The following is a 111,909-nucleotide window of genomic DNA, read 5'->3' as shown; positions in this document are numbered from 1 at the left end:
AGAGCAGGTTCTTTGCATGGGGAGTGGCTGGTGAGTATAATGCATTGCCTGACATTCTGGTGGATGCAGATACATTGAATGAGTGCAGTTTGATAGTTTTTTTTTTGTGTAACAGTGTACCTCGGACAATAAGTCTTTTGACTCTCCGTGGAGGTCTGTTGTTAATAAGTATATGAGTAAATATAAAATAGTAAGTGTATAGTGTGGCTTTTAGTTGCTAATTGTGCTGCATTCTTTTCAGTTCGGATACAAGTGTGGTGGTGTTGAAATATTTTTCTTGTTTATATTGTGTTTTCCTACTTATTTGTTGTACTACTTCAGCTTCTAAAGATGGCATTCATAAAGAAACGTATGTCAGTGGCATGGAAGGCTTCTGTATGAAAGTCTAGCTTTGCCTTGGATTTTTCACAGTGGATGCGTTGTGAAAACTGCTATATGTATGCACTGAAAAATGTGAAAGATCTGTGGACTGTTTGGGTAAACGAGAAGAAGGAAAGCATTAACGTATGTGAAAAGAGTCTAGATATATTAGAGCGATTAGAAATGGGAGCAAACGTCGGGCCCATAGTAGGAGCTTCGGCAGGAGTTAATGAAAATGAAAAGCGAAATGAAACATCTAGAAGAGGATATTAAAGAGCTAAAGGAGAGAGAGATTGGCTGATGATAAGAAGGAGAAAGTTAATGTTATAAAGAAAGACTCAAAGGATAGTCATATATCAGTATATGGGAACTCGGTCATTAGATGTGTGATTACTAATAAAGTGCACAAAACATGCTTTCCTGGTGGAACAACAATGCAACTAACTGATGCCTTGCAGAAAAGGAAATATCAGGTGTCAAAATTAGTGGTAGTCGTGGTCACAAATGACTTACTTGGGGAGAAGAAGAATGTTGATAGAAACTTGAGGAAGTTGTTGCAGCAGGTAAAGAAAAATAGTGTTTATGAAAGTTGTAGGTGTGTTGCACAGATATAACAGTGAATTAGAAGGAGAGCAGAGATGATGAATATTAAGATGGCAGGGTTGTGTCAGGCAAAGGGAGTACAATTTGTAAATCTGTGGAGTGAATTTGAAGGGAAGTTCAAATGGTATAAATCTGATGGATTACATTTGAATGGGTTTGGTTTTGGGCATTTAGAAAGGCTATTGTTTTCTGAGAAGGCACAGAATCAAGAAGTTAATCTAGCAAATGATCAGAGTCTACCTGTGGAACAGAATAGCACAAATCAATAGACTATACAGCAGGAGGAAGATGGATATGAGGTTGAAGATGCAGTTGTAGCAGCACAAGGTGATGGAATGCATAAAGGTGAAGATGAGACAGGTAAGAATGGAAATCAGGATCAGGGAAATGGGAGTGGTCAAACTGAAAAGAGAGGTGTAGTGTAGCAGCTAGAATAGACAATGTTGGTGCTGGTAGGATGGCCTCAAACACACAGCGATTGTTATGTTTATACGCAAGTGCAAGGAGTATTCAAAACAAGAGAGCTGAGTTTGTGGTATTGATTGAGATGGTATGCCCAAAAGTAATTGGAATAAGTGAAACTTGGTTGTCTCAGGAGGAAAGCCTGCATATGACTAGCCACGACACGGGTGATTACTTCATGATCACTTTCATCGACTGGAGGAAAATGTGAAACCCCTCTAACAATTTCATTCTCTGATGAAATGATCAGATCTAGAACTCTTGATCCTCGCTTGCCTTCCTTTATGTGCTGCTTGAGATAGTTATCTCTCAAGAACTCGAGAAATTCACTTTCCTTATTCCCAAATGCTATCTCTTCATTCCAATCTATACTGCCATAATTAAAATCACCCATAATAATTATCCTTCCTTTGTTCAATCCAAGTTGTTTATACATTTCTTCATCATCACATTCCCAGGCCTATAGCAACATCCAACTAAATATGTCTTCCTCTCAACCTGCACGTTACACCACACTACCTCATAACCATTGCCACTATTTCCCCCTTTCATGTCTACCTTATGTCAGGGGCACGCCAGTAGTGTTCGGCACCTGTGTATGCAAAACTTTAGTTGGCGCTCCTATACCCAGTAGCATGCCAGTAGTGTTCGGCACCTGTGTATGCAAAACTTTAGTTGGCGCCCCTATAAATAAAAAAATCACTTTAAAAAAACGTTTTTTTTTAAAGTATTTCCTCCTCTTTGGTGCCTGTGTGCATTGCACATATGGCCGGTGCACCCCTGCCTTATATGGACTTAATTCCCCTGCTGTCATCAGCAGCACTACCCCTCCCTTCCTGCCCTTTCTATCCTCACGAAAAATACAGTACACTTCCATTTCTATTCTCGTTATGATATCATCTTCATTCAACCATGGTTCACTTATTCCAATGATTTGGAAGCGAATAAACTCAATCACTGAAATGATTGTGAAAGAATGATATTATTAGATGGAAATAGGGATAAAGTTGACCAATGCAAATGACATAGCAAAGTTGTTTAATCATCATTTTTTAACATATTTCATCATGGAAATATTGGTTTTATTACCAGAGAAATGTGGAGCATTCATGATCTAGAAATACATCAGGAGAATATGTTTTGAATACTAAGTATCTCAGATGTTAATAAAGCAGTGGGACTATATGGGATTCACCACATTTTAAAAACATGTGCTAATGAGCTGTAGCACCTTTGACTTGACTACAGAAAGATACCCAAAGATTCAAATACCCATGGCATAAGAATGGTGGTGGTAGAATGAAGGTGTTGGAACTATAGACCAGTTTGCATTTCTCTATCATTGTTAAGATTTGGGAGAAATTAGATTGTATACAAAATTAGGCATACAAGGGTATTTTTATCTGTGAATGTCAGTATGGATTTGTCAAGAGATTTCTTGTTTCAATAATCTGATCACCTTTGACAGTAAAGCAATAAGAGTGGTTGATGAGAGAAAGGTATATACTGCCTTTTTGATTTTACAGTGGCATTTGGTAGGGTACCACATGATAAGCTGATATTTAAGTTGCAGTATATGGGTTCAGATATCAGGTTAGAAATTGTATTGGACACTGGTTCTCTGATAGACATTAGAAAGTTGTGTACAGAGGAACAAGCATCAAAGAAGACGGTCACAAGTGGACTTCCACAGAGTTTGGTGCTGGGACATCTATTGTTTAACCTTTAAAGGGGAATGAACAAGATGGTTATCCTTAGAAGTGATGAGTAAGAGGGCAAGAAGTAACTTTTTTTTTTTTGCATGGAGGGCAGTTGGACCATGAAATGCATTGCCCGATGGGAGGAGAAAGTGCATATGGTGAATAAGTTTAAGAAATGATATGACATATTTTGTGTTGTCTACAATGAGCTTCCTACAATGAGACGTGACTCCATGGAAGTCCTGAATGATAATAATAAATTGAAGTAAATGGGATGAATTAAGATTGTGATGTAGATAAAAGGGTCAGTGGCAGAGTATATCTGTCAGTATTACTGAGGATGGTTTGAAGAGTATTATCCAATCTATTTTTTTTTATGATGATGATTGATGATGCTAAGCTAGGAAATGAAGCAACACAAACCCACAGGAAGATTTGAATATATATGCTAAGGGTATATAGCAACAGATGGCTGTTCATTGTTGCAAAGTGTAAGTCAATGCATTTTGAATTAAAGAAATTACATGTTGCATATTATTTTATATTTTTCATAAAGGATTAATGGTATGTTGAGAAAAAATCAAATACAAGTATCAGAACATTATAATGAGGGATAAGGAAGTTATTGGACCTCTTGAGAAGGTCTTAATATGCCAAATCTGCACTTATTTTTGGTGCAGATTTTTATAGCTTGGTTTCATAGGGATGAGAAAGTGATGAAAAGGAGAACTCAGTAGCAGTTAATGAAAATATCTAGATCGGTGGAATGTTAACTATGAAGGTAGACAAAGGGTTTTGAGTTTACAAAGCTTAGTAGTAAATAGTTGAAATGGGGGGAGAGGATAATAAAAAGAAACGATTTTTTTAAATATGTGGCAGGAGGTGTGTGGGGGGGAGGATAAATATGTGTTATGTGTGTGTGTGGGGGGGATAAATAATGGATGAAAACTAATTATTAAGTATGGTCAGAGATTGTAAAGACTAAATATTTTTGCTTGGTAAGTGGTGAATCAGTAGAAGGGGGTTGCCTTTAGAGAGTGGTGGGTACATTGTTAGTGAATGAGAATGAGTTTAATAAACATTGTGATGTGTTTTGAATGGGGGCAGTATCCTAGCACTTCATAGAAGTGCCCAATAAGAATAAATTTCATGGATTTCAACTCAAAATCAAGATGCATGAATCCATCTAGTGGATGGCTTCTGATAGAAACAGAAGATAAATCTTCTGTTTGCATTAATAGCACACTTGAGTATATACAAAAGCATCTATTACACTTTCAACTGCTATAGTTGTGATTAATATACTGTACATTTAAGTAGCAATTGGAATTTTTATTTCATCATTCTCTTCCTATATAATCTATTTAAAAAAGGAATAAAGATATTTTAATTTCTTTTCAAGTTCTCTTAGGGGAAAATATATAGTACTTTTTATCTGTGGTATCACTTGCAGCTAGTGTTTTGGGAAAATTAATGTTATATGCATGAAAAATTGAAGTAAATTGTATCAAACAAGCATTTTAAAAATATAAGTATATCCCAGTCATACCATGCTAATATTTAAATTGCCCTTCCTACAAAGGATTTCTGGATTTGTCACTACATCTCAATTGCATCTTTCATTGAAATGAAACCACCTCATCATGCCAGTATCTTTCAGATCAGGTAAGTCTTGAGGCATGCATGTGAAGCCATTTAGATCATTATTATTACATGACACCTCCAGGGAGTCTGAAGACTCATCAGGGGAGGGCACCTACTCTACAACTCTGTCTCCACCAACTACAACGAACCACAACTACCATCATCATCTACACCAACGCCATCTACCGCCCACCACCACTTTCGCAGACATTCACAAACATCCATGCCCATGGTGGGATTCAAACCAGCAGCCTTTTGGCCGGAGAACGGATATGCTAACCACTCGGCCAACCAGGCTGACAATTATGATCATTTAAGTTTTTGACAATGATATTCCTTGTACAGTGAATGCCACTATTCAGCCTGAAGAGAACTTTCTGGAATCAATTTCATAAGTGTCAAGCCTGAGGTTGAGACCTAGTATTTCTGATTTTCAACCCTGTTTTTTCAAGGTGGTTGAATCAAGTATCTAAGAAGATCCACATTTCTTGCTACAGCTGGCAACATGCTTATGTAAAAAGCTTCCTTCTTTCTCTCATGTTGATAGTGGTTTTATGTAAACATACAACAGCATTAAGGAAATAATACTCCTGTATGTTTAGTAATGTTGAATCTTACATGTCAAATCTTGGCATGACTGTTTTTGTCAGGTTTAAAATCGACTGTGTTCTCTTGTCTATTAAGAAAGTTCGCCGATTCTGAACAATTTTTTCTTTTAAATAAAAGAAAATGAAAAAGAAATTAGTTATCTCTGCCAAGTCATTCTTCAAGAAGGAAAAGAGAAGTGTTTGTAGATGACAAGATGAGTGGATAGTAAGTGATTTCTTTAGAATGAAATCTTTGCATGTAGGGTGGTTGAACCGTGGAATACATTGCCTGATGGAGTGGTGAGAGTGAGAATAGTCAATAAGTTTAAGGAGTGGTATGATAGACTTTATGTTTCTTAGGGGGGGGGGACCTCCCCTCGATGAGTCTTGACAGACTTTATGTTCTTAGGAAGGACCTCCCACGATGAGTCTTTTGACTCCATGGAGGCCTGAATAATAATAATAATAAAAATGTCCTGTTGAATTTGCAGCACATCCTCTCAACTTAAACACCTTGAACCACTTCTTGATATTGGAACTATGCAAGTATTGTTTGTCTGTAGGATTCTACAACTGCTAATCTAGAGTCCTTTGTGTGTATGCTCTTCAACAGGAAACCATTGTGTGCCAAGTTTAAGTATATCAATTATGATATACTTAAACAAATTAAATGCTACACATCAGTGAGATCAAAACTGAACTTCTTTAAAAATTCATTTACATAAATAAACAACTGAAATCGATATGAAATTGAAACAAAAATCAGTTAAATGACATCCCATTTCAGAGAATATACCATATTTATATCAAGACTGGGTAACCATCAGCTATATATATGTTTGGCTTAAACTGATATATCCACTGAAGGGACCTCACTGCCAGCATGACATTTTGATCCCTATAAATTAAGATTAAGTCTGGAAGAGTACCTATTTTGCAGTGGTCATGTTTATATATTTAATATATATACGTGGGCTGTTCAATAAGTAATAAGACTAATTTTACTGTGGCGAAACCACTCATCACAATATTAATTTCTGTGGAATAAAGAAATGTTGCTGTATGTATTAACAAATCGATAGATGGCATATACAGGCTGATGTGCCAGAGTGTCACGTGACTAAACGCAAGTGCTCATCGGCGCGCTTACGAGGTGCAACCAGTCTTCGAAATGGAAGCATCCTTGGAACAGTGTTATGCGATTAAATTTTGTGTGCGTTTGCAAAAATCGGCATCGGACACTTAACATGATACGCGAAGCTTTCCATGATGAAGCAATGTCGAGGGCAAGTGTTTTTCACTGGCATAAAACTTTTAAGGAAGGAAGGCAAATGTGGAAGATCTTGAACGTGAGGGAAGACCTTCGACGTCCATCACAGAGACAATGATCAACACAGCAGCGATTATCATCAAGCACGTCAAAAGGAAGCGTCCATTGCTGAACAATGGCTTCTTATTGTACCACGATAATGCAAGGCCACATATTGCTGGCTGTGCAGTGGACGTTTTGCAGAAGAACAACACATATCCTACCACACCCTCCATACAGTCCTGATCTCGCACCATGCGATTTCTGGCTGTTTCCTCAGTTCAAGAACCCACTAAGAGGCCGCCATTTCGAAAGCAACAAAGATGTGTAAAAGCTGCGGAGGTGGTTTTGAAAGAACTCTCAAAAAACGGACTCTCACATGTGTTTAAGAAGTGGACGCAACGTTGGGACAAATGCATCGCGTCTCACAGTAGTTACTTCGAAAAAGACCATGTAAATGATGACGATTAAAGGTAATCTGTTTTCTGTGTAAATATAGTCATTACTTATTGAACAGCCTACATATATATATATATATATATATATATATATATATATATATATATATATATATATATGAATGATTTACTAGAAGCTATTACACAATGTATTCAGGGTATACCCATCACACCAAGACATATTTTCATATCAAATATTCCCTGTCTGGAAGTTTATGGAACTGCTTACAACAGCAATGGCATGAAGATGCAAAATTTAGTTATACTATAAATTAAAAATACCAAAAAATTATATACTGGGTGGTTTAATCCTTTATCCAAGTGTAAGCAAACAAAGTTTGCACCTGAAGTATTTTCAGGAATGGGGCAAGCATTGCACAGATTGAAAAACAGTGTACTCAGAACAAACCCTCAGCTTCCAAGAGATACAAAAGCAAGAGGAACTTGAACCATTTATCTGTTTGCCTAGGTCATCGATTTTTCCATCCCTGAAAATCGGGATTTTAATCCTTGAACTCACGAAAATCGATAGAATGCACCAGTCGAAAAAAGCTTAGAAAAATTTCATCTAGTCACTGACTAGACTAGAGGAAATTTTTCTAAGACTTTTTTTGACTGGTTCCCGAGTGAGTTAGTCGATTTCTGCCAAAGACAAATGTTTTTTTTTTTTTTTTTTTTTTTCCTTCCTCGTGGAAACTCGAGTTTTTCGTCCTGGAAACTCAAGAAAATCGATCGTAGAACCCCAACTATTTCAGACAAAATAAATATATTGTGTTAGGGACACGAGATGGCAGCACTTGACCCGTCTCTTCACTGCATGTTGTTTAATTAGTGATAGCCTTGGGCAAGCTATCTGATTGGCTACCAATGGAGATTGAACTGTCCATCCAGTCTCCAAAAGTTAGGACTAAAAGGGTATACCCATCACACCAAGACATATTTTCATATCAAATATTCCCTGTCTGGAAGTTTATGGAACTGCTTGCAACAGTAATGGCACGAAGATGCAAAATTTAGTTATACTATAAATTAAAGATACCAAAAAATTATATACTGTAATTATATAAAATTATATAACTCCCTATACGGGATAAAAGGCGTTAGCTGGGTTTTTTTTTTTATGATGTAAATTTTCATTAAACTTGAGTTGATTTCTTAAGCGTTTGCTGTCACATCCATTTCCACTTTTTATAACTTTTCTTTTTATTTTAATAAAATTTAAACAGACTTCACGGAATTTGCAGTAAATATTGTGCTAGGTTCTTTTGACTGCAAATTTTGACAAATTGACTGCAATAAATGTTGCAGAATACCTTTTGCACGAAAACATGTAAACATTCTTATTTTGTTACCTATATAAAGGGGATCGGCAGCAGTGGCTAATTCTCCATGCTTGCTGCACAAGCTCATTAACTGAGAAAGAAGTAATATTTATTTGTTAATAAATGCATGCATTTATAAGCACCATTTAGGCTTTTATTTTTATAGACAGAAGACGTCATAAGCTTGCGTGGCAATAATTGAGCTTTGCGTTGTGTATATCGAAGGCTGATGCTTGCTCGTCTAGTCATAACCATTTTAGCCTTCATAAAGAAGAACCATAGGGTAGAATTTGTTTTCAAGTAGCTAAATTGAAAAAGATAGAATATCATTTGTAAAATAAATGTTGTTTTTGTATAATTAATGTACATAAATTTCTAAATATATAATTTTAAATCGTCAGTAATTCATTATTCTGCTAATCAAACTTCAATCACACCTCACACTCCCTGAATGATAACAATAGCAAGTGTGAATTTCAAGACCAGCATTTGCCCCTGATCAGTTTGCTGAGAATAGGGTTAGCAGCATTTCGTATGACAATGGTATAGTTGGATGCCATTTGGAGAGAGGGGGTAAACACATCTATCTGCTACTTCCCAGCAATTAAACATATTTTATCCCATATCCTTGCTCAATTCCTACATGTCATATCCTTGAAAATTGAGTAATAATGTTTTCAAGGATACAAGATATACATTTTTCAATTGGAGATTGTCAAATGCATTGACAGGGCTAATGCTTTAACCACGTCGCCATCAATATGGATAAAATACATAACTCCTCTACACTTCGTATCCATCATATATTTCAATGTAATATCAATGGTATTACAATTTTAATATGCACTTCGCATCCATGGTAACCTGGACATATACAGGGTGTTCGGGATAAATTTGACATATTTATAATTAATTATATTTTTCCGTAAGTTACATGTATTAACACACACTTCTCTTCATTTAAAAGTTTGGACCTTTCTTCATTCATATACAAGATGTCAGAAAGGATGGATAGCTGGAACCCACCTGAATCATGGAAGAGAATAACTTGTATCATGATGATTCGTGCCCGCCATCAAAATAAGGATATTACGACTGCTGCCCAATGCTCCCTGAATACAGTAAAAACAATCAGGCATGAACTAGAGACTTGCAATGGTGACTACGAGGATGTAGCAAGAAGAAAGATCCCTAGCAGACGATCTGATTGCGTTCGTACAGCAGAATTCCTCGCAAATCTGCAGGAACAGGTGTTGAAGAACCCTGGCATTGGAATTCGGGCTTTGTTCGTGGAGTTGCTAACTGTAGTCAAGCCCTGGATAACAAGGGTAGCCAATGGTAGGCCGTATGTATGGCAGCAGGATTCGACCCCTTGCCACACCTCTGGGAAAAGTCAAAAATGGTTGTCTGAAAATTTCTACGACTTCACCAGTCCAAATGTTTGGCCTCCAAACTCCCCAGACCTTAACCCCATGGATTATTTTGTATGAGGCGCAGTTGAAAAAGACACCAATCGCACTTCCAGTAATACAAAAGCTCAGTTAATGGATAAAATTAAAACAGTTTTTGCGGCCCTTCCCAGGGAGACTGTAGCATCAGCTTGTTCGAGGTTCCGAAGCAGAATTGAAGCTGTGATCGATGCTAATGGTGGTTATTTTGAGTAAATCTTGTTGATAGTATTGTAATTAACTCTGCCTGTAATGTTTTTTTGTCAATTCATTAAATTTAATAGATACAAAGAAGATTTTCTTTTTCCTTACGAAACTGTCAAATTTATCCCGAACACCCTGTATATGTCTTGGTCGGTTAGGTGGTTAACATGCCGAACTCAGTGAGTTCAAGAAAAGGATAAATAAACATTATGTACATAGTTTGGGTCTCCTGTGATAAGTCTTCAGACCTTATCAGAAGTAGACGAGGCCATTTTAGCCTTATCTAATTTTTGCAGTTATGGGCAGTCAATCTCCACTGGTAGCCATTCAGAGATAGATCACCTAAGACTATCACTAATTATAAGCTGCAACCAGTGAAGAGATTGGCAAGCAAGTGCTGTCATCTCGTCGTCCCTGATGCAATAGTTATCAAATTGTATGGGTTCTACGAAAAATATGCCAGAGATCGACTAACAATAATTCATTTAAGCCAATATCGGCCATAGAACTCGTACTACTTCAGACTATTGTGTTTGGACAGTGAGATGGTGTTAGTTGTCTTCCATGCTTGCCTCCCTTGTTGCCTAATACATCATTGATAGACCTAGCTAAGCTGTCTGTAATGACTAAGTATGGATAGTAGCTATACAGTCTTCAAAAGTTAGGCTAAATGGCCTTGCCAACTCCTTTTTAGGAAATGAAAGGTGATAACGATTATTTTAAAAGTAATCTTCACATCTCATTGTTATCGACCATCATGATAGCATTTCATATCCCATGGTATCTTGCTCAGTTACCATAATATTTTAAAAATATCCACCCTACTTGTGATCTATTGTATTGACTTTCAGGAAAGACCAGACAAGAATTTAGGAATAGATTTTTCTTCGATTATATTCTTGACTTTTCTGTCACACTCCATTTTGTATTAAAAGTTGATTAATGCCATAAAAAATAATTTTAAGTTTTACTGTTCTCCAAAAGTCCTCTGGCAATGTATATGAACGACTCTCAAGTTCATAATTTTATTTTAATGGCTATTTTCGAATTCATGTTTTTGATACTTCCAAATTTTAGGTCCAAAAAATATTGTACCATCATTTTATATTGTGATTTAAGCCAATAAGAATACAATTTGGTCAGCTAAATCCCATTCAAGTTTGTTCAGTATCCAGGTAGATATCTTACAGTGCACCATGAGATGAGGATTGGACATTAGGTCAGAAGCCCCCAGTCGGTTCTCTGCATTCCTTAAAAGGCTATACAGAAGTTTCCTCCCAGATCGTACAGCTTGAACACTTCATATAGTACTATCAAAATTATCCTGTACATTCTCTGAGGGTGCATATCAGGAATTGATGATGTGGTCCAACAAACATACCTCCATAAGTTTCACTTGTAAAATTTTTGGGAATTTTGCAGTTTTTATTGTTTTACTATGAAAAGCCCTTGAAATCCAGTTTTAATATGCAATAATGCATTTTCTGTGGAAGAGCCAAGAAAAATAAAGCAGCTTGTATGTTTTGTTGTCTTGTTATAAAATATTTTCTGGAAGCCATCTTTTCTTGGAATAATATTCCGTTGTTACCCTGCTTTTTCATGAAAACAAAAAGATAAGATTTTGTAAATCATCTCCTTTCACATACCAGTAGGAAGAAATGTTCCAATCGCCACTTTTTGTACTATTATTACTCTCATTAGCTTGAATATATATCTTAAAACATCTTCTATGAACAAGACGTACTTATTTTGTACATGGAAGAACGCGTTATTTTTCGCAAGAAAATTGCTTTTGCGTTTGTTCTGGAAGAGTTAAAACAAATGTCAATCTTTCAGCTTGTAAACATTCTTCATTTCTGTAGAAACGCCAACCACCTAATTTCATCCTTGACAAATTTCATTATTTGTTTCAAGATAGGAAGGGAGGATTTTGTTTTATTTCAAAAAAAAAAAAAGTTGGACAGGGCACCCTTCAATTGGAAAAGACGCGAGTTCGAGTGTTGTTGGGACGAGAGAACTCTTTATATGGACTTTTTTAATTAAAGATGGGTTAGCCGATCTCATATGGAATTAATAAGATTTTTGCACACAGAAACTCAAGTTTTTCATTCTGTGTACAGACAAATTGGCTATGAGGACACAAGCTATTTAAAGACAAAAAAAATGCTGATTGTAGTAGCTTTGTTGGAGAATCAAGTAGTAGGGAAGATAATAAGATGTGTGTAGTGGAGTAGATTGCCCTCCCGTGATGAGTCTTTGGAGGTGTTATGTAATAATATCCAAGCAGTCTAGATGGTTGTTCAGTATAAATTTAAAATTGTAACATAGTTGCTGAGAGCCTATGTAGCTCAGTGGGAGTGGTGTTTGCACTCCACTGCGCTAAACCGCCCGAAGAGAACGTCGTTAGTTCGATTATAGTCGCTGACTAGATGAACTTTTTCGACAGGTTCCAGAGTTAGTCAATCTCTGGAATCAGCAAGCAATTTTTTCTGCCAGATGCTCGGTTTTTTCGTTCCCGTAAACTCAAGAAAATCGACCGTAGAACCTCCCTATTTCAAGCATTAAGAATATTGTGTTAAGCTTATGAACCACAAGATTGTGACACTTGTTGAGCCGTTTCTTCACTGTGGGTCGCTTAAATTAGTGATAGCCATGGGCCAGCTATTTCTGATTGGCTACCAGTATAGATTGAACTGCGCTCAGTCTCTAAAAGTTTACTTTTTATTTTGTTCAATTAAATGAAGATTGTTGACAACTCCATAATTGCTTTCATCTGATTTTGGCTTCTTATCCACACCTAAAGTAGAAGCATTAGTAATATCTATTATTTTAATGGTAGAGCAAGTGCTTGAAGATTTAAAGGGTTAAACACTGCTTTTATGCTTGATTCTAAGTTTGACACGTGTAAGATATCAGATGTTTGTTTTGCGTAAAAAATAACTTACTTAAAAACAAGTTTCAAATTATTATAATATCACTTTATGCTCTTCAAATCATTGGCAACTATAAAAGTTATAACTTGATTCCACAAACTCCGGTTTTTCATCCTGTAAACTCAAGAAAATCGATCGTAGAACCCACATTACTTCAGACAGTAACATATCCTGTCAGGGTTAGGTATCAAGAGATGACCGCACTTGTTTTCCCATTTCTTCACCAGTGCCATATTTAATTAGTGACTGGTCCAGTTTATCTCTGATTGGCTACCAGTGGAGACTGAACTGCCCACTCAGTCTCCAAAAGCTAGATGGGGTTTAAAGGGCTCGCCTATTCCCGATAAGGGAATTAAAGGCGATAGCTTATTTATTTATTTATTTATCTTTAATCCGGAAGTTCATTGATTCAAATTAACTGTACAAGATGTGCAGCGATAATGAGTTGTCCAATATTCATCATGTTTCTCCTAAATAATATTAATTCCAAGAACTCTTCATTGATGATGAACACTCACAGACTACCCAGATTACAATATCTTCTTGAATACATACAATTTTGGAGCACTCCACCATACAGGCAATGCATTCCACTCAAACACCCTGTAAAGAATCTTTTTACCTCCATACTCACTGGTTTTTGTCATTCAGGCGATAACCTTTCTTTCTCCTATCCATTACCATATGCAACAATCCCACCGTATCTATATGATAGGTCTCTCTCACTTAATGTCTCAATCATATCGCCTCCCCTCCTATCTACCAAGATCTGCAGATTACATTCCATCAAATTGTCCTCACTCGAAATTCCAGAGTCCTGAGACCAGGGGCGACTCGTGCATAGGCACTGCGGAACTGCAGCACCCTCAATTTTTTTCGATATATAAATATATTTATTAATTTATTTATATTTCCTTGTAATATTTACTTTTATCATCAACAATTCTATACAATTCTGTTATTTTGTATAAAAAATAACAAAAATCCATCTTGTAGCACTTAGGAGGGCGAAGGACGCTAGCAGCACTGTGTTTACCACAGTGCCATATTGCTACACGCGCAAGCATATGCTCGTCATAGTAAGATGCGAGCTAGTAGCATAATGCGGCACTGCCCGTCACGTAGTTCCACTGTTGTTTATATGCAGTTTGCACCAGTAGTAGTAGAGTGTTCGTAGTGCTTATCGTGTTTACTTCGTATCTTTAAATATTTGGACATTACAATTAAAGACATAACATTTGTTATGTTAATTAATTGATTTTTAAGTAATTTTGAATTATATCAGACTGTATAATTTTATCGATAATAAACAATGTTTTTTCATGTTTAATTTTTTTTTTAATTTTTACCATAATTTGATATTTTATTTAAACACGTATACACTGTACTTACAGTATGTATGTATGTATATTTCGCAAGTTGCAGCACCCCCACGATTTCAAGCCACGAGCCGCCACTGCCCGAGACATACTTAGTTATTTGTCTCTGCACTCTTTCTTTCTGATGTTTCCCTACGCCAATATAACCAGGTGACCAAATCTGTAAAAAGAAATCCAAATGTAGCCTGATTGCGTGATTAGTGCATTATACAGTGGAACTATTGCCATTTTTCAAGGTGTTCCACATTATTTCAGCAATTTTGGGGTGATCGTTACAGATTATGTGATGTGAACCTTGAACTTCATTTCTTATCCACGAATAATCTCAGATTCTTCTCTTCCTCTACCTCCTGAATAAACAAAGTCCCTCCAATATAATAAACCTTATTCCATGTTCTGTGGCCAAAGTACATAACTTTATACTTAACAATATTGAAATCGCACCCGATCTTCAGCCCAAAGCTTCCTGTTCACATCATCTTGTAACATCACTTCAGAACTTGCTGGCATTCCTCTTCCTAATTTAGCATTTTCAGAAAACAACTGAATATCTCCTCTCAAATGTTGACTTTTTATCATTCATATACTAAACATCAGTGGCCCTAGTACTGAACTCTGTAGTACCCCAGGATTTGTCACCTTCCTTTTTCCAGATACTACACCCTGTACGCAACTTGCACTTGCCGGCTTTAATCAGTCAACATCCCTGCAATTTCATTCCTGTACGCAATCTCCCAACTATCCCTTCCCATTCCGATCAATTTCAGCAGTTTATCATGTACACTAGTGTCAAAACCTAAGGACGAACATTTCTGAAAATTACAACCGCAAATTCAGACGAATCAGCTTGTGGCAATTTGTATAACGACGATTTCGAGTAGAAAGCGGGTACGTATTCGGATTTTCGAATCTCGCGCAAAGTCGCGTAGTAGCAATCAGCGGGATAAAAGGCAAAAGGCTGCGCTTAGCGAATTGTGTTTAAAGGAAGTGAAGGAATAAATTTGCAAACTTGGATGTCTTGTAATGTCTCAAAGGACACCTAGATGATTTCACGCGGGGAATAATTGTTGGAAAGTTTGAAGAAGGCTGCAAAATTACTGATATTGCCAGAGAGTTTGGAATCTCAGATAGCGTTATATCCAGGCCCTGGGCAGCATTTCAAACTAATGGAATGTGTTCCAGATATTTGCTAAGAGAACCCTCTCGCTTTACCACGGAGCGTGAAGACAGATTTTTGGTTATAACAGCAAAACCTAATCGACGAACCACGGCAGGTCAGCGTTCAATTTGGCTCCATTGAATCACAGGTACGCGGATATATCGACAAACTGTGGCAAGAAGTCTGTGACAAGTAGACCTATAAGCCGAAAGGGGTGTAGTCTGTGTCCCTTTATCCACAGCTTTATCCAGAGCACGTTTACAGTGATGTTATATCTATAAAAATTGGATAACACACCAATGGGCTAATGTATTCTTTACATATGAGAGTCGTTTTAGTCTTTACTCTGATTCTAAATGTCACTTGATGTGGCGTGAAAGTGGTATTGCTTACCATCGTGAGAACGTTCTTGAAAGGGTGGTGCTGGGGTCATGGTGGGTAAAGGCATTCTGTAGGGGAAGAATTCATTTTTATGGATGAAAGTGACGTACCACATCGTACATGAGCAAGCAATGGAGATATTTCTGGAGACCGAGGATATTGATCGAATCGAGTGGCCAGCACAATCCTCGGATCTCAACCTCACAGAACATGTTTGGGAAGCAATAGGGAGAAGAATTGCTGCTCGAAATTCCCCTTCAAAAAACAAACAAAGCCTTCTCCTTGCTCTGAAGGAGGAGAGGGCAGTTTGTCTCAAGAACTCCTGAATTGCTTGGTGCTAAGCATAGTACGACGTTATGAGAGCTGCATCGCAGTTCCAGGTGGACATATTCCATACCAAAGTGTCTCTCCGCATACTTTTCTTTAAGCACTTTACGTTAATTCCTTCACTACATCCTTAGGAAATTTGGAACTTTTGCCAAAAATGTAGTATTGGAATTTAATTTATACGAAATTTATTTACACATTTGGCTATAGTCATGAAAGTGTTTTCATATACAATAAAAATATAAGTTCGTCCCTAGCTTTTGGACACCAGTGTAATACTTTATCAAATGCTTTGGTAAATTTTCATAACTTCCTTACCATTCACTCGCTACTCTCTCACAATATCACTCTTCGCTCTCAGGCGAGCGCTCATTCTTGTTATATTCTCGCTATTATCATTCTCTGTTACCAATACATCACCCTCCATCAACTGCTCAATCATCACACTTTGCACACACACTCTCCTTCCATCCACCTTAAAAGACATGACTTATCCATATAATCTAACGAACTCATGTAGCATACTTCACATTTCAGAAAAGAACTAAAATCAAAATATCAGTTAGGAAACTAAACGGTCCTTATTAAGGGTGACACAACAGTGATGTTGTGCCACCCTTAACTCTAACAAACGAACTACACAATAGGAGCAGTTTGTGCTGTCAGAAGCTTCTTTTAATTCCACTAACTTTTAGATACAATGTAAGAATAAAAGAAATAAGATTTCAATTTTATGATCCGAAAAGGCCTGTGTAGCTCAGTGGAAGTGACGCCAGCATCCTAACGCCTGGAGGAACCTTTTCTAAGCCTTTCTTCTATATGAAAATCGACCGTAAAACCCCACACTATTTTCAGACATCAAAAATATTGTGTTAGAGTTAGACCACGAGATGGCGGCAGTTGTTAACCGTCTCTTATGGTTCCGAATTAGTCGATCTGTAGCACAGACAAGCAGTTTTTTCTCCAGGAAACTGGGGTTTTTCGTCCCGTAAAAACTCAAGAAAATCGACCCCAAAACCCTCACTATTTCAGCCAATAACACATCGTCTGAGGGGAGTACGAGATGGCAGCACTTGTTTGTCAGTGTGAGCATTTTGGAGAGAGGCACTAGAATCAATTCAGAATGGTACTTGGAGACACTGAAGTTTTTAAAAAAATATCCTCAGTCTTCCAGCCTATCAGATTAGTATTTTGTGGTAGTATTGTATAATGCGACTTAGTACGGTCTCTGGGGCCAGCCACAGTTGGCCCTATTTTATGGGTGTAGAACAGGGCATGTATGAGCACGTACACTAACGAACGTATTCGTTTACCGGGCCCAACGCTTATCTTGCGACCAGTTTAGTCTGGCCCAGTCCACTGTGTTGCACGTACGTACATAGCACGCGATTCTTTGATTGTGAACCACGTGCACTAGCCATCGTGTTTGTTTACCGGGCTTATTTTGGGGCCCGTTTAGTCTGGCCCAATCACTGCATTTGTACGTAAATAGCGCGCGATTCTTTCATCGTCTTATTATTAATTCTCGTTGTTGTTCTGTTGTATTGTTTTTAGTGTGTTTAATTATTGTTGTCGTTTTTTGTTATAATTTATTTTAAAGTTTAAATTTTTATTACGTCCATAAACAATATATTTTAACTATGAACAAAATCGATAGTTTATTGGAAAAACGTTTCTCGTTTTTCCAATTTTAAAAAAATTAATAGCTACAATGCATCAGTAGAGTCTGACTAAACATTATTGTAATAGAAATAATAACTATAAATCAATAATAGAACCACTATATAAATATAAAAAATAAGCTGTTTTTGGTCCCTGGCTCCACCTGTTTCTATTGTCAGCAGCCGCCACTGAATATAACCTATACTACGCTTTCTTCTGGTGGTCTAGCATTATGGAACCAGGAATTGCCACAGTGCTACACACTCACACACACAAGTGCGTTACAATAAAATTCCAATTTTTGCTTGAATGTAGAGTATATTAATCAGATTTACACAGAGCTGAAATTGTATTTAGATGTTTCTGGTTTTATTCAGGCATGATATTTATGAAAACAGAAGTTGAATGTAGTTAAGGTATTTCAAAACCATGACATCGTTTTGATAGTAATACTTCTGTGAAGAAAACGTACCATACCTTATTTTGCATAGAATTTCGAGCTCTTTCATTTTTGTAATAAATGCTTTTACCCTATAAGTGAGCTTTTTTTTTTTTTTTTTTTTTTTGAGCGGGGGGAGGGGGTTCTGTGGCCATTTTTCCAGGATGAAGCAGGAGTTAAAATCTAATACCTCTGAGCGTTTAATCCAGTAATGTTCAGCAAGTGGCCAAATATCCCAGAATGTTCGCGATTATCCTGATGTCATCAGTCAATCTGACCTGAACGTAATATTTCCACAGCGCAAATATTAGAATAAATAAACTGAATCACATTAGAACTTCAATTTTATTTTATCATGTTTTTGTCGTTTCTGAAAGACTTTTCGCTGCATTTGTTCTCAACTTTACAACCCTCGCAGTTAGTCTGTGATATCATCACTGGCTTTTTATGCAAGATCTCGAAACAAACCCTGTAGTTTAGTTTGCAAACTGTGCTGCAAAATAAGGGAAGGAAAATAATTGTTTTCGTTATAAGCTACATAAAACAGAAATATTAATTGTTGAGCAAAAGTCTGAGGATTTGAACCTAAATGTGCTGATGATGCCACTGACAACTTCAATCAAGAACAGAAGTAAAAGGCTAACTTATTCGATTTATTAACTGTAACTTCCCTTCCATGTTTTTTTAATTTGATGATTCGATCCGTCCTCGCTAACATATTCTTTGAATATTAGTTTTGGTGAAATAGGAATTCTTCTTCTTCTTCTACGCGTTATTCCCGCTTCCTATGCAGGGTCCGCGTGTTACTTTAGATGCGACTTCTTGTTAGTACTACACCCAACCGACCCGTCGCCTGGTCTGCCGCTGGGGGGGGGATATATTTTGACTGTAGAGGCGTATGTTCAATTGGCCGGTTTGCCTGTTTGCGGGATGAAAAACGCCAGATAAACTGGCGGAAAAAACCCTACTGACCGCGCTCAAGACCGGCTAACTTGGCTATGCCTGAGGAAGATCCTCAAATTCCTCACGTCTACAACGGGAATCGAACCTGGGACACTCCTTCCCCAGGTATATGGTTGCGAAGCGCAAAGCCACTAGGCTAACCGCGCGGTCTTTTGGTGAAATAGGAATATTTTTGGGAATTGAGAATGGCGGTGGCCCGTTTACACAAATCATTGATAATACTCTAGTGCAGGGATTCTCAACCTATGGTACGCGTACCACTGGTGGTACGTGAGCCTTACTGGTACATCTAATATCTTGAATTAAATATAGTGGTACGCCACTGGAAAAGGTTGAGAACCCCTGCTCTAGTGAATTGATCTTCTGTTAAGTGATATTGAAGTTTTTCGATGCATAATGTAGCAAGTTTTTCAGCTTGGTTAGAAAATGAATGACTAATAATTGAAAAGAATATAATTTATTATTAGGTACGTAATGTTTTATTTAAAGTAGCATTATGAAATTATATTACTATTTGTTGATTTTTTTTTATTAAAAACGCATTCAATGATTTCATTCTTAGTTATTACAATCATTTATGAAATTAGAACTAAGAATGAAATATCTTAGAAAAACTATTTTTAAAAAAGAATAAATAAGTAAATATTTCAATATTAAAAAAAAATATATTTAAATAAATTTTGACCTTTTTGCCACAGATTATTTACTGCGGTACCTGAAACTTTTTTTAATCATTTCAAATGCGTATTTAGCCAACAACGACTTTTAAAATGAAATATAAAATAATAAATAAATAAAATAATATTTTACTTACCACATTATCGTCCATCTTCTGCTGCAAAGTGAGTGTAGCTGGAATTATTCCTTGAAATATTTTTGAATTTGATGTTCTAGTTTCTTCGGAAAGTTCATCACAAGACCTATGGTCATCATAGTCTGTAATCTTGTAGATAACCAGTAGCTTGTTTTCATCATTTCCTTTTACAAGCATTTCTTGCATCTTTTGAGCCAAACTAATTTATTAAGCAATTTAGATGGTTTCTTTTGTGTAGCTTTTGAACCTCTTTGGCAGTGCAATGCACGTATCTCATTTTTTTTTCTTTTATCCTATGCTCAGTTACTACCTTTCAGTTCGTAATTTTCATTCTCATTTGTTTTTCCTTTCTCCAGATTTCTAACTTGCCAACTGCTTACTTATCAGTAAGCTGAAGTATGCCGAAAGCGTCCATTATTCACGATTTATCAATATTTAATAGTTTTCTCCCCTGTAGCTCGATAGCTTTCTTCTTTGCTTTTCATTGCGCCGAAAAACGAGGGAACTCTAGATAGAGGTGTATGAGTATTATTTATCAATAAGAGGATTTGCAGTTTTGGAATCAACAGACTGACAATTTGTCCGAACTTCAGATAAAGGTAGTTCTCGACTCAGGTATGGATTCAGTTGTAATCAAGGCTCGCTTATTATCTTCATGTCCCACGAGAAGTTTCATCAATTCTTTATGAGTTGTACTTTTAGAAAATAAACCATATAGGAAACTTGTCAGTTAATAGAGCCGCCTATGGAACTACCATGAGATACATGATGGCAGCTCTTTATTTCGAATAAATGAACTAGGATTGCGTTGCACTAGTTTGACAAATTTTCGGTTTCCGAGTTATTCCAAATTTTTGAATCGATATTTCAGCATATCTGCTACTACTTCATTCTTCAGCTGGAGTATTATACTGGGAAAGCATTTCGGGCAGTTTTTAGTACACTCGATAAAGAAATAAGTAACTAAGACCATGAGGTCATAAATTTAATAGAAAGAAGAATAAATACCATTCGTATTTTATACCAAGTTGTTATGTTATTTCTTCAAAACATTTTACTGCGTATTCAAATTTTGAAATACAAAAATTAAAAATAACACATTTTGGATTGTCCGATTTTTATAGTGTAGATTCTCTCTCTCTCTCTCTTGGGCAAGATTGGATGAAATGGTTACAGCTAGATACAACATAATAAATACGGGAATGGATTACACAAAATAGTGCGGTGGGCGTCGAACAGAAGAGAAGAGAAGACCCCTATTAGAGAATACACCCGGTGTTTGCAGGCCAAAGATTGCCAATGATAGCCATAGCATCTCCATGTGCATACATTACATACACTTGATGAGTCCTCCCCACTGATATTTCATTTTTTCGATCGCAGCGCTATTTTTTCCTCATTATACAGTTATTAATATACATAATATTATTAACGCAATAAAGACATAAATTTATATTTTCAAATTTAATGCATACCGATATCATATTCACAGTTTTCATAAATACTAACTTTTTTGTGGCATTTTCTCCGTTTATGGAGACAAAACCTTTAAAATTAGAGCTCTCCAATAAAATTCTAGACATATACAGGGTGTTCGGGATAAATTTGACATATTTATAATTAATTATATTTTTCCGTAAGTTACATGTATTAACACACACTTCTCTTCATTTAAAAGTTTGGACCCTTCTTCATTCATATACAAGATGTCAGAAAGGATGGATAGCTGGAACCCACCTGAATCATGGAAGAGAATAACTTGTATCATGATGATTCGTGCCCGCCATCAAAATAAGGATATTACGACTGCTGCCCAATGCTCCCTGAATACAGTAAAAACAATCAGGCATGAACTAGAGACTTGCAATGGTGACTACGAGGATGTAGCAAGAAGAAAGATCCCTAGCAGACGATCTGATTGCGTTCGTACAGCAGAATTCCTCGCAAATCTGCAGGAACAGGTGTTGAAGAACCCTGGCATTGGAATTCGGGCTTTGTTCGTGGAGTTGCTAACTGTAGTCAAGCCCTGGATAACAAGGGTAGCCAATGGTAGGCCGTATGTATGGCAGCAGGATTCGGCCCCTTGCCACACCTCTGGGAAAAGTCAAAAATGGTTGTCTGAAAATTTCTACGACTTCACCAGTCCAAATGTTTGGCCTCCAAACTCCCCAGACCTTAACCTTACGGATTATTTTGTATGGAGCGCAGTTGAAAAAGACACCAATCGCACTTCCAGTAATACAAAAGCCCAGTTAATGGATAAAATTAAAACAGTTTTTGCGGCCCTTCCCAGGGAGACTGTAGCATCAGCTTGTTCGAGGTTCCGAAGCAGAATTGAAGCTGTGATCGATGCTAATGGTGGTTATTTTGAGTAAATCTTGTTGATAGTATTGTAATTAACTCTGCCTGTAATGTTTTTTTGACAATTCATTAAATTTAATAGATACAAAGAAGATTTTCTTTTTCCTTACGAAACTGTCAAATTTATCCCGAACACCCTGTAGTTAATAGACTGTATGTCCAGAATTTTATGACTGTATGTACCGCTAAAAGACTATAATATACGTTGCGCATTACTATAACTGAATCACGAATTTTTTGCAATATTATATTATAAAAATCATACATATCCATTATTATATACACAGCGCTAGCCATGAAATCATTTTATTTGCTAATAAAATATAATTTAAAAATATTATACAGAGTTTTGCATAAACTGTTTATTATTATTGTTGTTGTTGTTGGATTAATGTTGTTTTGTTTTAAATTATTGTTTTCATGTATTCTGCTCCTTCAATATAGGGAAAAACAGCAGCCCTTGCTTTAACTATATGATTGGAATACCGAGTACTGCCAGTAACACCAGGTGGTGAAGGAAAAAGTTTAGTTTTTGGAATAAGGTATTATTCCAAAAATATTATCATGTTTCTGATGTCTTCTCTCTATAATACACACAGAGAGAAGACAGCCAAACGACACTATATCAAAACATAGTTTCGTTTGGTTGACGAGGTGTAACGTAATTTTCCAACATTTTCTTGATAACAACAGGTTCTTACGTGAAAAATAATAATTAAGTCTCATGTTGAGCTGACTGAAAACCAGTTATAGATGTTATCACTCTCGGTCTGATTCTTCATTTTTAAAACTATATATATATGTTATGTATGTATGCGAACGAATTACTGCTAGTACATACAGTACTTGCTGCTGCTCTATAGTATATGCTATGTGTGAATTCCACGTGCAAAAGGTTGTAAGGTTATCCTACATTTAGTACCGTGAGTTAGGTAGGGGAATTAGATAATCCGGATAATTTACTTTGGAAACCTCACAAGAAACTTTCACTTCCATATCACTGCAGGTCACCAATACGTGTAGTGTTCTGATGTCAGCGATGAAAATTATTATTATTACTATGCAAACGCCTCCTGGAGTAGCGTCAGCAAGGGAAGCAATAGTGAGATGCATTCTAACAGAGGTCATGTTTATCATTCCTATCATACCTAAACTGCTTCAATGTTTATGCACTGATCACCTCATTCGGCAAATACATTCCACTTACCAACCACTCTCCTTGCAAAAAAAGTCATGCCGCACTCTCTTATGCCACACATTTATACAACTTGCAAGAATGACCTCTTGTCTCTATCCTCTTCCCTCCTTCAATCCTTTGAAAAATATCCAGGGTATCTATTTGATAAGTACCCCTTAATAATATATATGTCTCAATCGTATCGCCCCTCCATAATAAATTATACATTATTTATAAATTATTGTAGATTTAAATAATTTACTATTTATGGAGCTGTTTTTAATATTTAACAACTACTGTACTTCTAAAAAAGCTTAATAACATTTTTTTTTTAATAATGATAATAATAATAAATTCTCTTCGGTCTAATTTAGCTCGCTCAAAAAAACGTTACCAGCTAAGTGAGCACAAGGTTGCATATATGTTCGGATTCTTCCAAATTCGGGTGGTTATTATTATTGTTTATATCACATCTCCAAAGAGTCCAAACACATTGATTTTCAAAACACTGAGGAGAAAATAATCAAACAAACAACAACAAAAATCCAGCTGATGAACAGGAGATAATTTGTAACGACGCCATTACATGCAATGTTAGTGAACCACCTCGCGTAACTCAAATGAACTAAAAAAAAAAAAAACTTCCATAAAATCAAAAATAAAATACTGCACATCTTTCCTACAAAAATGAATAAATTGAAAGAATTTATGATATGAAGTGCATTACAAATATACACATCTAACAATAATAAAACCTTTTTTGTGTGTCATTTAAGTCCCTATCTGAATAGCAATTTATTATATTCGATATTTGATTTCGTTCCATTTGTAATAAGTTGCCTTTAACTCTGGTTTGTTTATTTATTTATTTATTTATTTGCTAATTTCATAACAAAAAATAATAAAAGTTAATATCGTAAATATTGTGATGATTATTTTTAGAATATAATAATATTAAAGAATAAAGAAAAGTGAACTCAAACTTACGTAATAATAAAGATATTTAATTTATCTGTTTGGGCGTAAGTGTTTGGGTATAAATTTAACACACACTCATAAATACTGATATTTATTAGTAACATTATAAGTAGTCATATCACGTATATTCAATTTACTCTTGAACATGTATAAATAATTACTTTTCTGCTTCACATTTCAGGACATAATGATAGCTGTTATTTCTGATTTTATCTACTCACATTTTAACGTGGTTATTGTTAAATCTTTGGCTATAGTAAATTTAGTTATGTAAGTGGCTATATTAATTTTGTTTAAAGAAAGATGGCGTTGAAATTCAATGCACTGATTCGTTTATTTATCTTTTATTTAATTGGAACTGGTATGACGTTTGCTACTAGCATGTCCTTCATCGAGTGGATTTATATAATTTAAATTATTAATACCACTTATATCATAGTTTTATTATTTATAATCAGAAACATCGTTCGAATTGTGACAGGTAATTTTATTTTATCTTACTTAATAAAATAAAGTAATAATAATATGCAAGTTTTTTTTTTTAATATAAAATATTTTACTAATGGACGGAAGCAGAAGATTTTAGAAATTATAACTAATTGTAATGGTATAGAGAGTACTTTATTGCTATTCTATTCAGCTTGGAAACTGGAGAAGAAAGGAGGGGAAGGGGCTTACAGAGATCGAAACCAAAAGCATGACACGGTATTATTTTAAATAAAAGTTCATTTCTGTTTATTTACGAAGTTTCAGAATTCTAATTACCCTAGGCACCTGAATTATTTGATTAGTTCTTGAACTCATTATTAATATAGCATCAAAAATATCAAATTAATAATGACTACGTGTGACACAAGTCTACGCTGTAAAGATTTTAAACTAAACACGAAAATATTATATCTAATAAGTTATTGATAGTGAAAATATTTCTTCCCCTTGTTTTTAATTCTAAGTTAATTTTAAGATTTGTTAATTATTTCTTTCTCTTACACATTTCTACTAGTCTTCTGTTATGCCTGCATAAGACCAGAATAAGATGATAATTTAAATATATATATATATATATATTTCTGAGTACATACAAAAGTATGTTGATGATCATATATTATCATATCCTGTGCATCAACAAAACGCTTCGTCATGCCAGACTTGCGCGCACTTATGTTTGTTTCATTCAATTTGTTATTACAGATATCACATTTTTCACGCAGTATTAAACAAATCCCATCGATGTGTCATTCTAAATAACAGTATATATCACAGTCACGAATATCATTATACTGCAGAAAGATCACTGAGTACCTGGCCCCTACAAAAACATCGTTCAAATGAATAATTCAGTCTTTGTCCTCCTAAACGTCGCACTAATAATAACAAATACAGTTCATCACACTGTGGCTTTGCTTGATGTGGTGGCTAAGTTGATTCGTGTTCCGTTCTCTTGATACTTCGCCAATCGTGTCAGAGCTTCAGCGGCGTCCATTTCAAGCGATCCTCTTCGACTTGTTTCTTGCCTTAAAGATAAAAGGTTGTCAATTATAGCCTTAAGAAAAATTCGTATAAATAAAAATAGGTACGTTGTAATTTCTAACTTCAATTACAATCTTTTAAATGTGGACAAAAGCAAATGCACCTCCCATTTCCCCAGCTTCTATCAGACATATGGAGTCCAAACGAGTCCCATAGCTTGATGATAATCATTTGACACTTTCTTAGAGAATCCCATCTTGTAAACGTATCCCTCCATTTTAGTTAATGTAATCAAATAAAGGTCACTTGCAACTTTTTATTGCATTTCTGTAGCATATTAGGAGGTCAACAATTTGACTAGCTTCAAATCCAGTATCGATTGGGTGATTTTAGAATTACGGACGAAGTAGCTAAGACTATGAAGCCAGTGCCGGTTCATTACGTACGTGTTCTCTGGTCGATTTGCCTATTTTTCTGGATGAAAAACTTCAGTTTCCGAGAGGGGAAACTCTTCCAACTCGGCATCAGACTCGCTTAACTCACCTTCATTTGAAAAGCCCTCATAACACTTCTTTATGTCCTAGACAGGATGCAAACCCAACTCTTTTTCAACCAGAGGTCATCATCGTTTCCGACTAAGCAACAATCAGCGTATGCCACCAGCATTGTCCCATCTGTAAAACATGATGATGGAAGGATAAAGATGGCCGTGGATTTTTTTGTGGTATGGAATTGATTCCCTGTTTTATCTCTGCTATCATGAACGTTAAGGAGATGTACCTGTAAATTCTGTATAAACCGGCACTTCCTGCACGCAATGAATTTCACGTTGATGGATCATGCTTGATCCAGTAAGATACTCCTACCACACAACAATGTCTATGACTTGGCTAGAGGAGAACAACAATGAAATGATCAACTCAGAGCTCGCTCTTAATCCATTCGAAGAATGTGTGATGAAGTCTAGTCGTCCTTGAGAACCAATGTCATTAGCAAAACCACAAAAACTTGGAATGGAGGGTGGAAAAGAGAATGAAGGCTGATTTGTCATGAAATTTGTGTGAAAAGTTTGCCTTGTAAAATAGATGCAGTGATACAGATCAAAGGTGAACCTACACATTATTATTATTATTATTATTATTATTTATTTATTTTTATTATTATTATTATTAAAAGAGACCTCCAGGGAATCAGAGACTCATCGAGGGAGGCCACATACTACACACACACACACACAGCTATCATACTTATTCTTAAATTCATTCACACTGCTTGCACTCACAACATCCAAAGGCAATCCATTCCAATCACGCACCACCCTCTGAGAGAAAAATCTAGACCTCACCGCCTTCTTGGTGGTCTTCATTCTCAGCTTCCAAAGATGCCCTCTCGTCCTTTCCCCACCCTCCATAAATTGAAAAATTCCATCAATTGAAATCCTGTATGACCCTTTCAGAAGTTTGTAAGTCTCAATCATATCACCCCTCTTTCTCCTATTTGCTAGTGTCTGCAGTTTACAAATTCTCAATCTGTCTTCATAATTAGTATACCACAATCCTGATATCATTTTTAACACTCTCCTTTGTACTCTCTCCAATATATCAGAATCACAACGGAAACCAGGAGACAAGACCTGCGCACAATAGTCCAAGTGAGGTCTTATCAAGGCCTTTTAAAGAGGCAAAATGACATTTATCTTTACATGTAAACGTTCGTTTCAGCATTGCAATTATCTTTTGAGTTGTATTTGCAATCTTTGCCACATGGCTCCTGAACTTCAACTTCCTATTATTAACATTCCACGATCCCTAGCCTCATCAGTTTCTTCAAGCCTAATCCCACCAATACAATACGACATTGGATATCTAATCACGCCGAAGTGAATAACTTTAATTTACTGACATTGAACTGACACCCATTTTCCCATGCCCACAATTCCACCCTATTCAAATCATTCTGCAAAGACTGCATATTAGCAGTATTCCTGACAAATAAATTACAAATAAATAAAATAATATTTTGATTTTTTTTGTCTGTATTTCTTGGGTATTCAAGTACATTTACAACACAACATAGGATATATATAATTTACCTACTTCATTTGAATTTATACCAGGACCTCTCTGTGGCTTATTTTTGAGGGGTAACTTAACAATATCAAAGTTAGAGTCAAGTAAGCGATTGTGGCTTGAGTCTGTTGTAAGTGAGCTGATCTAAAGTGCAAGCATTTTTTTCCCTCTGTAGCAGGATGAAATTATGTACTGAAAGAGCAGTATGTGTATATGTAAATTTCTACTGCAAACATTGATAAGACGCTCACCGAAAGGAATGAGATGTTACAACAGGCATCGGAAAAAACTCTGCCCACACAATTAAGTACATTCTTTGCCGAAGAAAGACAAGATCATTCAGATGTCAAAGTAATGCTGATCTTTTTTGTATGATGATGATGAGGAGGAGGAGTATCTGGTGTATCAGGATTTTTCCCCAAGGTTTGACCTTGAATTACACTGTTTCAGAACCAGTTTTCATCTTCGAAATAAATCCTAAATGTGCACTAATTTTTAGCGAAGTATTGATGTCACACTGGCCTTACTTGACACATTTTCTTGCAACTTTTTCCTCTGCTTCAAACTGAAATGAATCCTAAAAATGAAAGTTCCCAGACATCCAGGATTTACAAACTCATTAGTTGGAGGCCATTCTCAGAGCTCCTGTAGCTCAGTCGGTAACGAAGATGCCCTTTGGTTGGAAATAAAAAAGGAGCACAAGTATTCCTTGGAAAATGATCATTGTGTTCTTTCATTCAATTTTAGAAAAAATAAAAGAAAATTAGAGGAAAGTTTTTCAACTAAACATTCTCTCCTCTCTCCCCAGAAAAGTAATATTACATTATAATAACTAAAAGCCCTTTCAATAAATTTTAACCTTATTTTAAAATCTAGTCGATCATTTTTAGAAAATAATTGCAATATTTAATGCTACAAGAGTCTGTTTTATTAAAAGGTAATATATGAGATCGCAATATATATTCCTTTTATTATTCAAGTAATAAATATATTTACGATTGCATTCAATTATTGTTTTTATCCCCCTCATAAGGTTAAATGTTCGAAGTTTTTTCTCACTTGGTTGGACTATAATAAATTTAGTTTAATCCTTTATCCAAGTGTAAACAAACAAAGTTTGCGCTTGAAGTATCTTCAGGACTGAGGCAACTCGTGGTAAAGGTGGACCAAGCTCTCATCATTCCTTGTCTTAGTATCTCCCATAATGCAAAGCACATTTCCTTGCTGACATGTATAATATTATGTATTAAGGGAAGGGCCACTACCCAGACCGCTTTTGACCTTTACTGAGGTCTCGTCAGTGGGAGGCAGACCCACAGTGTTGATACTAAGGCAGAAGCAATGGAGAAGTCATATTTACCTACGCGAGTTAACAAAAGGAGTCTCACCTTATTATGAAATTACTCTGGATTTAGAGAAAGATGTTGGAAGTTTTTTTTTTTTTTCACTTGGTTAGACTATAATAAATTTGGTTTAATCCTTTATCCAAGTGTAAGCAAACAAAGTTTGTGCCTGAAGTATCTTATTAAACTAAATTTATTATAGTATAACCAAGTGGAAAAAACTTCCAATATCTTTCTCTAAATCCAGAGTAATTTAATAATAAGGTGGCACACCTTTTGGCAAATCGTATAGGTAAATATGAATGGAAAAAAGCTTTTTCATCGCTTTCACCTTAGTATTACCACCTCCAGGTCTGTCTCCCACTGACGAGACCTCAATAAAGGTCGAAACCGGTTGGACGCTTGGGTGATTAATGGCAATGTTGTAGCCCATGAAGTTTTAACTGAGGCTCGGCTGTTGCTGTTACCTCTCAGATGACTGATGGCATTTGAGCAAATGAGCGGCTCTGCTCGGTGGCGGGGTGAGCCTGCTATGGAGTAGAGCCAACGCTGAGAGTTCTTCTCAGTTGCAGGATGAGCCTGTTATCGAGGGGAACAACGCTGAGTTTTTGGAGTTTGACCTGTACTTGAAAATTCAATAAAGGTCGAAATCGATCTTGGTAGTGGCCCTTCCCTTAATGCATAGCATTATAGATGTCCGCAGGAGATGTGTTTTGCATTATGGGAGATACTGAGACAAGCAGTGATGAAAGTGAAAGTTTGGTCCACCTTTACCACGAGTTGCCTCAGTCCTGAAGATACTTCAGGCGCAAACTTTGCTTGCTTACACTTGGATGAAGGATTAAACTAAATTTATCATAAGGTTAAATGTTTTCGTAGATAGTGTTACAATTATGGAGTGTGTTAACGATAATAAGAAACGTCCGCGTGTCCAACACCATTACTGTCAAATAACGTGTGGAAACGCGCGCTGGGATGGTTGGCGTATTAATAGTCCAACGGTCTGTTGCGCGTCAATCTTATATCATTATTTTAAAATCACTGTGGAGCCAAGTGGCAAAGAAAATAATTATTTTATATTAAAATGGAAGATATTATGGATCCAGCCATACTTTAATTTCTTTCCTATGCCAAATTGAAGCCTTTCGGCTTATACTTTAGCAATTTATGTATTTTATATTTTCAGGTAATATGCAAAATATATTATTCATGTTCAATTTTTCCCCCAATAAATCTTCGTGCCGTCTTGACGAAATTCGTTATAACACTGCACTGTTACCGAAATCTATCAACGAATGCACCAATGAATCGCCATATTTCTGTATTATTCATAATGGCAAATCTATTTTGAAACTCTTACCTTAATAACTCACATGCAGTTGTTTTTTTCTTCTTTCGATTGGGATCATTTGCTAATTCTTCTTCTTCTTCACAATCTTTAGAAAAAATGAAAAATATAATATATATATATATATATATATATATATATATATATATATATATATATATATATATATATATATATATATATATATAATATGTTAAAGATACCAAGTTATTTTAAAACCTGGTTTTACTCCATTTCCCAAGTAAGCAAACAGAGAAGTAAGTCAAGTTTGCGCCTGCAAGTAGCGCAAGTCTGGGTGACCCCGCACGTTGTGCAAGTCTAGGCAACTCGTGGTGGAATAAGCTCTGATCACTATTCTTAATATCTACCCTTAATGCAAAGCACATCTCCTGGAGAAGATGTATGATGCTGTGTATTAAACGCAAGGGGCCACTACCCAGATCGGTTTCGACCTTTATTGAGGTCTCATCAGTGGGAGCCAGGCTTAGAAATACTAAGATTTAGGTAATGCAGAGCTTATAAATATTTTACCAAAACAAGTTACCATAAGGTGCTTTGACCTTATTGACTAAAAATCTCAGGATGAGATATTTTATATTAGATTAGTTTTTATTTTATATTTTATTTTTATTATATATAGATTAGTTTTATATATATATATATATATATATATATATATATATATATAAAACTAAAGGCGAGTAAAACATGTTTCCATCTCGCTAAATAAGGGTAAAATGGACAGAAAAATGCATGCAGACATAATGCATTATTAGTGTCGTATGCTTAGTTTGTTCAGTCATAATTTCAAACTTCATTTTTATAAGTAATGCTTTAAAAATGCAAGCATAGATTCTCATTGATAGAGATATCTGAGCGTTTTAATATATTATCTTACTGATGAGGAATATGGAGAAAAACTATACTCACGTATGTATTATAGACAATTCTCTTTGTCTTATGACAACGATTTCTGCACGCTTTTGATATTCTTTGTTATTGTTTTCACGTGTGTGTGTGTGTGTGTGTGTGTGTGTGTGTGTGTGTGTGTGTGTGTGTGTGTGTGTGTGTGTGTGTGTGTGTGTGTGTGTGTGTGTGTGTGTGTGTGTGTGTGTGTGTGTCATTACTTCATTTCTTTTATAATGAACTTGGATCTTGTAAACTAAGATCCTAAGATATAGTACTCCCACAGATTCGAGACCCTTCGACACTTCTGCGATTGTGAAAAGAAGGAGAATCCATTCCGATTATAGGGTAATCAATCCTTCTTGTGGGATGGGTTGTTTATTACTACATGTCAGAAAATTAACTTCTCTTTTATGATCACTGTAGTTTTTAAAGTGATAACTATTTTGCTTGTATAACAGTTGGAAAATTTTACGTATAAAGCACGTAAATTCGCGTGTTGGTGACCAATTCGTTCATCGCCTTATTTCTTTCTCCCCTTCAACATGAATGGATTCTTCTTGGCAGCTTGCCAGCTACAGCTCTCTATACTGTGGTCGAACACTACGCCAATGGTTCTCAACAGAGGCATTAGGAACGCTTTGGCATTATGGCAGTTGCCAAAAGGGGACCTGCTGATACGATTTTCTTTCTTTTTTTTTTTTTTTTTTCCTTTCACGGCACAAAGTGTTCTGTTCTTTACAGTGAGTAATCGTGGTACGCTGAAAACACCTGAAAAGTAGGAAGACTCGCGCATGCGTAGTAGTTTTCTATGTTTTTTAGGTCTTTATGAGTTTCAAGGTCTAAGGTTAGTGCTGCACATGTAATATTTTTACAACTTTTATTTATCCTGATATTTTCAGTAAAATTTTAAATTCGTTAAAAAGTCATTAAATTTAATATTGGTAAGCTTTTAATTAAACAGAAAAAGGTGAATGAAGAGTTAGTGGCAGGAAGTAACAATAATAAAAGTGAGATCAGTTAAAATACGACGCTTAATTTACTATACTGTACTTACCCCCATTACTATGTATGCTGTATAAGTAAATTTTATGATAAACAAAAATATTTAGAAATTTTCTTTTATCAGCAATAACATAGCATCCAAAATATTGCTGCACATCCTTTAAAATTCACTAACATGGGAATAGCACAACACAAGCTAATTCCCTATAACACAAGTATTGAAATAATAGTACCGAAATAATATTATTGATGTATTTAGTTAAATATAACCACTATAATAAAACCACTAGATGATCCTAAAGCTTACTGGTATTAAAAAGACTAACACCAACCGTTATAAAAATGAGGAGACCCTTGATTTATATATGGTATTCCATTCTCCCATAGCTCCACATCAATAAACTCATGCTTCTACGAATATTGGCGTTATAGTACTAGTCCTTGAAGTCCTCCATGGAGTCAAAAGACGACTCGCATAAAGAGGGGAAAAGAAAAAGAAACCTCCCTCGAGGCGGATTTGAACTACCGCCCTATAGATAGCAGTACTGTTATACCTCTACAATCCACTCCTCTGCTAACTGAGCTATATTTTATTCCTACCAAAGCATCTATGTACACTCAAAATAAATATATATACAGCTATTTACAATATATACATTTGCACATAGACTGCTTATTCTAATTGGCATTTGATTTACATTTCTTGATATCTTAATAATGTGTATCATCTACAATCTATTTCTGCTTTTTTTTAAACATGATAATCTGCTCAGTGTCTGCTTCTTCCTAAAGTCCTTTAAAGTTACATGATCTGAGCAGTATTTTTTCTTTTAGTGTAACATAACTTACGTACACATTCAATTTCATATTATGAATATAAGTTAACATTCACATTTCTATTTTCATAGATCATATTTCCTTCTATTATAATGCCATTCATATATTTTGGTGGTATATTACCACTTACATATTGGATTCGATCTATATTATTTTTTTTGTGTGTGTTAGGAGACACTTTTGCTTAGACCTGCGTAACATTTGTTTTAACTTATACAAGTTTGGATTATTAGCTCAGTTGGCAGAGCCAACTGAGCTATCGATGGGAACGATATTACTCTTCTATACAGCATGCAAGTAAACGACTCCCCCCCCCCCGCTTACTGGAATCTAAAGTTGTTTTTTTCTGGTACAAAATAACAAACAACAATCGCAGTGATTTTTATCTACGATATTATCATTGCCAGTTTTCGAAATATGTTAATATTTTTGAAATATATATTCATTCGAAGATTTTTTTTTTTTTCAATTTAAACGCCAGTTCAGAGTAAAAGTAAAAGTAAAAAAGTAAAAAGTAAGTATAAAGTAAAAACAATAGCATTATTTTTAGACTTTCGTAAAGTCGTTGTGGGAAGTCCACCTCTAACTGTCACAATGAGTGTGGCACAACTTTCATGACGCAAAACCCCATAGCGCGCTCGTGGGGGAAGGGGGAGAGGCAGTTTAGCGAGAACAACGAAAACTTTCATTGGTTATGTCAAGCTCTTAATGGGCTCACTGAGGGGAAGGGTTTTAGTCATCATCATCATCACAGCACATTCCACTCTCAAAATATATATGTTCTGTCCTTCTTCCGTTATTCTCAGCACACCCAGATACAACTTTTACGCAGTGAACGCTTGTTCTCTCATCATCTGTGAAAAACATTTTCTGTATTTACCTTTTAATTATGATCCCCCCAACCCCAGTGGCTTATCTAGGGAGGTGCGGAGGGGGAAGTCCGCCCCGGGCGGCACTTTGAACTTTTTCGAACTTTTGCAGTTAATTCTAAAATATAGTCTCGAGAACTCGGTTCCAAATATTGTAATACTCAGGGCCAGCGAAAGCGGGCATGCGGGGGTCGCTACGAAGGGTGCGCCGCCGCCGTGGCACAGTTCATAAGTTCATTTTTAAAAAACAAAATTTTTATCATAAAAACAAAAAATTCTTAGAATGATCAATATTAAAATAAATAAGGCCGGATACACCGAATTAAAAAATAAATAAAATTGTATATTGCCGGCTGTTTACAATTTTGCGTCGAGAGCAGGCTAAATGCTTATCTGCAGAATATAAAGTGAAACGGTGAACGGTTTTTATGCGCAGAAACGAATTTTCGTACAAAACATTTGTTGCTAGATAACCAGTCGCATGGTACTGTAAAAACTCGATTGTAGTTTAAACATTCCAAAGCACATTACATTCGATTGTTTACTTAGGTTAACTCCCATGTGAATATTGTAAAAATAAACTTTGTTTGTCTCTGTATAGTTTGTTTTAGATGTTATTGTAAATAACACTCTGGATGTTAACTGTATATACTGCTTTAATAAGAATATGTTAGAGTGTTAAAAACAAAGGCAATGTTTATATCGCCGAAGCTGCATGTAATAGATCTACATGGTGGTATGAGAAAGATTGTTATTAAAATTTGTTTGTATGAGAAAGGCTTGCAGGCTCTAAGTGTAAACATCTGGTAAGTCTGTCAGAAAGGTTTAAATAACTTTCCGATGGCCAGCAACTTACAATTAAAAGAAAGGGGAGGAGAACAAAAGGCATACCGAACTTGAAACTTAAAATGAAAGAATCATACCGATTCTTTGGGGGGGGGGGTTGCCAAACTTCATGCAAGGTCTCAGAGGAGGCATAATTAAAAGGAACTGAAGCAAACAGAAGGGGCTGCCCGGATCCAGAGATTTCTGCAGAAGTAGAGGGGGCCCAGTTCCAGAGAAGTCCACAGAGAGATAGGAGAGGCTGCTCAGTTCCAGACGCTGTCAAAGAGGAGGCTGCCTGGTTCCAGACATTGCTAAAGCTGCCTGGTCCCAGACGTTGCCAAAGAGAGAGAGCACTGCTCAGTTCCAGACATCGTCAGAGAGCATCCCAGATCCAGACGTTGGTTGAGAGAGGAGTTTTCCGCCTCCAGAAAGAAGCTTCTCGGTTCGAGACGTCACTAGAGAGAAACGACTTCTAGGCCACAGACAGGGTTTTCAAATTGCCAAAAGGAGAACTCCCAAACACTGTAGAAGAGAAAAGTTTCCAGTCCAGAGAGGGATGCTGATTGACAGTTGATGGCAGTTTCATTTTTTCTTGGAGGCGGCATTTTCAGTTTCTTAGAGGCGGCAATTCAAGCTACTTGAGAAGACAGTCGTCCAGGCATTATCGGCAAGCCCAAGTAGAGGAGAAAAGGCGAGGCAAATTTCCCGAAGTACCTTCGCTCGTAAGTTTTTCTTTTCGCCATGGGAGAATAACATTTTTCCGGATCTGTACGAATCCCGCTACGCTCCCGATGAGATATAGCCGAAGCCAAAATTCCAGTTGAAGATCTGAGATGAAAGAATTGCCATAGAACTTTTAGTGAAAGAGTTTTGACTGATTGTAAGATACAAAGCCTTTGTAAGTTCAAAACGTTTATATACTTCCTCTTATAGTTGTATTAGAAAGCCTTTTAAGATATATATGTTTAATAAGGTTAAGAAGTGTCTTTAAGAGAATCAATTGGCATGTTAGAAGTTGATATCAAATTAGTAAAGATAACTTAACAGAGAGATTTAGATAACCTCTTTGCAAGTATGCTTGGAGTTTAATAAGTAAAATTTGTAAACTGACAGTAGATAACTTTTTGTGTTAAAGACAGTATTTAAAGTTGAAGAAAAAGGGTCCTAAATTTTGCTAAAGAGTTTTAATAGAAGGATAGAGAAAAGCAATCTCCCTAATGTTTAAGTTCATGTACATTTCATAGTAATGTAAATAAATGTTATTTGATTTTCTTGTAAACATAGCAAGTAATAATATAACAAGAGAGAGAGATTCTGAGAGAGAGAGAGAGAGAGAGAGAAAGCGTGCACAGTTACATCAGAATAACGAAGAATAAAGTAAAAAGTAAAGAAAAAAGACATCACAAGTAATTAATAGAAATTACAAGTATACAAATTTAAATAATAATAAAAGTTTACAATGTTGCAGTAATGACAGGATAGCAACAGTAGATTTATAACAATATGCATCTCAGTAGGCTTATTGCGGATTACTGTTGCGTCTCTGTGTCGTGTTGTGTAATAATTTCTTGTGGCTATAAAATAGAAATGGAATCAAAACTTAAAAAGTTATCCAGTGCACAAAATCGTAAGTGTCATGATGCGACAGGAGCAGATATTAAGAAACAAACTGGGGCTGTTAATAAATTTGTTAAAATATTAAAATATTCGGATGCAGATTGTAACCAACTCGATACATCAGAAATCAGAGTTGAAGAACCGTGCATATCATCCAGTTTGCATGAAAGTACTATTACAACTATTGAACAAGATAACAAGATGCATAATTTAAGTGAAAAATAGTTAGGAGAAGATTTAGTTGTAGTTGACCACGAAACTAACACATTGTTAGTCTGTAAATTTATAAGATCCAGGTGAATGGAGAAATATTGATGAAAAATTACGAGTTGTTTTAATTGAAATGGGGCCTGTTCAAAAGACATATGGTCGTAAATTTGGCGACACGTATTATAATAGAAAAATGGAAAACGGGGAACTCGTGCCAAGAAAATGGCTCATTTATTCCAAAACTTTAAATTCTGTTTTTTGCTTTTGTTGCAAACGTTTCGCACCTACCGAATCAAGTAGTCTTGTAGAAGGTTATAACGATTGGAGAAATGTAAGTACAACTTTGCATAGACATGAGACTAGTTTAACTCACATGAAAAATTTCTTAAAATGGAAGGAACTTGATAAAAATTTAAAAAAACAAAACTACTATCGATTGCCAGACTCAAAGCATGTATGAAATGGAAAAGAAACATTGGACGAGTGTGTTAGAATGCTTGATTGAAATTATAAAATTCCTTGGTAGCCAAAATTTAGCTTTTCGCGGATCATCTGATAAATTATATGAAAGGAATAACGGCAATTTTTTTTAAATTAATCGAACTGTTTGCGAAGTTTGATCCCGTTATGGAAAATCATGTTGAAACAAGGAATCAATAGAGTACACTATTTGAGTAAAGACAGTCAAAATGAAATATTGGAAACTTTAAGTAACGCAATCAATTCGAAAATCTAAATATTATTCCATAATTTTAGACTGCACACAAGTAAAACAGAACAAATGACCATTATTATTCTCTTTGTTTCCTGTGACAATGGAATTCAACATCAGGGAAAACGTTTTTTAGGTTTTGCAGATGCATCAGATTCCACAGGACGTGGTTTATGTGCAACAATAATGGAACAACTGGAAAAATGGAACATTCCCATTGAAGACATGCGAGGTCAAGGGTATGACAATGGGGCAAATATGAAAGGTAAAAAAATATGGGCTCCGAAATTTGCTTTTGAACAAAAATCCTCGAGCTTTTTACGTGCCATGTGCTTCACATACTCTAAATTTAACCATTAACGATGCAGCCAAAGTGAATGCAGATACAATTAGTTTCTTTGCAATTATTTAAGAAATATACAATTTCTTTTCATTCTCTTACAAACGTTGGGCAATCCTTTTAAAGTTCGTAAAAAATTTAACATTGAAAAGCCATCAGAAACGCGATGGGAAAATAAAATTAATGCAATCCACCCTCTACGATATCAGTTAGGAGAAATTTACGATGCACTTTTTGAAATTTTAAATAATGAAAATCAGCATGAAGCACAGACATTATGTGCTAAAATAAAGGACTACAAATTTATTTTTTCTCATAATTTGGCATGATTTACTTAACAGAATAAAGCTGAGTAAAATGCTTCAAGACAAAAATATGAACATTACACTTGCTTTAGAATCTATCGAAAACTTAAAAATATTCTTACAAGAGTATCGATCAGATACAAATTTTAAAGAAGTTCTAAAAACGGCAAAAGAACTGAGTGAAGAGGTGAATGGAGTCGTAAGAATGCTCCTTCGATAGCCTTATTAAATTGAGTTATTTAGTTAATAATAAAACCATGCAATAAAGAGTAAGTGTCGTTTAAATCGCACTGCATGGAGAACAAGAATTTAAAACTGGTACGGAAGTTCGACGACGAAAGAAGACACGACAATTGGACTACGAGCATCATGACGAAACGCCACAATCGCCAGAAGAGAAATTTAGAGTGAATGTGTTTTATACACTTGTAGATGTTGTAATGTGTTCGTTAATAGAACGTTTTGAACAACTAAAATCATATTTTGATAATTTTAATTTCTTGTATAGATTACTACAAATTAATAACGACGATTTACGAAAAAATTGTGACGATTTAGGGATTCTCTTGAAGGACGGCGACAATAAAGACGTAAATGCAATAGAACTATATGACGAATTATGTGCTTTCCAGGATATTTTTCGGAAGGTTAATTTAAATATTCAAAACCCTTTCGATACTCTTAATTTTATTGTGTCCAATAATATATCTTTCCCTAACTTTTCAATTGCTTTAAGAATACTATTAACCTTAACTGTTGGTGTAGCGAGCGGTGAACGTTCCTTTTCGAAGTTGAAATTAATTAAAACCTATTTAAGAAACTCACAAAAAAGGCTTGTTAGTTTGGCGTTAATAGCTATTGAAAATGATATATGTGCGGAATTAGACGTTAAGACAATTATTTTTAATTTTGTGAATATGAAATCAAGAACCCTAAAATTTTAATTAAAAAATTTCAAGTATATTTATGTAAATTAATTTATTTTCTGTTATTCTGTAAAGATTTTAGTTTTTGAATACTTATATTGAGTATTCTAATTATTTCTGAATTATTTTCTTATTTTCTCATCTATCTTGAGTTTCTTTTATATATTTTCCTAAAAGATAGTTCCACTTATAAAAATTATTAAAACATTTTTACAGGTTACTAAGAATTTAGTAAAATGCAAGAATTTTTTAAACTTTAGTTCAAATAAATTTTAACTTTAATTAAAATTCATTTTAATTTTGTTAGCGATTCGGGTCGGTGAGAAGGCTAAAATCCCTGTATCATTATATTCAACGATTAAAGTGAAGTGGCTTTATCAAAATTTGCTTTAACTTTTGAGAATAACTTTTGAATATTCGGGTTTTTAACGATTATCCCTAGTCAACGTCCCCGGTTCGTTACATTTAGCCAACCAACGTGTCACTGTTCTTCTGTCAAAATTTATTTAAGAAATTTCAAATAATTTAAATTTTTATTATCGTAGAAGAACCTCACACTCCCGGATCATTACAGGAGCGCTTAGATAGAAATTGCATGCGGGCGGCAAAGATCCTAGCGCCGGCACTGGTAATACTACTGCGAATTTTTCTCAGAATTGCTGTAAGTGTTGCCAGTTGTGAGAAGAGGTTTGCTAAGTAAAATTTGATTAAGAATTACCTACATTACTATGAAATAGACTTCGCCAATGTCATCGACGATTTCGCTAACAGAAAAGCAAAAAAATAACATTTTAGAATGTTGAAATTAAAGTTTTACTTCAAAAAAATAGGAAAACGCCAGGAGAAGACAATATAAATATAGAACTATACAAAAATGCAGGTGAAAATTTTAATGAAAGACTTATAAAATTTTTTAACATGGTTTGGATGTCCGGAAAAACCCCTAACTCTTGGATAAAAGCACTGGTTATCCCAATCTATAAAAAAGGAAATAAAGACAATTACAATAATTATAGGGGAATTAGCCTGCTGAATACAGGATATTAAATATATGCAGGAATATTAAAAGAGAAACTAAGCAGCATTGTAGAAAACAAATTACTAGAAGAACAAAATGGTTTCCGAAAAGGCCGATCCTGCATAGATCCAATTTTTACTTTAAAATTATTAATAGAAAAGAGAAGAGAATTTCAAAAAGAAATACACGTGGCCTTTATTGATTATGAAAAAGCCTTTGACAAAATTCGTAGACAAAAATTGTTTAAAATATTAACCAATTTAAACATACCAAACCAACTTTTACAATCTATTCAAGAAATATATACAGGAAATAAAATAGCAGTTAAATTAGAACACACCTCAGAATGGAAAGATATATCAAGTGGAGTACGACAAGGATGTATCCTCTCACCTCTGCTTTTCAATATATACTGTATATATAAATGAAATATTAACAATCTGGAAACAGCATAAGACATTTGGTATACAAATGACCCCGCAAATGAAGATAGATACACTACTATTTGCAGATGATCAAATAGTATTAGCTACATCAGAAGATGGCTTACAAAGATCATTAAAATCATTAAATGATATCTCAAAGCAATATAATATGACAATATCCAAAGAAAAAACAAAAATAATGGCATTTAAAGGAGAAAACCCAATAAGAAGTAAAATAGTGATAGATAATAAAATACTGGAACAAGTAAACACTTTCAGATACTTGGGATGTGATCTATCATACGAACAAGAAAAAGACAGACACTAAAATATCAAACTTTGTCAAAGTAAATGGCATAATAAATAATATATTTAAGCCATCCCTGGTACAAAAACACACTAGAATCAGACTATATAATGTCTTGTCAAAACCAACTCTACTATACGGAAGCGATACATGGACCATGAAAAGGAAAGATGGAAAGCGAATTCAAACAGCAGAAATGAAGTTCCTCAGAAAAACAGCTGGATATACCAAGTGGGACCACAAAACAAATGAAGAAATCTTACAATCCCTGAAAATAAAACCAATTAATTACTACATAAGACAGTATAAACAAAAATGGCTAGAACATTTAAATCGAATGGACAACAGCAGACTACCAAAAATATTATACAGATACAAAATAAATGGGAAAAGAAGAATCGGAAGACCAACAAAGAGATGGCATGAGACAGGAACAGGCCACATGGCCTAAATTCCATGTTAGGAAAAAGAAGAAGAAGAAGTGTTGTAATTTATTTCCCTATACATCGTTTTGACTTTTTGTAGTATTTTTGGTGTGTATTGAGAGGGACGGCAACAGCTCCAGTACGCCACTTCCCCGCCTCCTCCTTCCCCCAAAGCTCGGTAAATCACTTTCCCCTTATCCTGTTGCTTCTGGTGTTTCGCAAACCGGGCAGCTGCATATCTGCTTGGATTAATCCCTTTAACCGTGAAACGTACGTCAGTTTTCAATTATACCAGTGCACGAGGACAGGGATAGTCGCTCGTATATTGTATACGAGCGTACTTACAGTTCCGTCTATAGCTCATTTGGCAGAGCAGTGGACTGTAGATATCAACAATTCTCTTATTCATCAGTCGATGGTTCAAATCCACCTTGACGGCGTTATTATTTCTTCCTCCATCCTTTTATCTCCTCTTTCTCTGAGACGTCTTTCGACTCCGTAGAGGCTTTGAAATAATGCTAGTACTATAATAGTAGATGGAAGAACAAGAAAACAGCGTCCACCCGGAAGACCGAGGAAAAGTTGGCTCAGATCCTTAAAAGAAAGAGGCGAATCCCCCAACTTCATTACTGTGTTCAAGAAAACTAGAAGTAGAACCATTTGGAGACAGATTGTACAAAGGGGACTCAACCCGTCACCAGACGGATGAGATGAAGAAGATCAAGTAGATGATTTGCCTAACATTTGATTCAAAACTTCGATGATGTCTTGAATCTGCGCATTTATTAATTAACCACTGCTATAACTTAACTGGTATATCGCCAGTCCCTTTTTTCCCCACCCCAAATCCCCCAGTGGTAGAAAGGTTACTAGAAACTCGAGTTTTTTTTGTTTTTTTTTTAAAAACCAAAAATACAGGCAAACCGGCCAGAAGAGTACGCGCTATTTACATACATAAATACACTGGCTTCACGTCTTAATTGCCTTTCCCTCATCTCCAAATAGTCCCCCCCAAACACAATACTGTAGTTTACATTTACATATCTGTCTTATACTGTATAGCAGTTAACTTCGCATTACTCTCTTGCCTCTGCATTGTTTCAATTGCATTTGTTGTGTCTCCAACGTCAGTCTTATGCCATTACCACTAGGGAAATATCTTTAGTGGCGCATTCTCTGCCAATTGCATTTCTTCTCCTCTCCTCTATACAATGCGGTCCATATTTGTTTCCTTGTTTATTAATAGTGATATTTTTATTATAGTGTTCAAAATAAGACATTTCGGTTGTTGTCGGTTGACAACCGAAATAATATCTTTCTGACCATGAACTAATTTAAATGTATTTGAGACAAACATCTGAATATAGGGCTAAAACTGCCTCGCCTTCTCCCTATACGGGAATAAAAAGGAGTTAACTGATTTATATACAGTGATTATAAAATAAATAAATTCAAGTGTTCAGAGCCCTCTAGCGAGTAATGTATTGGACGAAACACACCAATATTCGGTAGACGTACACAGTGGAACATGGGGATTCGATTTAACGGAAAACATAGTACCAAAAGTCGCCAACAGGGGAAATTTTGGCGCTGTTTACCGAGTAAAATGCATTAATTTGCATTATCGCGTTTCTTGTGAGCGATCATGCAATAAAAGGAAAGCCTGTGAGATTTCCTATCATTTGTAGACGAGCTGCTTTTCGATGCCTCTTACCTTACGTGAGCGTGCTTTGTTAGTCAAACTCAATTATCAGCAGAACAATAATGCCAGTGCTTGTCTTCGTGATTTTCGACGTATGAAAAATTTACGAAAAGGACCGATTAGCGTAACGAACTTACGAAAACTGATTCGGTGATTTGAAACTACTGGAACTCTAGCGGTGCAGGTAGGCAGGGGACGCAAACCAATCAATCACCAACAAGTTGAACAAGTTGCAACTGCTATTGTGAAACAGGAAATGACGAATGTGCAGGGTACCAGTAGTGCATGAGCAATATCCCAGCAAACAGATATCTCATACACAACAGTGTGGAAAATCCTACATCAGATGTTGAAGTTTTACCTAAAATCAGTCATGTTCAAGAATTGCGCCCTGGTGATGCGACCACACGAATCGACTTATCTTTGAGATTCTTAGCGCGCATGGACGTGGATGATGCATGGCCGTGGCAGATTTTATGGAGTGACGAAGCGCACTTTTATTTGAACGGCGATATTAACACACGCAACTGTCGCATTTGGGCTGCAACTAATCCCGCACGTGTGTCTGCAGATGCCTATCCACTCGCCCAAAGTCACAGTGTGGTGCGGATTTACGGCATCTTTTATCATCGGTCCATACTTTTACGAGGAAAATCGCCAAAATGGAACAGTGACCTGTTCCATCAATGCTAACAGGTATGCCAATATGCTACAGAACTTCGTGGTTCCACAACTGCAGCAAAGAGGATGTCTCGATTCGACCATCTTCATGCAGGAGGGTGCACCACCCACATCGGACTTCAGGTACTGCGTGTTTTGCGACAACATTTCTCTGACAGAAGAATCATTAGTCGTGCACGGTCGCCACGGCCACCGAGATCGTTTGATCTCGGTGGCCATGGCGCGGGAAATGCACGACTAATTACACGACTAAATTACACGTGAGACAAATCAATTCCGATATGTTGCAAGCCACTGTGGAAAATGTCGTGCACTTTCCACAGTGCACGACAAAATGGTGGTCCAGGAACTGTATGCAGTTCCTGGACCACCGGAATCGTGGTCATATTGAACCTCATTTGTAATTAACAATAAACGTCATGAAATTGATGTGTGCTGTCTCTCATTTACCATTTAGTCATTCATTAGTCACACCTCCTAAAATTAATTTGGCAGCGCCAAAATTCCCCCTGTTGGCGATTTTTGGTACTATTTTTTCTTTTTCGTTAAATCGAATCCCCATTCCACTGTGTACGTCTACCGAATATTGGTGTGTTTCGTCCAATACATTACTCGCTAGAGGGCTCTGAACACTGGACGTTATTTTATAATCACCCTGTACATAGTAAATAGCAGCGGCTGATTACAAAACTGTGTTCCCAGTTATTACTTTGTAATACTATTCCCCAGTAGATAACTTTGATATCCGTCCCTCAACCATCCTGGGTTGCTTTAATTTCAAATAAAAAAATGTTTCATGTAACGCTGAAAAAAAAAAAAAAAACTTCGCAGAATCACGAAATGTCCTCATACGGAGGTAGCAGAGTTTTCCCTCCGGGAGACTCGCGTTTTCAACTCGCATTCGGGCAAATCGGCTGTGGCACATGCGCATTTTACAGACAGGAATACCATTAGTAGTAGCGACAGGTGGCGTTGTAATTGACGGACTATGATGTAGTGTGCAGATGGAGGTGTCCGAAGCAGTGTCGAAGGTGGGTTGTGTACGAGTGTCCTCCAGCGATGAATACTTGGATTTTTTGGAGACGTCACGAAATAATAAAAATGTTTTTAACGCCTTCTGTTTAGCCTGTGCATAGCGGTTTATTTTTCCATAGAAATAATTCCTTTTTTTATAACCCAAGCTCTGCATTTTATGCTTATTCACTATACAGTAATACTTGAAGTTACGCAAGTAATGCTTAAAGTCGCGCAATTTGAAATTCGATAAATTATATTTTCGAGATGAACGAAGAAGAAAACAAAGGGAAACTTCAATTGGTTTATAAAGGGAAAATGCAAGTCATAAACATAGTAAACTTAAAAAAAAAAAAAAAGTAAATGTATATCGTAATTTAGCATGATATTAGTAAACACAAAGAAAGAAATTAAACCAGACACTCGCTAATTCATCATCGCTACATGTTTGACATGAAGATCTTAGATTATGAAGTTCCGCTAACGTTTGTCTGCATGTCCAGCGTCATTTTCTCCCTGTAAAGTTCTTCATAACGTGTTTTTCTTTTTATCAGCCTTGAAACTTTCTCGCTTCTCTCTTCAACGAAAACAAATGTTTGGCTGGACGTGTATTTTCAAAACAGAAGAGTTTCGTCGAAGTTAAACACTTGCCTTGGTTCAGAGTTTCAATATGCTAAGATCAATTCAACCAAGCTTGATATGCTCGTGAAATTTCAGCAAATTTTCCCTTCAGTTTAACATTGTAGAAGCCATGACGGTCTTTAAATTTCTAGAATCACCCGACACCAGCGTTAAATAGTCTAACTTCAGGACCATCACTCGTTAAAGATATAAATATTTCGGCTTTTTCTTGAATCCCTCGAGTAGAAATGGGAATGCTTTCTTTAGATTGTTATTTAATCTATGAAGTTAGAATCCTTTCCATTTTTTTTTACATAATCGCTGATCAAATAAATGAAAACTCAAGCTTCATACAAGAGGTACTATATCTTTTTTAACCATTCACACCCATAAAAGGTTAACTTTTATGGGTGTGAGTACACTTAGTAATAGAGTAGGCAACAAGCATGATACTTTTTTTAAAAATACTTTTTGGACTCCAGTAAGCAAGATAATGGTCTCACACCTGGAAAAGAAAACTGTCTTCCAGCTACAAGCATTCACAAATATTCATGCCACAATCGGATTCGAACTGTAGTCTTGATTGGATCAAAGAGGCGTTATCCACTAGCTTCATCTTCATCCATGTCCATTTTATGCAATGAAGCCATTTATCCCTCCTTCCCCCTCCTTCTACGCTACGAAGTCTACGCCTCCGTTGCGCAGTAGAACGATTGAATGAATGACAAGCACTCTTTGATTGGAAAAGACCTCAGTTCGATTCTTTCTCAGACATGAGGAACACTCTTTGTGGGAAGTATGCCTGAATAAGCTCTTGGTAATTGCATGACCAGAAGAAATACACTGCTTGGAAAGAAGTTAATGGACACTTCCATGGTTAAGGTGCATCGTGCTATGTAACAAGTCACGTGTTTGTAGCCAGAATAAATTGGAGGAATAGGATGCTCTCAGGTCAGTGCAACTATGTCCAGTGAAATTGCTGCGAGAAGGGAACTGACAGAGTTTGAAAGAGGCGTTGTGATAGGATGTCATGTTGCAGGCCTCTCTGTTCGGCAAAATGTTGACAAACTGGACCATCCCAGGTCAACAGTCAATGATGCCATGCTGAAATGGAAGCAGAGGGAGTAACTGCAAGTGCAACCCGGAATTCTCACAATAAATGAAAACTCACCACACTCATCGACCGTAACCGTAGCGTGCTACGAAGGATAATATGTAAAAAAAAAACAAAAACGCGATTCTTCAGCCGACACGTTAAATGAGTTTCCGGCATCGACTGGAACACGAATTTGCACAAAAACATCCAGAACCGAGGCTGACAACATGGATTTCTTTCTGGTATGACAGCAATATGCAAGCCCCACATTACCAACATTCAGCGTCGTCTTCAGTGATGCGAAGAGCGTGTACAGAGGGAGGATGTGAAAGCTCGAAAAGCTGCATTATGGAGCAACAAATAACGTTATACCGTCTACGGAGCAGATGGAATTCGGAGCCACAAACATTGAACTCAGAGAGGTATCTGAACATTCTGGACAATACAATGCTTCCTACTTTTGGGCGTTTCTACGAAACTGACAATTGTCTCTTTCAGCAAGACAATGCACCATGTCATTGGGCTGTTCATGTCCTCATAACCGCGAGGTATGAGGACATGAACGTCACCACACTTAGCTGGCCTCCACATAACTCTGATCTGAACCCAACTAAAGATCTGTGGAATGAACTAGCGCGTTGGGTGAGGTCAAGGGACGTCCACTCCACAACAGTCCAGGACCTAATTTTATGCCTACAGGAGGAATGGTCCAAAATTCCCATTGGTCGCTATCGTATGCTTGTGGAAAATATAGCCCGAAGAATTGCTGCAGTCATTGCAGCAAAAGGAGGTCCTACATCTTATTAATATGAACACCATGGTTGTGTGTTCCTCACACGATGGTGATCGTTAACTGTTAACTTCTTTGCCAGCAGTATACTTAAAGGTTCCATTCTAGTCAACTCAGGAAATATTTTCTAGGCTTTTTTTTTAATCAGCCTATTCCTTGGTTTATGTGAACTTTTTCTCTTCCCGAAGAAACTAGAGTTTTAAAGTCCCAAAAATGGATCCCATAATTCACACAATATTTATATAGTTATGCTAGTATAACTATGATAAATATGAAATGTTATACTAGTGTAGCTAGTAGAATATGAAATCATAGTGTCTGTTTTATTCTTGTGGTAGAAATGCCCCTCACCCCACACCCAGTGGCGAAGTGTGTAGTCCTACATAACAATTTCCAAAAGTTAGGTTTACAAGAGTACCATTTGCTCTCTCTCTCTCTCTCTCTCTCCTTCCACACACACACACACACACACACACACACACATGCGCATGCGTTCTTCTCTCTCTCTCTCTCTCTCTCTCTCTGTGGGAAATAAAATACATTAGAGGACTTATTTTTCATTTAAATGGATTTATTCCTACGAAGGTAAGTTAGCTGGTATCATATTGGGGATATTTCCTCCAGAAGACTCGGATTTTTCAATTCGCGAACTAGTTAAATTATCCCGATAAAACTGGTGTAAACAGCGATGGCATTATTATGTTATATCTTATCTTGTTTAACATTCGCCAAACAATAACATTTAGTTTATATGATTTTTTTCCTTATATAAAATCCTATAATGGGCTCGACTACAGTTGGTTGAATATACAATGTTGACTAGGAATGAGTTTGAATATTTTGAGATAAGGGACCTAGATCCGTATTGGGGGCTTATCTAGAAAGAAATGAACTAGAATCTAGAAGGGCAGTTTCTCTGATACCATGAGCTCCTTGCCAGAAACATGAACTTCTAAGTGAAACATAAAGTCCAAAAAATAATTCCAATACTTCAGCTTTGTTTTTCCATATTGCAATTTCCATTCAGTTTTTTTCTAATAAAAAAAACATTTTTTTCTGTATTATTTTTTATAAATGCTTCACAAATTTTATTTAAAAATATTTTTGTGAAAAAAAGATCGCTTAAAGATTCTGCATCGGTTTATCGATACGTTAGATAATATGACAATAACAATGATTAATACAAATAAATCATTTTGCATCTCTTTGCGGTTAGTTTACAAAAAAGATGGACAAATTTTCTGTTCTGGTTGGACGAGTATCGTGATGGGCCTATTAGTGAGAGAGCGTATCCGCTCTCCAACCAACAAACTGTGAGTTCAAATCCCACCGCTGGCATAGATGTTTGCGAATGTCTTTAGGTGGCAGGTGAATTTCATCGTTTAGTGTGAGACAGCCACCCTGCTTAATAGAGACCTGAAGTGGCTTGAAAAAGTTCCATGTTTGGTCTCTCTTGGAGTAAGATTTCTAGATTATCTAACCTTCATCCCTTCCTCTCTCGAAAGGCTGTAAAATTACCATAGGAACTTTTTAGTCAATTGGGTGGATGGGATTCACATTTAAAAAGTGTGCAAACAATTGCAAATTAAAAAGAAATCTCGGTTTATAATCAGCTAAATTTGGTGATACTGGAGACTGCTAACTCTATAGCTTCCACCGACGACATATTTCTAGGAAAATTCCCACGTTGGTAGCTTGACTGATTTATTTCTATTCTGTATGTTGAACATATTAAGGAATCAAGAAGTCTAGCAGGCCGGCAAGATATTGGCGATATTATATATATATAAAAAAATACATTTAAGTAGATTCTTTCTTTTTAAAATATAATTCAAGAATACTGAAATTCCTAATGTGTTGTCGCCATTTATTTCACTAAGAAGAGACTGACTTCCATTTTTTGAAGAATAAAACCGACTATAAAAAAAATATTTTTTTTATAGTCGATAATTGAAAATATTGAAATTATTCCAATAGATGGCGCCAATTTATTTCGAAAACAATGCCCTGCATCTCCGTTGGTGACTCAATCTTTCTGATTGTTCGTTTGAGAGTGACATAATGGGTACTCCTGGCTTAATCTCAAGCAATCCAACCCACCCATTACTATATCCTGCAGCTGCCACCCCGTTCGCTTCCCGGAAAAACAGCTGTATGGTGTAGATGTAATTTGAATACCGAGCACAGCATTCATATTATAACTTCGAAATAAAGATAAGTTAATTTTTTATTCGAATTTTGCATTTATCAGAAGAGTACGTTTCAGTTCTTAAACCTGTATACTGTTTTAAGGGATGTCATTAATGGCTTCGTTAATTATTATTCTTATTACATAACACCTCCAGAGAGTCCAAAGACTCATCGAGGGAGGGTACCTGTTCTACAACTATCCGTCTCCACCATTCCACCAGCCGCAACTACCTTCATCATCTACACCAACGCCATCTACCGCCGACCACCACTAGTATTCTCACAAACAAACATCTATGCGCACGGCAGGATTCGAACCCGCAGCCTGGAGAGAGGATACGCTAACCACTCGGCCAACCAGGCTGGCAAAAACAAAAAAAAAAGCGATTCTTTAATATAAGAATCACTTTTCAGTTTACAATAGACAAAGTTTTTTTTTTTTGTGCACTAAACACCGTTGAGCAGTTATCGATTACCAGCCTTCTTCGATAATTAACATCTGAATTACAAGACAGCATTAATTTTTGCTAAAACCTGCTATGTATAAATAACTCCACAAAAACAGGTGCTCATTTAATAAATTGCGTATATTAACAAGAACTTTTCAAAAGTGGTCCTATTTGGAAGAAAATATTTAAAGATGAAATTGCACTTTCTGACTGACAGCATTTACGTATTTATAGCGTATGATGATATTATATCATCATAACGGCCGTGAGGCCCCTTTTATGGAGAAGTACGGCACCATCTTATTCCTCTCCAAATTTTATCCGGGTTCGGGACCGGCATAGCTTACGAATCAGGCCTATGGATTTGATCTATTGACTTAGCCTTAGCCTGAATTATTAGCTGACAAACAAAAGTATAAAATCACAGAATATTCAGGCTGAAAAGTTCTGTTTCAATGCGAAGTACTAAATGCAAAAAAAAAAAAAAAAACAGAGCATCACTAGAAAATAAAAATGTAAGTTCATCAGAAATACTTAAAATATCGAGAAACGAAGATCCCCTATGTCCAAACCTAAAGAAGACCCGGAGAAAGTTCGTTGTAGGAGCGATTCTCGCGACAAGAGGAACTTTTTCTAGACTTTTCCTCAGCAATTTCCCTGGTTAATGTATATTTCTCGTGAAGAATTAGCATTTTTTTTTTCTTCAGGTAACGAGGGCCTTTTAACCTCGCGTCTCAAAAACTCGGCCATAGAACTCGCACTATTAATAGACAAGTGACGCCATTTCATTCTCCTAAACCTCGCATTATTGTCTGTAAATAATGTGAGTTTAATTATCGATATCTTTTCCGATAATTATGCTCTCTCTCTCTCTCTCTCTCTCTCTCTCTCTAGCTATATTCATAACGAACAACTGTACAATATTTTATGGCAAACATCTTTGTGTGTATGACAATTTATCTACTTAGAACAATATATTATTAATTTCAATTTATTCATCTCTATGGGAAAAGGCCGCGCGTTTGTTATGAAAGGATTCATTCTCATAAGAGCCTTTTTAACTGCAACAACAACAACAACAACAACAACAATCTCAGTTTTTTGATTTACTAAACAACTTGCCGACGTTTAATTTTCGCTTCTCTTAAATCTTTTCGTATGTAGCTTTGTCACCATGGCATTTGTTGATTGTGCGAATGCAAAACTTTCCATTAATTTTGAGAAATTTTCAACAAAATGCTTTCAAAATAATGAAAAAGGTATATTGGAAAGGCACTCCAACTAACTGAACTAACATAGCAGAAAGGTTTCTGCACGCATCACTTTTCTAGAAAGAGATTATGGATTTAAAAAAAAGTTAAAGAGAAAAGCAGCAATCTGTTGATGTTTTTCTTGAACAGTAGTATGTCTTAATCTTTGAGGAAGACAGCGAGATGGAAGCTATTCGAAAGAACAGTAGTAATTCAGAAGAATGAAAGAGGACGATGGGAAGTCGTTTCAGCTATAATTCCAACCAGTACCAGTCAAATAATTAAGGTGATCCAAAGTGAGTGTGATCATGTTAGAAGTTTTTTTCACTTGGTTATGCTATAAATTAAAGATACCAAGAAGTTATATACTTGGTCTAATCCTTTATCAAAGTGTAAGCAAACAAAGTTTGCGCCTGAAGTATTTTCAGGACTGGGACAACTCGAAACTTCAACCTTAGTATCATCTCTGGATCTGGCTCCCACTGAAGAGACCTCAATAAAGGTCGAAACCGGTCTGGGTAGTAACCCTTCCCATATGTATAGCATTATACATACCTGTAAGGATATGTGCTTTGCATTATGGGATACTAAGGAAAGCGATGTGAAGTCTTAACTTCTTTATACGAGTTGCCCCAGTCTTGAAAATCCTTCAGGCGCAAACTTTGTTTGCTTACACTTGGATAAAGGATTAAACCAAGTATATAATTTCTTGGTATCTTTAATTTATGTGAGTAATCATGTTGAATTTTACGAGCTGTTTGTCACGGTTTTATATGTGTAGGCAAGAGGTTAAGGACAAAGTAGGAATATCATATGAACTTTTTGCAACTGAGAGTTAGTTAGTCGATCTCATACAGAGGTATCGGGGTTTTTTCCCTGCTGGAAACTGGGGCCTTTCATTTTACATACAGACAAATCTGCTAAGAGAACACGCGCAAACAAAAATATTGTATTAGGTGGCAGATGCCGTAGTGTGGTAGAATGCAAATTGTAGTAGTGTCGGGGCGTGTAGATAGAGGATTAAGAAGTGTGGATAGTAGTTAAGTAGAATAGAATGTCCTACTACGATGAGTTCTTGGACTCCTTAAAGGTATAACTTTTTTTTATTGATTGCTAAAATAATTAATAATAATAATAATAATAATAACAACAAAAAAAAAAAAAACAACTAGATGTGTACATCGCTATAACCTAAGCAAGCATCAGCTTCGAAACAAACAGGTGCGTGACTGTCTCATCTACTCATTGGCGCACCCAGAGGGGGGATCAAGGGGCCCTGGTCCCCAAAGAAAAAGGAAAAAAAAACACTAGAAAATTTTCTAAAAATCTTTTCCTAATTAAAATTCATTTTTTAAAATTTATGTTGTGTCATATCTTCTATTTCTGTACTACTTATGATTTAGTGATCATTGCAAGTCATAGGTCGTATGCAATGCGTAGTGTCTATTCTCAAATAATCTACTCAACTCGAGCACCCCCCCCCACCCCAAGATTCAAACCTGAGTGCACTACTGATCTACTCTGTATTCTTTTGCCATCTTCTCATTTATCTGACCACGCCATTTTGGTTTTGTTGGAGAAATAGGTTTACGAAATGTTGAGAATGATCTGTAGCAAAATGATACCCAAGTTATCAGGAAGAACGATTTGCTGATTTAACATCCATTAGGAGGGAAAAGCTTAACAAGCATCGTGTTTTAATAAAAGAAGGAATAATGCATTTAATGGATCAGAATTTAAGCTACACTAAGCTTTAAAAAATAGTGCAGTCAGCTTGTTACAGACGGAAATGGCAGAGTTTTTCTTACACTGAAGGACCAACTGACCCACGAATACAGAACGGAGATTACCTTTGGTTGAATTAATAAAATCTTATTGCCTCGAATCTGTTTTCTTAACCTCTGAAATGGCACTATCGCTGACATTACATGCGATAGACAAGGATCTTATCTACGAATGTGTTTGAAACCATTGTGAGTCATTAGCATAAACTGTCTGTCTAACAAATCCTTCTGATATTCTGAAGCTGCAAAAGTTCCTTCGACAAAGCAGCTGTGAGGGAAAGGAAAGAGAGAAGGAGAATATTACATGTATATTTTTCATTCTCTCCAAATTGGAAAAGGTGTGAAATCATATTGAAGGCTAAAACTAGACTCGTCTTTGATGGGAGTTGGAAATTCTAATGTTTGAATTATCAGCAATTCCCCCCGCACATGTTAACAGGGCATTGTCTGACTGAAATGCAAACAGACAAACTTTGCACTTTCCGAGTTAGCATTTCTGGCCTCAAAGTGCTAGAGAGCTTCTTGATACTTATTATTCAAGAGACTGCATCAGACTTTCTAGCATTCGAAACAAACAAAATGATAATAATAATTCGGTCCTTTTTAATTTTAATTCTAACGGTATTGCATTGAGAATATCAGTCCTTCGCAACATTTTTTTTTTCAAACTCTTCTTCCGTTGAAAAATGGAATGAAACTGCTTAGTGGATTACGTACTCGCTTTCCCACCAAGTGTAGTCGATGACGTCTTTTACTTGAAAAGACCTGGGCTCGACTTCCCCTGGAAGACGCGAGAAAATCACTATAACGTTTTTTTTTTTTTTTTTTTTTTTTTTTTTAATGAAAGTGAGTTACGCTGGTCTCATACTGAGTTAAAAGAATTTTCCTCCTGGAAACTAGGTTTTTTTTTTTTTTTTCATCCTGCAAAATAAGCAAACCAGCAAGAAGAACAGCAACTAACAGACAGAATACACTAGCCTTATACCATTAGCCGTAATTCCAAAACAGCAACGTGAATACCTTTATCAAATATCTAATACAAATAAAAATAACAGACATATATCAAATATCTTTGATAATGCGCGGCTTGGAATCAAAGCCAGATCTTACTTCTCTGATTGACATTTACTTCTAGCCTTTCCTGTCATAGTTATATCACTCCTGTAGCATCCACGACTTCAAAAAAATTTTGGTATCGTTTTGATCAAAGACGTTCAGCTACAAACTGGACACAAATCGGTCCAGCTTTGAAATGCTGCTCTCATATTTTTGATGATGCAACTAAGATACCCCTCCAGAAATTCTTGATGCTGTCCAGAAGGTGGTTAAGATGGGGTTCAGGTTCAATGGGGATGAGAGGAACAGTGATGTCCATAAGTACACCCCCACCCTTACCAGGATACAGCCGCCACTGGTTTGTGTCCGTGCTGCAGTCTGGTTGGTCGGAAACAGGTTAGATTATCATAATGTTTTGGCTCGTGTGTGTGTGTGTGTGTGTGTGTGTGTGTGTGTGTGTGTGTGTGTGTGTGTGTGTGTGTGTGTGTGTGTGTGTGTGTGTGTGTGTGTGTGTGTGTGTAAGAATCGCTCAGTATGAAACCAAAATGATGCGAAAAGTTCCTTGTTGGAGTCCTGAAGTGGCTTAGAAGAGTAGCTAATCCTTATTAGCTGCTCTCGGTGGCTAAAGCCCTTTGTGGATGAGATTCAAAATCTATGGTGGAAAAATATAGCAGAATATGAAGTTCAAAAGAAAAGCTATATGAACCTCTTAAAACTTAATTCATAATTTATTCTCTCTTATAAGAATGCGTTCTCAGAATGTCCTCTGTTACTCAGATTTAATTTTTTTTCCCCTTAAAAAATGAAATAAGAGTGCAATGAATGTCACTTTGCGCCACTGAAAGCAGCTGCGCATATTCTGAAATGGCAACTGTTTGTGATGCGTGCTATTGTCCTTCCATACTTACTCTCATCTTTAAAGGCAGTATCTTGCGCAGTCCATTAAAACAAAAATATTCTCCTCTATATTTCCTTCCACATACACAGACACACTCGCGTCTACTTCCTTCCGTCGTTTAGAGGTGCGTTTCGAAATGCTTGAACCAAATTTCCCGTTATATTTGTTATTTCCCGTCCGTAAGAATGATAAATAATTTCTTTAGGCGTTTCAATTTTCATTTCAATCATTACATTTGAAAAGACCGAAATTTGGAAAACATTATCGAAATAAATAAAGTTATAACTTTTGCTCTGGTTTGATTTTATGCAATTTGATGTTTTGGAATCTCTACTAAAAATTGTCGAATCATTTGAATTTTGATTTCACTCCGATAATTTTTTAGGATTTTAGACAATTATTTATAGTCGACTTTGAATAATGTCACTTGGAGAGTAAATAAATATATATATATATATATATATATATATTAAATGAAATAAAATATTTATTTTAAGTAATTTATTTATTTATTGTGGACAGCAGTATTAATTAGTGGAACATACAAGCAAAATCAAGAAACGAGATGAACCATATTCACAATTCAGTTTCACAAAATTAATAACTGATGATGTGGAATTATTTCTCTTGTGCAATAATAGCATTTAATATAATAGTACTTAATGTTGTGGGACCCAAGAAACTATAAAGCGTCACCTATCCTTTTTGCTAATCCATGTCTATCAAAAGCGCTTTTAAGCACCGTATAAAATTTTAAAAAAGTAATTACTAATTATAACACATACATTTGTAATTAACACTTTTCTAAAATTATTCTAGAAAACAATTCTAAAAATAATTTTTTGGAATTTATTTTATATTCGCTAAATTTACTTATATTTATTAAAAAATAAAATATTATTATAAATATAATTATGATGATTTCATTTTTATTAAATAAAACAGCAGCATTTAATTATAAATAATATTTATAATTATTAAATTAGAGTGGTAATCAATACATCTTTTGCACGAGGGGACGCTACTTGAAAAAAATATGGAAACCCTATCCAAGAGACAACAAGCAAGAAATGTTTTCATATAATGAACGTTATTATCTGTATACTACTTCAAATTATGAAAGGCGCTAAATGTCTTTTTTTTTAAAAAAATGGTATACATGTACACATTTTTCATGCCCTTCCTTTATTTTATATTATAGTTTTATTTTCTTGATTTTTTTTAAAATTCCTTGTTATGTAAGTAACAAATTTCCTTCTTGTATAAAAAATCAGCAAGACTGCCAAACGACGAGTGTGGTAATTTCCAGGCTGGTCTACGCATAACGTCATAGAGAAAGTCAAAAGGTATTGCAAAACGGAAAAGGGAGTTATATAACTTTGACAAGGTAGGTACAAAACTTTATTCTAGTGCTATTGTTAATACGTAATTTTTTTTAACGTTTCGTAAAACTGTATCTTTTACCAATTTAAAAGTTCAAATGTCTATCACCAGAATACATTATTTTACAACATAATTTTTTACTGAATAACTGAAATATATTACATTGTCAAGGAAACATTTTATTTAATACATAAAATTCTTGTTTCTTTTATAATATTAGAAAGCGACTGTCGTCTGTCATTTTATTTATATAAAATGACAGACGATCTAGAAAGCAAGGTTATAAACACATAATAAATGGAATATTGTGGAATATAATTAACGGCATAAACATAATAATAGGAATATGCTTTAATTATATTCCACAATATTCCGTTTATTATGTGTTTATAACCTTGCTTTCTCGATGGAAGGGAGAAAATAAAAAAAATAGACATTGAAATTAGTAAGTGTTGATGCCAAAAGTTTAAATCCGGGTCTGGTATGTTCCAATTTACGCGCAGGCTTTTTGCTTTTGGGAAATCCGCTACTGATATTATTATTATTATTATTATTATTATTATTATTATTATTATTATTATACCACAGTACTTTCCTAGGCGGTCATACTATACGTTCTTTTATGTACTTACCTCCATTTAGCTTTCGTTTCAGGTGCGCACTTTCAGATCCACAGTAATTAACGTGCGTGACCTCCCCTGAATTCTCCGGCGCATCTCGAATCCCACTATTCGGTGAGGAAGTCATCCCGGACTTCTGTTCCGAGAACAAATTTCTTTTCTCATCTGCAACGGTACGCATCACATGCTTGTAGGCATCGTTCAGATATCTTTGCAACATGGTCGTCTTGTATTTGGCAGGACCCACAGTTCCGCCACTAGCCGATTCGTCACTATCAGTGCTTAGCGGAGCTGCACTTTTGCCGGGTTCGTACCAGTTGATGCTAACAGGATACGCCTCAAGAGGGCGTGGCAGTAAAAGTGGTGCTTCCCTAGTTTCCGTTGTGGTAGGCGAACATTGATTGTCTCTGACGTCCTGCAAAGAGGGGGGTGTTGCAGAGTTGCTAGAGGAGGTTAATTCCCACTCATCCTCAAACTTTGGCCTTTTTTGAAGAACCTCGTTGTTGTTGCTGCTGTCGGAAGTTAATCTTCTTTTAACAGTTTGTTTTTTTGGCATCTGTGTAGGGCCGTGACGTATTTGCGAGGAGGACACAGTCGAAGGGTTGGTTGGAGGAGCGCTTGCGAAATAACTATGTTCTTCTAGTTCACAGTGAACCCGTACACTGTCATTTTTGGTCGTGGTCTTCTGCCCTGTAAAATGCAGATAATTTATTATGAGATTTACATGATTAAATGTAAGAACAGAGAGAGAGAGAGACTCGGGACTAAGATTACTACATCCGATGCGAACAGAAATAGAAAAGAACCAGTTCTTACCTGTTTCTTGTTTATGATCATCTGCGTCACTGTCCCAGATGCTATCATCTGAACTTATACTCAAGGGTTCTGCATTTCCCGAAACATAACAATTATACAACCTGATTCTGCGACCCCACGACAACCCAGACTCCCTTACCTAGATAAGGAAACGAATAAACTCCATAAGTAGAAGGGCTGATACTTAATTAATGTAAATGTATATAAAGCCGGTTTTTGTATCTAAATGATTTTGTTGCAACGCCTAACGTAGTAATTCGAAGCTCATTTGTTAACTTCTGTACCTGTGGATTCTCTGGAGCCATAATACTTTCTTGACAGTGGTTTTTTTTTCCTTCTAACTAGAATAACATCACAGTTTAGGACTCAAAACTATTCAGCTACTTGGAGAATGGTAAACCATTCCCGGTACTTGAGCATTAAGCATAAAATGATCGGTATTAATCGTGCGGAGTTCCCATTGCATTATGGGAGTTGTGTTCAGGAGCTCTGTGTGCAAGAAACATTTGTATTTAATGTTTCTACTGGGAGTTAATAATTTCTAGATGTTAACGATCTTTCCGTTAATTTTTATTTGACGATAACTGGCCATGAGAACCTTTAGGGCGAGCACCACTTGCTTTCTTTGCGGTTTTATATGAAGGAAACGAGTTAACTCGTTGTGATTCTGATCTCTTGTGCATATTTTGTGGCCTTTTATTAATGATTTCTAAATAACTGAAAATAAATTTAAAGTGTAATTTAAATAGTGATACATTTATTAATAATATTAGTTATTAATAAATTTATCGCTGTTTCAGATTTGAAACAGGTTTTGCAGTTCAAACAAATGTTCGACAGTGTTTCAGACCACAATGATCCGGATTCTCTCTTATTGATATCGCGGTTTAAGAAATAAAGCGCGATATCACCGAAACCAACAACTGTTTTAGTTGTTGCTACTTGAGAAAATAGTCGGCTATCTTTTTAAAACATGTCGATTATGTTTTTCTATTTTTTTTAAAGTTCTATTTTGTGCAATGCGGATCATGTATTATCACTTTCTGATAACCGTAGATATGTATACGCGTTAGAAAGAAAGTGTTAACAACACTATCCGGGGAATTAGAATGCTTCTAGCATTCGCCTAAGCGCATGGTGCTGATAACTGTACCTGTGGGAAAACACTAAACAAACGAGTGGTGTACGCGTTTCTATGGAGAAGAAGAGAGGGGGGGGGGACGTCGAACTTTTCACTGTAGTTATGTTTACGAAAGAGAACAAACGCTGATGGATGAAAACACAAGTTGCGAGAGACCTGAATGCCTGAGAAAGCAAATGCTTGGTAAGATATTGGGGATGCATCCTGCAGCAGTCGTGCTCACTTTAAAGATGTTGCGCATCGTGCGCAACACCAATCGCTGCAGCCAAGTTCCTATGTTCTTCCTGCTCATACGAAGTAGTTTTATGGTATAACAAAATAAGAGCTATTTCCCTTGCTTGCTAATGCTTGTCAAATCCATCCTTCATCGCGTGTGTGTGCATGGACGTCACCACGAACACTACAAGAAATGAGATAGAAGGGTTTTTCTCCCGGAAGCTATCGTACCTTTTTATTTTTTTATTTTTTTTTTACCACTGTGTAATATTCATCTTGAAATTAGGACGCGTACACACAACATCGTATGATGATATATGCAGTGGTCATTATTAAACCAATTAGAAAAAATTCAGATTAAGAGATTATTCGATACCAATTTTGAATTTATTCAAAATTTAAAACATCGAATCTATAAATCATTTGTAATGCCTCCGTAACTCAGTTGATTCGACGAAAGACCCTTTGGTTGAAAGACCCTGGGTTCGAATCCCATCTATGACGCGAAGAACCTTCATCAGTGCTCTTTCAATCAAAGGTGAGTTAACCGGTCTCATACAGCGGTGGAGGGTTTTTCGTCAATCGAAAGAGTTCAAGCGGCCCCTTTTATCTACATATCAAAATATACTTATATGGGCAAGGAAGGCGACGGGAAACCACCTTGTTCGATTATTGTCCTCTAGCCGAGTAGAATTGCTACACCACCAACCATTACGTTGAAGGAGACGCGCAGCAACCGATGTGGTAAGCCATACATACATAAATGTATTCGTACCTAAATCCACTATTCTACCCAAAAGCATGGGACATGTGCAGCTATAATTCACTTTATTGTCAAAAATTAATAAAGTGCGTCATTTGTCGTTATAACTTCAGTGCATCGTGTAAGACTTTCCAGATACTGTGCTTCACTCCTCCTTTCAAACGTGAATAAGTTCCATGATTGAGAGGAAAGTACGGTAATTCTAAACTTCAGTTCCATGATTAGCATTATAATCATTATTTTGTGGCATGGGTCATTCTTGTGCTGAAAATTTCCGGGACTAGTGGTAAGTAGCCATACATACATACATAAATGTATTCGTAATTCATAAATGTTACAAGTGGACCTACTCACTACCAGTGGTAAGTGAGTAGGTCCACACACACACACACACACACACACACACTGCATTTTCTAAACTTCATCACTGGGATGACGCTGTAATTGAGAGATTGATTGGCCGAGATGAAAGCATCTTCACTGTGAAAAACCTACAGGTCGTGAGTTCCAATTCACTGCGATATGAATATTTTTCGAGATATTGCTTTAGATGATAGATGATTGTCTGTGCCTAGTGTAAGACCACCGTCCTGCTTACTGGAACCTGAAGTGGCTTGATACTTGGTCTTTAGAGCAGGTTTTTCTCAGCCCATCCACTATACTAAAGTTTGCTATATGATTTTGAATGGAGGTCAAATCTGAAAGCAATTTTAATACGTTATATTTATATACACTAGTTATTGAAATGGGAAATTAGTTTGTCTTGTCTTATCTCATGACACTGCGTACACTTTGCTTTTTTATTTAAATACTTTAGCAGTTAGTGAGTAAATGCGTTAAATAATTATTTAATTAATTACTAATATCCCATAATAGGCTTCTACTCATTCCTCCCCCCCCCCTTAACTGATAGGAAATTATTGATCTCTAAGTAAATTTAGTCTACCTTTCAGGTGGAAACCAACGGTACGAAGTATTTGTTTTTCAAAAATTGCTCTTTATTATTTCCAAAGAAAAGGTGTTAGTGCACTTTGGAAGCATTGCTGTCACTTGCATATTTACATATTAATATTTATTTAAATAAATAAGAACAACATTCATTTGCTAAAAAGGATCACTACTCGGATTTTACGATTATATACAGTTGACCCTTGAAGAACGCGGGTTTGAATTGCGCGGGTCCACTTATACGCTTTTTTTTTTTTTTTTTTTGAATAAATATATTGGAAAAAATTTTGAAGATTTGCGACAATTTAAAAAAATTCGCAAGATGAACCACGTAGCTTAGAAATATAAAAAAATAATAAACAGTTATGTCATGAATGCATGAAATTAGTTTATTTTATCATTTACTACCATAAAATATACTCAAATGTAAGTTAAAATTTATCAAAACACGCACACAAACACTTACAGACCGTACATGACTATTTGCAATCGAGAGAAATGTAAACAAACGTAAAGACGCAGTATTAAATTATAACTGCACAAAATTAATTATTAATTAATTAATTTGCATAAAAATAAACATTTTAAAGCGATTCATTCATTAGTGTATAGGCTAGGCTACCGCAAAGCAATCGTATCGACTGCACTAGGCTGCCATACCTGTAAATAAATATGAATAATTTCTTTTTCACATTAACTTTTCATTTTTGATGTCTAGTATTAGTAATACGTATGACATCTACAGTGTTTTTATCTATTAAGGCAAATTGTAAGTACTGACAGGCAGACGATTCACTTTGTAAACAGACGACGTAAACTTTGTGCAAGTGACGGTATCGATAAATACAGTACAGTAGTGTAAATGTATTTTCACTTCGTTATGATTTTCTTAATAACTGCATTTCTCAAGCTTACTTGATTGTAAGAATATAATATATACAATACATATAGCATACAAAATGTGTGTTAATCGACTGCGTATGTTATTGGAAAGGCTTCCGTTCAACAGTAGGCTATTAGGAGTTAAGTGTTTGGGTGTAATCAAATGTTGTACGCGGATTTTCGAACAACGCGGATCGGCGCCCCTGACCTTCGCGTTGTTCAAGGATCAACTGTAATAACATGAAAAGCATATAGAAATAGGATTTGCATACTGTTTTAATGGATATAATATCAGAGTTGCTGACAATTTAGAAAATATTTTTGGAACATGAAACTGAATTGTACGCTTTCAAATTTCATTAATGTGTGTATTTTCACACTGCATGCGATGAAATACTCTAAGATAGGTCTGATCAACTTCAGCCCTACTATTATGAAGAAATCAAATACATGCCCGTGAATAAAAATACGAACTTACCGTGTTTTTTAGTCGTCTGCGAGCATTAGCAAACCAATTTGATACCTGGATGAGAGTCATTTGAGAACCGAGAGCTAAGGCTACTTTCTCAGCTTTGGAAGGATAGGGATTATCTCTGTGTCGAATTAGCCATTGCTTCAAAGGTCGGGCCATGTCCTGTAGAACTTGTCTCTTTTGCCTTGCCCTTTCGTGCAGGCGGCATCTAAATAATAATCACAACTATCAAAACAATGAACAAACTGAAAATGCAAGTGTCCACTCTAATGTTTCCTTTAAAATATATGCAAAATATTTGAGAAGTGATCAGCATTCAGACCAAGAGTTTGCTTTTCCAGTGAATTGTCTGGATAACTTAAACTGCGCTGTGCATTTTCAGCAGTGGTCTAGCTAGAGCTTTTGTCCCCCGGGGAGGTCCCTGAGTTTTCCGCCCCTCTCAATACACACCAAAAATACTACAAAAAGTCAAAACGATGTATAGGGAAATAAATTAAAACACTATGTTTATTTTTGAAGTAAAAATTTAATTTCAACATTCTAAAATGTTCTTTTTCTTGCTTTTGTGTTAGCAAAATCGTCGATGACATTGGCGAAGTCTATTTCATAGTAATGTGGGTAATTCTTAATCAATTTTATTTAGAAAAACTCCTCTCACAACTAGCAACACTTACAGCAATCGTGAGGAAAATTCGCCGTAGTATTACAATATTTTGAAATGAGTTCTCGAGACTGTATTTTAGAATTAACTGCAAAAGTTCAAAACGGTTCCAAGTGCCTCTCGGGGCGGACCTCCCCCCCCCCCCCCCTAGCTACGCCTCTGATTTTCAGACAGTAAGAAATTCAAGAGTGCCACCCTCTCCTCCCCACACTCTACTCTCCCCGCGCACAGTGTGCGGTTCAGTCACTTATGGTCGATGTATTGGCGCTAGGTATTTGGGAGTTTTTGGTGCACGCACCAAAATTTGTTTCTGGATTCTGTATTTTTGCATTTGTTTTTGTTTCTGGATTCTGTATTTTTGCATTTGTCCTTAGAGCTGGATTCCATTTATGGAATCCAGATAAGGCAAGAATCCAGAAACAAATGCATCTTTGCAGAAGGATATTGCTTTAACTGGGGTTAATCCCCCATTCAGCTAGATACATAATTATCACTGCCTGAGAGAGAGAGAGAGAGAATTACAGGTACAGAGTACAAATGGAGGAAATAGAAACAAAAGATAAGCTCGTGCTATAATTAGGCTTCATACATGATCTGAAATGATGAAAAAGAAGGTTCAGAGGAATGAAGCTTAAGCCTTTCACAGTGGAGGTACTCTAAAATACTGGAGAGTCTTTTTTTTTTTTTTTTTCAAACCAAAATTACGACGATAGAACTTTGTAATAGTGTTTAGTGCAGTGAGTTATCATGCTTTTCGATCATAGTTAGTTAAATAATTTCTTGAAAAAAATTAATGCAAATAACACGAAGACCGCGTTATTTGCATCAGCTGAATAGGGGATTAATCCCAGTTAAAGCAATATCCTTCTGCAAAGATGCATTTGTTTCTGGATTCTTGCCTTAGGCAAGAATAAATGCAAAAATACAGAATCCAGAAACAAAAACAAATGCAAAAATACAGAATCCAGAAACAAAAACAAATGCAAAAATACAGAATCCAGAAACAAATTTTGGTGCGTGCACCAAAAACTCCCCAATACCTAGCGCCAATACATCGACCATAAGTGACTGAACCCCACACTGTGCACAGGGAGAGGAGAGGGTGGCACTCTTGAATTTCTTAATGTCTGAAAATCAGAGCCGTAGCTAGGGGTGGGGGGCAGTCCGCCCCGGGAAACACTTGGAACCTTTTTGAACTTTTGCAGTTAATTCTAAAATACAGTCTCGATAACACGAAGCAGAAGAAAACTGAACTACAAAGGATTTGAAAAAATAAATAAATAAAAAACCTTGTTCAAAAATTGAGTTCTTCCTTTTCAGTGTGTAATGACGTAAACAGTTTCTATGTTACTGCAGCAACGGGATTTTGCTTCCCTTCTGAGACTTCTTTTCGTTATAAAGCATGATGTTGACTGTTTATTCTCACTTCGCAATATAGAAATATCTTCATAAAATTTCAAATAAATTTCACAAACTTCAGTATCGGAAGCGCAAATAGTCCTGAATTTCTTCCAGCCAGTAATGGGGCAATATACGCATTCATATATATATTGCGATTTAGATTTATTTATTTTCATCACGTACGGTTTTTAAGACATCAACTAACTATACCTTCCGCGTTCGAAATTGTCTTCTTCCCATTACTACCTTCAATAGCGAACCAGAGTAACTCATGTGAATCTAACGGCGTGTTTATTTGGAATTACTGACGAATCGAGGCTATGAGGATACTATATGATGTCTACTAATTTCATATATTCTCTGAAAAGTTTGTCTGTTGTGTATTTCACCCCTCCCCCGTGTGTGAGGACAAAATTACCTTCAGATACATTGTAAAGTTGCTTCGCGTCCTGGGCAGATTCGAACTCAGTTCTTTTCAATCGAACGGCAACGTCGACACCTATTATCATATTTGTAAGCTTCGAAAGCTCCGAATCTAATAATAGCATTCTAAGTACGATGGCGTATCATCGATTTATTGTAGAGGATTGAGATATTCATTAATGTTGCCAACTCGGACACCTTTGAGTGGTTTACTAATCCTTTATTTTCACAAAACTCAATATGCTTTGAGCTATTAAATGCATTTCTCCCGATAGACTCTTCAATAAATGGTAACCAACGGACACGGTGTTTTGGCTCAGCTCGATAATCAAAAGACAGTTCATGGAGTGAAGTTGGTCTCGCCTTCAACCAAGAGCAGCTTTAGAGGATTCATATGGGCCCTCTATTCTGGCTAGTCTTACTTTCGCATTCTCCATTTCCTTAGACGAAGATCTCAGATAAATAACGCTGTCAACGGCCATTTCCAAATATGTCATCTGAAAGTGTGATTCTCACTAAATATCATAACATTTTCATGGTCTGCTGTTCATTCAATGGGATGCGGTATTGCCAACTGATTGGTGATTGCTATGGCAACCTATAACAACTCGGACCTTAATTCTAAACAACGCTCTCCATTACTGTAACGAGCTACAAGCATTCGGTATACATCCCTTACTTTTAAACCTTGCTGTGAAGTTTATCACTGGTACTGAAATATCATCTCCATAACAGTCAAAATGGCATGTTCCATTTCTTTTGGAAACCTATTAGGTTCGAATCGTCCAATAGGAGTGCTACCATGTATGGAGAGAATGATTCTGGAATCCAGAAAGATTTTAAATGTGGATAAACCTCACTATCCATTTAGGCTTTAATTTGTCTTATATTTACCAAGAGACGATGGATTAATTACAACAAAAATGTTCAAATAATATTTGCCACACCATTTTTGCCTTAAACGGTAATCTAGATTCTTAATTAACTAATGTGTGTCTAACAAACTATTTCGTATGAAAAAGATTCCTACAGTGGGAATGCGAGTGCGTGTAAAGCTGTGCCACTGCACTGGCGTTACATATTCTCCGATAAATAACTGCTAGAGTAAGACAGACTGCACGAGTTGAAATGTTTGTTAATATTTCTTCTATAAAGTTCAAAATATCTTTCCAGTGACATATAGGACGGTACTGGCCTATTCTCACTATAAATACATCTGAATTCAAAGATTTTCGTTGTAAGCTCAAATTACAATTTAACACACCAAGGGAACTCCATCTTAAACGAACACGTGCATCTTATTAGCGCAATCTTTTGCTGCCATCAGAATAAATACACTGTGGAAATTATTCACTCTATTTTTTTACCACTCTTTACTTTCAAAATAAATATTTAATGTTAATGTTAACTCATCCCGGAATATAATTTATTGCGTTATTAATTTATCACTTATTTAATTTTTATTTGTATTTTAATAACATGCTGTTTATCTCAGAAGTGGGCACTCTAGTCGCTAACTTAATATTACTGGATTATAAAACAGCTGCAAATTTTTTAACATCAAATATACATCGCGGAGGTAGATAAAAAAGCAACAATTGCAACTATTCTCCGATAGCTTCTAAAAACATCAAACTGTTATACATTTATAAGAGAAAAGAAAGATTAAAAGAAGTTAACACAAATTCAGAGACTAGAATAACTTGTATAAGCAGATGATAACGCTGCAGCCATTAAACAATTTTAAAAAAAATCCCTAATGTTTATTTATACGGATTTCAAAATGTAAGAACCATATACGAAATTTACGATGATAGATGGCGCGTTGCTGACAGTTTTCTTTAAAAATTATTGTTGAGATTCTGCCAACGAGAATAAAGGAATGTTTTCGTAAAAACGGAATTTGGAAACGGAGAGGTTTTTTTTTGTTGTTGTTTTGTTAATTTTCTCTTTTCTTACATCATAAAAGCAGCTAGAGGTCATCATGAGTATTTTTATTAGAAGCATATGCAGATTTTAGAAACAGCAAGTGCGTAGTAAGCATCGCTTGTCTCCTTTCTCTTCTAGTGGAAGTCAACAACCGACATAATGGTTCATCCATGCTATTTGTAGAAGGCTAAGGTCAAAAGCTCCACGTGTTAACCAGATCCCAGCCAATTGTTTTTTTGTTTTGTCCTTTTAAATCAAAGTAAATGCTTTCAATTGAAATTTAAAAAAAAAAAAAAAAAAACATGCAGTGCATATATCGCAACACATAATAAAAGTGGTTCAGAAGTTGTAAACTAGGTTATATCAGCTGTACTTAACATGAAAAAGAACAATATACAGTATTATAACATCGTCTAGTCTCTTTATCAGTGGTTTCCAAACTTCTTGTCCAAGATCCAGGATGTAAAATCACATTCCAGTATCTTTATCGATGATTCCAAAATTTTGTCTTACCCCGTAATCCAGAAATGGGTTCATCTTGTCACCCAAATGGTACAGAAATCCACTCATTACTATAGCAAATCACATAGATTTATGAGAGTAATAAAGAAATCGTTTGAAAAAAATATCGGGCTTAGTTTTATAGATTGTAGAAAATATTGTAGAGTGCTCGATTTCTTTCAAGTATATTTTTCTACTCATAAAGTTCTAATTTTTGTTCAAAGAAAGCTGCACGCACTAAAATATTCGAAAGTAAATTAATGACCTTTAAATTTGCGAGAAATCAGACCGTCCTTGCTTCCTGGTTTCAGGAATTTTTCTTTTTTCGTCTTTAGTTGGTGCACCATTAGTTAGATACCACTATGGCTTCTGTAGTCAAGATTCTTTGCTACATCTGTGTATCAAAACCGAAAGCTACTAACGGATTAGATACACAGAGGTAGCAAAGAATCTTGACTATAGAGGTTAATGGTGCACCAACTAAAGACGAAAAAGGTTAAATAAAATCTTGCCGCTCAGTGAGCCATGTTTGGAATCCATGCATAGAAAGGAACAGTAGCGTTTCTCCATTAAGATCCATTCCTGATAAATATCGTACTGTATTTATTTTGATTGTCGCTAGTTGCCGAATTAGTGACCAAACATCTAATGCGATGGAGTGCTGATTTGCTATTTTGAGTAATTGGGTACCTCGGCTCAAAGTTCCTCGCTTTCTCTTTCGGATTCGAATCGGAGTGTCTTTCCAGGTAAATGGCGTACATTCTGGAGATCGCTTCACAAAGTCAACGAACGTTGCTTGTAAGATGTGCCATTATAAAGTGTTCTACTTATTGTGTGATTTTCACATCATGGATACTTACAAATGGTAACTGCTATTCATTAAATTGAAGTTTTTTCTTTTCTTTTTTTTCCGAATGTTTCTTTTTTTAGTAATTTGTTGGCAATGAATAGTTTCCACCAAATCAGAATCCGAAAGACTATACATTTTGTAATGTGGCATTTTAACTCATCTGAAATTAATCTGGTTTGAAAAATGATCCTGGTGATGTTTTTGCATAATAAATTTTTGTATTCACAAATCAAAACTCGTTTGCTTTTTTAGTTTAAAATATCTTCAAACTTTCTTATTAATACAAGAGTACACTATTTCTTTCGTATATCATCGTCCGTCTGTGCATCGACCTTCTCTCATTGACCTCAAATACCATCGTAGTTTGTTGATGGCGATACACGTTCTTCCTTTTCTTTTGACAAATCGTTCAGCACTCAGTGATGATGTGTAATTGATGCTTTAAATTCTAATTCGCATGCTTTTCTTTTAGTTGGAGAAAAAAATGAGTCAATTTCATCGCAACTAAACACACACCTGTCTTGTTTATCGCAAAAAAAAACATCATCAAAAAAAACAAAAAAAACAAGATCATGTCTCAAGATCATTAGAGAAATTATCATTTATCTCTGTCCCTTTCCTGGCATATGCTCATAATTCTATAGCTTTCTCTGTCTATAACCTGCCTTCCAGCCCTTAAGTTATTAAGACCCGAGTTCGACTTTCAACTAGAACAAGAGGAAGTTTATTTTATTTTATTTTTTCATTTTTGAAGGTGAGTTTGCGGTCTCTTTCAGAAATCGTAGAGCTTCCTTTCCACAAAACAAACCAACCCAAGAACACATAAGCACGTGAATAACCGACATAATACATTGGCATCATATCCTTAATTGTCTCCATGGTTATTTCAATAAAACCAAAGCAATCTTCCGAGCCTCTGAATAAATGGCTTATTTTCATACTAGTTTGCCTTACCTCCAGTTTTCCTCAAAGATTACGATCACATTCCTTTAAAAATGTGAGTAATTTCTTTACCTGAGCAACGTCAGCGCAAGTGTTAATGTGCTATAGGTTCTGTAACGTTCGTGCGATGGACTAATAATAATAATAAGAAGAAGAAGAAGAGGAAGTGTTACCCGAAAATTTCTGGACTTGCCACAAGAGAGAGGTGCCGCTAACAGAGGAATTGCCACTACTGGGCATTGGTACTGCTTTGATTATGAGATGACCTGTTAAATGTCTCCATTATAATGTGCAGTGTTTTGGATTTGGTGCTCTTGTTTATTGTTTTCTGCAATTTGTGCAATTGGTAAGGCAAAAGAGTAAAGTCAGAAGAACAAGCATCAAGTGACTCTGAAATCTGTGACTCTGAAAGAAAAATTTATGCATCAAAATGTTGTCCCTGCAGGTCAGACTTTCAGTTAAATGTTCTTTAGGCATCCTTAGATATTTATGGAAGAAGATAGTTTCATGCCGAAAACAATCAGTAAAATAATATAAAACAGAACCGATTGCTTCATCAGGACAAACGTCCGTCACACATTGTCTTATCTTGTATGAATACTAGCATTTGACCATGAATAACATGAGTCCGGAACTCGCCATACTCTTCATATGTAGCTCTCGTTCTTTGTTCTTTCTGTTGCAAATTTCATTTCCCAGATGGCGGCTGAAAGAACGCAGATTTCAGAACACCACATCCATCAGTAATCACAAGAAGTGTGAAAAATTCATAAGCGAACTATTTTAAAGGGAACCAAATGGATTTGTAGCTAAATTAAGCTCGTGCTTTATTTTTCAGCCAGTCTCAGAACTTTTGGCGTAGTATCTGGTATGTAGAAAGATTTGTACTTACTGGAATCTATGATAAAGGCTGAAATTGGTCTGGGTAGTGACCTACCACCATAATGTAATAACAGCATATACATTTCCTAGGAAATGTGTTTTACATTATGGAAAATACCAAGAATAGCGATCAGAACTTTACCACCTTTGCTGCGAGTTTCCCGAGTTTGTACTACGTACTTGGACTACTTGCATTAGCTCACGCTAGTAGTCGCCGATACGTTTATTTATAGTTTATTATACTATATTCGGCATGAAACTGTGATTCCAATCTTTGAGTATCTTATTCGGTTTTAAAACAATGTGGGATTTAATATCCCCTTAATTTAAATAATGTTTATATCGCCGAAATGAAGCCTATTGGCTCTTTATATTTAAGTATTATAATTACTTTATCTAAAACTAAACTTACCTTGTGGGTCGCAATCGAAGGGTTCGTCCCGAGCGTGTGCACAGAATTTGATCACCAACAGCTTTAATTTTATTATTTTCCGCTGAGTTCTCATCATTTTCTTTTGAGAGGTTCAAGTCACACGATGGCTGAACAAGCAACTGGTCATCCGCTGTCTGCTCGGGTGTGACACTTTCCGTATCGTTTTCTTCTTGACTATGTCCGTATGAGTCATTTACGGAAGATGAAAGTTTGGGAACAGTTGCATCGGAAGCTAATTCCGAATGTTGAAAGTCGCTCCTAAGCACTTCACTTGGACTTCGACAGTTTTCTTCAAGTGCTGAAAACAACGATGTGGAGTCTTCGTGCGCGTCACGTTGCTGGTCTGGCCCCATGGTGAAGCTCAAGAACACGGGATGCTCCGGATGTGCGTTTCTTAAAATTGTTAATTTTCTCGAAGAATCAATTTGCACTTTGTGAAGTTTGCAATGTCTAGTGGATAAAAACAAAGAAATTGGCAATAATATAATCCACTTTCCCTTATCACTGAGGATCCTTGTGGTCAAAAAATAACTCTATAAGCCTTATGAAAGACATGTTTATAACAGTCACTCAAATACTTTGTAGTGTCCTCAAAGAAACTGCCTTATTTTCTTGGGTTTGTATTTAATATGTTTTCTTGTTGTCACCACCTCGTAGAATCATCACTTTATTAACATGCTTTTAACAAACTGAAATTTTTGCCTGAAATAAAGAAAAGGATTGAAAATTCAGAATTAACAACAGATTTCTGCTCTTAAAATAGAAAGAAAAAAAATAAAGAAATATATATATATGGATTTCTAGGTTAAATTTATGTAAATATAACATAGAACCATTGTGACTGCGTGCTGTTTATTCTTGTTTGTAACAATTTAGTATTGTTTCGCCTCCCTTGCCACAAAAATGGCCGATTTTAAATTAAAATCGTGATTACTCGAGAAAGTTTACAGAGATCCTAAATACCAAATTTAATTAAATTCCCTGCATTTAGAGTGTAATTATTGTTATGATTATCATTTCGAATCATTTGGTCAAATTTTATCACTAAAATCTTTCATACCAAAATTGCGATGAGAATTTTTTGTAAAAATCGCATGTTCCATATTTCCGTAAAATCCATCCAGTCAGAGGAGAATTATAAAATTCCGCTTTATATGTTTTGAGAAATGTTTCCAAAAAAAGAGATAAAAGATTAGAAATATGAAGAATAGTTTTTTGGGGGGGAGTTAGAGGAAATTCCAACAAGCGAGGTATACTTGTTTAGGTGTGTTTCACAAAATCAATCTAAACACCTATTTAGATATATACGTAAGCCCTCCAAAGCCCAACCCCGCGTCCAAGTCGTGGAGGGTGGAAGCAGCATAAAGCAGAGGATTGCTTTGTGCTGCTTCCACCCTGGATGAAATTTAAATGAAATTTACTATTTTAGATTTCTAGCAAAATTTGTCCAGTTATCTCAATATTGATTTAAATCTGACAGTTTTAGTGCAAATTTAATCAGAATAATTCGAAATAATGCAAATCTGTGCTTTAAATGGCATTAAATAAACTGTGTACAGTATGTAAGCCGACACAATAGCAGTTATACAAAAATTCCTTTCCTTACGTCCTGAAATTTTGATATTATCGACAATTAAGTACAATACAAAATATTTACTAAGAACTTTATGGTTTTCTAAACAGTAGTGGACTGTAGTTTAACTTTAATAAAAGTACATCGAGACAACTCGTTTTTTTTTTTTTTTTCATCTATATTATCACAATCATAGCGTTGTTTGCGGGAGGTTTCCTATGTTACACGCAGGGGGTAAAGACGTTGCTTGAATGTTTTCGAGTGTCTTTATTTGCAGCATTTATATGCTAGTCTGAAGTGTGATAAAAATATTCACAGTTTAAAAGAAATGCATCAATCGTTTGGATTTTAATTTTTAAGTAGACGAAAGGTAAGTACCTATAAAGCTTTCTTATGCAAGAATATGAAAGGAAAAAAATCACATTTTTTTTATTTTCTTACACAAACTTTGTTTTCATTTTGTTATTATTATTATTATTATTAGTAGTAGTAGTAGTAGTAGTGATAGTAGTCTAAGCACTAAAAGGCTCCTCGCATTTCATAAATAGACTTTATCAATGAGTTTTTATAAACAGTATTTATAATTAATTATTGTGCGATAATTTTAAATAATTAGTTTAATATGTTGTGCTTTTAAAATAATTGCAAAGTTTTACAAAATATTCTAACATTATTGTACTTATATTTCAACTTATTCGTTATTCATTTTGTGGCAAACAAAAAATGAATTTTTTTATTTATTTTTATTTTTTTTATTTTTTTTACTTTGTGAAAATGTGCTTGAGGATTTCCAAATGTACTATTTGTGCTGAACTCTATTCATTAAGAAATTATCTTTGAAAATCGTCAGTTGAAGTGGAGTATTATCTGAAGAAATATTGGACTTCAAATTACAAATGGCGTATAAGTTAACTCTTTGTAGGCATGCGTTTTATTCTATCAAATAATAATTATAGACATGAAAAATATTGCGATCGTTATAATTAATTAACATATAATTTTAATTAACGAATTCCGAATCAAAATATAAGGAACAAATCGCTTATCATTTTATTTCTATGTAAGCATGAAATTTTAATGAAGTATTAGTAATCCACCTAACTCACAGTTTTTTTACAATAATAATAAAAAAAAGCAGATTGATGTATGCTGCGTAACAAGACCAAGATACGTAGTGTATATTATGTATCGTGTAGTATGTGTGCTAGTGTTATGTATCGTGTAGGTATCATACATATCGTATCATAATATATGTTATGTATATTATCTTTATATTATGTATTTTATTTTTAATCGTGGTTGTAAAATATCAAAACTCATTAAACTGCAGCAAGCAAGAAAGACATTAACATTCGGAATAGTTTCGCAAATAAAACTGGTCCCTTCACTATAATGGGACCATATTATAATTATCGTCATAAATTATTATTATTATTATCACTATTTTAACTACATTTTAACGCTTTGCCAAAAAACAAATCTAATAATAAAGAAAGAAAGAATGCTTCATGAATAAGACTTGAATCTTTAGTTTTAGACTAAAGGTCGGTCGGGATATATATAGTATTAGAAGGTGCATATCGAACCATGCAAAAAAATTGCTGTCCTTTTCCATTGAGTTGTCTTCACTCTTCTTCCGTTGAAGACTACTTAATGAAAGAGGACACCAGTTATTTTTATTTTATTTTTTTTAGAACCTGAGGAGGGATGGATGTGATTGGTTTTGTTCTGGGAAAAGTTACACGCGTAAGTTAGCCCCAAAAGAGAAATCTGATCGATATATATAGATTATATAAAGTGTATATTTGTATGTATGCATGCGGGATTGTAACCCGCAGCCTATTTTTGACTGGAAAGCGGTTACGTTAACCACTCGACGAATCAGACCCGGTATATGTGTGTTTTCAGAGCCACACACCATTTGTTGCAACTCCTATAGCATATCAGAATGTGAGCAAGAGAGAAGAAAGAAGGACTCTGCTACTAGAACTAAGGTTTGTCGGTTTTTAAAAACAGGGTTTAAAAACCGTTTTTTTTTTTTATTTCGGATAAATTTGCAAAATTCGAAAACCGGTTTTTAAATTTAAAAAACCAGTTTTAGATACTAGAATTAATATGTAAAATTTAATTAATTATTTAATTAAAAACTTAACATTTTGACGTGAAACCGATGTATATGTTACAAGTGAGGAATCGGAAGATGACGCAGAGTGTGGAAATAACTATGGCGAGGATTTTTTAAATTCTCTTGATCTAGATAACTATTGTCCCAAATTAGAAAAATTTGCAGATTTTTTAGAAAATCTCCGTAAGAGATAGCATCCTTCAGAATTATATAAAAGGAAAAGAATTAAGTCTGATTCTTGACTGCCAAACGAGATGGAATAGTTTAGAGGCCATGACTGAAAGATTTATGACATTAAAAGAATGTGTTGTTTTAGCTTTGAATGATATTGGTGCTTCTCATATGTGGAATGAAACCCAATATCCTAAAATCATGGAGCTTCTTAAAATGTTGGGACCAGTACGTCTAGCATCTGAGGCCTTTGGGCGGCGACATGCCAATTTATTAACAAGTGAAGGCATATTTGAATTTATGTTAAATGAACTAAAAAATTTAAAGACTGAAATTAGTTCCAAATTATTAAATGCTTTAGAAGTACGAATTCAAGAAAGAAGACAAGTTGGATTGGTAATCCTTTTGCTATAGTTGAAAAATCCACAAAACATTTCAACAAAGAAATCCAGTGTATTTCCGCTAGCTTCAAACTCGATATTATTAAGTTATCTGGGAAAAATATTGTCTAGAATATATCCACATTCTTGTATGAAAACAGATTCCGATGATGAATATATCGGAGAGCAGAAACTATTAATCAGGGCAATGCCCTAAAAGAAGCCATGGAAAAATCAATTCAAAAGTTTCTTGAGAAACCAGAAGAAATAATATCAAATTCGAATACACTGAAGGCCGAATTTTTAGTATTTGAGGCAACCAATAAAAGAACAAAGAATTTAGATTTATTATTTGATGCCCTGAAAACGATAAAACCAGTTCAGTAGCCAGTGAATGAGTATTTTCTATTTCAGGCGATTTTGTATCTTGATTAAGAACAAGATTAAGAAATCGTTCAGTGGACATTTTATGTTTTTTGAAATCACATTTCCTGAAGAAAAATACTAAATGAAATAAAAATTTATAATTTTTACTTTGTACGGATTTTAGTTTTATTTTATTTTATTTGGTTTTGTATGAAGTATATTTTATTTTGTTATACTTTTGTAATTCCATAAACTGAAAAATTGTACGGATTTTAGTTATTTTAGTTTATTTATTTATTTTGTTTTGTATAGAGTATATTTTATTTTGTTATATTTTTGTAGTTCCATAAATATTAAATAAACTGAAAGAGTTTGAAATAAGTATAAATATTTTTTAATGTTTTAATTATATATATTTTTTTTTTCTTTTTGTAAAAACTCGAAAACCAGTTTACCCGGTTTTTTTTTTTTTTTTTTTTTTTTGAAATACTGGAATTCAAAAACCGTTTTTTTTTTAAGTCGGATTTTGTATAAACCCTATCTGCCACTGATATATTTCTTGAACAGTTGAAGGTTGTGGTTTATGGAAAAGAACAGAATGAGAAAATGGTCCCGTGAATTTCGAGTAGGATAACAAATGGATGTTAACCAGAAGCTTATTTTGTTCTTACAGTTTTTGGAAAAAAGCGGAGGAAAATGGTGATCACTCAGTTCAGCAGAACATTGTTCATTGAAATACAATAGTTATAGCAGAATCCTGCAATACCTGGACAGGGATAGAGAAAAGTGAATAGTAGAAACTGGCAACCCGATCGTAAATGACATATTGGCAACTTGATAAGATCCACTGTCGGTGCCAGGTTATTTTGGCCCCTAGACAAAGTTTACAAGCGCGCCCCTGACATGAAACAAAATAAAATTGTCTTTCAGGATAAATTAATACGTAAATTAATAGGGCTTTTTTATTTTATTTTTTAATTAATTTGAAAATTCTCTGTTATAATTCATTTACAAAAAAAAAAGTTATAAAATACCGAAATTTAATATTTTAAAATGTTAACGTTTTAAAATATTTATCTTAACTGAATTTTAAATAGCGGTAAGTCCAAATCATTAAGGGAAGGAACAAAAAAAGAATCAAGAATTAAATAGTAAAATAGTGTGATGTGTGAGGGATAAGGAAAAAGAATCGATACCTAAATCATCTATCGCTATTTAATTTTGATATTTTAGTAAAGTATGAATAAAGCATAGCTTGAAGTTTTGTGCCCCTTCATGGCTTTCGCCCTAGGCGGTTGCCTATTTTGCCTAAATGATAACTCCGGCCCTGATAAGATCTTTATGTTAAATTCGATCAAATGTTTTGAAAATATCAAGAGCGTCTACACGAGTTTCTTCAAACCTTTCAAACAACATTACCACCTCCAACAGAGGTGATAATGTTGACTGGAAGATCCGATATAAAACGAGAGAATAGCGAAATCTATATTGGTGATTAATTCATTGGTAGGCCTCCAGATAGCGAAGAATTTGGCAGACGATTTTTGTCTTGTTTTCTATAGGATGGAGAACAATGGGACAATAATTTGATGGCTGATTTTAATTTCTCTTTTAAGGGACGAGCAGGATATGCGCTTGCTTCCATACTGCTGGGAAGATGCTATTAGAATATGACAATTTGAATAGGCAATAAGATGGGTCTTAATACTGGAGTGCAAATTATTATTTACAAATTGATTTTTCCGTAAATTTTGCAATAACTGTGACAAAGTAAAGTTCTTCGTAGAGGACTATCGATTGTGTTTAAAAATGTTTTTCCCTTTTAGACTTCTGCCAGTGTTCTGACTGAGGGGACAATTGCAATTCCGTTGGAATTGGAATCACCAATTCACAAAAAATCTAATAGGAACTTACGCGTGTTAAGAAGCACATCTTGCAAATCTTGATGCAGTATTTACTGCGCGTATCTATTCTAGATAGCTTTCCAGTGCGATATCGCATCTCATATTTCCATATGTTTTAAGCCTAAAGATCTGATTGACTTCTTATAAAACTTAATTTTTAGTAAATTTATAAGGTCTTTAAGGAAATGAATTCCGAAATTCTTCAATAAATTCAAAACAAGGCCTTTGCGATGCATTTTATTAGGTTGTCAGTTAGAATCATCCTAATAGTTTATCTTTTAATTTCCATTGGTCGGCGTGATTGGCCGAATGAACGGCGTCACTGCCAGAATAGATGTTTTGGTATCCCAAGCAAAAAAAAAAAAAAAACTTTAACTAATTTTCATTTTTGGTGACTTTTCTATTATTGCTTATTATTATTTTTTTATGTATTTATGGAATGCGCTTGCTTTGATTGGTGCCTACAGTCAGCTCCGGTCATCGCTGCTCTCAACCAAGGCTCGAATAGAAAAACTAAACTGTTTAGTGGAGGCTTTAAATAGCTGGAAAAAGTTTTCATGTTCGGTCTCCAGACAGGGTATCCGGATTATTTAATCCTTAGCCCAACCCACAGTATTAATGCACAAATAAATAAATAAAATTAAATTAATACGCTAACTTTCCAATCAATCAGTACACACCTTTCTGGCTTTTATACAATGAAAACAATGATGCATCACCAGCGCTTAAGAAAAACAAACCAAAGAAAAAAATTCCAGTGACATTTTATCTTAGTTTCACTAAATATTCGATGTCGATTGTCTGTTTTAAAACTGAATTATCCATTTTAACAATGAAAACAAAGGTTTTGAATTAAAAAAAAAAATTTCAAAAATGTAATCTCAATAATCATTTGGATTCCATTTTGTTTTGCAGCAGCATTAATTAACTGAAGAAATATATAACTAAAAATGATAGGTTATTTCTGATAATATATCGGCAGGGGCGCGCTGGCCATATGTGCAATGTGTGACGCACACAGGCGCCAAAGATTTGGTATGATATTAGATGCATTGAATGATCAAAATCAATTTTTTTAATGATTATAGGTCTGATGAAACTTTCAAAGAAATTGTAGAAAGTTAAAATTAATTGCAGCAAAATTTGACGCAGAATCTGTATTTTGTAATAGTAGACCGCTAAGGCGACGTAAAAAGACAACACAATTTGATTATGAACATGAAAATATAGTAGATCCTGAAATTTCATTTAAAGTAATTTTTTTTCTCTGCATAATAGATCAAACATTACAATCTTTGCAGGAAAGACTTACTTCATTAAAAGAACATATGAATTCATTTCAGTTTTTGTATTTGTTAAGTACTTCACAAAATAAAGAATATTTATTATCTTGTTGTAAAAAGTTAATCCAAAAATTAACACACGAGAATCATTCAGACATTGACGCAGACGATTTATGCGAAGAAATTTTACACTGTCAACCATTTATTTCTAATTTTAAAAACGATATATATCAGATAATTCAGTATATTTATTCAAACGACTTAATCACAGTTTATCCAAACTTTACAATTGCTCTTCGGATTCTTTTGTCATTACCGGTATCTGTAGCATCTGCGGAAAACGGTCCTTTTCTAAACTTAAAAAATTATTAAAAACTACTTGCGCTCCACAATGGTACAAGACAGACTTTTAAATCTTGCCATTATATCAATAGAGTCAGATATTTTGGATTAACTTGATATTATTCGAGAATTTTCATTAATGAAAACTAGAAAAGTTCAATTCACCAAGTAATTTTTCTTTCTGTTTAAATATTTATTTAACTATTTCTTTACCCAATAATGTTTAATATGTTCCTATTTTATATACTTGTAAGTAGCTATTATTTATTTACTTTATTTTTTTCCAAATTATTTTTGTTGTTTTTGTACCCTTCTTGTATGTTTATTATTTTTTATACAATTTTTTTTGTATTTGCTTTTTGTTCAATAAACTTATAATTAATATATTTCTTATTTCATTTTTACTCACTGATACGTTTTTATAAAGTGATTTTTTATTGGGGGAGGAGGTATAGGGGCGTCAACTAAAGTTTTGCGCACAGGCGCCGGACACTACAAGCGCGCCCCCGTATATCGGATATTCTTGTGTTGGGTCTAGAATGCCCCAGTACGGAGAAACTTTCTCTAACTTACCCAGTTATAAAATGATATCAATCTTGTTAAAGAATAATTAATTAGCATAGATGGATCTTACTAAAATAAAGAATAATAAACCCAGTTTGTTACCCTTAAGACGTCACCCGAATTTCTGAAGTAATTTGAATGACATCCCAGAAAGATCGGTTTTAAAACAGAATCATATCTACTATCTTATATGATGCATATAAGACAGAATCGACTGTATATCAGTATATTATCAATGGAAAAGAACTTACGGAGTTCAAAAGCAGTGTTATCATAGCAAAGGCTTATCCGCTCGTGACAATGGTAAAATACTGCATTACACAAAATCAACTGCAGACAAAATTATCAGTCGATGATGTGTGAGGGTGTGACTTCAGCTGTGTGATTCTGAAGAGGAATATCGGGAAAGCTAACTCCAAAGGACCCGAGGGTAGTACGGCAATCTTTAGTCCGATGTGGAAGCGATGAAGTGAAAGTACAAAGGATGTACACAATAATTCAGGTTATGGGACGTTAGCTGAAGAGCTGCACAGTCGCAGATTTTACGAAGATAACCAAACATCAACCGTTTCAATCAAACAGCGTAAGACTACGCTAGCGTAAAAGAGATTTTGACTGGAATGTAGAGCGTTAGAAATCCATAATATCGAGCAAAGAATCAAGCTACATTTAAATTAGTGTGGATGAAATAGATACTTCGGGAAATGCATTATGTCGGTGGGAACAACATCCCAACTTGAAGTTTGGTGGCGAAGGTGTGCAATTGGTCTGTAACTACCCCCCCCCCTCGATATGAATTCGGATCATTGGTTATAGTGCTGAACTCGGTGGATATGCAAAGCAACTGTACAACGCAGTGCTTCCTACAATGTAGCACTTCAAAGAAACAGACCCATGTTGCAATACGACAATTCACCTTGTCATACTGCAGGTGATATTGCAACTTCTTTTTGAGGAAATGCGGAAAAAACTTAACTGGCCTGCACAAAATTCCGATCTCAACCTAAAATAATACCTTGGAATGAAATGAAACTTCGAGTATGGCCTGACCAGTAGAGTTCAAGAACAGTCCGTGAACTTGGTCATGTGGTAGGAAAATTGGTCTAATATCATTCAGAAATTGGTGCATGTCTATTATGATAGAAAGTATTGATCAAGACTAAGAGAGGGACGCATCACAACATTGGTGTGTGTGTGTGTGTGTGTGTGTGTGTGTGTGTGTGTGTGTGTGTGTGTGTGTGTGTGTGTGTGTGTGTGAGCGCGATCTCTATAAATGCAATTCAACAATCTGTTCATAGAATAAAAAATATTCATAGAAATATCTTTATTTCGCTCTGAACAAGAGGAACAAAACAAAATAAACAGTTTATCTTAGATTGCTTCAACTATTCATGACTAATTAGACTGCACAATACTGTTTCCTCATCCCCAGAGAATAATTCAAAAGCAGTGTTACCGTAGCAAAGGCTTATCCGCTCGTGACAATGGTAAAATACTGCATTTCCCAAAATCAACTGTAAACAAAATTATCCGTCGATAATGTGTGAGGGTGTGTGACTTCAGCTGTGTAATGAAATGAAATATCCGAAAGCTAACTCCAAAGGATCCGAGGGTAGTACGGCAATCTTTAGTCCAATGTGGAAACGATGAAGTGGAAGTGCAAAGGATCTATACAACAGTTCAGGTTATAGGACGTTAGCTGAAGAGCTGCACAGTCGCAGATTTTATGAAGGACAGTCGAACATATCCAAATATCAACCATCGTTAGTTGTTCTGAACATTAGTTGCTCAAAAGAAAAATAATGTCTCCGAAGAATAAGAGAAAAGTTCGAATTTTTTTGGGAATGACGAGGAAACTAAAGATGCGATATGCTTATGCCAAGATGGGAGGGATGTTGCTTTGATCTCATGTAAAGAATCCGCACATTGAAGTTAACTATTTTATCCTTTTTCAGTTGGTACAAATATACGTACTATTTGTTTATGTGAATCTCGTCCATAAAAGTTTGTAAACCTTTGGTGTCGTGAAGTGAATTAAGGTTTAGATAATCCAAGAACTCTAGAGACCAAACCTTTTTTTAAGCCTCTTTATGCCTCCAGTAATTATTATTATTATTATTATTATTATTACATGATACCTCCAGGGAGTCCCAAGACTCATTGAGGGAGGGCATCTACTCCACAACTCTTCGTCCCCACCAACTACAACTTTCATAATCTACACTAACGCCATCTACTGCCGACCATGACCACTAGTATTGACCACAGCGGGAGTCGAACCCGCAGCCTTTTGGCTTGAGAGCGGACACACACACACACAGAAAGAGAGAGCGAGCATGATCTGTCACAAATAATTCCAGATGTGCTAACTTCGTGAGGGGGGGGGGGAAGAGGATGTGAATAAGAGAAATAAAAAAAATTGAAATATCCAACGCATGATAAAATGTATCACGCGATCATACTGTCATTTTCTGAAGCTAAGTGATTATAATACAAGAGACTCGAGTAAATGATCAACTTGTCGATCTGTAACACCTTAAAATATGACATCTTGAGATTTTTCTGACAAAATTGAAATACTCGAGCGTGACAGAAGGACAAAAGCTTATCTTCTGATCAAATAGTTCGCTCTACTTGAGCTTAGTGAATTAATAGTCTGGTATGAACAAGGTGGACATGGCATAAACATCAGAAAAGCCAGAGTTGAGATTTCACAGAGAAAATTTAAATGTTTGAATCAAATCCTATCGAAGGACGGGGTATTTTATCAATTAGTGTTCAATGATCTGTGATTGGTTACAAACCATCAGGTGAGTTCTTTCTAAATTCAAGATACTCAAAAAATCATCGTCTGGATTGAGTGCAGTCACAATAAGATCCTGACAAGAAATCATTCCAAGAAACATGTCAAGGCCGGCAATTCATCAACACTTAGCGAACAATTGCATAGAATAAGAGAGTACACGGAAAGTAACAGTCTAAATAATATCTTGTATAATTGTCATCTTGATTATATTCAGGAAATGAGCTCCGTCTGATCTCATCTCATTATATTTTCTATTTTCTATTCGTCTGAAGTTCAATTTCTTGTTACAGCCAAGTAACTTGGCTTTCCATAAATCTAATTTTAGTCATGATAGAGCGTTTACTCCTATTCCTGTCACGGCATGTGTTCTCTGTCTCATTTGTCGTTTTGTAGGGCAAAATCTGATTTTCTTGGAAGGGAATCCTACAGTTTCTTATGAGACTGGCTAACTCAACCTCGATTGAAAGGTCTTATAATTATCCCTGGCGTTCAGTTCCCGCAAGGCCTCCAGGAATGTTTAAGTGTTTTTCACTTGAACGGCTATAGACTTCAACCAAAGGATGTACATCATTCTGGTTGCATTAAGAAGACACTTGGGAGATAACTTTTCTTGCGTTACACTTTTTTTTATATCACTCCTATCCAACGAAAGGTTTGAAACCTATATTATATTAGTTCCTGAGTAGGCTAATGTTAAATAATCTACGACCCTCGTTCTAGAGAAAACAATGTATGTGTGTTTATAGATCACCGAACTGATACAAGATAGATCACCGATTGATACAAGTGTGTGCGTGTACACGCGTACACACTTGTATCACTACAATTAACCGCATAGCATTTTTTTTTAAATTAAAATGAACAGAAAATTTCAATGTGATTATTTACTGGAAGCATATACTTAGAATCCAGAAAAAAAACTGCAAATATGAAAATTATTCTCCCGAAGTTTTTAATTATTATAAAATAATGCTGTTCTTTGTGTGCTTTTTATTTAGTTTTTGACTCTATCCATTCAGAATTTGTTTGGCCGATTTATACTGTAATACAGTAAAAAATCAGCATATTACAGCACTTTGTACTGTAATCCAGTTTAATTCATAAAAGGAGGCAAAGAGTCGAGTGGTAGTATTCGGCATTGGCCTTTGCACCCAGCATGTGAAAGAAGAATAGTTTCACTGTAGTGGATGGTGATCGATACCACCCTCATAGTATTTGGTTCTTGTCTATCAAACGACAGCTTCATATATGAATTCTTCCATTATGCAGATTATGTAATTCAAGTGCAGCATGCTCACGTCCTTAATCGACGAGTGTTGTTTTAATTTTACAATGTTATAAGCTGCTCTAGACCGTAGGAAAGCTACTCTTAGCCCATACAAGCCACACCACACTTTCTGATTGTTGATATTGGTGATTTGTGACGTTGATTCCCCTTGTCTCAACACTCCGCCCTCTTATTACTCTTACCATTCGATCTCGATGGAATCACGTGATGTTCATCACGGTTAGTCCCCACTTCAGTCTTGTCTATATATTCTGTGTGTTTGCCTGCCTTTCGTTAGAGAAAACTCCCTTCTTTCTTCTGCGTGATTAGGCCTTGATTGAAAAGGCATATTATAGAGATCCCTGAAGCCAAAGATGGTGGAGGTCAAACAGGCACCTTCACATTGTCGGCTGTGGGGACTCCCTTTGCTTGGGTCATTCGAAAAATTATGGAAAGGCAGCTGGAGTAGATGATATTCGACCAGAAATGCCCAAAATATGGAAGTATAAAAAATACGGTGACTATATTGTAAATTCTCCATCTTACTTATTATATAACGGTAGTATATTGAGCGAAGTTTGAATGCGATTAAAGAAATGAAATTGAAAATGAAATCATAAAATATGTGCTCATTAAAAAAAGAGGCAACAACTCTTGAACTTCGACTTGCACAGGCGTAGTTTTCTGGAATCTACTACAACACATTCCTGATTTGTAGACTTTATTCCTTTTCTTTACTTTTGTTTTCTTTTTTGGCCACATACATTAAATATTATTGATGATAACAGCAGTCTGACTACACGAATCTATTACACTTTCCATCGCAACTGGAATTCAGTTATTGGTTGAGATGTTACTTGCATGGTTTTAGTGTTTGTTATTAGTCCAAAATGTTATAATTTCTTTCAATATAGCAAGATACAAGTAGCTCTCTGTTTTGAAATTCATATAATTCCAGCATTTGTAACCAAATTACCTAAAATATCGTAAAAAATTTGTGATGAAATTTTATGAAAATATTTAATATTTTCTTTTTCTTTGTTTCGAGTACCACGCCGGTAAGTTGGCTAATAATCGGGGAACGCTTAATACGAGTAAATATCTCAAGAAATAGCCCTTTCGTAACATTAGATCACAAGACAGAAAAAATAATAATAAAATAAAGACGCTGTCGTAAGAAATTAATGAATGCTGGGTCGTCGAATGACCCAACAACAAGTAGGTCAGCCAACAAGCACACGAATTAAAAAAATAAAAATTTTAAAAAACTTCTCAAAATATTCGCATTTAATCCAGATCAATCTTGACTCCATTCCGATCGCTGATTCCAAAACGTTCATCAGAAATATAAAATGTTAAGATCCTATAATCCTGGATAACTAGTGACATCGGCTGCGTGATTTATAGTGGCTACCCTGAGAATAATCTGTGATGTATGAGGCTGTTTTTCGGGGCAGAGTTTTATTAATCAGCACAAGTGTTGTGCTTCGAACTCGAGATACTGGACAAGATCTTATTTTTCATTCGGAATCACTGAGATAACCACTTGATATGAATTGATGTTTATAGATATTTTTAACCCTTTCATCATTATTTTGCGTGCTGAAATGCCTCAAAATAATTATTGGCGTTATGTGAAATCTGGCAGTTTGACAGGAACATTCATGCCCAATTATTTTGCAATCGGATAGCATTCAAAATATCCGTTAATGTAGGACGAAGAAACGTCACGTATTGCTAATGATTCGGAATTAGTTGCACGCCACATTCTTTGAGACGGGATTGAGACATGGTGTACATGTCTGATTTTTATAACCCTCATATCCTGTAACTTCGTTTGCCACTAAACTGTACTAAAAAAATAAATTTACTTCGAAATTCCTCGATGATCAAACTCAATGGAGGGGGGGGGAGCATCTTTTCTTTTAATAGAAGTAACGAAACCAAGTTTTTGGGACTAAAATTTTTCTCAACAGTAAATTCACCTGCACCTAAACAAGACAACGAATCTAATCCAATGTAATTCGTTGTCTTGCTTAGGTGCAGGTGAATTTACTGTTGAGTCATTATAATGAAAATAGTAATTTGTGAATTAACAAAAACAAAAGCTATGGCAATGTGTGGAAACACCATTCAAAAAGTCAAAATTATGCTTAACAATAAAATAATAGAACACGTTACAGAATTCAAATTCTTGGGACATATAATCTCGCAATACAATACTGATTCACAATTTGGAAGCAAGACTACAAATTTACAATAGAATGAATGTCACAATTAAAAGAAATTTTGAAAACAAATGACTAAAGAAACTCAATTAAGCTTACATCACATGAACTCTAAACCATCTCTCAAATTTGGAAGTGAAACTTGGATTCTAAAAAACAAAGAAACAAACAAAGACTGGAAGCAGCGCAGATGAAGTTTCTAAGACTTCTCCTGGGACTCACTAGATTAGATAAAAAGAAAAACGCAGAAATAAGAGAACGATTAGATACAAAGAACATCGTACAAGAAATAGAAGAATATCAGCAAAATTGGCTATGCCACAGAAAGAATGAATAACAATAGGATTCCCAAACTAGCATATAAATATAAACCTTCAGGAAGAAGAGACCGCGGACGTCCAAGATTAAGGTGGAAAGATCAAGTTCATCTGCAGAGCAGGAACAGGACATAAAAAGTCGATACCTGAATTGCTCAGAAGACGACGACGAGTAATTTGTGAATAATAGCAATTAATTTTCACTCTCATTTCTTGAGAAAGAGTAAGAGTAATTAATTAACAGACTTCAAGAAAATATGCAAAGCAGAAACCTGATTTTAAACAGATTGTCTGTGGGATATGCATATTCGTTAGTCGCCATCAAAAAAATGGCAATTCATTTATATTCACAAGTTAATCCTTTTTTTTTTCATGAAAGTTTCTTAAAAACCAGCTTTATAACAAGCTAGACGTCTTTTTGCACTGAAAAATCTAAGATTTAAATAGGTAGTATAACAATAAAGAGCTAAGTTTTATGGATAAGGAGCTAACCCGAAAGTGATGATATCAGCATCCTACTATTGGACAAAGGCCTCTCCCAAATTTCTTCATTCTTCTCTCATTCGCACCATCCTCGTTCATTTTTTTCTGCTTATTCTATGCTCTCATCTCGTCCATTTTTCTACCTCTTTCTTTCTAAAAATCCGACAAACGTAGTAAGGTCTGTCCATCTGCCAAAAAACATTTTGGCAGATAGACAGTCCTTACTACGTTCTTCTCTCCATTGCGAATGAGCAGTTGAGAAAAGTATATCAAGTTTGGGCACCATTTATCAATAAAATATAACAACTTCCTTTTAACAGAGATTGGCAAATTACTCTTCGCCCACTGGCCCAATCTACAGTAATTATTCCATGCTTTGGTTACTCTGGACTGTATTTCTAGGTCTTTATATTATTGAATGATATTATTTATCCCAGATAAGTATACTCTAGCAATTATTTCATTATAATGCCATTTAGAAAGGTAGGAATTTTTTAACTATTAGTCACGATTTTGGGGTTGTAAAATTCATTTCAAGTCCCATCAGCTTGCTCGTGTTTAGTTTGTTTATCATCTCCATCGATTCGGTGGGTCTTCTAAGAAAGTAGCAATATCATCTGCGAACATTGCTTAGTTTCTCCCCTAAGATACTGATATTCTTATTGGTCCAGTCAAGTTTTCTGAAGTTCAAGTGTAGCAGTCAAACGTTTGGATCACCTTGTTTTACACCTTTATTGATTGGGGAGTACTCTCCCTGTCTTTATGTACCTGGAAGTATAATAATTCTAATGAATAATTAAGCCGCAAGCATAACAACAGATATATTCGCCAGTTTCATCCTTTCTTTGAACAAAATTCTTAATGTTAGAAATAAGAATGTCCAATACAAAAAAAAAGAGAGAACTGATTAACTGATTGTTGCAATTACCTGCAAATTTGTTGTTATAATGGGAAAAAAATTCCCTTCATAAATTAAAAGAGATTAAGATGTTTCGAAGCGCAGTTGAAGTCTTTTTTTTACATTAATATAGTTAAAATGCTGCTTAATTTGACATAACTGCGTGATTGATCTCTGTAAGCATCATATTCGATAGACGATGATCGAATCTTAAAATTAATATTAACCTGAAATTAATTTGTGGATTGAAGAAGATGCGGGAACAGTTGACAAAAGTGATTTCAGGATTGTGGGATGATGGCTATGAGGATAGATTAAAGTCACGTAATCTGCAGAGTTTGGTAGATCAAAAAAAAAAAAAAAAAGCGAACGGATGATATGATTGAGACGTTTAAGCAGTTGAGTGATACTTATCGGATGGATACGAGAGAGATTTTTCGGATGATGGAACAAAAGGAAAGGACAAGAACTAGAGAACCATCCTTGGAAACTGTACAGCGCAAGAGAGTCCATGAATAAAATTAACTTCATTATGATATGTTGCAGGAGAGATTTTCGTGATAAGTCTGTGAAAATTTGTAATATAATATAATCTGTACTTCTTATATAATGTATATAAATTGTTAATGGTATAAACCTGAATCAGAAATCACTTAAAAGCAATGAAGTTTATTCGTAGCTTTTTATTTTTAAATCAATTTTCGTATCTATGAAGTAATTTTATCCACTTCGCCAAAATTAAATGTAATTCTTATTTGCTTTTAATGCTAGTGAGAATTTTAGTTGACGAATACCAATTATACAGAACTTAACTGATTTTCGTTAACTGTTTCTTCTGTCAGCAAGATATGATCATCTATATTGTAGGTCGTATAAATTATTTTGAAGCTCTATAAATGTTTTAACATAATTTATATCTGTACATGCTAGAAACAATTTTTGTATCAGTTTTTGTGTTTATTTGTGAAGTGTCTACGTATACAACTGCATCAGTTTTGCAAGATTTGGATAGATAGTGAGTTTTGATACTGCAAAAAAAGAAATTGACATAAATGCATCTCGGTTAAAAAAATGTTGCTGGGCAAATTTGTTATTGTTTTCTTTTAGTTTAGTATAATCGCTTTGTAAATATTGTATGAAGAAATATTGCTGTAATATGCATTTATGATACTTGCTCTCTAAAAATATTTATGACTGAATTATAAATGTAAAGGATTATATTTGTAATTCCAATAAGGCTTGTGATATACCGCAGAATTTATTTATTTTGGTTTAATTATTTATAATTTAATTACTATGCATCAATACTATTATAATTACTGACATATCAAACTTACACCTTTTTATGATAATTTAAGTTCTGATTTATTATTCTGCATATTCTAAAATATTCCTTGCAAAATTCTTCGACCACACAAATTCCTCCACCTTCGTGCAGCTTAGTTATACAGTACTAGTATTAGTAATGCTTTACATCGTGCGTTTTATCTATTAAAGTAGATTGTTTACATATCACTATATTTAACCCAAAATAATTGATTCACTGCTAACATTAGGCTACTTTAGCGTGAGTACTAAAACCTTTTCAAAGAGTGAAATGTTTCCTACGAAACACAAATTTTTGATCCCAAAGGTGAAAAAGGTGGAACATTCACATATATAAATAGTATGCATACATAAGAGTTATCTCTACATTTCTTGTTTCACAAAACTGACACTGCATTAGTGAACATTTTTTTTTAAAAGAAATTCATTGCAAACCTGTTTGCTAAATAATAAAGTTGTAAACTCAGCTTACCTGAATGAAGATTTGAAACACCAAAATTCGAATGTGTTTGGCGATATTGAACGAAAAAGAACAACGCATACACTAGAGAATTTGATTCAAATGCGTTAGTTGACAAGCCGGTGATCTGAAGGTCTGAATCAGCGATAAAAATGGCGGTTGGCACAAATGGATGTCTTACATGTTCACTTATATTTAGCAGCAACTAGTAACTGTTGCTTTCCAAGCCTCCCTGCTTGGAAACATGTATAATCAAATCTGTTTATGTAACTACTACACAATGAACATGCAGTGAACATAAAAATAATGCGTAATGCAGCATCCTGGCCTTTCAAACATGATTCCGATAGCTGTAATATTGTTGTTTAAACTATATTATAATGTATAATAAATTTAGTTTAATCCTTTATCCAAGTGTGAGCAAACAAAGTTTGCGCCTGAAAGTATCTTCAGGACTGGGTTAAGGTGGTACACACCAGGGCAACTCGTTGCAAAGGTGGAGCAAGCTACCAACACTCCTATCCTAGTATCTCCTATAATGCAAAACACATCTCCTTGCGGATATGTCTAATGTTATGCATTAAGGGAAGGGCCACTACCCAGACCGGTTTCGACCTTCATTGAGGTCTCTTCAGTGGGAGCCAGGCCCAAGTCAGGATATCAGGCAGAAGCATTAGCAGGTCATCTCCACCTATAGGAATTGCCAATTGGTGTGCCACCCTTTTTTAATAAATTACTCTGGATTTAGAGAAAGATGTTGAAAGTTTATTTTCCACTTGGTTAGAGTATAATAAATTTAGTTTAATCCTTTATCCAAGTGTGAGCAAACAAAGTTTGCGCCTGAAAGTATCTTCAGGACTGGGTTAAGGTGGTACACACCAGGGCAACTCGTTGCAATATATTATAATGTTCAATATATTATAATGTTTTCTACAATATTATACTTAGGAGATAACTGGTCAAAATTTGACCACTTGGTTTAGTTGGAAATGGCCAAAGGACTCATCTCTTCTTAGAGGATTTTACTCGTGCTCAATTAAACACTGGTCTTGTTTATTAGTGGTGTAATTACAACGCATGGTCCTTTCCAAGAAATAATATAAATTTAGATGCACGAAGCATGGATAATGGAATGCCGCGAACACTGTTTATTCGAAAATGAATTGCAATGTGGGGACGGATATAAAACGATACTCTAACTCATTTTAAAGAACCTAATCATTCCTGAACCAAAAAGAATTTCCTTCAAGTTTTAATCAGTGTTTTGTTAGCATAATACTCAAAGTCTTGCATGACGTTTGACACAAGATGTTTGTAAAGTGATTATAATCATTAATCACTCTGCAATGTAAAAGAAGAAGAAAAATATCATAAATGCTCAGTGGTCCATTGCTTTGAGAGGTCGGGAAACTTTTTTTCTCAATTAAAAGGCTAAAGTCGTACCAAGAAGTGCCAATCAGACTCAGATTCGTGGAGACAATGGACAGCACTATGTTGAAATATATACTGTGATAGCACTATATTTCAAAGGAACTTAAATTAACCTACTTCAGTAGCGTGTGGACCATCCTTTAGCCCTGACAATATCTATTCATATTCTTCTCTGGTTTGTGTGAGTATAAGTCCGGCATTTTGGACATCCGTTCTTCCATATGTCCATGTAACCGTTGTTGGGCGCATTAGGTTGGATCTCGAAATTCATTTTAAACTACTCTATTGGGATTCTGTACAAGCCAGTTCTATGACTGCATCACTTTCTTCAAACTGTGGTGCATCATCGTGTTGAAAGAGATATGCATCTATGCCGTAAACTTTGTGATGACAACACTTTTTTTTTTTTTAAGTCTGGAGGTTCTTGTGTTATTCGCAGTATACAGGTATACATCCTATTTTATGGATATATCTGTTTGTTCTGTATCGGTCATGTGTGAAGGCAGGAATAAACATATCAGTATGTTTCATTCTTTAACAGGGATGGTTCAATTTCAACAAAATGATATTCGCGATGTAAAAAATAAATAAAATAAAATAAAGGGATCTCGTTTTCTTCACATATACAGAAGAGAGAGAGATTATCATAAGACCACCTCCATCATATTGGAGGTCAGAAGTAACTTGAAAAGGTTCCTTTGAGGTGAGTTCCTGATTATTTGTTCCCCAACCCACCAATGATACTAAAAATATGCTGTAGGTTTCGATTTGTTTTTTTTCTCTGCAATCAAAAAATAAAAGAATAAGCCTAAAATAATACGGTTTTTAGAAAAATAAAACTGATTTACTTGAAGATTCGTAGAGAATGCAAACAAAACGGAAGGCTAAAATAAATATGGATGATCATGTTCATAGATTTAAGTAAAGATTTTGATACGGTGGATTAAAATAATTGGAAAACAGTAATACGATAATAACTTGTGGCTTACTGACTACTCTTCCGGGAAAAATAATAAAATGGTGCACACGAATCGAAAAAGATTCGAATGCAACTGAAACATGTCTCAAGTAGATATTTGTATCTCCTCCCCTTCACAGCCTGGTTGGAAGTGTGGTTAGCGTATCTGCTCTTCAGCCAAGAGGCTGAAGGTTCGAATCCCGCCATGGCCATGGATGTTTGTAATTGTCCTACTAACTCTTTATGGAAAAGATATCTGTAACCGTACCACTTCTAGCAGAAGGCTTCGTTTCCCGTATGGTCACTCCCGTAGCCAACGAGGTACGAGAGTGACCACACGGTGTCAAAATGACGTCACACGTGAATAACTAATCCCTCCATACACGTGCGCGCGCATGCACACGCACACATATTATTTATCATTTACATGAAAATTACTAAAACATGTACGCTGTTCATAAATGGTCGACTGTCTCAATAGACAGTATTGACTGCATCTTATTAACTTTCAGAGAACAGTAATAAGACAATCACGAGGAAACAATAACACCTTTCAAAGTGCCAAATACGACCAATCGAAAATAGCAAATTCAAAGTCCTACTACGTATTTATCCTCTCCGTGCCTGATGGCACATGGCCGACCACCTTTTCTTCCAGATACCGCCGTCTTGGGCCACCAGTTCTTCTCTCCAACTCAGCCATTCTTCTTTCCTTTTTAGTCATTCTCTTCCAAGTCAATTTAGCCTTTCCCTTTTCCCTTCTCGGATACGTGTCAAAGCCTCTAGGAATCTCTCTCTGCTGTCCATTCTTAAGATGTCCAATCCATTTCCTTCTGCTTTCAAATTGACTAGATGAACACTTGTAGTTAATGGACATAAATAACGTATACTGTTTTCAGAGACTTAGATGATAAGGTGGTAAGTCCAACCAACTATTCCCAATAAAGCAAAAGCACATAATGCTAATTAAAAATCCTTGCAGCGTCTACAACGTCAAAACCCAGTAATCTGATACGAAAATACAGCTTCAGTGTTGGAAACAAATGTTCATGCACGCCATAACACGAGTGGTAACAGCGAAATGTCGACGCCTCAGCGAATGAACCATATGAAGTAAGTAGACCAGCCACATCAACTACTAATAAAAAAAAATTAATTCAGATTCTCTGAGAAACTGTTTCGAAATGGAAATAGCATGCAGAACAGCACACGACTCAAAATACTTGAGAGAAAAGCTGCTATTGGCAGTTTGCAAATATAACTCTTCACAACCAACAGAAAAATAAGTACAGCGTCACAAAATTCTTTATTTCTTTCATACGCACTATGCAAAGAAGAACACCGAATAACATTCGAATCAACTCACTCAATTTGTCAACATACAATACAGCACATCCAGCTGCTTCCCTTCTAGTGAACTTTACAACCATCTCCATCTGCAGAAACTTCGGTGTTCTCTAATTTTTTATATAGAAACAATATAAAATAGATTACTCACAGTGAAAAACTGTGTCATAATAAGAAACAACATGAAGAAAAGGCATCATTATGTCATAGGCCATTCTGTGACTTTTGACTTACGGTCATCAATAGGAGAATCATAGAATCATAAAGTATGATTCTATGATTCTCCTATTATTGTTAGGAACCGAACAAAAAGAAAGGATATAAACTTTAGAGCGCCATCTTGTAACGGCACTTCAGAACACTACTTAAGTAGTTTCGAAGAGGCCATCTTTGAAATATTATAAGGTATTGATGCTATGTCATTGTTTATGTTAATATATTAATTGTGAAATGTTTATGCCACTGTACTATTATTGAGATATATTTCTATGTAAATTGTTATTATTGTTTACGTTTTGAGAAGGAAAAATCGAAACCCAAGAAGGAAAATCAATGCTCACGGTCTGAGACCGACTAAAACTTGATAGTAGGTTAAAAAAAAAAAAAAATTAACAGAGGTAAAATCATGCATTGAGCAATCACTCTGGAGATGGGTCAGAGGCGAAGGAAAATGTATTTCTGCTCTCATTCACCTGTCAGCTCCGCCTTGAGAACTAGTGCGATCCGTTTCTAACAAAAAGGGAGAACTACCGAAAAGAGTAAATATTCCCTTAGAGATGTGCTTTACTAGTTCGAGGAAATGCCAATTAGACCTCGCACCTCGTACGAAGAAACATCACCATTCTGCTTATTGGATTTTGTTTATTGTGATGTCCTTCAAGGAAATTTCAAACATTATTACAGAACCTCCTCCATTTGCACGATAGAGAAAGCCAGTCATTTATACACGATAGCAAACGTTATAATGCATCAGGAGGTGGCCAAATCAGTGGCACACAATCCTGCTGCCACCTATTCGACCCAGACCATGCTTATATGTAATCCAAGTAATGTGGTATGTTGGAGGCACTTTCCAAGTGACATTATGGAAAGGAGACTGGGTGCACTATCCATAGGAATTTCACTACTTGGAAAGAAGTCACTGGACACCATAGTGTGAGGAACAAACAGCCATGGCTCCCACCTTAATAAGATTTAGGATCTTTCGCTGTGATGACTGCAGCAATTATACGGGACTTTCCACAAGCATACGATAGCGATAAATGGGAATTTTGGACCATTCTTCCTGTAAGCATGTAATGAAATCCTGGACTGTTGTGGGGCGGACGTCCCTTGACCTCACCCCACGCTCCAGTTCGTCCAACAGATGTTCATTAGGGTTGAGATCAGAGCTCTGTGGAGGACGGTCAAGTGTGGTGGCGTTCATATCCACAAACAAACCACGCAGTTACAGCAGCAGTCTTATGACACAGTACATTGCTGGTTTGAAAGAGACAATAGTCAGTTCCGTAGAAACCCCACAAAGTAGAAAGCATTGCATTTGTCCAGAATGTTCAGATACTTCTCTGAATTCAATGTTCGTGGCACTACAGAGGTTCGAGGCCAAAACTAGAAAAAACAGAACCATACCATCACATCGCTACCTCCGAATTTCATAGTTGCGGTAACGCACTCTGGCAAGAGACGTTCACCAGGGATCCGCAACACCCACACCCGTCCATCTGCTCGGTAGAAGTTGTAACGCAATTTCAGCGAAATTTGCGCCACTGAGACGACGCTGCATGTCGATTCGGGTAATGTGGTGCTTGCATATTGCAGTTGTACCATGGAAACCCATGTTGTGAGCCTCGGTTCTGAATGTTTTTGTGCAGATTCGTGTTCCAGTCGATGCCCGGAACTCCGCATTCAACATGACGCCGACGAATGGAGGTTTTTATGTCCTTCGTAGCACCCTACAATCACTTTCGATAAGTGTGGTATGTCGACCACTGCGGGTAACACTTACAATTGACTCCCTGTCAGTATGGAATCACTGATTGTTGACTTGGGATGACCTAAATTCCTCTAATTTATACCGGCTACAAACACGTAACTCATTACATGGCACGATGCACCTTGCCCATTGTGGTGTCCGTTAACTTCTTTCCAAGCAGTGTATACACAAGTGTTTCTTCTCTCAATGCATGTCCCTGCTCTCCAAATTAATTATTTGCTCAGCCATGAAAAAGAAAAGAAAAACTAATAATTGTCACTGCAGTTACAAATCTCCCTTAAAAATAAAGCCATTTCAAGTGTATATCTATTTACAATATAAATCTATTTCAACTAACCTCAAGTTACACACACACACACACACACACACACACACACACCTAACAGTCTGGTTTTGCTTGAATCTTGAATTACTGCTTCAACAATAAATACTGTACATCCTGATCTGTTTAAACTGTACTATAATTCCTTCTCCCACAAGATGGCACTAGTGTATTTGTACGATCCGATATTCCGTGCCATGCCACAGAATGCCAAATCGAGAATATTTTATTTTGCCTTCTTGGAGTAAAGGTTTCTTGTGCAAGTCTGCAACATTCATCTACACTCTCACAGACTGAAAATTATCCTAATCACTTTGACTTCTTATCCTTGACTCCTGGCATTCAATCTGCTCGAACAAGGAAGTCATCTTCCTTGGTGACTCTGCTGTTTAATTGCAGCTGATTTTTGCAATTCCACTAAACAAACTGAAAGAGATGTCGGTGTATTTGCTATACGTGAATTAAAGCCAGCTAACTCACCTCCGGTTAAAACGTCTTGATGAAGATTGAGATCTCCCCAACCAAAGTGTTTCGTTGAAACTCGACTGATCTGTGGAATCTTTCTAAATGACTTTTTGTCATCTACTTCTCAACCGATTTCTTGCGTATCTGGCTAATTGATGAACATTGTCAGCGTCTGTCAACACCCCCTTAGCATATGATTTAATTATAAAATATTTGAATTCATAACAAATGTTTAGTAATTTAAGATAAAGAGACTAAACCGATATCGAATGTACGAAGAAAGAACGTTTAATGGCATATTAATTACAGTGTAATAGGGTTACGAGAGTCAAATACTTTAATGAGTTACTATTAACTAGTAATTTCTCAATTTATGCATAATAAATTAACGGGATAACATAAATATAAAATTAATAGGATAACATTTAAATATATGCACGCACGCACGCATGCACACACAGCACTCAAGCAAGCAAAGTTTTGAATCGAAACTAATAAACAATTCAGAAATGACATGCATGTGTACAATCAAGGTCACTGTAAGCTTCCGCCCTTTCGTTCGACTCATGGGCCCCTTCCTTCCTACTTAAATAAAATGGTGTCCTTCTTGCGTTAAGTAGATATTTATTCATTAGCCACTTGTTCTCTTTCGCACGGACTAAAGAATCTGTATATTAAATGAGAAGAACAATAAAATATAAAGGGGGATTTTAATATTCTTTACACGACAGTGCAAGATGCACTTGCCTTAAATAAGTGTTGGTGAATTTAGCACTGGACAGATACACGTATTTCAAAGATGATAGCCCGAGAATATATAATGAAGAATATTTATTTATTATAAGAAAATTATTACCAAATAATTGATATTCTAAAATAAGAAATGTCTAATTATTATTATTATTATTATTATTATTATTATTATTATTATTATTATTATTATTATTATTATTATTATTATGTCCCACAGAAGAACAGCGACAAAAAACAATAATTGACGAAGAAATAGTCAACCACGAAATAAGAAAAACAGACTGGGAACACCTGGCATCAGATTCAGCAGATATCTTATACAACAACATTAAACTCACACTGGAGGAAATATATAAGAAAGCTACAAAGAAAGTCAGAATTCGTTCAAAAACAACACAAAATCCTTGGATAACACAAAACTTAATCCTAGAAATACACAGAAAGGGCGCTTTGTGGAAAGAATTAAAGCGATATCCAAAAAACACAGCTTTAAAAACTGAATATAAGATAACAAGGAATCGTCTTACAACACAAATCAGAAATGCAAAAAGAAGCTGCTACACAGACAAACTAACCTCTGCACAAAACAACATGAAACAAACCTGGCATCTGATCAATGAGATGCTAGATTGTGTTCCCAACACCATCGCCTCCGAAACCATAAAACACAGCTTCATGAAAGACGCAAAACCTATCCAACAACTAGCAAATGACTTTAACCAATGCTTTGCAGACTCCATCCAAGAACTGCACAGAAATAATCCCCCAATCACAAAACATGACCCTCCACTTGGACCACAATCAAAACAGACATTATGGTTCCAAACCATAAAAGAAGCAGAACTTCTCTCTGCAATACATCAAATCAAACCAAACAAAGGCCCAGGAATTGATGGTATAAGACCTAAAGATATAAGCAACATGCAACTAGTTTAAGTCCTATCCTATTATTACTATTATTATTACTATTATTACCACGGGCTACTCCAGGAGTCCTTAGACTCATCGAGGGAGGCCCTAAACATCATGTTCACGCAGCTGTTCAACATTCTCACAGTATCTATCATACCTTGCCTTGAACTCGCTCACTGTCATAGCACCCACAACAGACTCTGGCAGCTTATTCCACTCATTTACCACTCTAAAAGTAAAGAACCCAGCTCTAACACCCCTGCTAACCACGCTCTTGCCCTGCTTCCATGGGCGTCCCCTAGTTCTCCCACCACCAGTCCTGATCTCAAAAATATCATCTGAATTAATCCTATAGAATCCTTTTAGAAATTTGAATGTCTCAATCATGTCTCCCCTTTTCCGCCTATCAACTAGTTTCTGCAACCCACAAATCTTCAACCTGTTCTCATATGGTTCATTCCATAGACCTGCTATCATCTTAGTCACTCGCCTCTGGATCCTCTCAACCTCCTCCCCATCAAGAAGGAACCGAGGTGACCAAATCTGGGCACAGTAGTCGAGATGAGGTCTTATCAGGACTCGGTACAGAGGTACAATAACTTGTTTTTCTCTGCTCGTCAAGGTATTTTTCAACAACCAAGTGAGTTGATGAGCTGATTTAGCTACTTTCGCAATGTGCCCCCTAAACTTCATCTCCCTATCCACCAACACTCCCAAGTCCCTGGCCTCATCAATCTCTTGGAGTACAGTTCCACCAATGTCGTATACTGCTGCTAATCTTTTCACTCCGAAATGCATAACCTTACATTTTGTCACATTAAATTGACATCCATTCTCCTTAGTCCAGAATTCCAATCTATCTAAGTCATCTTGCAAGACTTTGACATCTTCTGCATTCACTATCGCCCTACCCAACTTTGCATCATCAGCGAACAAATGAACTGTCCCACTTAGACCCTTCCCTATATCGTTAATGAACAGATTAAACAGCAGTGGTCCAAGAACAGAACCCTGTGGCACACCACTAGTCACAGGCCGTTTTTTGGACTCTACTCCTGAATAAACTACTCTTTGATATCTCTCCATCAACCACCCAGCTATCCATCTCACCAACCCTATATCCATTCCCATATGTTGTAGTTTACGGATTAGAATTCCATGTGGTATCCTGTCAAACGCCTTTGCCAGGTCCAGCAGTATCACTGTAAACCCATTTCCCTTATCCAGTTCAGCCGTCACCTTGTTATAAAACTTGAGCAAGTTACTGAGGCATGATCTACCCTTCACAAAGCCATGCTGTCCTCTGTACAGTATCTCATTTTCATCAATCCATTCCTGTATTTTTCCCTTGACTACTTTCTCCAAGACCTTGACAACGACTCCTGATATGCTGATCGGTCGGTAATTTGCAACCATAGTCTTGGATCCTCCTTTATGCAGTGAAACTATTTTCCCCTCTTTCCACGCCTTCGGGACTAAGCCAGACCTGAGACTCAGATTAAACAACATGGTCAAGGGCACTGATAATTCCTTAGCCGCTTCATGCAAGACCCGTGCCGGTATACCATCCAATCCCACAGATGTATTCACATTAAGGTTCTGTAATAGACTATTCACCTCCACTTCATTCATCACAATTCCCGTATAAACTAATGGTTCCTTCATTTTTTCAACGTCACCACCTGGATGATATACTTTTGCAAAGTGCGCGCTCAGTAACTCCACTATATCGACTGGTTCAGTGAACTCTTTACCATCGTCATTCCTTAAAATCATTTTGCCATGTACAGTTTTTTTCTTGCTTGCAGCATATTGAAAGAACTGTTTGGGATTCTCTTTTGCTTGCATAGCTAGTTTCCTTTCATAATCGGCTTTTGCTGTTTTTACCACACTCGTTACCCTTCTGGCCTGTACTTTATACCGTTCGTGTGCCTGCAGGTCACCCCTTTCTTTAAATTCCCTCAATAGTTGTTTCTTTTTTTGCAGCTCAAGCTTAATGGTGTTATTCATCCATTCAACCCCTCCTTGTTTCACTATTCGGACCTTAGGTATACAATCAGCCATAATCTCCTGTAAATGCTCTTTGATCACTTCCCATGCTCTATCGACGTCCAGCCCTTGCAGTTGTACATGCCATGGCACTGATCCAAGCAATCTCCTAAGCTTGTCATACTTGCCAGCACGGTAATTCCACATATACCCTGTCTTAATCACAAATTTCACACCTTTAGCCAACTCCCAGGTCAAGACCTTATGATCACTCTCACCAATAGGTGGCAACATGGTCATATTCATTACAGTCAAATTCTCAGATACTATTACCAGGTCAAGCACTCTCACACCCCTAGTATTTTCAATTACATGCTGTTTCAGATAGTTATCCCTTAATAATTGAATAAAATCCATTTCCTTCCTCACATGTGTCCTCTCCTCCTTCCAATCAATGTTACCATAGTTGAAATCCCCCATAATAATTACCCTCCTTCCACTCATTTCATCAATTTGTTTATGCATACCATCTCCACCATCTATTCCATCACCTGGTCTATAGCAGCACCCAACTGTATATTTTATTCTGCCAGTATCAATCTCACACCAAATAGCCTCAAATGAGCTCCTTTCACTATCCTGCAATACTTCAATTCTCCTTGGCTGCAGTTCATCTACTAAAATTAATAAATAAAATATTTAAAACAGGACAGATACCAAGTATGCTAAAGACCGCCATAATCACACCCATATACAAACATGGAAGAAGAAATTTAATCAGTAATTACAGACCCATAGCAACATTATCAATTATCAATCAAATTATGGAGCGGATCATACTGAAGAAACTCACAGAGACCTTTCATATTATCCCCAAAACACAATATGGTTTTCAGAAAAATAAGGGAACAACATCTCTCTTGGAAGACTTCGCAGACGTAATTAATACTGCCTTAGACAAAAACAAAATTGCCATGGTAGTCTTTATTGATCTAACTAAAGCATTCGATACACTTACACATCAAACCTTGTTAGAAAAGCTGAGGCATGTTGGAATAGACGGGCCTCTTCACAGGTGGTTTACAAACTACCTTCAAAATAGAAAGTATATCACACGCGTCGGATCAAACCGAAGCAGAGAGCTACCAGTAACCTGTGGAGTACCACAGGGAGCTGTACTCTCCCCAACTCTATTCAACATTTACACGCACGATATTAATCAGCTACCACTCAAAAGTAAGATATTCCAATACGCAGACGATACAGCAATAATATCCATCCACAATAACGCAAGCATAGCCCAAACAAATATGCAACATGACATAAATCTGATCATAGACTGGCTCACGAAAAACTCCATAAACCTAAACTCAGAAAAGACAAAGTTGATGATATTCAGAAATCCACTGACGCGACCGGTTCATAACAAATATGTAACCATCCAACATCCACTTTCCAACACAAAAAACACACAGAACAGCAAAACCACTACAGTCATTCAGGTTGAAACAATACGATACCTTGGAATTTACTTTGATGCAGATATGAACCGGAATAACCACATAAACCATCTACACAACAAACTCCGAACAATAAGTGGCAAACTCTACAGGTTAAAAGACATAGTTCCCATACGCCTAAAAACACTAATATACAAAGCACTATGCTAAAATATACTAAGATACGCTATAACAACGTATGCTTTCTGTGCACCTTACAAATTAAATAGATTAATGTCGCTACAGTACAAAATGATAAAACTGATCTTTTGGGAACAAAGAGAAAATAAAGACCTTATAAACATTGCAATGTCAGAACACAAAATACTGACAGCAAAACATTTATGTCACTGCAGCTTTGCTAAAACATTATTTCGATGCCAACTACAGGACAGTCAGAAATACATACCGTATAACAATACCTCAGACAACTAATTATATCACATATAAATACAATAATCACTACAGAAAGGCCACGCGAAGCTTCTACATCCCAGACATGATAAACAAATTACCTTTTGAATACAGAAACCTTAAAAACTACATTGCCTGAAAAGAGCTCTAAGGACATACTTATGAACAAGAAACACGCACCCAAAATACCATGCAAACTTAATGAAACACAATATATTCGCTCAGGCTTCCAGTTCAGCGAGGCATCAATACATTCCAAGTTATTTTGTGTGTGTGTGTGTGTGTGTGTGTGTGTGTGTGTGTGTGTGTGTGTGTGTGTGTGTGTGTGTGTGTGTGTGTGTGTGTGTGTGTGTGTGTGTGTGTGTGTGTGTGTGTGTGTGTGTGTGTGTGTGTGTGTGTGTGTGTGTGTGTGTGTGTGTGTGTGTGTGCGCGCGCGCGCGCACACACACACACACACACACACACACACACACAATAACTACGAAATCTATGATTTTTCAATCATAGATTTCGTAGCTTGCTTCCCAACACAGCAAAAAAAATAATAATAATAAATAATAACCAACTGGTGTCATCCTCAGATAAGCTTACATATAAGTTTCGAGGATAAAAGCAGAGAAATTAGTTCTCATCCAAAATGTATCATATGTAACCAAATGCATGTAATGTACGTATCACATGTAAACCGATGTATGTAATGTATGCATTATATGCAAACAAATGTAAGTAATGTATCATATGTAACCAAATGTATGTAATGTATGTAATAACTGTAACAAAAGTATGCAATATAGAGTGATTATATCCATTGATATTGTATATATAGAGTGTAAATTACTAACTTACAAGAATCTGTTATACACACTTGTAATGCGTCATAAATATTATATATATATAATTACTACAGCAACTATGTATGCAATTCATCTGAGACATAAAAAAAAAAAATGTAATAATAAATAAATGAATAAAATAAATAAATTATTATTATTATTATTATTATTATTATTATTATTATTATTATTATTATTATTATTATGTATATTCTAAAATCAAAAATTCTGTACAATCCTTATAGTAATTACTCTAAATATTATTATTGTATATAACTTATACTGAGACATAATAATTTTTTTTTTTTTTTTTTAAAAAAAAGGAAAAAAAGAAAAAAAATTATTACTATTATACTCAAGATAACTATTGTACATATGTATGTGTAAATATTTTAGCAGTGAACAAAAATATTATTTATTTAAAAAAAAAAATTATTATTATTTAAAAATATTAATAACTCGCCAGTATTTGTTATTCACAATTGTAATGTATTATAAATATTATGTATATATATATATATATATATATATATATATACGTGTATATAAAACTATTGTTGTATCTATGTATGTAATTTATCTGTGAAAATAAAATGTTTAAAAAAAAAAAAATTATTATTATTATTATTATTGAAATCTCATTGTAGAAAATGAACTATCAACTATTTGTATATATGCAGCACTTAGATACCGAACACTTTGTAAAATAATATGTTGGAATATTACTCAATTGATGATCATTGTATGTACGAAAATATTTGAGAGATCAATAAATAAAAATTATTTTAAAAATATTACAAAGGTATCTCAATGATGTCAGAAAACTCATTGCGGGAGACCCATTATTCGCGCAATACCTATCATACCTCTCCTTAAACTCAAGTACAACCACCAACCACCTCTGGTAATCGATTGCACCTATTCACCCTCCAAGTAAAAAAAATCTAGTCGTAACACCCTTGCTAACCGCACGCGCTTATACAATTGCAAGTGGGCACTATCTTGCTCTTTCCCTTTTTGCCATGTACTGAAAAAAGTCTTCGGTGTCAATCCTGAAAAACCCCTTTAATAACTTATATGCTTCTACCTTGTCTCCTCTTTTCCGCCTATCAGCTATTTTTTTGAACCTACAGACAGTCAATCTATTTTCATAGGGAGCATTCCATAGACCTACCACAATTTTGGTCATTCGCCTCTGGATCACTTCATCCTCAGGGGATCCGAGTGTCCAGATTTGCGCGCAGTAGTCTCCAGATGTGGCCTTATTAGAGACTTATATAGGGATAAAATAACCTATACCCCATGCTGTATGCGTCAACAACCACATATTCTGATGTGCTGTTTTGGCTACCTTTGTAATATGCCCTCTAAACTTTAACTCCCTATCCACAGTCATCCCACTCCCCAGTCCCTGGCCTTATCAGTTTCCTGAAGTTCAGTTGCATCAATATAGTATACAGCTTGTGATCTCTTCTTCCCATTGTGCATTACATTACACTTGGCCACATTAAACTAACAGCCATTTACCTTTGACCATAGTGCTAGTCTATTTTAGTCTTCCTGCAGGATTTGTCTGTGCATCATCTTCATTTATCATTGCTCTTCCCAGTTTAACATCATCAGCAAACAACTGAATATTTTCGTCAAATCATTTCCTTATCATTGTTGTTACTATGTATTACTATAATAATAATAATAATAATAATAATAATAATAATAATAATAATAATAATAATAATAATAATAATCGTCAGTTTTTACTGGTTAAAAAGTTTACTGGTTATAATTCGCTTCAAAGCCGCACACAAAGGAAAAGATAGTTAATTTTCCACGCATGCAAATTTCATTCTCACTAGGTGTCACTTTGCTTATTTAAGAACTGATGATTCATGCTAGGAGAATGTAACATAACAATTTCAGACGACAGAAATGGTAAAGCTTATATTTAAACAAAAATATCTTAGACCAAGTAAATATTACATCAGATAATTATAGTAGAAATTAATATCTGGATTATATAATATTTAAAAATGATATTTTTGCTAACACATAAAAAGTGGTAAAATTAAACAAATGAAAAGATGTAAAATCAATCAAGTTGGAGCCTGCATTAAAAAAAAAAAGCATACTTTTAATTAGTGTACTAGTCAATCACGTTGTTACAATAGCCTATTTAGTGTCACACCTTCAGTGATATATATATTTTTTACTAGAACCGGGTCCTGGTAAATATTCAAATTTTGTTTCTTAAAGGCCTGGCCTTTAAGCTATAGCCCTAATCTATAACTTAAGAGCACCCCCCCCCAGTAAGTAAATTTTAGGTTTAATAGCTTTTCCGAGGCCCATGTAATGATGTGAGGCCCTAAGCTGTAGCTTCTCTGGCTTATGCATATATCCAGCCTTGATGTGATGCACCCTTTAACAAAAAACGGGAGAAAATGGCCCAGTTAATATAATTTTTATAGTTTATTATTATAGTTTTTTTTATTATTATTGTTGCATGAGGGAAAGATCAGTTACCAACACTTTTACAGTTTAGACTGATTTCCATTTCAGTTTATGAAACTGCATGCTCATAAAATCCCCGAATTATTCTCAGAATTTTTATTAATAAATAAGGTTATTTGTGGTGTTCTTACAAGAACACTTTTATTTCTGAATCCTTCTGTAAGGATTTATAATTCATCATTTAAATCAGTTTCTAATGTTGAAATTTCAAGAAACTGTGCTTATAAACATTGACATGTTTTGTTGGAAATAGGAAAGTAATAAATAATTCCTGTTTGGACAGACGTTTTTTTTCCTCCCTCCGAGAAGAAACTTGGTTTTTAAACACTGCGTGCAAGCAAAAGTTGATTCTAGAAAACAAAAATAGTATATATGAATAAATAAATCAAGTTAAGTTTAGGAATACTGGTTTTGCATGCTGCAGAAAATCACTGAGCTGTGGTGACGATGAAAGGCATCTAGTCCCTTTGGAGAATAAAGTGACTCTAGATTTATATTTATTTATTTTCTTATGCCGATCACGTGTACGACAAAAGTACCTATAGCACATCAGGGGATGATAAGTATTTTTGAATCACACTTCTGTGCACAGTGAAATTTAGGGAATTAGAATGATTCCTGATTAACAAACTCAACTGTGCTTTATTGACTGAAAATCAATAATAAGGAAGAAATCAATCATATTCAGTATACCAGGGGATATTATCGGATATGATATTCCAACAAAATATATTTCATTGCTCGTTTCGTATGAACAATTCTCTTCCACACTAGTCTCGTATTTTATGAAATATTATCTGATTTGGTCAGCTCTTACATTCCGATCTTCTAAAATACTTCCGACTATGTCTTCCTCTTAGTCCTTTCTTGCCATTTTTGCGCACATTTGTTCTAAATGATCTTGTAACATGACCACATTATATCATGTTAGCTCTACTTACACAGTTTTAGCATTCATAATGTCGAATTCCTTTCTAATATCGTCATTTTAATATGGTGTTGCCATCTTTTCACTCCATTACTGTTCCTCAAAACCATCTGAGGTCTCCAGTTCGTATTCTTCTTCAACCTGGATCAGTCTACTATAAGACGAAGGTTTCCCCAATTTTCTCCATTCCATTCCATTTCATTCTAGTTTCAGCTTTTCTCATCCATTACATTTCAGCAATCATAACAATTTCGTCTTGCCATCTCTTCCTTGGCCTTCCCAGTTTGCCTACTGCCACCCATAGGTCTCCATTATATTAATAATTTAGGCCATCTTGTGGTGTTTTATCTTGCAATGTGTCCAGCCTATCTCTATGAATGCAATGATCTCCTGTGCAATGTTCTCGATCTTATCAAATGGGAACATATCCTGTCTATAAGTGTCACACTGAGCATATTCCTTTCTGTTCTTATCAGAGAGTAACTTGTGATATCTGAACTACATTTTGAGTTAAATCCCAGGTTTCACAGCCATATGTAATTAGAGGTAAGGCACGCTGATCGAAAGATTTCCCCTTCGAACTAATGGGAATATCACCTATCAAGATATCTTTCATCCTCCCATCAGCCGTCCAACCCAGTTGTATCCTTATTCCATTCTTCATGCTCAATTCATGAAAAACCTTCCTCTAAAGCAAATTTACTTAAACAGTTTTGGATATATTCTTTCTCTTGCCTTATTTCTCAATTTATTGGAAAAATTTCACTTTTCTTATGCAGTTTAATAACAAAACTGTTATGACTATATAGATTAGTGTTTTCTAGAAGACAGCGGAACATTTCCTGACATTGACATGGCATATGAGCATGAAACCGAACAAGATGTAGTACAATGATTATGGCTACACAGCATAGTCCATGTATAAGTACTTGCGTCAAAAGTTTCCGTCCGTCTTTGTGTTACAAAAGGGGTTAGAATATTCTATGAAAAAGGGTTCTGTTCGTATCATGCACAGCGAGTGCAGCATGTGAACTGCCGATTGCATCGACATATCCTCGGTTAGGAAGTTTAGTACATCTACGGCAGTCACCAACTCTCGTGAATTCACAGATACAGATGGGGATGAATCGATATTATTTCGGCGATGTTGAAAATAACTTCTTACACTTCTGCTTATTTTCGAAGATCACCTTGCAGAAGCTATTTATGGATCGTATGGATTATTTAGGATTAATCATAGTTGTATAATATGGAGTGGCCTTCCACGATGAGTCCTGAAACTGGAAGTGTCGTGTAATTAATTTTCATTTCATTTCCTTTCGTATGGTGATTCAACGGCCATGAGTCCCTTTTACGGGGAGGTATTTCATCACCTCATTCCCCCTATTTTTAACCCTGCTCGGGACCGGCATAGCTGACAATTCAGACCTATGGTTGGGGGGGGGGTGTCTTAAATATTCCTGACTGTATCCGTGTGTGTTCACGGGGCCAGGTTTGCCTGCTTGCGGGATAAAACCTCCCAGATAAACTGGGGGGGGGGGGGACCCTGCTGTCCACGTTCAAGACCGGCTAACTTGGCTATGGCTAAGGAAAATCCTTAAGCTCCTCACGTCGCCGACGGGGAATCGAACCCAGGACACTCCTTCCCAGGGTTGCGAAACTAGGCTAACTGCTCGGATGTGTAATTAATAATAACAATGCAAGCTACTTGTGCCTTACTACTGACCGCATACATTCTTCTTTACTTATTTATCAAAACTGCAATTTGCATTCCCTCAATCCATCATCATACAGTAACCAGTATTATATCAACCCTCTCATTTTCACGCTGAAAATGAGACAAGACATAAAGACAGCAGTAGAATTATATGTAATGTATGAAATAATGAAATAAATTATACATTTTCCATTTTATTAATAAAGCTATTAATAAATCAAGCATGATGTTCAATTTTTCTTTATTAATAGCTTTTATAGGGTATGGAAAAGAAGTTGAAAAACATACAATATTTATAGTGTTTATGAGAAAATAGTACTAGAAAATAAGAATTAAAACATATGCACTGTACACTATTTTAAAGATCTTTTTAAGGAAGAAAAAAAAATACGCTAATACCTTTTATTACTAGAGAGAAAGAGGGGGGGGGGGGGAACTAGGCCATTTTAGCTCTATCTAACTTTTTCGAGCCCGAAGTTAAATTCTGCCGTTATGGGAGGGGAGGGGGATGTTAATTATAAATATAATAACAGTGAAATCCATTCGCCAGGGTTACGTATTTCATAAAATAATAAAAGAAAATTTTAAAATGGAATGTCATTCCCTCCCCTCAAAAAAATTGCATTAAGAAACTTTGAATAACATAAATTTCAGAAGTACGCTGTTTTAATTTTTTTTATTTTTTTTATTTTTATTTTTTTTTATTGCTGTTAGATAGAATTATAGTACTACCAGGCTACTTCGTCAAGACTGAGAGTACCATCCGTTTCTTATCAGCTAAATATGACATGTAGGGACCACAATCAACAAAATGGTTAGAAGGGTGACAGTTTAAAGAACCTTACAAATAAAATAGCCTTTTGTTTAGTGTTACTGTATATAATAATAATTAAATTATTTATTTCTTTAATATTTTATCATCAAATAAAATACAATATTTTATTCTGCAATTAATTATTATTATTATTATTTGACACCTCCAGGGAGTCCAAAGACTCATCGAGGGAGGGCACCTGCTCTACAAATCAACGTCTCCACCATTCAACCGTCATCCACCCTCCGCACCATCCTCTTCACCACCAATAGTATTTTCAGAGACAATCACAAACATCCATGCCTACGGTGGGAGTCGAATCCTTTTGGCTGGAGAGCGGATATGCTAACCACTCGGCCAACCAAGCCGGTATGGCATAATTATTTACCGAAGAAGATCAATACAGTTGACTAATTTACTTATTTTGTATATCGCAGTGAATCTCTAGTGGTTTTGTATTTTACTACATTTATTTTGTTGCTTAGGGTACAAAAATATCAAAAAAGAATAAAACTCTGTTTTGTGAAACGAGGATGAAAGAGAGAGAACAAAAAAGTTTTGTTCTTTCTCCCCACCGTTTTTTTTTTTTTTTTTTTTTTTTTTTTTTTTTTTTTTTTTTACTTGTTGCCTGAAAATTCGTAATAAAAAAAAAACGACAAAAAAAAAAACGTTTTCGGTTAATTACATTTTACCCCTACTGGTTGAAATCTAAATTAACTGCAGACGATAATGCCTCTGAATCACTAGTAAATATATTTTCATTTCTTCGTAAAGTATATAACATGAAATCGTTCCGTAATTTTGGAATAGGCACAAAATGGATCGGACCACTTGGACATATTAAAAACATTTGCTGAAGAATGGATTCATTTTCTGGATCACTTATCCTAGTAATTTTATCTAATTTTGCCGCTAGATAACTACTTTACTTCTCACTCAGTGCAGACTTATTTTGGAAGGGGGGGTGGGATTCATTCAATCAATCGAAACACTGAAATCGCATCGCGAATGTTTCAGCGTAGGGAAAGTTACCGAGTGCGAAAATTAAAACCAAAAAAAAATATATATATATATATATTTACGATCATCCATAGCTTATAACGTTGTGGCCATCTTTTTTTTTTTTAATTTTAAAATTTATTATTATTATTCAAAACTATAAACGAGGGCATCCCTAATTCACATAAATAAACGCATATTTGTACGGAAGCGTAATAGATAATCTTGTTTCTGCTTTTACAGCGCCATCACTGTCCAGAGACTAAATGCCGTTTGTAGATGTCATGCCTATAAATAAATTATAATTAAATAAAGCCAATAATAATATTTTTGTTGAATTTTATGACCATAAAAATGTTGTATTCTTAAATGTTCAAATTTAACGTGAATTCCAAAAAACACAAGAGTTTTCGGGGGAAAAAAAATATTAGTATTATTATTAATAGTGTCAGTACTAGTATTATTACAGAATTCCATGTAGTGCTGTAATACTACTACAGAATAATATGTCTGTAAAGCTCTTTGCAGCATATTCTATGAGGCACAAATCTATCATACTGGTTATCTTTATTCTTATTGTCCGTGTGTACTCACAGCAAAACCTACAGCACATCAGTACCGTATATGTAGGCAGGTGCTCAAGAAGAAAGAAAGAATCTGTTGGTATTTTTTGAACAACTGGAGGTTGTATGCTTTAAGGGAAGCTGTGTGGGCGAAACTGTTTCAAAGCGCAGAAGTAGATGAAATAAAAGAGCCAGACGAGAAGTTGTTTTGGTGTGTTTGGAGCCGGACTGTAAACGGATGTGTTGCTAGTTGAGTGAGACCTCCCGCAACGCGCCTACTGAATCCATGGAGGTCTTTTTAACAGGCTTGAGCATTCGTGTAGTAATTTCTATAGCAGTGCATCCATAGACAGAAGAAAGATCTTATGAGTTCGATTCTAGTTACCGACACTAGACGAAATTTTTAGACCCTTTGTTCAGCATACGTAAAGTCATTGCGTTTAAAATAAATCTGTTCTACTTTGTGAGATGAGTATTTCAACTGAATAACCGAGTTGAGGGGCCCAAAAAATTGGGGAGACTTAAATGCATTTTCGGTTTCATAATGCAAATTTTTCTTTTCCTGTTGTTTTATTTATTTTTTGTTTTTTATGACAGTCCCGCTCACAAAATGTTATATTAACTAACAGATATGTATTTTTTTTTATTCTTCCTTAATAAACGGGAGGTTATTCTGTATACGTAATAATTTTTTGATCATATCGTTCCCATTTGTCACAAAAGTACCACAATTTTTGAAAAGGGAAAGAAAGAAAATTAATACAGGCGATCATTTTGGATAAATTAATTTCTAACAAGTTTAGGCTTAGGCGCTGTTTAAGCTCATCTTTAGGTTTAATGAAATAAAAATAGTACAATTAAAGAACTAAAAAAAAAAAAATACTGAAACTATTAAACATATGTTTAATTATTTAATAGTTCACTGGTTACAGAAATCATTCGGTTAATAATATTTCAATAAACGCTTAAAACAATACCTTTGTTAATAAGAAAGATTCAAAAATTTTTTTCTAAGAAGATTCTTTGCTTTTGGCATCAGTTCTAAATATACTTTTTATACTCGTTCCAGGAGTGAGCTAAAAAATGTTGTGCCACCGTCGGTAAGTCACCATATTTCTTACTGATTTCTTTTTATTATTACCATTACATGTTTAATTCCAATCATTATTCACGCGAATTCTCCCAGTTAAAACTATAATATTACTTTTATTGGAAACGCACTCCATGATGTTGTTTAAAATAATATGGTAAGCAAAGCTTCCGGCAAGCTGGAAAGGGAAAGATGCGACTTGAAGCAACATGCAGTCTGATGTTTCCAGTATGTTTCTTAGTTCGCAGCCCGAATACTTATTTCGGGACAAAGGCACATTGGATTTGCATTATCGGGCTATAAATTTCATTAAACTAGATCGTCTTATTATATTTTTCAATATTTTTTTTTATTTAAAGCTACTTTACATCTAAGTGTACCCAGTAGTTTTAAAAAATAAGCGTCATTGTATGATCTTTGCACAAATAGTTAAAAAACAAAAGCAGACGATATCCGTTATAGAGAGCAAACGATTTCCGTTTGCTCTGTAATACTGGAAAAAAAAAAAAAAATTCATTACTATAATGGAACAGACATGATTTGTGATCTTATGATATGTTTAGGCACGAAGTTCTAACTCTCTCGCTTGTGTCCTATAACCTTGAAATTTTGCATGCAGATAGCGTGTTGAAATCTGTTGACTGTCAATTTTATTTATAAAGACTAATCAAGAATGTAATTTTATTTATTTATTTATTTATACTTTGAAACGCTCGGAATATAAAAATAAAATAAAAAAGATTTTTGGCAAAATTCTGGATTGAAATGAATTAAATAATTCTCTCTCTCTCTCTCTCTCTCTCTGAAGTTACGTGTTGTCTTCGATTGTTTTCAGGATTATGTTAAAACTGTTTACTGTTTTTAAAACTATAATACTAGATCCATACAAGTAGTGAAGGAAATGTTTAGTTTTTCGTAATTCTGTTGGAATTAGAGAACTATCTAGATTTGAACACGATGTAAGTGAATCTTTCTACATTTATTAAAGTCGTCGTAGTTTAAATCACAAGTAAAAATATGTTGCACGAATAAACAGCAGTTGTGATTCCATTTTCCTTCTATACATTTCCTTATTCAGACGACATTGTATAAGGAAATGATGTTTCACGTGTGCAATTAGTGGGGAAGGAAAAAATGTAATTTCTTTAAACAGGTGATACAACACACATCGTTTTAATTAAAAATATTGGCAAAAACATAAACATCGTTTCTTAAAGTTTTTGGTACGACACATATAACATACAGCATCAGCATAAGGCCGGTTATTTCATTATCATTAATTTCGGTATCAATATTTATGAATTAATTTCGGTATCAACATTTTTATTCTTCGAATATCAATATTTATGAAATATATTTGTAGGAACAGGAAACTATTTACATTATCGATTGCTTTGTGTTTTATATTTCGTATTTAAATATTTTATTTAAATTTCGTGTTTAAATATATAAAATAAGGC

The 111,909-nt window shown here is 35.4% G+C and overlaps 1 protein-coding gene and 1 long non-coding RNA gene across 3 annotated transcripts; one reads left to right on the top strand and one right to left on the bottom strand.

Annotated features, from left to right (window-relative positions):
- Positions 1-24,790: 24,790 nt before the first annotated feature.
- On the bottom strand, positions 24,791-88,989 carry LOC150109597 (uncharacterized). Of its 2 annotated transcripts, XM_090413722.1 has the most exons (7): positions 88,927-88,989; positions 70,401-71,123; positions 62,406-62,607; positions 57,978-58,116; positions 57,174-57,851; positions 30,913-30,988; positions 24,791-26,184 (listed from the first exon to the last, which is right to left on the bottom strand). In XM_090413722.1, exons 2-7 carry the CDS (start codon positions 70,772-70,774, stop codon positions 26,058-26,060), a joined length of 1,596 nt encoding a protein of 531 aa, XP_090269848.1. In that variant the 5' UTR covers positions 70,775-71,123; positions 88,927-88,989; the 3' UTR covers positions 24,791-26,057. The 2 variants fall into 2 exon arrangements, with proteins under 2 accessions (XP_090269848.1, XP_090269859.1); XM_090413733.1 differs by lacking the exon at positions 30,913-30,988.
- On the top strand, positions 35,536-78,811 carry LOC150109598 (uncharacterized). The gene is made up of 3 exons (XR_016550433.1): positions 35,536-36,240; positions 56,433-56,545; positions 76,863-78,811. It is a non-coding gene; the product is annotated as an uncharacterized LOC150109598 (long non-coding RNA).
- Positions 88,990-111,909: the final 22,920 nt, after the last annotated feature.

The sequence above is a fragment of the Typopeltis vanoorti genome, chromosome 2, assembly GCF_054136105.1.
Source record: "Typopeltis vanoorti isolate ZY-2024b chromosome 2, IOZ_Tvanoo_1.0, whole genome shotgun sequence".
In the NCBI taxonomy this organism is placed as follows: Eukaryota; Metazoa; Arthropoda; class Arachnida; order Uropygi; family Thelyphonidae; genus Typopeltis; species Typopeltis vanoorti.
Note: the sequence above shows the minus strand (reverse complement) of the source record. Positions and strands in the feature narration are given on the sequence as shown.

Coding starts and splice junctions, on each gene's coding strand:
- LOC150109597 (XM_090413722.1), bottom strand. CDS start 70,774: ATGGGGCCAGACCAGCAACGTGACGCGCACGAAGACTCCACATCGTTG. Junction 30,989..57,173: donor GAAACGAAAGCTAAATGGAG/GTAAGTACATAA, acceptor TTTTTTCTAAAG/ATTGTGAAGAAGAAGAAGAA. Junction 26,185..30,912: donor ACTGCATGTGAGTTATTAAG/GTAAGAGTTTCA, acceptor TTTATCTTTAAG/GCAAGAAACAAGTCGAAGAG.